General features: G+C 41.8%; 5 protein-coding genes, 2 non-coding genes and 1 pseudogene across 11 annotated transcripts in view; 6 read left to right on the plus strand and 2 right to left on the minus strand.

Moving 5' to 3' along the window:
- NIBAN2 (niban apoptosis regulator 2) overlaps window positions 1–16369 on the plus strand; it is a 41392-nt gene extending 25023 nt beyond the window's left edge. Inside the window, exons 5-13 of the mRNA XM_044659698.1 lie at window positions 1977–2092; window positions 4262–4366; window positions 4845–5007; window positions 6791–6978; window positions 7745–7900; window positions 10487–10603; window positions 10702–10809; window positions 12651–12762; window positions 15516–16369. Coding sequence (XP_044515633.1) covers window positions 1977–2092; window positions 4262–4366; window positions 4845–5007; window positions 6791–6978; window positions 7745–7900; window positions 10487–10603; window positions 10702–10809; window positions 12651–12762; window positions 15516–16189 — 1739 coding nt within the window. The 3' untranslated portion in view covers window positions 16190–16369. The remainder of the gene's footprint in view (window positions 1–1976; window positions 2093–4261; window positions 4367–4844; window positions 5008–6790; window positions 6979–7744; window positions 7901–10486; window positions 10604–10701; window positions 10810–12650; window positions 12763–15515) is intronic.
- A 5234-nt stretch (window positions 16370–21603) lies between these two features.
- On the minus strand, window positions 21604–61743 carry LRSAM1 (leucine rich repeat and sterile alpha motif containing 1). Of its 5 annotated transcripts, XM_044664073.1 has the most exons (24): window positions 61657–61743; window positions 57817–57873; window positions 56893–56937; window positions 53609–53686; window positions 52000–52068; window positions 47363–47447; window positions 45868–45989; window positions 44985–45075; window positions 44295–44425; window positions 44016–44045; window positions 41757–41879; window positions 37643–37782; window positions 36927–36971; window positions 35689–35759; window positions 34497–34596; window positions 33630–33717; window positions 31831–31905; window positions 29410–29490; window positions 27293–27388; window positions 25818–25916; window positions 24991–25122; window positions 24134–24215; window positions 23182–23327; window positions 21604–22997 (listed from the first exon to the last, which is right to left on the minus strand). In XM_044664073.1, exons 1-24 carry the CDS (start codon window positions 61726–61728, stop codon window positions 22872–22874), a joined length of 2184 nt encoding a protein of 727 aa, XP_044520008.1. In that variant the 5' UTR covers window positions 61729–61743; the 3' UTR covers window positions 21604–22871. The 5 variants fall into 5 exon arrangements, with proteins under 5 accessions (XP_044520008.1, XP_044520010.1, XP_044520011.1 ...); XM_044664075.1 differs by lacking the exon at window positions 57817–57873 and having other exon boundaries at window positions 61657–61728; XM_044664076.1 differs by lacking the exon at window positions 29410–29490 and having other exon boundaries at window positions 61657–61728.
- A 1984-nt stretch (window positions 61744–63727) lies between these two features.
- RPL12 (ribosomal protein L12) lies at window positions 63728–68708 on the plus strand. The gene is made up of 7 exons (XM_044661365.1): window positions 63728–63881; window positions 65216–65289; window positions 65898–65996; window positions 67076–67157; window positions 67432–67518; window positions 68456–68568; window positions 68656–68708. Exons 1-7 carry the CDS (start codon window positions 63845–63847, stop codon window positions 68659–68661), a joined length of 498 nt encoding a protein of 165 aa, XP_044517300.1. The 5' UTR covers window positions 63728–63844; the 3' UTR covers window positions 68662–68708.
- LOC123238475 lies at window positions 67228–67359 on the plus strand. The gene has a single exon (XR_006505638.1). It is a non-coding gene; the product is annotated as a small nucleolar RNA SNORA65 (small nucleolar RNA).
- Window positions 67741–67873, plus strand: LOC123238478. The gene has a single exon (XR_006505641.1). It is a non-coding gene; the product is annotated as a small nucleolar RNA SNORA65 (small nucleolar RNA).
- A 2897-nt stretch (window positions 68709–71605) lies between the features above and the next one.
- Window positions 71606–73369, plus strand: LOC123233635 (annotated as a pseudogene).
- An 11507-nt stretch (window positions 73370–84876) lies between these two features.
- On the plus strand, window positions 84877–108161 carry SLC31A2 (solute carrier family 31 member 2). Its single transcript, XM_044661366.1, has 4 exons — window positions 84877–84944; window positions 101255–101321; window positions 105203–105392; window positions 106485–108161. The coding sequence occupies exons 1-4, from the start codon at window positions 84939–84941 to the stop codon at window positions 106651–106653; spliced, it is 432 nt and encodes a 143-aa protein (XP_044517301.1). The 5' UTR covers window positions 84877–84938; the 3' UTR covers window positions 106654–108161.
- A 5425-nt stretch (window positions 108162–113586) lies between these two features.
- FKBP15 (FKBP prolyl isomerase family member 15) overlaps window positions 113587–142567 on the minus strand; it is a 99499-nt gene continuing 70518 nt past the window's right edge. The window contains exons 17-32 of the mRNA XM_044659699.1: window positions 141782–141899; window positions 139661–139770; window positions 139273–139380; window positions 138301–138395; window positions 138007–138109; window positions 136577–136603; window positions 130303–130474; window positions 127775–127911; window positions 127152–127307; window positions 125165–125317; window positions 123768–123848; window positions 120942–121067; window positions 117742–117849; window positions 116218–116930; window positions 116012–116108; window positions 113587–113782 (exon numbers count right to left, since the gene is read on the minus strand). Of these exons, the coding sequence (XP_044515634.1) occupies window positions 113705–113782; window positions 116012–116108; window positions 116218–116930; window positions 117742–117849; window positions 120942–121067; window positions 123768–123848; window positions 125165–125317; window positions 127152–127307; window positions 127775–127911; window positions 130303–130474; window positions 136577–136603; window positions 138007–138109; window positions 138301–138395; window positions 139273–139380; window positions 139661–139770; window positions 141782–141899 (2382 nt within the window). The 3' untranslated portion in view covers window positions 113587–113704. The remainder of the gene's footprint in view (window positions 113783–116011; window positions 116109–116217; window positions 116931–117741; window positions 117850–120941; window positions 121068–123767; window positions 123849–125164; window positions 125318–127151; window positions 127308–127774; window positions 127912–130302; window positions 130475–136576; window positions 136604–138006; window positions 138110–138300; window positions 138396–139272; window positions 139381–139660; window positions 139771–141781; window positions 141900–142567) is intronic.

Below are 142567 nucleotides of genomic sequence, written 5' to 3' on the forward strand. Positions count from 1 at the left end.
TGCTCCTGGTGCCATCATGCTGCCACTCCCCCAGCGTGTGAATCTCACGCTATTTTAGACTCCTCCTCCCTCTGCTCCTACCATATCCACTTAGTCACCAAGTTATGTCATTTCTTTTGCAATTTTTCATGTCTATCTCCTGTTTTCCGTGCCTGTTTCCACTCCCCTGGTCCTGGCTCTGCACTGTTCTAGGCACTGGGAGAAAGAAACACTTTTGCTAAGAATAGCTAGCAGTAAGGCATCTAGGTGGTTCAGTGGAAAGAGAGACAGGCCTAGAAATAGGAAATCCCAGGTTCAAATCTGGTCTCATTGAGCGATTGATATGGGCATCAGAAATGTTCAACAAAAGGGGCAGCTGGGTGGCTCAGTAGATTGAGAGCCAGGCCTGGAGTTGAGAGGTCATAGGTTCAAATTTGGCCTCAGACACTTCCTAGCTGTGTGATCCTGGGCAAGTCACTATAATTCCATTGCCTAGCCCTTACCACTCTTCTTCCTTAGAATCAATAAATAAATAAAATCAAAAGATGGAAAGTAAGGGTTTAAAAAAAAAAGAGGGCAGCTGGGTAGCTCAGTGGATTGAGAGCCAGGCCTAGAGACAGGAGGTCCTAGGTTCAAATCCGGCCTCAGACACTTCCCAGCTGTGTGACCCCGGGCAAGTCACTTGACCCCCATTGCCTACCCTTACCAATCTTTCACCTATAAGTCAATACACAGAAGTTAAGGGTTATTAAAAAAAAATATTTGACAATAGACACTATGGCTTGAAGTGAAAGGAAGAAGGGAGTCGGTGTGAGCTAGTCAGAGGAGATCAAGGGAGCCTTCATGGAAGTAATGGGATTAAAGGGTTAATAAAGTTATTTCATCTGTGTACTATCTTCTTTTTCTTTGTATGTGGAAATGCTTGTGTTGTTTGGTTTTGTAAACATTTGGAATCATAAATAAAATTTTGGGAAAAAAAATAAAGAGTGAATAAGATTTCGTGAAGAAAAGATGTAGGGCCTGGGAAGCATCAACAGTAAATTCCAAAAAGGCCTCTGGAATTTGACATGTATAGACCATTGTGGAATGGAGGGTTGGGGGGGCAAGTAGAAAGATGAGTTTAAGGAAAGTAGATGGGAGCCAGTTTATGGAGGGCTTTGAATTGGTACCAGTTGGAGTTCAGAATTTTTCTTTTCTATAGACAGTGGAGAATGCCTGAAGGTGTTGGAACAGTGGAGGTGCATGACCCAGTGGGGATGATAGGAAGATACGTAGGATGTACCAGAGGCAGGAGAAACCTAGGGCAGAGATTTCAGTTAGGAGATTATTTTAGTAAAAGGTGATAAGGAGCACAGCTGGATGGCTCAGTGGATTGAGAGCCAGGCCTAGAGACAGAAAGTCCTGGGTTCAAATGTGACCTCAGCCACCTCCCCGTGTGTGTGACCCTGGAAAAGTCACTTAACCCTATTGCCTAGCTTTTGCCACTCTTCTACCTTGGAACCAATATATAGCATGATTCTAAAAGGGAAGGGAAAGGTAGAAGAGAAGAGAAGAGAAGAGAAGAGAAGAGAAGAGAAGAGAAGAGAAGAGAAGAGAAGGTAATGAGACCTAGGACCAGAGTAGTAGTTCCCTTCTGTGCCATGAGAGCATGGAAAGCACGAGACAGACATGAGAGATTACAGAAAAATTAATAGGACTTGGTGACTAACAGGACATGATGGCACAAAGAGAAGGGGAGGAATCAGTATGACTTGAGGTTCTAAGCCTGGTGACTGGAGTATGATGGATACTATTAGCAGAATTAAGGAAATAAGAAGTGGAGCTGCAAGATAGGACTCCTGACCCCGGGCTCTTTCTTTTTTTACTCAGACCAGAATCCAAGCTGAATCTAGACCAGTTCTCTCAATGTGCGTCTTCCCTGCTCCCTTGGCTTACGGAAGGGACCCCAAAAAACACTCTTCAGCTATTCTAATTTGATCTTTCTCTCTCTTGGACAGGCATTCCAGAGGATTCCAAGATAGAGGGTCCAGCATTCACTGATGCCATTCGCATGTACCGTCAGTCAAAGGAGCAATATGGTACCTGGGAGATGCTCTGTGGAAATGAAGTGCAGGTGAGGCCCAGGAGAGATCTTGGGGGTAGGCAGGACTTGTGGCTATATTTGCACCAGCTGAGAAGAGATGTAGCACAGATTTCAAAACAGGGAAAATAGTATGAGAAAAGAATAATCATTAATGACTTGTTATCAGCATGGCCGAAGGTCTCCAGCTTGGTCTCGTACTGTTCAATATTGTTATTAACCTGGATAAAAGGCATAGAGTTTGCAGAAGAAATCAAGCTGGAAGGGATAGTTCAAATACACTGGATGAGAGAGAGAATCCATTTAGATCTTGGTAAGGTAGAATACTGGGTGGAATCTAATAATTGTATTAGAAGTAATCATTGTAATAGCAGTAAATATAAGGTCTTGAATTCAAAAGCATTAAGTTTCCAAACACAAATCTAAGGATTTGTTTGGAAAGGGGTTGGTTTGAAAACCTGGACATTTGAGAAGCCTGCATGGTCCAACACTATTTGTGTGGAATCCTGGGATGCATTAAGGAAAGCCTAAGAGACGATAATCCCACTTGGCTCTGCCCAGGCCCTTCCATATGCTCTTTGGGTTAGGTTAGGTTAGGTTAGGTTAGGTTAGGAAGAGCACTGATAAGCCTGAGGAGGGCAATCAGGATGGGGAATGGCCTAGTGCCTGAGTGAAAGGACTCAGAAAGGACAAGACCACTGTCTTCAAGTATTTGAAAGGCTGTCATGTGGAAACAGAATTCGATTTTTTTTCTATTTAGCCCTAGAGACAAGAACCAGGAGTAGTGAATGGGTAGAAGTTGCCAAGAGGCAGATTTAGGTTTAAATGTCAGGAAAAACTTCCTAACCATTGGAGCTATCTAAAGTCAGATGGGTTGCTTTGAGAGGTGGGAGAGGGGGGCTCCCCCACTGAGGTGGTCTCCAAGCAGGGGCTGGATGGCCACTACTTGCCTTAGTTGTAGCAGGGATTCTCCTTTTCAGATGTGCGATGGGAATAGTGAGTTGTTACAGTCCCTTCTGAATCTTAAAATTCTATGACTATGTGATACATGGAAGGAAATGATGTGAGGTGAGACCAGAAAGGCAGGTTGGGCCAGGTAGAAGTTAGTGGGAAGCCGCTGGCCATATCTGAGGAGAGTAAAACCTTTACATTATTAAGAGAATTGGAGCAGCTAGGTGGTACTGTGTATTGGGCCTGGAGTCCGGAATAGTCATCTTTCTGAGTTCAAATCTAGCCTCAGACACTTATTAGCTATGTGATCCTGGGCAAATCACTTAATCCTCTTGGCCTCAATTTCCTGATCTATAAAATGAGCTGGAGAAGGAAGTGGCAAACCATTCCAGTATCTTTGCTACGAAAACCCCAAATGGAATCAGAAAGAGTTGGACATGACTGAAAAACGACTGAACTGAGCCAAATATATGGTGATGGGTCCCGGACCTATTATATTTCCAGCTCAGCAGGTCAAGCTGAGCTTCAGTCAGTCCAAAAACACTTAGTAAGTGCCCAATACTGTGCTAAGTACTAGAGATACAATGAAATATTCCACCACCACCCCCGCCAAAAAAAAACAACAACAAAAAACAACCACAACTGGTTCCTGCCTACAAGGAGCTCTATTTCTAATAGGGAGACATCATGCAAATAACAAATAATGTACATACAAGATATCTTCAAAGAAGGAAATCTTAGGAGGAAGGCAGTCAGGTTATAGAAGACCAGAAAAGGCCTCCTGCAGAAAATGGGATTCATGTTGAGTCTTTTTTTTTTTTTAACCCATATCTTCTATTGTAGTATCAGTTCCAAGACAGAAGAGTGGGATTAAGTGACTTGTCCAGGGTTACATAGCTAGGAAGTATCTGAGGCCAGATTTGAACCCAGGGCTTCCTGACTCCTGAACTGAGGCTTTAATCACTATGCTACCTAACTGTCCCGATTCGTGTTGAGTCTCGAAGGAAGCAGGGAAACCAGTAGGTAAGGGTATAAATATTTTAGGCATAGGGGCCAGCCAGCACCAAGGCATGCAGTCAGAAGATGGAGCAATAGCCAAGAAGGCAGGTGTTGCTGGATCTACAGTATGTAGAAGGAAGTCAAGAGGAAGAAGACTTGAAAACCAGAAGGAGCACTTGGAGTGAGTGCTAACATTCTTGGACTGTCTCTTTCTCTGTCTGTCCATCTGGGACTTTGCCTCTCTCCGTCCAGATCTTGAGCAACCTGGTGATGGAGGAGCTGGGACCTGAACTGAAGAATGCTATAAGCCCCCGGATGAAAGGCAAACCCCAGGAGAGGCAGAGGCAGTGGATACAGGTAGGCACGAAGCGGCTTGTGCCCCCGAAAGGGCCTCTTCTCAATGGGACTTCTGAGGAGCGCACTGAAGGCCTCTCTCACCTTCAAACATTGAAAACCCGACATCTTTCTCATTCCTCTGAACCCTTCTTGCCCAGGTGGAGCTTTCTCCCGAGTGCTGCTTTTCCTTCAGCCTGGGAGCCTGTGATATATTGCTTGAGGATTTTCCGCTATGAAAGCCCGGGCTAATCGCTTCTAGAGGAACGAGGCCCAAGTCTTTGCTGCACCCCTTCACCCTAGAGTGCCAAGGATTGTGTGGGGATATGGAAAATGCAGAGTGGGACTGCACGGGCTCCATTAGGAATAAGATATTGGGGGCTCAAGAGGGATTCTTTGTAGAAACCAGAGACCACCTTCACCTCTGTGCAGAGGGAGAAATAGGAATGTCCCTAACACAGTCCTTGGAGGGGAGAAGTGACTGTCTTTTTTTCTCCCATAGATCTCAGATGCTGTGTACAGGATGATCTACGAGCAGACCCAAGCCCACTTTGAGGCCGTGGCCGCCAAGTGTGAGATGGCCCGGCCAGCCATGGAGAGCGTCATCCGCACTGATATGGACCAGATCATTACCTCCAAAGAGCACTTGGCCAGCAAAATCCGAGGTACAGCATCTTTGTTGTGAGGGTAGGACTGCTGTGAGCCCCCCAGACTCTGCACACAGAACCCCCTCACTCCATCCTTGCCACTCCCCAAATCCTTAAATTCCGAGGGTCTCAGGAACCTGACTATCGCATTGCCACTGAGTTAGGGGCCAAACTGAAATGTTGAAAGACCTAGAAGGCATTTGGTTCCTAATTTTGGAAGGGCCATCATTTTTGTGGGCTTATTTCATATCATGATACTTTACTATAGTTCCTAATTCTGGGTAAATTCTGTACCTTGAAAATCCTGAAGCTTTTGAATATATCTGTGGCTCAAAGGGCCCCTGGTAATGGGACCAGGAATCCAGAGCCACAAGGGATTCCCCATCTTTTTCAATGTCCTCACTTTAAAGATGAGGCCCACGAAGTGGAGTGATTTGTCACAGTCACACAGGTAGGAAGTAGCAGAGCTGGAATTTGAACGCAGATCCTATGACTCTAGGACCAGGTCTAACCTTACTAATATTTGGGACTTTTTGTGCCAAGAAAGTCAGTGAGTGATTCTCTAGAGAGTGGATGGATTCTAAGAAAGATCTTGAAGGAAGGATAGGGGGAAGGCATTCCAAAGGGAATGGAATTACTTTATTTGCTTGAGTAAATCCATATCCACAATTTACCAGTGAAGAAAGAAAGGCAGGGCAGACTCCTATCATCGTTGCCCAGGGGCTAATGCCAACCTTTTCTTTTTCTTTTTTTTTTTAATACTTATCTTCTACCTTAGAATCAATACTAATTATCAGTTCCAAGGCAGAAGAGCAGTAAGGGCTAAGCAATGGGAGTGAAGTGACTTACCTAGAATAAGACAGCGAGGACGTGTCTGAGGCCAGATTTGAACACAAGATCTCCCATTCTCCATGCCTGGCTCTCTTTCCTCTGAGCTACCTAGCTGCCTCTAAAGTCAAGCTTTAGCAGCTGTTCTCCAGACAAGTCTCCAGCCCCAGGAGTTCTTTACCTGTTCTTCATGATGGACATCTGGCAGTGAGAAACCGCTGGGTCACTTCTCAGAATGTTTTTAATTACAAAAAATTAAAAAAAAAAGAATTACAAATGAAATCAATTTTGGGGGGATTGTGCTGTTTTTTTTATTGTGTTTTCAATGGAGAAATATATCATCTGTTTACAAAATAGCTCTTGAAAAACACAAGGAGTACAGATACTATAAAACAAAGCAAATTCCAGTCATGAGACACTGTGTCCATCATGCAAAAGGGAACCGTCTGATCTCCAGATTATGAAAACTAGAATTAAAAAGTCACTATACAGAATAATCCCAAGTTTCCTGCTTGGAAAAATGTGGGTACAGTTACAGGAAACGTTTAATAAACTGAATTTTATTTTCCCCAATGTATAAACAAAATGACAAGACTAAACTTGTGCCTGGCAATTTCAATCTAAACTCCATAGCTGCACAAAATACACTGACACCTTGTAGGCTTCAACTGTTAGTATAATCATCTGGGAATCAATTATTTTGAAAAACAGTTATTCATTAAAATTAAAAAAATTTTAAAAAAAATTAAAAAAAAATTCATGAATCCCTACTTAAGATCCTCTTTTCTTGCCTTATGTGGTTCTGGGAGAAGGAATGATGAGTAACTGGGACTTGGTGGAGGGGGCGGCATGTTTGGGAAATGCAGGTTCAGGAGGAATGAAACATGATTCTGTTCTAATGATTCTATTCTCTACATTCTACATATTCTAAGACTGCCTTTTGATGAATCTCATCTCATTTTTCTTGGCCTAGCCTTCATCCTCCCCAAAGCTGAGGTCTGTGTCCGAAACCACGTGCAGCCGTACATCTCCTCCATCCTGGAAGCCTTGATGGCCCCCACCAGCCAAGGCTTCACTGAGGTTCGAGATGTCTTCTTCAAGGAGGTCACGGACATGAACCTGAATGTCATCAATGAAGGAGGGATTGATAAGCTTGGAGAGGTATAAGCTCGTGGTACCCAAATAACTGGCAGTGAGGGAGGGTTGCAGAGGCAAAGAATGTCACGACTGGAAGGGGCCTTAGAATAGAGGCTGGTAACACAGAATTACAGATCCTGGGGCAGGGCTTGTGAGGAGAGGTAGGGGCCTTAGAGAACATATCAGGGAAGAGGATGGAATGTTTTTCTTGCAAAGTATATGGGAAAATTGTGGGAAAAGCATTAGCTCTGTGAGACTTGGTTTATAAGGCTGGTCCAGTTACCAACTTGCCTTGTGACTTTGGATGGATCATTTCCTCTCACTGAGTCACAATTTCTCATCTATAAAACAATGGAGTTGAAATAGATGGTGTCTGAACTAGAACTTATATAGCATTTTAAGGTTTGCAGAGTGCTTTTCAGATATCTCACTTGAATCTCAACAACTCTGGAGGTAGGTGCTATTATTATTCCCATTTTACAGATGAGAAAAGTAAGGCAAACACAAGTTAAGATTGCTCAGGGTCATATACTTAGTAAATACCAGGAGTAGGATTTGAACTTAGGACTTCCTCATTCTAGTTGTAGCATTCTGTCCACGGTGCCATCTTACTGCCTTTTCCACGGACATTCTCGGGGTTCAGGTTCATCTTGTGTGAGATGCTGGTGGTTCACACCTGTCACATTTTGAAACTAAGCAGCCACCACAGAGAGCCAGAGTGGCGGAGAGTGTCAGATGCTGCCCTGGGGAAGGCAAAAGCATCACACTCAGGGCCCCTTTGCCTTCTCAGTACATGGAGAAGCTTTCCCAGCTGGCATACCACCCGGTCAAGATGCAGAGCTGTTATGAGAAGATGGACCAGCTGAAGCTTGAGGGCCTCCAGCAGCGATTTGATGTCTCCAGTGCATCTGTATTCAAACAGAGAGCCCAGATCCACATGCGGGAGGTAGGAGCCTCAGAGATTTAAATCCCATCCCCAATTCTCCCTCCCCGTCGTGGAGCTTCAGAGAACAGAGAGCGGCCGAGGCCAGAGCAGCACGTATCTCCAGATATCACCCCCGGGTAATGGTGCTTTGGGGGTACCTAGTCTGGGTGCTGTCATGCCGTAGGTTTCCATTTGTTGGGTCTGCCCAGTAAGTACTCTGCTCCAAACAAGGAGAAGAGGAAGAGATATCCATATCAGCAGGTGATAAAAAGATAAATACAAGTAACCAGACTTTAATCAGGTGCCGCCCACCTCCCAAATAAACAGTCACCCTCTTACTGTCTCCAAGGCAGCAAGGACAAAACTCATGTTGGCTGTCTTGCAATGATCTCGGTCCACTATTCCAACACACCCACCATACCCCCTCTTCCATAGATCCTACTTCTCATGAAACATTTCCCCTGCTACTGGCCCTCATATTCCCTTTTTAAAAGACCCTTACCTTCGGTCTTAGAGTCAAAACTGAGTATCAGTTCTGAGGCAGAAGCGCAGTAAAGTTAAGTGACCTGCTCAGGGTCACACAACTAGTAAGTGTATGGGATCCGATTTGAACCCAGGATCTCCCAGTCTCTAGGCCTGGTTCTCTATGTACTGAGCCACCTAGCTGTCCTTAGCCCTAATATTTCTTTTTTCTTTTAAAAAATATTTTCCATGGTTATATGATTCATGTTTTCTCCCTACCCCTTCCTGGAGTTGACAAGCAATTCCACTGGGTTATTCAAATATATAATCACTTGAACCCATTTCCATATTATTTATTTTTGTGAAAGAAGCAATCGTTTAAATCCTAAACCCTAAATTACATACCCACATAAACACCTAGTCCTAATATTTCTACTCTGCTTTTTGTGTGAAATCTTTTCTGATCCCCTTACCCGCACCCACATTTGCTAATGTTTCCTCCTCACCAAAAAAAATTACTTTGTATTTATTTTGTATGTAGAGAGAAAGAGAGAGAGAAAAAAAAAGAGAGAGAAAGAGAGAGTCAGTCTTCCCTTCAGGGCTGTTTCATTTTTGATTTTTTTTTTGTCCCTACCATCGTCCATAGCCCATAGTCCAGGGCACGTCATAGGTGCTTAATAAATGCTGGTTTGTTGATAACTAGGGCTGCCCTATATTAGAGTGTCTTTTTTTTCTTTTTAATTTTTTTTAAAATTAAAACCCTCACTTTCTGTCTTATAATCAATACTATGTATTGGTTCTAAGACAGAAGATCAATAAGGGCTAGGCAATGGGGAGGCTGAGGGGGTCAAGTGACTTGGCCAGGGTCACACAGCTTTGTGTTTGAGGCCAAATTTGAACCAGGACCTCCTGTCTCTGGGCCTGGCTCTCAATCCCCTGAGCCACCCTACTGCCCCCCATTAGAGCTTCTTAATCTTTTTAGTGTCATGGACTCGCTTCGCAATCTGCTGAAGTCTATAGAACTCTTCTCAGAAAAAGGCTTCTAAATACGTAGAATTACAAATTCTGTACAAATGAATTTTTTTTAAAGTTTCACAGATTTAAGTTTAAGAACCTTTATTCTATATGTTCATTTAAGTTATTTTCCCTTGTAGGAATAGCTACGTGGCTCAGTAGGTAGAGAGCCAGATCCAGAGTTGGGAGGTCCTGGGTCAAATCTGCCTTCTGACACTTCTAAGCTGTGTGACTCTGGCCAAGTCACCTAACCCCAGTTGTCCAGTTCTTACTGTTTTTCTGCTTTGGAACCAATACACAGTAACTTTTTAAAGACAGATGTTAAAGATTAAAAAAACAACATACTTATGGGTTGGGAGGCAAGAATTTGAGGAAATATTATGATTTACCTTGGATCTGGTATCCCTTAAGGTCATCCCTCCTTTTTTCTCTCATACTCTCTCCTTTTCTCCTTTTCCTTTTATAGCCAAGCCTGGCTCTCCAGTCCTCCATGTAAGCATAACATTGTTTATTAGGACATCACAATTAATGCCTTCCACCATTTGGGTGTGATGCCCTGCTCCCCTTTACTCCTACCCATCTCCCATAAAGGTCTTGAGTGAGAGGCAGGAGGTAGTATGTAAGGAAGACTGAATACTGGAGAGAAGGGACTCAGAAATTCTGAAGTTTTAGTCAGTCAACAAGCATTTAAACATTGACTATGTGCCAGTCACTATGCTGAGCCTTGAAGATACAAAAAAAGGGCCCCAAACAGTCTGCCCTCTAGGAACTTACATTCTAATGGGAGAGACAACAGGGAAATCATTGGTTTGGAAGGATTGTCAGAGTGGTTTCAACTTTTGCTGCTACCAAGCCGCCATGTTGGCTCTACCCCAATTCAACAGGTAAATAATTGGGTGAGTAATTGAGAGGTCATCTGAAAGAAGAAGATGTTAGTAACTGAGGAGAATCCGAAAAGGTTTCCTGCAGAGGCTGGGCTTTGAGCTAAGTCATGAGGGAAGTCAAGGAAGCTACCAGGAAAGGCATGGATGGGGAGAGGACATCAGTTGGCAAGAAATTTAAGGATTAAATAGAATTTCCTCAGTGACTTTCAGTAACTACCTCTCCTTGGACTCTTGGTTCCCTCCTTAGCAAATGGACAACGCCGTCTATACCTTTGAGACGCTTCTACACCAGGAGCTGGGGAAGGGTCCCACCAAGGAGGAGCTGTGCAAATCCATCCAGCGTATCCTGGAACGTGTGCTGAAGGTGAGTGAGAGGGGGGCTCCCTCCTGTCCCTGGTGGAAGATCCTTCCACACGTGTCCCTTTCCCCTTGGCCCTAACCAGTGCTCTTACTCTCTGGCAGAAATACGACTATGATAGCAGTACAGTGCGTAAGAAATTCTTCCGGGAAGCCTTATTGCAGATCACCATCCCATTCCTGCTGAAGAAACTGGCCCCTACCTGCAAGTCGGTGAGGCTCTAAGCCAGGGAGGGGCCTTGATGTGGGTGCTGGGGGAGAGGGTCTGAAGGCAGTGGGGGAGACTAGTCTCCTAATAGTTCAAGCTAGAAAAGTACCTTAGCAATCACCTCCTTCAACTCCATTTTAAAGATGCGTTCACTGGGCTCTGAGGGATGTATAAATAGAAATTTTGTACCCCTGAACTACATTGCCCAGCATCCCTTTCCTTTTCATCCCCAAGTTGCATGCTTACATTGTATAGATAAAGTTGTGTGTTCTCTCTCTCTCTCTCTCTCTCTTCTCTGGCAGCTCTACATACTCCTCTCCTACATGTGCGGTCTGGGGAAATTTCTTTCTTTACTGAGGCTTTACTTCACTAATAAACTTTATAAAATACAATGCTTGAAATATTTGGATATTAATTTTTAATCTTACAGAGAGGAGGTCACTTATCCAAGGGCACACAGATACTAAGTAGTAAAGTGATTCCATCATTAACTCTCTTATCCGAATTACCCAAACTATAGCACTGAATTTGTTAATGTCTGAAATTATAAAATCATGGAATCATAGATTATTGGTTCCTGTTGATGAAAAGAATTTTTTTGAAAAATAAAAACCCTTACCATCTGAAATAGAATCAATACTAAGTAATGGCCCCCCCGGAAAAGAGCGGTAAGGGCTAGGCAATTGGGGTTAAGTGACTTAAAGCTAGGAAGTGTCCAAAGCCAGATTTGAACCCAAGAGCTTTCAGTCTCCAGGCCTGGTGCTCTATCTGCTGAGCCACCTAGCTGCCCCTGATGGAGAGCATCTTACAATGTCAGTGGGGAAGGGACCTTAGAGATGGTCTGGTTCAATGCCATTATTTTCTAGATGGAAACCAATTGAGGCTTGCACAAATGAAGTCATTTGCCCAAAGTCATAGAGCAAATCAGTCATAAAGAAGGACTGGAACCCAGGTGTCCTGACTCTCAGACTAGGGCTCTTTCCTCTGAACTTGCTCCCATGCTTGCTTTCTTCTGTGCCACCTCAGTGGCAGGTTCTGCCTGACAGAACCAGAGACCTATAGGGAACAAAGAGACAACACAGAGTGTTCTTTGGAATACTTAGGGCATCTCAGTGCTACCCCAGGGTAGGGGCCCTGAGCTATGCGGAGCCGCCACACTGGCCAGGCATGGACCCAATGGCCTCATGTCTTTCTTTTTTAATGTTCTGTTTATGTTCTCTTCTTTTCTTATATCATTACCACTTTCCATTCACTCCAAATGATCCCCTTCCCCCCAATAGAACCCTTCCCTTTTTTTTAAACCCTTATCTTCCACTTTAGAATCAATACTATGCATTGGTTTTATGACAGAAGAGCAGTAAAGGCTAGGCAAATGGGATTAAATGACTTGCTCAGGGTCACACAGGTAGAAAGTGTCTAAGTTCAAATTTGAACCCAGGACCTTCCTTCTCCAGTCCTGGCTCTCTCTCTACCTAGCTGCCCCTGAACCTTTCCCTTTTAGCACAAATGCATTCATACAAAGTTAACATATGGGCCACTTGAGAAAATGTATGCCAAGATCTATACATATTACCCAGTCTGCAAAGAGGCAGGAGGCACAAATCATTGTCAGGCCTCTGAAGTCATCATTGGCAATTACATCGATCTGGAGCCCGTGTCGTCAGTGATGATTTCCTTTATATTGTTTTCACTGTATAAGTTGTTCTCTGGGTTCAACTTCCTTCAGTGCATATTGCTTCATACAAGTCTTCCCAAGTTCCTCTGGATTTTTCATATTCTTTAAGATGCAGCAATATCCCAGCATGCTCATTTACCACAATGTGGACTCTCCTTTCCATCCCTATAGGAACTCCCCAGGTTCCAGGAATTGATCTTTGAAGACTTTGCCAGATTCATCCTGGTGGAGAATACATATGAAGAGGTCGTCTTACAGACGGTCATGAAGGACATCATGCAGGGTAAGGGATCTACTGGCCCAGGATGAGCAGCTGGGCAGCTTTCAGTGGCTTGTCCCAATGGCGCCACACACACCTGGGAGTTTGCCTTTCCCTAGGGAGGAAGTCTTGAGTTTGGGAAGTTCTTGGCACTACTAGGCAGAACTTAGAACATCCTTAGAGCTGAGGTCTGTTGACCAGAGACTACAGAGAAATGAACTTCAACCCTTCTGGGGACAGTAAGATGACTCAACCAAGGAGGGGTGAACTTGGATCCTCAATCAACTTCATCCCCTTTGCCAGTTCCTGGGATACCTACTGCCTTGTGATATCTCTTCTACTCTTGTCATGAGCTGTTAAATCTTATATTGTTGAACTTTTCATGGCTGTTTATGCCTTACTTTCTAGCTTAGAGAAGAGTGAGGTGGCATGGTAGAGAGAGCACCAGGCCTGGAGTCAGGAAAACCTGAATTTAAATCCTGACTCAGACTGGCTAGCTTTGTGACCCACACATGTCTGCCTCAGTTGCCTCCTATGTAATGGGGATAAGAATAGCTCCTCTCTCTCTCTCTCTCTCTCTCCCTCTCTCTCTCTCTCTCTCTCTCAAGGTTATTATGAAGACAAAATGAGACAGTGTTGTAAAGCACTTTTCAAAACTTGAAGCTCTCTATAAACAATATTTTTAAGACATTAAGTTCAGGGAACAGCTGGGTGGCTCAGTGGATTGAGAGCCAGGCCCAGAAATGGGAGGTCCTGGGTTCAAATGTGGTCTCAGACACTTCCCTGCAGTGTGACCCTGGGCAAGTCCCTTAACCCCCATTGCCTAGTCTTTACCACTGCTCAGCCTTGGAACCAATACACAATATTGATTCTAAGACAAAAGGTAAGGGTTTTTTTAAAAATTTAAATTGGGAAATGTTTAACAACATTTAAAAAATACAAATCAACATAGATAATGTTAATTTGTAGTTTTCTAAATCAATATGTCACCCCTCCCCCATCCATTTCTATTTGTGTGTGATACCACTGGATTAGGTGATAGTACAACAGGATGTATTCAGATTTGGGTGAATGCTTATACTTAAATAGTTGTGGGGGTTCACCTTCAGCTGCTCTTGGTTGCTGTACTGGGCTGCTATTGTTGTTCAATTGTTTTTCAGTTGTGTCCAACTCTTTGTAACCCCATTTAGAGGTTTCTTGGAAAAGATCCTGGAGTGTGGTTGGTTTCTCATTTCTTTCTCTAGCTGATTTTCTAGATGAGGAAACTGAGTCAAACAGAAGGGAATGACTTGCATAGGGTTACACAGCTAGTAAGTGTCAGAGATTGGATCTGAACTCAGGAAAATGAATCTTTTTGTCTTCGGGCCCTGCACTCTATCTACTGTGCCCCCTAGCTACCCTGTGCTAAGTCGGCCCTGTGCTATTTAAAATCAAATACATCACAGGCCTAGAGACAGGAGGTCCTAGATTCAAACCCGGCCTCAGCCACTTCCCAGCTGTGTGACCCTGGGCAAGTCACTTGACCCCCATTGCCCACCCTTACCACTCTTCCACCTATGAGACAATACACCGAAGTACAAGGGTTTAAAAAAAATTGCTAAAAAAAAATCAAATACATCAATCAAAGAAGAAAGTATGAAATAAAACTCCTATCAGTGGCTTGGACGAAGGCATAGATGGCAAGCTTAACATATCCAAAGGTGGCACAAAGCTGGGGGAAAGGATAGAAATGGGATTTAGGTGAGGTGGCTCACTGAGTGATAATCCAAAGCTACAAGGACCTGGACTAGCTAGAAGGCTGGACTGAATTGAGAAAGAAGAAACACAGCAATAGGGGAAAATATAAATATTTTACGCTTGCATTCAAGAAATCAACTCCACCAGCGTGAGCTGGGAGAGACAGGGGTAGAAGAAAAGATGGGGCATTTTCTTGGATTTTAAGCCAAGAGGCTGTGGCAGCCCAATAGCTTCCAGGGAGAAGGAGGTGAATGGCCCACTATACTCGGCTCTGGTTAGATCAACTGCAGAGTAACATGGTTAGTTCTGGGCACCACTATCAAGGAAGGACACGGGAGGGTTGGCTAAAGGTTTGGGGAACATTTAACCCGAAGAAGAGAAAGCTCAGGGACAACGCAATATCTGTTTTCAAGTACCTGAAAGGCTATCCCATGGAAGAAGAACAAGATGGGTGGCTTGACCTCAGGGAGAAGAACCAGGAGGGATGGGAACCAGCTGCAGTTAGAAAGAATTTGCTGGCAGGGAAAGAGGAATGGGCTACCCACCAGAAGCTGTGGATTCCCCATCTCCATCACTAAAGATCTTCAAGTAAAAGGTAGTGGACCATTTGTTGGGTATTACAGAGGAGATTCTTTTAGGAGTGTGGCCAGTGAGGCCCCTTGCAATTCTAAAATTCTGCAATTCCATATTTCTTCCCTTGTTTCATATTTGGTCCATGATGGGGTTCTCAGTGAATGTTTGATAAATGTCCTAGGTGGCTCAGTGAATTGAGAGTCAGATGTAGAGACAGGATGTCCTGGGTTCAAATGTGGCCTCAGACACTTCCTAGCTGTGTGACCCTAAGCAAGTCACTTAACTCCCATCACATAGCCTTTATGGCCCTTCTGCATTGGAACCAATATACAGTATTGATTCTAAGACAGAAGGTAAGAGGTTAAAAAAAAAAAGTCCATGGAAGAGGCCTGACTAGAAGTATCAGGGAACAGTGGAAGGATATTGAATGAATATTGACTGAATGATCCTCTGTTCTTGTGTTCCAGCGGTGAAGGAGGCAGCTGTGCAGCGGAAGCATAACCTGTACAGGGACAGCATGGTGATGCACAACAGTGACCCCAATCTTCACCTGCTGGCGGAGGGCGTCCCCATTGACTGGGGGGAGGAATACAGCAGCGGCAGCCCAACGGAGGCTGATCTGTCTGCTGAGAAACGGCGACGGGCCAAGCAGGTCGTCTCAGTGATCCATGATGATGAGGCTGGGCTGCCCTATGAGCCATGCCCAGAGATGCTATCCCCAGGAGTGCCCGAGAAGGAGCCAGTCCCCTACCCTGCATCCCCGGACAGCGTCAAAGAGCTACGGGGCCTGCTGGCAAAGGAGCTGCGGGTGGAGAGCCCCCAACCCACTGCTGAGCCGCTCACTAATGGCACATCCCCTAGAGAGAGCCCCCAACCCCTGGAGTCTGAGGAGAAAGGGGTTGGCCAACAGGTGTCTTCTCTCAACCACATCCCCCATGAGCCAGCACCTACTGTCCCAGGCGAGGAGGCCGTCTCACCTCCCACTACTCCCATCCGACGTCTCCCTTCTGAAGAAGAAGCAGACAGTGATTGCCCCAAGCCCAGTGACAAGGAGACCGGGGAAGAGGTATCTGGCCGAGGTAGTAACCCATACGTCCAAACCACCACAGAAGACAGCACTGGTGTGCAGACTGAATTTTAGGCCAGAGCCAGGCCTTCCCACCCCATGGATTCTGGATTCCAATCAGGTGTGTGCCCCAGCTCCCCCGCAGCCCCCATCTCCAACCCACCTCACCCCAGCAGTAGGCACTCATCCTGCTGATCTTTTGGAATTGGACTCTGACTTTGGAATAGAAGCAAGCCAGACTGGATTGGGGTAGGGGGGTCGTTCACTCAATATCTACTGGAAACTTGTCTTGTTTGGGAGTAAGGAAGAGGTGGAGGGAATGGGGACAGATGGGCCCTTCATTGTTCAGGGGCCCCTCGGGCAGTGCTGATGCCAGCATCCCAATCCCCTGGGCAGCAGTTCTTTCAGGACTCCCCAGGGGCTCATCCTTTTACTCTGCCATTCCATGAATATATAGAGAAGCACATGTTTATGTGAGAGAGGGCACACTATCAGGGTAGGTAGTGACTGCTAAGCTAAATCCAAGCCTGGATCAGCTCTCAGCCCCTTCCCCATTCCCCATGTCTCTTCTTCTGTTTGAGATTGAGAGGACGGGAGATAGAAGACACCATGATCTGATCCCAACTGCAGGCTTGCTACCCAGATTTCCCTTTATCATCTGGGGGGCAAGGGAAGAAGAGGAAAGGAGAGGGTGAGGAAATAAGGGGGAAGCTGGTGCCAGAAGGGCCCCAACTCTTTCTCCGGGCAATGCTCAGATGAGTCTTGGCCTCCTTTTGACACCCTGCTCTCAGGCTTATTCTAAAGACTGGATCTTAGCTGGGAAACTGCCTTTTTTTCTGGCCCATTCTTTCAGATTAAAAAGCTTCCTTCGTTTCTCCTACTTCCCTTATCCCCCAAAGGAGTGGGAGAGGGGCAAGAAAAAAGAAGCTAAAGTGTTCTAGAAACCATTCAAGGCTAAGGGATTCCCAATAATGGGAGAGGAATGGCCGACCTAACTTCCTTGAGCATTAATACCTTCTGTTGGTCTCTTCCTCTTCCATCTTGGAGTGTTTTCTCTTGGGAAATGAAGCTATTGATCTGTCAGAGAGAAAGGCCCGCAAACTATGGCATAGGTATAAAAAAGGAGGGGGTAAGAATGGGCAGGGGCATTTTCTACTTCTGGGGAATTGAGTTTTATTACGTCCAGTTTGAGATGGGGAGGAGAACGACTATTCCCTTGTTCCATTCTAGTGGTTCTTAAGGAAACAATTCACCCATTAGAGTATTTTCAGAAGCTGTAAAGTTGAGGAAGAGAAAGATTATCCAGCACAGGAGTTCTCTTCTCATGAGGAAGGAATGCTTTGGATGCTAGGTTTTGTCCCAAGGCAGGTATCATTTATCTTGTCGGGGCTGTAATTGAAATTGTGGGTTGGGTCTTAATCTATGACCTGGGAAGTTGAAGGTGGCAGAGTTAAAGTGTTAGGTGGGAAGAAAGGATTGGTCATGGATGGGGGGTGGGGGGGCAGGTGTTTCTAGCAGGGGCAAGCGGGGAGAAATTAGTTTATGTGACATAGGAATGAAGCCAGGAAGGCACATAAGGGTATACCTAGAAGTAGAACCAGGAACGTCTGACCTATGGCATCCGGAGGCCACATGGGACCTCGGGGAGGGAGGAAGGCTTAGGTTCAGGGAGTAGCTCTGCTGGAGGAATAGCAAAGAGAGGGGATCTCCCTGGGTGAAGCATGTATTTAAAAATTCCAGCCATCTTGGATTAGGGAAGTAGAGGCAGATGCTATGTGGAAGTCCATGAGGACAGTGCTATATGGTTTTGGTTCTACTCCCTTGGTCACCAGGCCAGCCATCCCCATCCCATTTTTGGCACTCCGTGTTTTGTTTTGCCTGTGATCAGTTCTTTGGCCTTGTCTCTGCATTTCTTTCCCATTTCCTGTGCATTCTCTCGCCTTTTTAAAAAAACTGCCTGTGGCCAATTTGCCTTTTTATAAGGGAGGAAAGACCGCACATAGAGTTCTGCTTGGGCAAAGGGATCTTTTCTCTATTTCACTCCCAGCTAATCTGAAAGAATAATGCTTCGTGCCTTCCTGATCCCCACATCTCACACGTCCACATAAATAAAAAATTAAATTTGGGCAACTATGGATTGATTCACTGATCACTACAGGGGCCTCCGCCTCCCCAGCTCCTGCTGAGATGTTTGCATCGCAGCATGTGACTCAGAGGAGCTCAGGATCAGACGGGCTGCGCACACACACAGTACACTCCCAGGTGATCTCAGTCGCCCCTCGGTCCGCAGTCCAAGCTGCCTGGCTTTTTTATACATCACCGTGAGTTAACTCTTGGCACTGCAAGTGACTTCTGTTTTTATCGGACCCGTATTCCTGAAAAGTCATTCTGGATTCGGGAAGGGTGAGATCATGGCGAGTCCTTTGTGAGCTGCGCTAGAAGCCATCTGTACCAGCAGACACCCCCTGACCAGTGACTTGATCCCATTCCCCTCCTAGTAGAGAAGAAAGCCCAGGAAAAGACTGGCTTCTTCAGGATGTGGCTTGGATGGAGGCCAGGGAAGGAAATTCTCCTCCTGCCCCCCCCTTAGTCCCTCCCTTCCCTCCACCCCCTCCCCCAGACCCATCACATCCTGTGTTGGAGCAGACCAGCTTCCTGAGGCTGGGGGCTGCTTCATGTTTCCATCCTGGGCAAAAGTCTTGGGAACAACGGGGAGGGGCCAGAGGATCCCTTCCAGGCCATGTGGCCTAGTGAGTGCGGAAATACAGGGTCCTGGAATTAACTCCCTGTAATGGACAGCTGATACTCCGAAGCACACTATGAATCTTAGCCGATTCTTCTACAGACACATTCCGTTTTTAAAAATGCCTTGTAAACTTTCTTTTCCTTTTTCCTACCGGGGTCCGGCCTGAACCACTCAGGACCCCCTACAAGTGCCTTCCCTTGGGTAATTTCCAATCTGCCTCTTTCAAGATATTGTACTGAAAATATTATACAGAATGTTTATGCTTGTACTAATTAATAAATGCTTTATTTAAAGCCAGCCCCGTTGTCTGCTGCTTCTAGGGTGGGGGAGGAGAAATGAGACAGACTTTATTTGGTAAACTGCCTTTGAGGGAAGGGTCAGGTAGTCAGGGGAAGATAAGTCAGGCCTGGGTCACCAATTGTTCTAGGTCTTGGGCCTGACCTATAGTTAGAACTGAACCTGGAACTGACTCCTAAGGGAAGCTTAAAAACCACAGCCTTGCTTCTGGGAGAGGGGGCGAGGCAAACTGAGGGCCAGCTATGTACTATTAAGGGAGCAATGTTTATTAGCCAGGAGCCAAGGGATCCTGAAAGGAAGGAAGTCTGGGGGATCCCTCCCCCCCAGGTTTGGTTTATTGTTTATTGGCTGTCTAGATTTAAGATAGAGATGGAGAAAATGTGAATAATTCAGATTAAACGTGATGGATCTTATACATTTTCTGGAGTACTAGCTCTTCAGCATTAACAGCCCTTAAGTCCCCTCATTACTCCAGGATGCCTGAAAGTCATAGATGGAAGTGTGAGGTGGCATATGTGGTATTTGTCAGGAAATGGTCAGGAAAGCCTGCCTAGCAATCAATTCTCCTCCTCCCCAATAAACAGAATGGGCTGCCTGGGTACGATAGGAAACTCCTATCACCTGAGATCTGCAAGAAGTGTCTAGCTGACCCTTTGTCAGGATCAGTGGTTCCCAAACTTTTTGGCCTACCGCCCCCTTTCCAGAAAAAATATTACTTAGCACCCCTGGAAATTAATTTTTTTTTAAATTTTAATAGCAGTTAATAGGAAAGATAAATGCACCTGTGGCCATCACTGCCTCCCTGGATCACTGCAGCACCCACCAGGGGGCAGTGGTGCCCACTTTGGAAATCACTGTTCAGGATGGTGAAGAGAGAATTCATATCCAAGTGTTGATTGATCTAATTCATTTCAATTTTCTTTCTTTTTCAAACACTTACCCTCCATTCTAGAATCAATGCTAAGTATTCATTCCAAGGGCTATATAGTGGGGGTTAAGTGACTTGCCCAGGGTCACACAGGAAGGTGAGGTCAGCCCTGAACTCAGAACCTTTCTCAGGGCCCTGCTCTCAATTGGATCACCACCTAGATGCCCCAGGTCTAACTGATTTCTGAGCTTCTCATGGGAATATATTTGTATTGATGTTTTCTGTCTTATATCATCATCCCCACAATCCTTCCTCCTCCCCCCAGAGAGCTAGCCCATATAGCAAATTGTATTTTTTTAAAGAGAGGGGAAAAGAAAGTAAAGAAAAAAAAATCAGCACAACTGATCTATACTTTGAACAATTCCACATGCCAGCTGTGGCCGTCTCTGAGGTGGCCTCCGTGAAGGGGTGGTTGGGGGGCCCTCTCTAAGGTCTCCTCATGGAGGCCATTGTTTGCGCTTTCCCTCTGTAGCGGTGGGCCTCTTTTTCAGGCTCAGTCCTGATCTGCTAGGGGTGGGCGGCTGCAGGGTAGCCTCGTTTCCGCGGGGCTCCTCCTCTCCGTGGGTAGAGGGATGCGGAGCTTTCCCTCCTGCTGGGAGCAGCTGTGCGTGTGGACCCTGGCACGGGCAGTGCCAGCCTGCGGCACTGCGGATGTGGGCGGGCCTGAAGGACACCTGAAGGCCGGTCCCTCCCGTAGCCTGAGAGCCCAGCGCACCCTGGCGGCATCAGCCTGACCAGCTTTCCCAGCCAGTTTCATCCCTAACCCTTCAAAGCCAAAAATGCAGAGAAAGAATCATTGGTAATTCATGTAAATTGTCATGGGGAGGAAACTTGGCTGGGAACACTTGCCTGCCTTCTCAAGCCCTTGCTGATGTCACTATTCCTGCAGAGGAGGTGCCTTCCAACCCTCAAATTCTAGGAGTCTGAGGAGCTTCCAGGAGCCCAAGCCTCAGCCCCGGCCCTTCCTGGTAGATTCCGAAAGCTACTTGCCTTCCTGGCCCTCATCCCTAAATGGACAGTCTGTGCTCGATGCTTCCAGCTGGGAGTCTGGAGGCCCCTAAGTCGGGGTGGGGCACAGTAAAGGGGGCCAGGCTATGATAGCACCCCTCTTCCTTTTAGGCTAAGCCAACACAGTCAATGAAGTTCAGTCCAACTCTCAGGATTCAAATGTGACCAAAGAAGGAAGTGTCGTTCTTTCCTGAGGATTCAATAAGGGACCATGAAAAAAGACTGTGGTGGGACCTAGCCCAGACACAGAATGAATAGGCCCGGCTGCCACCTCTCGGGGCCCAGGCTTCGCCATTTTCAAGATGGGAGTTAATTCACTCATCTCCAAGACTCCTTCTGACTCTGGTTCTATTTTCTTCTCTCCCCATCCTCTGTCTTGTCTATTCTTGTAACTTAGCTATTAACTATTTGCCCAAAGAGAAACTAGTCTCATCTTGCCCCCTTAGTGTGACGTTCCCTGGCTGGCCTTGCTCGCAGCAGGATGCACCAACACAAAGACAGCTCAGGCACTGAGGGTGGGAAGGTAGAAATTTATTCCGGTTTTGAGACAACAGCTCATCCCTGCCCATGCACTGCACTGGGGATTAGAGGTATAAGGGGCAGTTTAGCAGCTCTACCTACTAGGGCAAAAGAAAAGAACACACAGGATGGATTTTGCTGGGTGTGCTTCATCTGCCTCCCTCCAGGTACAGTCCCTGCTGGTTAGCCATTCTCAGCCTGCAGTGTCAGTAGCCATCCCCTTGATGTGCCCCAGATAAAAAAGGAGATGCCCAAAGCTGGATTTCCAGGAGAAACCCTGTTCCCAAGCCTCATCTAGAGCACGTTGGGTTTTCCAGGCTGAACACCACACCATGTACTTTTGGGAATGGCTCCATCATTCCACACTGATCATCCCCGAGAGGTTGCCCGTCCACTTAGCTCCCAGCTTAACTGTCCATGCCCAGGAAAGCATCCCCTTGAAGACTACAACAGTCATGCATACTGAGACCAAGCTATCATTTCTGCCTTTGGTCAAAACCAGATAGGACTCCCTCCAAGTCTTCACTGGGTCTTTGTACTCCTTTGAAGCAGGGAATGTAGAACAGTCAGATGTGCAAAGGATGTCTTTTCTCCTTCTGGGCAAGATCAAACAGGACTCTTGTCCACTGAGGTCCTCCATGCTTTCAGTGAGTCTTTAGCCCTCCCTTTCTCCGGTAACTTTTCTACCTTCCTCTAAGGCAGGATTTTTAATACTTTGAGAACATGGCCTATATTGACAGCCAGGGGAAGTAAACCCCAAGTTTCCAAAAGCACAATAGATCACAATCTTGACCTCCTAAACCTGTTCTAATGTCCTTTCTTCCTGCATAACTAGGCTAGGCAATGGAACAGGTAGGCTGGTCCTGTTCCTTCAGTCTTGTAGGAACCTAAGGAAGTTTTCTGCTCTTATTGTGAGATGAGAATACTATAGTGTCCACACTCCCAACACTACTCTACCCTCTGACTCCTGTTTCTAGAAGCACCCTGAAAAACCAGCCTCTTCATGGGCCTGGTGATGAGGGAAGCATGTATAAATTAGCAAATTATTTATCTTAGTAAGAAAAAAGTGCTTGGAGATCAGAACCCATCCTCCCAGCTGGTGAGGAGAGAAGCTGTGAGGAAAGGGCCACATGCTATCTCTGATGGGATTGGATGGAGGAAGGAGAAGCAAGGTCCCAGCGCCTTATACCAACAGCCTGGTGTAAGTCAGGGAACAATCCTAAGCCAGTCTGGGGTCTAGGAACAGTCTACTTCCCCACTTAGCCACTGTGGTAGATGCGGATACACTGCACGATGTTCTGGCGACACAGTGGGCAGGTTTGAAGGGGTTGGCAACAGGACTGGCAGCAGCAGACATGACCACAGTTGAGGAAAATCATCTGGGCCTGAAAATAAAGAAAAGAATAAAATGGGCATCCTCTTAGGCAAAAAGCCATTCCCAGGACTCCAAAGCAAAAAAAGAGAACTTCCTACAAAAACAAAGCTGGGAGCATGATCCAGGAGAGAGTGGGCACAAAGGCATTTGGAATGCCTGGGTTCCCTCCCCAGCACGTATCAGTCAGCCCTTACCTCTCGTTCTAGACACACTACACATTCTGAAGCCTGCACATCCAGCTGTGCTGGGGGCGCTGTTGGAGTCACAGCATCAGGAGGTTCTTCTGCAGAGACAGGTTCCAGGGCCTCTGGGTTCTCCCCTTCCACAGACTTCAGCAACTCTGCATGGTACCAGAGGAGACAGACAGTGTTCACAGTCAGATGTGCGCAGTGATTTACAATTCGCAAAGAGCTTTCACATCTATTATCTCACCTAATCCTAAAGTTGCCAGAGAATACTATTTCTGTTTTATAAGTGAGGAGACTAAAGTGACAAAAAGTTAAGAGACCAGCAAGCTTCTAAGTTGTTTTTCTGAGGGACACAAGTGGAATACCACGGTAGGTTGAGAGTGACATTCAAGAGGCCCAGGACTGAGATTCTGGCCAGAGCTCTTTCTTAAAAAAAAAATTTTTTTAACTAAAAGTAGGAAATTGGCAAAAAATATTGACCAAAGAGAGGTTATCTCTTTACTTTATGGTATTTTAATAAATAAAAAGTTAAAAGAAAATCAATGGACAAAAATTTTTTTTGTAATAACCTTTAGCTTCCGTCTTCCTATCAATTCTAAAACAGAGGAGCAGCAAGGCTTAGGCAATTGGGGTTAAGTGACTTGCCCAGGATCACACAGCTAGGAAGTGTCTAAGGCTAGATATGAACCCAGGTCCTCCTGACTCCTGACTAGTGCTTCTATCCACTATGCTACTTAACTGCCCCTCGTCATAGCTCTTTCAAAGATGATCAGATCTTACTCATTCTACAACTCAGTTTCCCACTTTGTAAAATGAAGATAAAAATCATTACTCATTCATCAAACAAGAATCAGGTGTCTGACAAACGAGCAGTAAGGCTCTGTAATATCAGGTGCCTTCTCTTGGAAAGTTTTGATGTAACATGCTCATTTGCAGTTTTCCTGACTGTCAGCAGTACCTGGTAGTGTTTTTGCCACATCCAGCAGCTCTTGGGCCCTCCTGATCAGTGCATGCTGCAGCCCAGTTTCAGAAATGCCCATCTGAAGCACAAACAATCAGAATTTTGGATTTTGACAGGACCACAGAGATGACCTTGTCCCCCCACTTGAAAGCTGGGTACATCCCCAGGAGCTGGAAAGCTAGCTCCTCCCAGGGACACCACAGCTCTGCAGAAGAATGCCTCTTCCCAGAGATGAGTCCTCATTCTTTGATCTAAGCCCTGACCCTAGAAAACACTGTGGTTCCCAGTTCTGGATCTGAAATGCTTTACCCAAATCAGGGGGAAAATAAAGAGAGCTGAACCAACAAGGCCAAGGCTGTACACTAAAACATGACCCCAACAAATTCAATCTAGCCACTGCATTATGACAGCTTTGGAAACCATAGTTCAAAAGGCAATGGAAACAATATATGGCTATTAAATGAAACTGAACCTACAGAGAATCAGACTGTCCTGGAAAAGACTGGTCGCTAGAGATTCCTGGTGAGATAGGAAGATATATATGTAAATAGTTGGGAGAAGGCAGCCTTATCTAGGTCAGTTATAAAGGGAGTTGATGCAGATTTGCTCGGTCCCAGTAGAAATTCAGTAGCCTATAATTTTTTCTGGAGATCACATGAAATCTACCAGGCTGATTTTAGGCATATTCCATGGGTCATGGGGAACCCAGTAGACATCTTATTTAGATAAACAGCCCTTTACAACCAGGAGGCACATGTTTAATAACAAGCTTTGTTAAGTGAATACGGTCAGGATCAGAATAATACTCCTGTCTCCCCAACATCCCCAAAATCATCTAACACTCAGTTCTCTACCTTGGCCAAGTCACTGGGGCTCATGTGGCTCAGCATGTCCAATGAGACACGATGGTGAGCAAAGATGGGAAGATAATGTTCAGCCGAAAGCTCTACCAGTAAGGTCACCAACTGCTGTTCCAAGCCCTCCTCCTAGAGGGGAGCAAAAAAAAAAAAAAAAAAAGGCCAGTTAGATCAATGGTGTCAACTTAAAAGATCCCTACCAGCAGCAGAGTAACTTAGAAAACCACAAATTAGCATTATCTATGTGGTACTATATTTTTATTTATCTTGTTAAACTTCTTCCTGTTATATGCTTAAGGCCTGTGGACCACAAGTGAGTTAGATCACAAAGGGGCACTTACTTTGCAGTGGCTACTAAAAAAAAAAATGGGAGAGGCAAGGGAAGAAGTTTTCATTTCATAAACAAGACCCCCAATCTCTTCAGAGTGAGCACATTTTAAGAATGAGAGAGAGAATCCCATTTTTAAAAGACTATACTGCACAGCCATCCAGAGTTCTAGAACCCTAGAGAAGTAGAGTGAGGCCTATACTTATAATCTGAAAAAGAAAGAATTCCTATACCATGGTAAACATGAATTGACATTACCTCAAGACCTCTAGCACATTCTGGTAAGGCTAGCATAAATTTGGCCTCTGGGATGAACCCTAAAGACTACTACTAAAGCATCTTATGGGGAACCATCCAAATACTGCCTGAATTTGCCAGCGAAGATCTGACAAGATTGACAAACAGGGCAACTTGGCTGGAAGGAATCAACAGAGGGAATCCACTCCCATTCTAAAGAATGACAATCTCCCCCATTTAAGGTATTGCTGGCCTTTACCTGTAGTTTTAAGGACAAGGGCTTCTGATTTAAAAGGCGTTGATACTGAATCAGCCAGTAGTTTTCCTGCTTAGTCTCACTTTTGGCTTCCATCTCCAGCTGTCAAGAGAGAAGAGCTACATTAGTTTCAATGTCAAGAAGTTAGCTGATCTTTCTATACAGGAGAAGCCCTAAAGAATGGTAGCCCACCAGAACTTTCAAGTATTCATCTTGCCAACTCTCAGGAAAAACATTTGCACTGCAGAGGGTCTGCAGAGAAGATCTACTTCCATCTATTGGGCTTCCTCACTACAGTAGTTTATCTGTAAGCTGAGGAGGGAGATCTAAGGGCTATAAGAGAACCTTCAGTTTTTGAAGAAAACAGGAGCATTCTGACCAAGATGGCTAGACACAGGATTACCAGTTTGGACTTCTAGAAAAATGAAACAGAGGGAAGCATCCATCTGATTCCTTTAAAAAAAAGTCTCCTTTGTCCTCAAGTAATCTTCCTTGAAGGATTCATCCCAAAATTACTCCCTTCCAACTGTGGAGCAACTCAACACACGAAACACAGTCAGACTGTAGGTCATCCCTGGAGGGAGGGAGGGCCATTTTTCTCCCTCCAGATTCTTTATAGAAAAAATGTGATTAAAATTAACACCAAAGAGCAAAATGCACTGACTAAAGAATGGATGAGGGGGTGGCTAGGTAGTTCAATGAACTGAGAGCGGGGCCCAGAGACTCGGGAGGTCCTGGGTTCAAATGTGACCCCAGATACTTCCTAGTTATATGACCCTGGGCAAGTCACAACCCTTATTTCCTAGCCCTTACTGCTCTTCTGCCTTGGAACCAATACATAATATTAATTCTAAACCAGAAGGTAAGAGGTTTTTTTTAGAATAAAGAATGTTTGAATAAACTATGGCAAATGAATGTTATTTCACACAAAGAAATGACAAATATGAGGAATTTAGGACAAAGAGAAGCCTTAAAAGAACTGGAACAGAGCAAATTAAAGAGAAACAAAAGATCAGCATACATGATGACAACAATAATTAAAATAAATACAACACAAAAAAACCCTCAGTTTTGATAAATACAATAACTATTTGATCCTGGAGGTCAAACAAATACAAATGGGGAATGTGGCATATGTTGACATAAATAGTTGTGGCAGTCAGTTTTGCATGACTGTTTTTCTTTTTTATGAGAGGGTTTGGGGAGGAAAAGGGGGAAGTTTTGTACAGTGTACAACTGTAATACAAAAAACAAAACCCAAAGATATTAATAATTAAAATAATAATGTGAACATTGAGGGTAGCCTTGATCCCTCTATTATTTGACAGTGCTCCTGATCTGGCCTGGGGACCATCGTAAAGCAAGGGGTCAGGCCAATTAGCCTGATTTGCTGATAAAGTAGAAAAGGTGCTACTGGTGTGGAGGGTGACACACAAAGCAGGCTGGGGATCTCAAAAACAAAGCTCAGAGACACTTACCAAGATTCCTTGCAGCTCCTCTTCTCGCTGGCTTTTCTCTTTGAGTAGCTGCTGCAGCAGGGAGCTGAGGGTCCGGCGTTGCTCTGAGATAATTTCCTACAATGTACAAACAGACTCCTTTTCCATCCCCTGACTTAGACTATCACCCACTTAGAGACAAGAATAAGGAATGGGGTGTTATCAGAACCCCAAATCACAGACATTTCTTCAAAGATGATGAGGAATACTGACAGGAACATCAGACATATCCATGTCTCTTGAGTTGTGGCCCCATCCACCTGCCTCTTCTCCCAGTAGCCCCTACCCTATCCTGAGGTTTAGCTGGGGCACTGTGTTTCTCACAAGTTATGACAAGCTGTGAGTCTAGAGAGATCCTGGTGGTCTTTGCTGCCCATTCACCTCCTTCCCTGCTTTTCCAGGATACTAAGCTCCTCCCACCTGCTCTGAGTGTCACTGCTGGGCACAGGAAATCCCAGTGATCAGCTTATCAATGAGAAGGGGCTAGTGAGAATGAAAAAAACACAAGTAGAAATGACAACTTGCAGAAAAGCCAGTCTTGCCCTGAAATAAGCCTGAAGGTAGATGCAAATGAGGGGCAAGCCTGTTACAACTGTCTCATGGCTCACACACTTTATATACCTGGAAGTAGGCCCTTGGGAAATGCATGAAAGAGGCCCTTGAACCTAGCTTGCATCAGACCACCAAGTGAGGCCTCTATGGAGATGGAGATGCTGCCCTGGATGGAGACATTTAGAACATCAATTGTTTCTAGTACTCTTTCCCCCTTCAGTCAGAAAGAGACATAAAATGCTACATCCAGATGAGACTTTAGACATAATCTAATCCAGGCCTTTCATTTCACAGATGAGGAAATTGAGGCTTAGAGCCAGGAAGTGTTGTGTGTGAGAACCTGGGTGAGGGTAAGAGCTGAGCTAAGAACCCCAGATTCCTGACTCCTACCCTAGTGTGTTTTACACTGGGCCAACAAGTACTTTTGGATAACTAACAGAGTGGCCTAGCTTGAGATTGGGAGGGCAGCTTTGAATTTATAGTTATTCCAGGCACTTCCCCAGAGGCCATTCTGAACAGGAAGGGCTGTAAGGGTTGGCAATCAAAAGTGCAAAAAGATGGAATGGGTGAAAAGATTAGCTGGTTGGTCATAATTTAAGAAAGCCCAAGTCTCCCTATCGACAGATATGTCAATGGGACAGGGCATTCAAAGATCCTGGTGTCAGAGAACATTTGTTAGGGTAAATGTATACATTAGAAAGGACACAGAAGTCACATCCCTTGAGGCTGGCCTGAACTCTCCCTGCTCCCTCTCCTCCAGAGTATCCTCCCAAAGTAAAAAGTGCATCCCCAAAATGACAGGATGGCAACAAAGTGAGCAGAAGCTGCAGGCCTGGAAGCATGAGTTAAACAGATGGAGTGCCCACTGGCTGCCCCATTTTAAAACAAAAGAAACACAAGATGATAATGACAATGACTCACATTTCTATAGTGTTTGAAGGTCCACAAAAGTGTCCCCGGGAAGGGGCTTTGAGATGGAAACTCACCCAACTCTTGTACTTCAAAAAGAGGCTAACCATCCCACCTCTCCTGACTGGATTCAGAACAATGTGCATGTTGTGTTTTCATGCCTGCCTGGTGTCTCTGAATCTACCTAAATTGAGTCTGCATCATGGTTTGGGGAATTATGAAGTGTTAAGTCTAGAAGGGACCTTGGAACATCAAATGTTAGAACATAGAACATAGAATGATAGAACTGGAAGGGACCCTAGAACACAAAATGTTAGAACATAGAACATTAGATTTGGAAGGGATTTTGGAGATCATCTAGTCTAATCCCCTCACTTTATAGAGGTGGAAATAGGCCCAGAGAAGAGAAGCAACTTGGCCAAAGGCACACAGTAAATAAGGGGCATATCTGGGACTAGAACCCAGGTCTCCTCACTCTCAGACCAATGATCTTTCTCTTACAGAAATTCCTAAATCACACATGGACTGATTTGGAGGCTGCAGAAAGCCAGAAGTGAAATGCATGGGGTTGAGAGATCCCCTAAGCAAAACCCATTGCAGGTGGAAGGGATGGAGCGAGACCAGAGAACCCTACATACCTGCAGTGCCTCTGTGTCCAGGGTTTTCCTCTTTAACTCCAGCTGTGTCAACTGCAATAACTCAGTTTCTATTAATTTAATCTAAACAGAAGATGAGACAGTGTTTTTTAACTTACATTTACAAAGGATTGACTTACTCTGCTGTAGAAAAACTGCCCTAAAGGATGTTCCAAATCAGCCCTTCTGGGAGAGGTTGGAATTTTAAAATGATGGAAATTCTGCCAAATCCTTTTAATTACTTCATAACCAAATATTCTCTTCATTACTCAGAAAAGATGTTCCAGAAGCTGCAATATTAACAGGCCTCTTACTAGCCGCCTTCTCCTGCACTCCCATTTTAGCTAAATTGTTTCCTCCAACAGCCACTAGAGTCCCAAGGAAAGACTCATGTTATGCTAAGAAACACAAAAGATGCTTCTTGGCTTTTCACATAAGATAACAGCTCAGGAATACTAGGAGGCGGCTGTTTTGGAATATCAAAATCACCCATACCTACAGCTTCTCAAAGTGGAAGAGTCTCCTTTCAAAGCCCCCAAGGGGAAGCTTGAAGTTCTAAGCCAGTTGCAGGGAGAAGGAATGCAATGTGAGACACAGGGCCCAATTCAGCCAGGGATACTCCTGACTTGTCACTCCCCAGCCAATCATGTGAAGTTGCACAGAAGAGCTTCACATTGGGCAATGTGGAATTTAAACCAGTAAATAAAAAAGTAAGTCATATCAGGAAAAGAAAAAGTCATGCAAGAATGTAAAACCTGTATATGCTTAATGATGATGCAATGAGATTTTCCCCAGCTTAATAACTTAGCAAACAATAACAATCCAATGTTCTTTACAGTTTACAAAACACCTGGATTCGTGTGATCTTCCCAGCAACCCTGTGGGGCCAGTGGGACACTATCCCTGTTTTATAAGAAAGGAAACTGAAGTTCAAAGAAGTGAAATCAAGAACAGAGCCAAGCCTAGAACTCAGGTTTCCTGGAGTACTATAACATCTTTCTCTCCCTCTCTCTTTTCCTTCTCTTCCTTTTCTTTCTTTTTCTTCCTTTCTTTCTCTCTCCCATCATTTTCTTTCTTTTTAAAAAGTTTTATTGATACCTAATAGTTTTTCTAATACCCATCTGAGGGACGGTAAAGATATCCTGTCTCCAGTTCTCCTAGGAAGGAATCAGTATCAATCTCAGAAATATCTCTGGAATTTTCCCAGTGGATAGTTTTAGATGAATGAAGCAGTGGGATTTTTCTTAGCTCACTAGAAGACTTAATGGGCTTCAGCAAGAGATGGCATGAATGATATAGGGAATGAGCCTTCACCATTTATATTATACAGCAGACAGGCTTTGCAACCATGTTCAAATTCATTTTCAGTGCAATTCCTACACATCTGGTAGCAAACAATCCTCTATTGCCAATAGGGTGTTTAGGAGTCCTAGTCTTGTCCTTGGTATCACAGTACAGTTGACTAACTCAGAAGACAAGCAGTACTCATGAGTATTTTCCCCAATTTGGGATTATCACGGGAAAAGGCAAGTTGATGGAGACAACAGAAGTGTGGCTTGTATGAAGCAGTTTTCTCCCCTAATCAATCACAGAATCAGACTTAAATCAAAGGAGCCTTTGAGATCTAGACCAACAAGGCCAATGAAGAAATATGTTTTACTTGACTATGCATATGTATTAACAAAGATTTTGGTTTTCTTCTTTTTTCATGGGAGGAAGGAAGAGTAGTGAAGGAGAGAAGATGGAGTTTTGCTCATTAAGAAAATGTTTAGAAATTATTTATTCCAACTACTTCATTTTACAGATTAGGAAACTGAATCCCAGATAGGTTAATGGGCCAACTAAAGTAACCTGATGAGGTAGTGGCAGAGCCAGGACTAGAATCTCAGTCCTCTGATTCCTAGTGCAATGCTGTTATACAGTCAAAGTCATGACCTTTTCTTAAAATTTCCAACTAAGTCCTGGATAAAACCAAGAACCTCAACATGATGATGAATTTAGAGTCATAAAATATGAAGTCTTAGAGGTAGAAAGGACCTTAGAAGTTATGTAGGCCAACCTCCAACTCAGTTCAGGAATCCCTTCTATAATCTCCCAGGCAATTAGTTGGTCATTCAGCTTCTTCTCAAACACTTCCAGCTTTGAAGAGCTCATTAAAGAAACCTATTACATTTCTGGGTAGTTCTAGATATAGATAATTTTTTTAAATTCTGAATTGAAATATTGCCTCCCTGTAACTCTTTCTCAGGTAGTCCCCATTCTCTTTCCCTCTGGAGCAAGACTGCAAATATGTCCCATCTTGAACACGACAACATTTCAAACATCTGGAGCCAGCCATCACCAGGTTCCTCTCTCCTGAGTGAGAAGATGTACACGATATTTAGAAATCCCAAATGGGTTTACCTGTGGTGACCTGGAGCTCACCTGGTTTCTGATCTGCCTGTGCATGAGATCTTTTTTGACTTGAAGAGCTTCAAAGGCAGCTTTCTGCATTTCACTCTGTAACAAAGAGTGCAGGGAGTTGCATGCTGGGAGCTAAGATGGCAGAGTAAAGGGCGCTTCACTTGCCCAAACCTTACATACACACACACACAAAACAAAATAAATCACCTCAAAACAGGGGTTGAATTCTGCTTAGCCAAGTTTGAGAACTTTTTTCCACTGAAGGTTACAGGCCCAGAGAAAAACTGAGGGCCACAGGTAAAAAAGGAAGAGAATTTAATTTTTTTTCTTGAAAAAACTTACAATTCTCTGTTCACTGGCTTTTAAAGTTAAAACCAGGAACCATCAAATCTCACTCAATAAAAGTAGTCAATAGTCAAAAAAATTTAAGGGTAGTAGACAAAAAGGTAAGAGGGAGAGCTTAGTGGATTGAGAGCCAGGCCTAGAGATGAGAGGTCCTAGGTTCAAATCTGGCCTTAGACACTTCCTTGCTGGGTGATCCTGGGCAAGTCACTTTACCCCCATTGCCTAGCCTTACTGCTCTTCTGCCTTGGAACTAATACATAGTATTGATTCTAGGACGGAAAGTAATGGTTTCCAAAAGAAAAAAAGGTAAAAGGAGGAAAGAGAAACACAATAGAAAAGATGTTTAGAAAGTGAGAAATAAAAGAAGGAAGAAAAGGGAAAGCAAGACAGAGGTAAGGAGAAGAGTATAAAGAAGAGTACCATATGAGTATTTAAGGACATTTTATAGGTCTTTGGAGATATGGAAGGATAACATTATCACCTTGCCCTTTGCATTAGTGGTTATATCATTAACTATTGTTCACAACTCTAACCCTTGATCTCGGAGAACATCCATGCCACTTGGGATAGTTATTGCATCCCAGCAGGAGGTGGCATTCTTTTAGGAATATGGTTAATAAAAATGTATCACCCAGAGACCCTGATAGTTTCCCATTCCTGCTGTTTAATTTAGGTATAGATGCAAAAGGCTTTGAAAGAATGCATACCCTTTGATCCAGCAATACCACTGCTGGGTTTGTACCCTAAAGAGATAATAAGGAAAAAGACTTGTACAAAAATATTTATAGCTGTGCTCTTGGTGGTGGCAAAAAATTGGAAAATGAGAGAATGTCCTTCTATTGGGGAATGGCTGAACAAACTGTGGTATCTGTTGGTTATGGAATACTATTGTGCTCAAAGGAATAATTCCATGAACTGGAATGACCTCCAGGAATTGATGCAGAGTGAAAGGAGCAGATCCAGGAGAACATTGTACACAGAGACTGATACACTGTGGTACAATCGAACATAAAGGACTTCTCTACTAGCAGCAATGCAAGAATCCAGAGCAAGCCTGAGGGACTTATGAGAAAGAAAACTAGCCACATTCAGAGGAAGAACTATGGGAGGAAAAACACAGAAGAAAAACAATTCCTTGAACACATGGGCTGGATGGGGATATTATTGGGGATGTAGACACTAAAAGATAACTCTAGTCCAACTATCAATAATATGGAATTTGGTCTTAATCAATGATACACGTAAAAAAAAATAATAATTTAGGTATAGAACTGAAAATCTTAGCCATACAGCTGCCAAATTCCTCAGGGAAGATTTTCCTTTAGGGGACAGTTTTTACCTTGCTGACATGGAACAATGTGAAGCCAAGTTTCTGGAGGTTTAGAAGCTTTTGCCAGAGCTCTGGACTCTGGCTTCCTTTTTGGCCAAGCTTCCAAACTCCAGGTGACAGTTGTCTGCTTAGCTCCCCAACATACCTCCTGCAAAATCTGGCTGATGGCTTTGTTTTGATCCATCTGCTGCCAAGCTAGGATCTGCTGGAATCTTTCATCCATTTGGGCCATGCTGTAAGAAAGACAGTGAATGAGCAAAGCCTTCCTCCATCCAGATCCAAACAGGAAGAAAGGAGAGAAAAATAACCCATGTCAGTCAGAGAAATTGCATTTATGATGCCTCTAGCAGAGTGGGGAAAAGTTAGGTTTCTGTTTATTGTTCAGTCTGGTTCTTAGGAACCAAACCTATTTACCTGCCTGCCTTAACTGATCTATTTGGTTTTGTGCCCCCAGACTCAGGAATAGTACCTAGAACCAGCAAGAACAGAACCTAGACCATTCCTTTGGTACTCCCACTCCTAGTCCTGTGTATAGCTTCCAAAGGGCTATCTAGGATTGATAACTATCACAGTCATGCATTCAACTCACCAATGAAGGGTGAAAAGACAATTTGAGTGCCACTTTACATGGAAAGAAACAATGAAAGAGAGATCATAGGACTCTGAGTTGGAAGAGATGTTTGAAATTATCTAATACAATTCTCATTTTTAAGAAACTGAGGCCTGGGGAAGGAAAATGACTTGCCTAAGGTCATACTGTTATTAAATATTGGGGTAAGAATTTGAATCCAGGTCACCTGACTCCAAGTCCATGCTCTTCTCACTACATCTCAGTCTCCTCTCAAGAAACAACTAGCTCAAGATCACCCGGTGAGTTTATGGTAGAGGAAGGAAGAGCAGCTACAGACATCTCAGTCAATAGCCAAGGGTTCTAACCCAGGGCAACCACACTTCCCTGCCCCTCCACAGCCCCAGCCCTCTTTAACAGGCCTATGGTTCCTTCTGACCTTACCTGGAACAAGCTTGCTTGACCAGATTTTGCTTCTGAGACTCATAGGTCATTTGAATGAATCGATTCTTGCAGCTCTCGGTCAACATCTGCTGCATGGCAGCTGGGGAAAACAGGAAAGCACTGTCATAATCATCCAGGATGACACTGGAACACTGTAGTCCTAACTTTTTTTTTTCAAATCCTTACCTTCCATCTTAGAATCGATACTATGTATTGGTTCCGAGGCAGAAGAGTGGTAAGGGCTAGGCAATGGGGTTTAAGTGTCTTGCCCAAGATCCCACAGCTAGGAAGTGTCTGAGGCCAGATTTGAACCCTGAGGATCTCCCGAGTCCTGACCTTTTTAGTTGACAATTCAACAACTTACAAAGACCTGTCCTGCTATGTAATTCACATGATGCAGCTTTGAATATTCCCAAGATAGAGATGCAACTATTAAATTAGCAGATACAGTATTTAGCAAAGTCATATTGTTTTATAAAAATTGCTTGGTTCCCAAAATTCCAATTAGTCTAGAAAAGAGTAAACATATTAACCAATATCATATCCCTGTCCATAAGTCATCTCACCCTCCTTCCAGACTCTACATTTAAGCTTCACTGGACTAAATCCTCCTGGCTATCTCAAAGAGCAGGATGGACCCATCCCAGAAGGAACACTGCTACCCTCGGAGAACCTCAACTTGAAACCACTCTAATGGAACAATAAAGCAAGGAATCAAGAAGCAGATGTTCTGATAAAATCATTATTTTGAAAGTATTATACTGGTCTTCTCCACTGTATTGCTTACTAACGTGAAAATGTCAGCTATATATGATATTGTGCTTTGTACGCTGGCTGAACAAAACTGCTAGATGCTGGATTCTAAACTGAAAAATTAATATTTTAATTAATAAGTAATTGCCTCATTTGCCTAGAAAAATTCATAATGCACAATTTGTATATTATTTCAACTAACCATAATTCTGACATGTGTAGGCTTTCCCCCATTACCCTGAATAATGAAGAGTAGGTTATGTCTCCCCAGGAGATGACAGGAAAGAGGAAACTTATCAGCCTCAAAATACAAAATATAAGCCACAGCCACAGATTTGCTAAGTAAATCTCTGCCAGCTGCCCAGCACAGGTCTTTCTATTATTCCCCACATGACCAATGGCTCTATCAGTACAGGACTCAGCTGCCTCTAAGACTTACAGGCAATCTCTCTTTGGCGTAGATTCTCAGTCTCCTCCTGGGTTATAGCCATTAGTTGCTCCATCTTAATTCTGTAAAGTTTTCATTCGTTCAAAAAAAAAAATCAAACATCAAATCCAGTTATATCAAGTGAAGATGCTCACTGGATATCCTAAAGCTCCAGCAGTGATTAGTTGGATTCTCTTAGGGAATGAAAGGTGCTGGCCGAGGGGTGAATTTTTAAAAATCCCACAGTAGATCCATCTCCAAAGAAAGAACTGATGGAGTCTGAATGTAGATCAAAGCCAATCATTCTTCACTTTATTTTCTTCATGTTTTTTTTCTTATGTGTCTTCCATAACATGATGAATATGAAAATATGTTTTGCATGATTGCACACATATAATCTATATGAAACTGCTTATTGTCTGAGGGAACAGGGGAGGGAGGGAATTTGGAACTCAAAATGTTAGAAAAGGAATATTTTATTTTTTCCCAATTATATGCAACATATAATTGGGAAAAAATAAAATATTACTGTATGTAACATATAATTGGGAAAAAATAAAATATTACTGAACAAAAAAAAATCTCACAGTAGGAAAAACTCTTAACTCATGGATGAAAGGGGGAACATACCAATTAACTATACCAACTAATACTAGAGAAGGCCACATGTTGATGTGGACCCATGGTAGCAGCCAAAATGACAGTGGGATATCCTTGATAGTATTTTAAGAATCCAGGTCACCTTAGAATATAAATTTCTAGTGGATATTTCAAAAGAATCTAAAGCTAGTAATTAATTTCTAATCTAATCAAAAGGATTCTCAATAGTAGCTAAAATAAGATAGATATTCATCCCCCAAACTTTGGGGAACTTTTTCGGTAAAAGGTTTTGACCTAAAGAATTAAGAATTAATTAAGAATGGAAGGAATGCCTCTTCTCACCCACCCCCCAAAAAGCAACTAGCTTATAGCTCCAACAAGCTTTTTTTTAACCTTCTATCTTAAAATTGATACTAAATTTCAAGACAGGAAAGCAGTACGGACTAGGCAACAGGAGTTACTTGGAGTTTCAAAATGATTTGCTCAGGCACACATAACTAGGAAGTGTCTGAGACCACATTTGAACCTAGAACCTTCCATCTCCAGGTCTGGCTCTCTATCCACTGAACCACTTAGCCACTCCACCCCCACCTTCCACCCACCCCACCCCCGCCATCCCTCAATAAGCTTTGGATAAGATGAGCACTTACCTCTCATTTTCTAGTGACTTCAGGATTTCAGAACTTTTCCTTTGTCTGTGGAGAAGATCAAAAGGTTCCTCAAAGTGAGATAATTTCATTATCACAAGAACCTGTTCCTGTATACCTGATATATCTGAGGGATTAAAGTACCTGGCACCAGGACTGGGCACTAAGAAGTTAGCCAATTAATGCTTGTTGCTTAAAGAGAGCAAGGCAAATCTAGCTCTCAGCAAAATGGTAAAGGAGCGGGAATTTGTCTTCTAAGGCCTCTCTTCTCCTCTGCCATGGCATGCTCCAGAATCCCTCATTTTCTCCCAAGGTCCACCATCTTCATCATAACCCAGACCCCCCCCTTTACAAGAAAAAAACAAAAATCCACTGCCAACTAGATGTCACTTTGGAAAGACTCTGATGAACAAATCACCTTAAAACAACAATGATGAAATCCCTTTCTTCCGAGGCAAACTGCATTTTAAAGGGCTGATGCCTTCATCCCTTCACTCCCAAAATGAATCTTTAATGGTAGAATCTTAGGCATCTGTAATTCCTGATAGGAGATATTTCTTAGCAGGGGGCCTTCTCAGTGCTCCACAAATTCAACTATAGAGGCAGTTGTCCATGTGTAAAGATTGGCTTGGATGCCAAGACTGTGATATCTCTAAGAATAGGCTAACTGCTGGAGGCTGGCACCCTTGGGAGACAGATGATTCCAAAACAAGACTTACCTCTGATTATCTTCAAGGAGCCTCTGAATCCGGCTTGAGATACTCTGCTCTGTCTGCTTCAGTTGTTCTTGTAGACGCTGACGCTCTCCATCCAGGTAGCGCTGATGCTCACTCAGGCCCTTGTCCAACCGAAACTGCTCCTATGGCAGAAAGAAGAGCACATAGGAAGCAGGGAAGCTTGCAAATCCAAGGAGTCAGAATTCTGGTTCATCAAGAAGTTGGGATGTAGTTGCTTTTAGGGTCAGCACTAAGGGGAAGGACAGAAATGAGGAGCAAACTAATGAAAAAAAAAATGTGAAGGAAGGTGTGTTATTGGAATTTGGGGTTCTTTGGGGTTCATTGAGCTTTAATATTTAGATATATGATATAGACTTCCTGTGGACTTTTAGGGGACTTGGAAACTACATTTCCCATGATTCCTCTTACGGAGGAAGTGTGATTACGTAGACAGAGGTATAAGACTCCTGAGGTCATTGGGAGATGCAATCTTTCCTATGAAGCAGCCAGGAGGGCAGGAGGTAATGGTGAGCAATTTGAATTAGATCTTAGCAGGTGCATGGCCTTCTTAATTACCAATATGCCTTTAAATAAATTATTAATACTTTTAATATCCATCTATATCAATATTATTTTTAACAATGGGGGCCTAGCAGTACCAGATCTTAAAGTGTACTATAAAGGAGTGGTCATCAAAACGATATGGAGGGGCAGCTAGGTGGCTCAGTGGATTGAGAGCCATATCTAGAGGTGGGAGGTCCTAGGTTCAAATCTGACTTCAGACACTTCCTAGTTATGTGACCCTGGGCAAGTCACTTAACCTACATTGCCTAACTCTTGTTCTTCTGCCTTGGAAACAATACACAGTATTGATTCTAAGACAGAAGGTAAGGTTTATTAAAAAAAAAAAAACTAGATAGATAGATAGATAGATAGATAGATAGATAGATAGTTAGTACTGGCTAAGAGACAGAAGAGTGAATCAATGGAATAGAGTTGGGGTAAATGACCTGAGCAAGATAGTGTATGATAAATCCAAAGACCAGCTTTTGGGACAAGAACCCACTATTTGACAAAAACTGCTGGGAAAAGTGGAAAACAGTATGGGAGAAATTAGGTTTAGATCAATATCTCACACCCTCTATCAAGATAAATTCAGAATGGGTAAGTGACTTAAACATAAAAAGGGAAATTATAAGCAAATTAGGTGAATATAGAATAGTATACCTGTCAGATCTATGGGAAAGGAAAGAATTTAAGACCAAGCAAGAGATAGAGAATATTACAAAATGTAAAATGGATAATTTTGATTACATTAAATTAAAAAGGTTTTGTACAAACAAAATCAATGCAACAAAAATTAGAAGGGAAGCAACAAATGGGGGGGGGATTTTATAACAAAAACCTCTGACAAAGGTCTAATTTCTCAAATCTATAAGGAGCTAAGTCAATTGTACTTTAAAAAACTAAGCCATTCTCCAATTGACAAATGGTTAAGGGACATGAATAGGCAGTTTTCAGATAAAGAAATCAAAACTATCAATAAGCACATGAAAAAGTGCTCTAAATCTCTCATAATTAGAGAAAGGCAAATCAAAACAACTCTGAGGTACCACCTCACACCTAGCAGATTGGCCGATATGACAGTAAAGGAAAATAATAAATGTTGGAGGGGTTGTAGCAAAACTGAGACAATAATGCATTGCTGGTGGAGTTGTGAATTAATCCAGGCAATCTGGAACTATGCCCAAAGGGCTTTAAAAGAATGCATACCCATTGATCCAGCAAAGTGGCAAAAAATTAGAAAATTAGGGGGTGTCTATTGATTGGGGAATGGCTGAACAAATTATGGTATATGATGGTGATGGAATACTATTGTGCTGAAAGGAATGATGAGCTGGAGAAATTCCATGTGAACTGGAAGAACCTCCAGGAATTGATGAAGAGCGAAATAAGCAGAACCAGGAGAACATTGTACACAGAAACTGAAACGCTGTGGTACAATCAAATGTAATGGACTTTTTTACTAACAGCAATGCAATGATCCAGGACAACCCAGAGGGACCTAGGAGAAAGAATACTATCCACAGCCAGAGAAAGAATTGTGGGAGTAGAAATGCAGAAGAAAAACATATGATTGATCACATGGTTCTATGGGCATATGATTGGGGATTCTGGCTTTAAATGATCACTCTATTGCAAATATTAATAATATGGAAATAGATTTTGAACAATGATACATGTATAATCCAGTGGAATTGCTTGTTGGCTCTGGGAGTGGGGAGGGAAGGGAAAAAACATGAATCATGTAACCATGGAAAAATATCCTTTTTAATTAATTGGGGGGGAAAAAGAAATGAGAAGCAGATAAATGTCAATGTGTTCACAAATCCCTATCCTTCTGAGTGATCTCTCATTACAAAAAGAAAACACTGGCAAGAAAGAGATGATCTGTGGTCCATTAGAGATTCAGAGAATCTTAGCAGGGAATGGGATCAGAAGAACCTTAGAGATGATTTGGTTTAACTCCCTCTATTTTTTTAACTTTCTTTTGAAATTTTCTTGATGCCTTTTATTTTTCATACCAACCATTTCCAAAATGCAGCCCTTTGCCTGAACACACTCACTCTTTTTTTTAAACCTTTACTTTCTGTCTTCTTATTAGTTCTTTTTATTTTTTTTTAACAATTACCTTCTGTCTTAGAATCAATACTAAATATTAGTAACAAAGCAGAAGGGCAATAAAGCTACATAATTGGGGTTAAGTGGCCTGCAGAGTGTGAGTGAGAAAGGGACTTTCCCAGAGAGATGTGATCTCCATGTGGGAATGAGTGACTTAGCTAGAATTCAAACCCAGAGCCACAAATCCATTTGACAAGGCTCACCTAGGAAATATCTGAGGCCAAATTTGAACCCAGGACCTCCTGTCTCCAGGCCTAGTTCTCTATCCACTTAGATGCTCCCTTGGTATCAGTTCTAAGACAGAAGAGTGGCATGGGTTAGGCAATTGTGTTAAGTGACTTGCCCAAGGTCACACAGCTTAGAAATGTCTGATGTCAAATTTGAACCTAGGTTCTCCCAACTCCAGATCTGGTGCTCCATCCAATGTGCAATTATTTAGCTGCCCCTAGAACACTTTTTTGTACCAAAGTAAAATTGTTTAGCAGAACTGACAGATGAAACAGGGTAGTGGGATGAAAGACCACTGGTCCTAAAGTCAGAGGATCTGGGTGGAAATCCTGTCTCTCTCCCTTAACTGTGAGACCTTGGAAAAGATGATTCATCCCTTAGAGCCTTAGTTTCCTTCCCTGTAAAATGAGGGGATCCAACTGGATGACCACTAAAGTCTCTTCTAGCTTTATATCTAGGATCCCATCCAGCTCATTTGACAGAGTCAAGGTTCACAATGGGTCCTCCCATGCCAAACCTAGGACTCTGAGCACTCTACTACATAGCTTTTTCCCAAGTCAGGATAACTCAGAGTTGGCAGGAAATCCACAGTGATGTCACAGAAGGTGACTAAATTTGGGATGTGCTAAATATAAACTTCTGTTTGGTAGCAAGATCAGGAAATTTGACCAGATCTAAGTAGTGATAAAATAGAATGATTTAAAAACTTGGTTATCAGCCAAGAATGTGGTAAGTATGAGTTGCAATCTCCAAATGATATGATAGTGACATATCTCACCAGTGACAGTGCCAGCCAAACCACGGCTTTAAGCAATACTGGCAGGATCTGTCGTCCCTCCATCCCCACTTCTTATAGCTTTCTATAAGCATAAAACTGAGGGAGATGTGATCTCAAATGTCAGTCTTGGAAAGAGTCTCGGGAAATAAAGGCACCAGGACAGCACTCACACTGCTAATGACTACAAAACACTAGTTCGTATTCCAGTCATCTGGAATTCATATACAGGGAATGAAAGTGGATCACAGAGGGGAAAGAGAGTCAGGTCTCCAAGAGGATCAGTCATGTGAAAGCCACTTCTTTGTATCCTTCCCTTCTCTGCATCCTATCTCACTATGCCAAAAAAATGCACTGGGGGACCAAAAAGTCAGGTCTGTACCATGCTAATAGCAACTACTGGCTGTTGCCCATGGACCTACAAGAACATACCTCTTTGACAGTCTGTAGTATCTCATCCTTTTGAATATTGCTTTGCTGGAGAAGCTGGGCATGCTCCCGCTGCCCAATTTCTAGACGACGTTCAAATTCTAACTTCTCCAGCATTTTCTGTTCCTGGGAGAAGAGGGATCCAAAAAGTCAATGCAGGAAAAAAGAATGTGCTACTCCCAGATGTTGTTCTCTTCTTAATCAAGGTCAATATAAATGGAGGGAAATACTCCAACCCCAAGCCTGAATATTATTATCTCTCTCTCTTTTTTTTAAAAATAGCCATTACCTTCTGTCAGTACCAATTCTAAGACAGAAGAATGGTAAGGACTAGGCAATTGGGGTTAAGTGGCTTGCCCAGGGTCACACAGCCAAGAAATATCTGAGGTCAAATTTGAACTCAGATCCTCCTGACTCCAGGCTTGGTGCTCTATCTACTGTGTTACCTAACTGCCCCTCTGAATATCTCTTGATAACATAGAACTTTTCACAGTGATGAAACCCCTAGAGGCAGCACTACATGGAAGTGGACAACAGGCAAAAATGCTGGAATAAAGTATACAACCATAAGGGTTTTGGAGGCAATGAACCAGAATAGTTAATGTGTGGAAATTGAGTTAAACACAATACATCACCTGTCCTAGTTCTTTCATGCCCAGGAAAAGTTCAGGGACCAAAGTCAAGGTTACAGTGAGAAAAATAATACCTATACTTTTACAGTCCAACTTCTTAAGAATTACTGAGAGATAAAAAGTCCACCGGGGATAGAGGGATATTTGGTTTGGTTGGTACATTAGGTTCTTAATTGAAACAGTTACAGCTTGTTTCAGCAGAAAGCCAGGTTAAATCTGGTGTTTAGCAGGAAACATTTTCTGCCCTGCCTCATCAAAGGAAATGTATTGTTATAGCTAATAAATATCATATTGGAGGTTGATAAAGCTGTTATGGGTAAATATTAATTTGTAGGCATGAAAAGAAGGCCGGAAGCAGTTTGGTACATCACCAAAACTGTTTATTCTCAGGAGAAGTAGGGATAGGAAATGGGAGGTAGGAAAATAGAGAATATAGATCTAAATTTATATCACTATGCCAAAAAGTAACCCCTATACTAAAGTATCTAATAAACCCTAAAATCTGACTGCTTTCTTTGCAGTTTCTTCTTGCCTGCAAGGCCTACTCTGTCTAATTTTATATTAACTTCCCTAACTATCTTAAACTAACTTACTGATGAACATTAAACTGATAATGAACTCCTTAAAGTAATATATGAAATCAAACTGTCAGTAGAGAGTCTGCCTATCACAGTTGACAGACAGTGCAGCAGCTCTCCTGGAGTTCTGAGGAGAAAAGCCCTCAGAGTGAGGCCCTTCTCCGCTGGGAAGAAGAAGCCCTTCAGAAATAGACTCTTTCTTAACTTCATATATGAATTCCAACTCTCAGCAGCTAACTGCCAGATATTCCTGACAGAGAACATGATACCAAAACCCCAGGCACCCTGCTCCATAGGAAGACAGAGAAAATTGAGTCACTTAAGTGATTCTTTCTCTTTCTTATAGTTTTTCTCTTAAAGAGACGGAGTTCAAATACTGCCTCTTAAAGAGACAGAGGGTGAGAGCTGTTTGTTGCTAGAGACAGCATGCAAATTAAAAAAAACCTTCCTTTGACCTAAAACTTCTGCTCCTAATGAGACAGAGGGAAATTACAAAATTCCTTCTAACAGTATTATACTTCTATAAGAGAGGGAACTGGAACTCTCTTCTCTGTTCTCAGTTTGTTTATGTATAAATTGAGGCCACTACAGCCTTTCTCTCCCAGTCTCTCAGAGATACTATGAGGATAAACAACGATAATAAAATGAATATTTGTGTAGTCAAACTTTAAAGAGCATTCAACATACATGGATTTCATTTGAATGCTACAGATACTATTATCCTCATTTTACAGTTTCAAAATATGATACTCAGACAAGTTAAGTGACTTGCCCACAGTTAGCAAATGTCACAGACAGGAACTGAAAGCAGGTCCAAGATTCAGCACTCTCATCAACTCTGCTGTCAACCAGTAAGAGAGCACATAGGAATGGTAATACTAGTTCTTTTCAAAGACAATTCTGTTACTATTTCTAAAAAAAGAAAAATTGTAGTTGAATTCTGTCTTAGAGAGAATGAAACGTTGGGTTTTCCTAACACATCCACTTCAAACCCTCCTGTTTTGGCAGGCTTCCATTTTTCAAAGACGTAGAACTTCTGTGTGTTTGCTCACCTTTCTCTTCTCATAATCTAAGAATTTAGTCTGAAAAACAAAAAATAATAGCAGTTGAGAGAAAGGGGCATTGGCACAAGGACCCCAGCAGTCCCACCTAACACTTAGATTGACAGCAATCTTTTTTAGTACAGAAGATTGGCTTGTGGAATAAAATCAAGACAGGAGGAAAAAGTGTTGGAGCTTGTGCTATGCATCCTTTGGTGGCCAAAGGCCATTAACCACTTGAGAGTCTCAATCTGGCGATGAGTGCCTCTGAGCCAGAGTACTGATCCTCACCTGCCACTCAGTCTCCTCCCTGACATAGCTGCAAACTGATCCATCGGTACTATCCACCGAAGTCTCTCCTCCATCTCTTTCCAACACTGGGAGCAAGAACTGGGAGGGTGGGTAGTACTCAAGCCCAGATTCTGAAAAAGACCAGGGCCAAGCCTATCAAAATGACAACAAAGGATGAGGACCTCAGCCAGAACGAGCCCCAGCTGGTCTTGAAGCTAAACATCCTCACAACCTTTCTACTCTCCAAGATGGATTCTTCTAATCAGAAGAATCTTCTCTCTGACAAACAAAACTTTCCAATGAGATTACTAAGCCTTCTTTGCCTGAGAACAATCACCTGCGGATGTGGCCCTGTACAGAACAGAACATCGGAAAAGGCAGGGCCTTGATTTTGCTAAATAGAGAAGAAAATCAATATTGGTAATAGAAGTAGGTAAAGCCCAAACCTAAATAAATTATTTACAACATTTACATTTGGAATAGACAATGGGTGGGTATCTGATAGGAAGGGAGACAAGGAAAATGGTCCAGGAGCTCCTAGGATCTGGCTCATAGGTGCAATAAAGCACATATAAGAGGCTTGAAGAACCTTCTGGACAAATCTCACTTCCTATCCAATGGCTATACTCGGGTTTCAGAGCTTCATGTTGTGACAAAAACAACACCCAGAAACCAAACCCTAGGTTTTACCTTTGCAGAGAAACTGCTGGATGGCCTCAGTACCCATACTACACACAGCCTCAGGTGGATAGACCATGGAAGAAGCATCAAGACTCAGAGTCTGCAAAACATCAAGGGTGGAAGGAAAGCCTCCAACATACCTGCTATGTCCAATTCTTCCAATATTCATCAGCCTGAGGCTAGGTCCCTAGAACTTAAAAACAAAAAGCAAAAACAAAGAAACTTTGCTCTACCAATGAGGAACACATACACTGTTTTTAACTCTTGGGAATGTCACATTATCTCATGTCACACTGCTCTCTTCAATAAATTTTAGAGGGTTCCTAATAATTCCATAATCAAGGACAGATTCATCTGTCGACATTTAAAGTCCCTGTCAAAGCCCCCACTTTCTGGATTTATTATATACATTAGTCCCCTTCAACTATTCTATAGTCAAAACAAACTGGCCTTCTTGCTGTTTCTCACAACCAAAATTCTGTCTCTCTAACTCTATTTCCCATCTCCATACATTTGTCCAAGCTCCTATGCCTAAAATCCTCACTAATTTTCTAATTTCTTTTGAAGCTCAGCTTAAGAGCCAGCTCTTATATGAGGTCTTTCCTGATTCTCCCTATCCCCACCAGCTGTAGAACTTTCCCTCCCAAATTACTTTGTACTTATTTTGGATATATTTATATGTGTACGTTAGCTCCCCTAACAGACTAAATTCCTTGAGAAAGGGACTATTTCATTTTTGTCTCTGCATCCTCAAGGCCTACAAAATGCCTGGCATATAGCCAGGGCATAATAAATGCTTGTTTCTTGATTTAATTTCATAAAAGAGAGAGCTATTCACTTTGCTGATGAGTAAAACCAAGATGCAAGCTGTGAAAGAATTATTCTAATTTACCTCTAGGGTCCGGACATGAGCCAGCATCTGGGGCAATCTCTCTATCAGATTTTCACTGATGTCAAGAGTTCGTAAGCTACGAAGTTCCCCAAGGGTGTCAGGCAGCTCCTTCAGTTTGTTATCTAAGGAAAAATTCCAAGCACACAACTCAAACTACTGACAGAGTATTACTACTGAACTCATCTTAATAAAGCCTCTGGGTCTGACACATTTCAGGGGCTCAGTGTGGTCTTCTGTTACTTATTCCAATATATTCAATATATTTAGCATGGTCCAGTCTCTTAAAAGACCTTGACAGCCCCAAATAGAGATGCTAAAGCCCTAAATGGAGAAGTTAACTTGTCCAAGATCAAGCAATGAGAAATAAGTAAAAAACTGAGTCCCTCCAGGTCTGTCTTCCAACCCTACCTACTATTTATACCAAAATGCTTTGAATTGAAAAGCCATTAAAACCCTGTGTGGGAAATAGGGGATCAGTCGACTGAGGAAAGAAGCAGCTATGACTCAGTGGTGAAGAGTTCAAATCTAGCCTCAGACACTTCCTAGCTGAGTGACACTAAACAAATACCTTTAGCTTCTAACTACCTGACAAATCCATTGAAAAAGGAAATGACAAACCACTCTAGTATCTTTGCCAAGAAAACTTCATGGACAGTTATAGTCCAAAAGGGTCAAGAAGAATTGGACATGACTGAATGACTCAACAACAACTACCAGGGAAAAAAATCTTTGTATCAAATATCTCTAATAAGGGTTTGTTATCCATAAAATATAGAAAACTAGCAGAATATATATATATATATATATATATATATATATATATATATATATATATGTATATATATATATGTATATAAAATACAGAAAGCCATTCCCCATGAGAAGAGGCCAAAATACTTGAACAAACAAGTTTTCAAAATGACCAAAATCACTAATAAGAGATGAAAATCAGAACAACCCTGACACTTCCTCATACACAGCAAATTGGTGGAGGAGGGGAAGGAAGGGAAGGAGAAGGGAAGGGGAGGATAGAAGTAGTTTGGCTCCAAAGGGATATGAGAAGCTACATCCTCCAACTTCTCTACAAGGTGAGAGACCCACAAGGGTAAAAGATTGCATATGGCATTAGGGATAGAGTTTGTTTGTTTTTCTTATGTGTTTATATGTTCTAGTGAATCTTATTTTTTTCTCTCCTTCATTTAAGAAAAATTATTTGTCATAAGAGAGGGCTCTCTAGGAAGAGCTTGAGGAAGGATATGGAAGAAATCTGGGCAACATAAAAACAAAGATAGCAATAAAATATATTTTAAAATATATTTTATAAACATAAAATATATACATATATTTTAAATCTGTGATAAACCCAATCTCTAATCAATGTGAGGTTCATTCCTGACCTTAACTCAATTGGTCTGTGGCAGCTTTTCCTTAAAGAATATAATTTCCATATCTGCTCAAAAGCATGTACATTCAGGAGTCCATCTTGCTCTCATACCTTTCACATTGAGGGTCTGGAGTTGGGCCAGGTCCCCGATGGACTGTGGAAGACATTTCAACTGATTTTTTTCAAAATTCAATACCTAAGACAGAGAAAAGAAAATAAGAAGAAACTAAAAATTCTCTATACCAGTTTCCCCAGGATAACAACAGAGCTTCCACTGGAGGGGTTTTAGGAGCCCCACAGATACTACTGGGAAAACATGTTTGAAATTCATCTCTCAATTTCTCAGTGATCAATTAAACACTTATTCAGGTCTTTCAGCCCACTTGGAAGGATGTCTCTTCCTAATACTTCTTGCCCATTTCATTAAGCATTAGTATTTTCAAAGAAGGCGAGAAAAAAACGAGATGTGATAATGAGATTAAATCTACCCTGTCCATTCTTAGATTTAATCACCAAAAGTGAAAAACAACCCCACTTAATAAGTGGGAAGTCTGTGACCCATTTGTGCAAGAGTAGGTGACGAATCAGAATTGACTGACTGCCCCCTGGACAGTCCTAAGCAAAACATCTGTTGTGATTGGACAAGTAAACTAAGAGGAAGGCACAGGAAGTGACGGGGGAAAAGAAGCACCTTTAAAAGGGAGTGACAACATCCTGTGGGCGAGTTCTTATTCGTTTTCCTGGAGTTGGAGCTTGAGTTGGAGACGCTGCTTGCTGGACCTGAGACCTGGGACCTTGAGACCTTGGTGAGACTGTTCTTAAATCTTTCCCTTAGAACTACACATGGCGTGTAAAGAAGACTGACTACCTTAGCCTCCCTGAAGGTACCAGCCTCCCAGAGGCTCCCTTGATTGGGAGAAGCCCTTGTGCCTAACCCCTTGTTAATTGACTTTTAGGCTCTCTAGCTGGAATCTCTGGAGCCCTGCCAGAGTAAAATCAGGGAATGAGTACATAGTCTAGTTCTTTAAGCTAGATCTCTTACTCTACCCTCTTCTCATCTCTCTATTTCTCTCTCTCCTATATTTTATAAATAAATTACTAAAATCATTTTAGAATTTATATTTATTCAATTCTTGGCAACCATACCTTTAAATATTAATATCAAAACCAAAAATCCCCTTTTTCCCTTTTACACAGGAGTGGATAGCTGTGCTTGTCTGGCTTTCACTCCTCTGTGCATTTGGTTCTCTCAAACTGCCCCTACTTCTGTGTCCAGGGGACCTAATGTCATTCTAATAGCCTCCCAAGTTCACAAGCTGGAAATTCTTGATTTCTCACTCTCCCTTGGGTCCCTCCATAGCCAAAAACCTCTGTGACCTCCGCCTCCACCACCTCCTTCATCTCCTCACATTTCTGCCTTCTCTTCCCTCCACAGCCACCACCCTAGCTCAGGCCCTCATCACTCCTGACCTGGACTCTGACCACAGCCTCCTATTTGGTCTCCCTCACTTGGGACTCTGCCCTCTCCAATTCATCCTCCACACAGCAGCAGCCTTTGGGTTTTCCTTAAATGGAGGAGGTCTGGCCATGTTACTCTTCAGTCAGGAAACTCTGGTGACTCCTTGTTATCTGTAGCATCAAATATAAACTCTTCTGTTTGGCATTTAAAATCCTTTACAACCTGATCCCATTAAAAAAAAAATTTTTTTTAAACCCCTACCCTCTGTTTTAGAATTGTTATTAAGCATCAATTCCAAGGCAGAAGAGCAGTAAGGACTAAGCAACTGGGGTTAAGTGACTTGCCTAGAGTCACACAGCTAATATATGTCTGAGACTAGATTTAAACCCAGGACCTTCCCAGCCTGGCTCTCTCTCTATCGAGTGAATCACCTAACTGTCCCAACCTGGTCCCACTCTACCTTTCTAGTTTTATTATATGACTCTCCTTCACATGTACTCTACTCTAGCCAAATTGTCAGTACTATTCCTTCTATTTCCATCTCTGTGTCCTTGCCCTAAGCAAAGAATATACTGCATCCTAACTTCTGCCTCTTGGATTCCCTCACTTCCTTTAGGCTCAGCACAAGTATACTTTCTACAGGAGGTTTTTCCTGAATCTACTGGCTACTAACATTCTCTAAAGCAAAGGTGTCAAATTTGAGCCTGTAAAACTCCCAAGGGAAGCCCCAATGAAAGTATAACTGGGAAAGGGTACCTAGGTGGCTCAGTGGATAGAGAGTTAGGCCTAGAGACTCTGAAGGTCCTGGTTCAAATCTGGCCTCAGGCACTTCCTAGCTGTCTGGGCAAGTCACTTAATCCCTACTACTTAGCCCTTATTGCTCTGCTGCCTTGGAACCAATATACAGTATTGATTCTAAGATGAAAAGTAAGGGTTTAAAAAAATAATTTTTAAAATGTAATTGGGAGGGGGCAGCTGGGTAGCTCAGTATAGTGAGAGTCAGGCCTAGAGACAGGAGGTCCTAGGTTCAAATCAGGCCTCAGACACTTCCCAGCTGTGTGACCCTGAGCAAGTCACTTGACCCCCATTGCCTACCCTTACCACTCTTCTGCCTTGGAGTCAATACACAGTATTGACTCCAAGACGGAAGGTAAGGGTTTAAAAAAAATGTAATTGGGAAATGTTTAACAAGATAAATAAAAATATAACATCGATAATGTTAATTTGTGGTTTTCTAAATCAATATGCAGCCAGCAGGGATCCATTTCCATTTGACTTTGACATCACTACCCTAAGCATAGGGTACAGGAGAATATAAGTAGGAGATTAAGTTGGAAAAGTATATTTCAGTAGTAGGAGTGGAAACCAATGTTACTTTCTATCCTTCTCCAAATTAACTTGTATCTATTTTATAGACATCTAAACAAGTACATGTTTCTCCCTGCAAGATTACAAAATCCTCAAAGGTGGAGATGAGTTTTGCTTTTCATTGTTATCTCCAGTGACTAGCACACAGTAAAAGCTTAACTTTAATAAATATTTACTGATGATTAAAATTAAGAATACTTCAGTGATCTTCCTAAAGCACAATTCTGAACATATTCTGCCTTACTGCTTAATAAAGTGCAAATATCTTTCCCTATAATTCAAGCCCCACTATAACTTGTCCCCAATAATCACAAAACATATTATTATTTGAATTTTCCAGATAGCAACTGATTTATTTTAAGAGGTAACACAGTATAATGGATACAGGTCTATGTTCAGAGTCAATAAGCCTGGGATTCAAGTCCTACCATTTGGACAAGTGACGGCTGTATGATTTAGGGCAAGCCACTTGTAAGTGACTCAGCTCTGTAAGACTAGAAATTACAGGGAGTAGCTAGGTGGCTCAGTGTTTGGAGAGCCAGACTGAAGGATCTGGGTTCAAATCTGGCCTTAGACACTCCCTGGCTATGTGACTCTGGGCAAGTCACTTAACTCCCATTACCTGGCTCTTACAGCTCTTCTGCCTTGGAATTAATATTTAGTATTGATTCTAACAGGGAAGGTAAGGGTTTAAAAAAAAAAAAGAAAGAAATTACAACACAAACATCACTCTATTAGGAAAGGAAACTCTCTCCTCATCCGAAGAAACCACAGTCTTGTCTTTAAGAAACAAACAAAAATTTCTATAGGTCCTTGAGGCTTGCAAAATGCTTTTATCCCAACAACCCTGTGAGTGAAGTAATGTAGGTATTATTCTCTTCATCTTATAAGTTCTTTACCAAAGAAACTAAGGCTTAGAGAAATGAAGTGAGTTCTGCACAATCCCCTACCTCTGTGGGTCAGGACCAATCTGAACCCAGATCTTCTGACTCCAAGCCTCATACTACAAGGTATCCTTCCAGACTTATCCCCCACTATTCTTCTCATACACCCAATGCTCTAACAACATTCTGTTGTTCAGCTGAGACCCCAATCGGGCATTTTTTTTGGCAAAGATACTGAAGCAGTTCATTATTTCCTTTTCCAGTTTATTTGACAGTTAAGGAACAACAGGGTTAGGTGACTTGCTCAGGATCACAGCTAGTAAGTGTCTGAGGCCAGATTTGAACTCAGGAAGATGAGTCTTCCTAACTTCAGGCCTAGCACTCTATCTACTGCACCACCTAATTGCCAAAATTTCCCAAACACAACCCTGGGCTCTCTCATCAGTCCTTTGGTCTAACTATTTGCTCTTCTCTCTATCTACAATGCCCTGACCCACCCACTCCACCTAAGTCTAACTTCTCTTTCAAGGCCTGAATCAAATGCCATTCCTCTAAGAAACCTTCCCTGATCCCTGGAAGTGTTCTCTGCTACCTCTGAATTTCCACAGTGCTCTGAGACTTTAGGATTTTGCTGTCGTGATCTGTCTTTGGTGGGAAGCAATAAGACAAAATGACTATGGCCAAGAGAACAAAGGCCTTTTGCTTAAGAAGAGGTAGGCTCAAATGCCTATTATTTTGTTTTTTTTATATCCCTAACTTCCATCTTAGAATCAATTCTAAGCATTTGTTCCAAGGCAGAAAAGCAATAAAGACTAGGCAATGGGAGTTAAATGACTTGCCCAGGGTCACACAGCTAAGAAGTGTCTAAGGTCACATTTGACCCCAGGACCTCCCATCTCTGGGCCACTAGCTTTTTTGACACTGCAAGAACAAAGTGCAGAATGGAGGGAGAGCAGTGCCCTTCCTGAACCTACTTGCCAAAGCCTAATGGCCCATTCCTCAGTCCAAGAGACCACAGTTCTGAGTGTGGAGTATACCTGAAGAGATGTTAGCTGTCCAAGAGCATCAGGAAGAGTTGTTAGCTGGTTATCATGAAGGTCCAAAACCTGCCAAAGGAAGACAAATCTTGTATACATCACTGGTCAAAGAGCTGAAAGGGTTTCAAACAGTGCGTTCCATAGACTCAAACCTACTACATACAATCTGCATTGCACTGGGGCAGGCCTCTTTCAGGAAGGTCAGGTGGGGAAAAGAACACTCTAATAACGGACACTTTAGTTTTCTCCTCTCTATCCTTTAAGGTCCAGCTCAAATTCTGTCTCTGTCATGAAGAATTGCCAGCCCAGAATCATTTCTCTCTCCTCTGAAATCACAACTTTGTAATTTGTAATGGCTCAATCCACAATGAATCCACTGCTTTATGTTTCATGTATTGTTGTTTGTATTTGTTCTTTCACTTCTCATGTGATGTTTGCATTCCCAATCAAACTGTAAATTCCTTGTCCTTCAAGACAAGGGCTGTGGGGCAGCTAGGTGGCTCAATGCCAAGTCTAGAGGAGGTCCTGGGTCCAAATCTGGCATTAGACACTTCCTAGCTATGGGACCCTGGAGGGGCAAATCACTTAATACCAATTGCTTAGCCCTTCCCAGTCTTCTGCATTGGAACTGATCCTTGTATCAATTCTAAGACAGAAGGAAGAAGTTTATAAAAAACAAAAACAAAAATGATGAGGTTTGTGTCTTGTTTTTGGTATCCCACCTAAGGCTTAGTACATAGCATTTCCTCAAAAAGCATGTAATGACTGATCATACAGAATTAGTTACAGAATCTTGAGAAGGACCTCAGGTCACCATGGCTAACTCTAGCTCAACAATAATATTTCTGCAACATTCTTGTAATGAGTATTTCTTGGCCTCTCCTGGGAGGCTTCCAGTAATGAAAACAGCATTACTTCTTGAGGAAGTTGAGTTCCCTTTTCTACATTCCCATTGTTCTAAAGTTTTTCCTTAGGTTTGATTAAAATCCATCCCTCTACAGATTTTAACTATTGCTCCTTGTTCTGCCCCTTGGAGCCCAACAAAATAAGCTTTATCCCTCTTCCATACAGCAGTCCTTAAAAGAAATCTCTCATGACTGACCTAAGTCTTCTCTTCCCCAGGCTAACCATCCTGAGGCACCTCATCATCTGGGTCACCTAGTATTTCAAATCATGCATATTGTGTTCTGGGAGAGATTATACGCAGACCTGTGTAATGACAAACCTAACTAGAATAGGGTCCTCTTTTACTTTACTTTTAAAAAAAAATTCTTCCCTTTTGTCTTAGAATAGATACTAAATAAGGGCGAGGCAATGGAGGTTAAGTACCTTGCCCACAGTCACATAGCTGTGAAGTGTCTGAGGCCAAATTTGAACGCAGGACCTCCCATCTCCAGATCTGACTCTATCTGCTGAGCCACCTTGCTGAGTCTGTACTTTACTTTTAAATCACCCACAAATTGAGTTTATTCCCATTCTTGTTGCCTGTCACTACAGTTGTATTATATCCATGAAGAAGTTGGCAAAACTTTTCAAATCTCTAAATAACTGAAAAAGGAACCTGGCCTCAGGCCAACATAAAGGTCCTGGAGGAGAGCTGGCACATTACCTTGATGGTTCCAAGGCTCAGGAGGCTGCAAGATTTGGGAACCAATGAAGTGAGGTAATTTGTATGAACAATCAACACCTGGAAGGAAGTTGGAATAGTTTTAGAGCCAAAAGGGTTTCCAGAATAAGCATCAGCATAGCCTAAGAGTGAAAGGAAAAGTATGTGTACATTTGAAAGAGAGAGAGAACCAACCTTAGCATCAGAGAATTTAGCACTGACTGGGCTTTGGAAACTACTTATGCAAGTGTGTGAAGGAAATTTACCCTCCTCCCTTTCTGGGGTCACACAGGTGATTTCATTTCCTGTCAATTACCTGCATACCTGGCATCAGCCTGAATGTGACCCTGAAGGCTGGGGGTGGGAAGTCAAGAGGTTAAAAAAGGGTTAAGCAGGAAGTTCAGGTACTCTCTCTGTCTCTGGAACTCTCCCTACAAACTTCCATGCTGGGGGGACCACGTGGAAAAGTTACATTAGGGCCCCTTTTCTGACTCTCTCTCATCTTCCATCTATGCAAATGATCCTAATAAATTTTATTAGAATCTAAGGACTGACTCCTTATTTTAATCAAAACACAGGGGTTCTCTTAAACTGAGGGAGGGGTGGGAAAAGGGACCCATGAACTTGGTTGGGGAAAAAAATCTATTTCCTTATTTTCACTAACCTCTACCTGAAATTGACCATTTTCTTCAATTATTTAAAAAACATTCTGTGGGGGCAGCTGGGTAGCTCAGTGGAGTGAGAGTCAGGCCTAGAGACAGGAGGTCCTAGGTTCAAACCCGGCCTCAGCCACTTCCCAGCTGTGTGACCCTGGGCAAGTCACTTGACCCCCATTGCCCACCCTTACCAATCTTCCACCTATGAGACAATGCACCAAAGTTCAAGGGTTTAAAAAAAAAAAAAAAAAAACATTCTGTGGAAACCCTGGGGTCCATAGGCTTCCTCAGCCTGCCAAAGGGGAATAGGACACACACAAAAAGGTTACAAAGCTCTGGTCTAGGCCAAACCCAGCACTTGACAGAAGAGGAAAGAGGGACCCTGAGAGAAGAAAGGATTTGCCCAAAGTCACAAAGCAAGTTAGTGGCAGAAGCAGAACTGGAATCCTACCTCTAAATACAATGCTCTTCCCACTCTTACACACAAAAGTACAGTGGAAAGTGCACTAGAACACTAGAACACAGGATCTGGGTTGAAATCCTGCTTTGAGTATTTGTGTGACCCTGGGGAAAGTCGCAAACAGTCTGGGCCCCCATTTGCCCTTCTTCAACATGATGGGCTAACTCTGACTAGAGTTTTGATCCATGATTCCAGAAGGGCAATGATCAGCAACTTCTCCACTGCAATCAGATGTTCCCACAAAGGACCATGTGTTTAGCACCATAAAAGGCCATTTATTCCAACCACAAACCTAATCTAGTTCTGTCTCAAGCAGTTCTGAAAGATGGTGGCTCAATCTCTGTTTAAATACCTGCCATGGCTGGGAGCCTGCTGTTTTGTTTCAGTTAAAAAAACACTGAATTCTGACCAGAGTTAGGTGTGTTTTTTTGAAACATTAAGGGCTTTGCCCTGGTCTCCCTTAGGAGATTCTCCATGGGATGAAGATGGAAATCTTTTTTCTAATATTTTTCTATTTTTTTCAGTTACATGTAGAAATAATTTTTGACAATTATTTTTTGACATTTTAAAATTTGGATTTTCTCCCTCCCCAAAGGGTTGAATAGTCTGACATTATACCTGTACTTTCACATAATTGTGAAAGGGAATTTTTTTATCTTAATTTAATCAAGTACTTGGAGTGCTCTATCCTTTTAACTTAATCAATCAAGAACTTAAAGTATCCCTACTTAACTCTTAGTAAGTCACAAACAAAGAAAATTCAAAGGCTGCCTCCCCCACCAGTTCTAGGCGAGGAGAGCTGATGAGTGGGGAAAATTGTATATAAGCAGGAGCCTGAGAGAGATTTAGCTATTAGCTTAGAGAATGTGAGCTCTGGTGAGATTCTTGGTTGTCTTGGCCTCGTGTATGCTGAAGATTTTCAGCAGTTTTCAGCATCTTTTGGCTCTTCGGATTTCGGCTTCCTGATCTGGACTTTTGGATTCTGGTGAAGATTTGGCTTCCTGCAATGGAGACTCAGGCTGAAGAGGGATGCTTATGGGGGTGACACTCTTGCCTCTTTGGCATGAGAGATTGCCCTTTGCAGCTCAGCCTCTTCTGCATTGGTTTTTTTTGTTTTGTTTTGTTTTTGTTTTGTTTTGTTTTGTTTTAAACCCTTAACTTCTGTGCATTGACTCATAGGTGGAAGAGTGGTAAGGGTAGGCAATGGGGGTCAAGTGACTTGCCCAGGGTCACACAGCTGGGAAGTGTCTGAGGCCGGATTTGAACCTAGGACCTTCCGTCTCTAGGCCTGGCTCCCAATCCACTGAGCTACCCAGCTGCCCCCTTCTGCATTGGTTTTTGGTTGGTTAGAATGTCTGACTGGAGACACTCTCGTGGACTGGTAGGATTCACATTCATGGTCTGAAGGCACCAGGATTAGGACTTAGGGTATATTTAGCTAGGTGTTATTTTCTACCTCCTTCCAGCATTTCCCTCTTTACTATTTCTACCCTGCTGTAAAAAAGCTACTAAAGCTACTGAAATGCTCATAGTTTAATTTCTAATTTTTATAAATGGTGACCACAATAATTCTTTTTAACTCAAAAATTTAGTTAAACCATTTTTAACCCTTACATAATACATATTTCCATATTGCTCATGTATAGTGATAGAAGACACATATCACACATACAGCAGAAATCTCATGAAGGAAATATCATGGAAGATGGAGTGCTTTGATTGGCACTCACACTCCAACAGTTCCTTCTTTGGCTGTGGATACCTTTTATGATGAAGGTGAAAATTTTAAGGGGAATGACTCAGGTCTAGGGATCTGGGCCAAGAGTTGAACCAGGAAAGGCAACTGAGTAAAACAGTAAGAACACTGGGATTAGAGTCAAGAAACCTGGGTTCAAATCCTGACTCTAACACATTTATCACTCTCTGGGCAAGTCAGCCTCTGGATTTCAGTTTCTCTATTGTAGGATGAAAATAATAATATTTGTGATACCTACTTCACAGGGTTATTACATACAAGGAAGCTCAGTGTAAACCTTAAAACCCAATAGATATTATGATGATTACTGTTAATCATAATCATAATAACAATCAAAGAAACAAATCCCATGAGGTTGAAAATTATATTTTAAAAACCACCAAAATCTCTCTCTCAAAATTAAAGATTTTCTCACCTTCTTCTGAAGCACTTTGCATGTTGAAAAAACCCCAAATGGAATCTAATGAAAAATCAAAATAAAGAGTTAGCTCATTGTCAACCATCCTTTCATTTCCTAATTCAACCTGACTGTAGAATAACAAATACAGTATGAGTGTGGGGGATGAAGCTGAGAAAGAAGTTCACAGCTGAATGGAAGCATCCCTTGGGAGACTTTAGAGGAATAAGGTTTGTAAGGTCAATTTCTGCCCTATCCATTGTAGGTCTTTAGTCAACCGTGATCAGGCATTTCTTAAAAATAGCTTATCTGGATATAAGTAGTACATCATGCTTAACATAAAGCTAAATTATTGCTCAATATAGCAAAGCTTAGCATGATGGCACAGAATCTTTATTAATTAAATTGCTACTCATATGATCAACCAAGGAAACCTTGGGTACAGTCCCTGAAGCTTATTTGCCAGAAAAGAGCGATAAGAAGATTTAGACTCCCTTAGTTTCGCCCTAAGAGCTCTGAATGTCCCTTTTTTGAATTCCAAAGCTTCAAATTGCTTCTGGAAGCTATCTCTCACTCTAGAATGAAACTGTGAAGGGCCAGAAGGCCCACTTAGTAGTCTAGGGACAGAGTAAGGGTTTCTTCCCACCTTGGAGAGGCCTTGCAAAGGCCTCCCAGAAAACCTATGCCATCCCTGCCAATCTATGCTCTTCCAGCAACGTAAGAGCTTGAATAGAACTTCTAATTTTACGGTATTTAAAAGCATGGTCAAAGTATCACTTCTAATTTTTTGATTGAAAAGAAAAATACAGAAGTTTCAAGATTTGTATCTCATTTTGGCACTCTGAAAAAAAAAGTATTGTTTATATCTATCCTTATTGTAGACATCAGGTCTAAGAAATAAGCCAAATCAAATACATAATGCAAACACCACCATCACATTACCTCTGAGAGCTCACATCTAGATATGTCAAGAATATCATCTGCGCCAGCTTCTTTTGCCTATGGGAAAGAAATTACAAAAAATTCTTTAGTGTAAGCACATTTCTTACAATGTTTAAAGAAATTGCAGAAAGCTAAAAAGCTAGTCACAGAATCATAGAATTTTAAATCTGGAAAAGAATTTAAAGTGTTCTTCCTAATGAGGAGAAAGCAAGGCCAAAAATGGGCAGCAAGTTGCCCAGGATCACAGAGTCAAACAAATCAGAAAGTATAACAAGATAACATTCAAAAAGGACCAGTAAAAAGTAATAGAGTTGAAAAAAAATCATGTGAATTATACACAATGAAGTCATGGAAAATAGGGAGTTATGCATAAATATTATGAGAAATACTTGAGATGAAGTAGACACTTGAATCTCTAGTGCCTAGCTCCTTACATAGCAGGGTCATAAATTAAAAACTGAATGGGACCTCAGAGATCACCAGAGCCAAAACTTTGCATTTTAATAGAGAACAAAAATTCAATTTAAGTCAACAAACATTTGTTAAATGTCCACTGTGATTAATGCCAGGGATAACAACTCACATTTACATAGTGTGTTACAAAGTGAATTTCTCATAGAAAACTTTGGGTGGTAAATTTTTACAAATATTATTATTTCCATTTTACAGATGAGGAAACTGAGGCTCTGAAAGGCAAAACTGATTTGCCCAGAGTTACACAACTAGCATATGGCATGGCAGGCATTCAAAACTGGGGTGTCCCAACTCCAAATCTAATACTCTTCTTACTATACTATGCTGCTTTCTTATACCATACTAACTCACAGGCCTATTGGAAGGAAAGTTTTTTAGAAACATTATTTGGGCTTCTCTTTCTTGTCTTCAAACACTCAACAAAACTAATCCATTCCCCAAACCTTTGATTTTCTTATTTAATTCCCTTGAAACCCTTTGAAGATATTACGGCACTACAGGGGCACTTGTTTCTTCTTTTCCTATTAGAATGTTAGCACTTAACCACTGTACAGCTCTTTCTCATTACTCACATAAATGTAGCTTTCTAGGTTTCTCTAGACTCTGGTATTTGTATTTCAAAGTTCTTATTCAGCTCCAGTCTTTTAAAGTGTTTGAAAGTCTTCTATCCCATTTAAAGGTCCAATTTTTTTCCCGGAAGGGCTATACAGAGCTTCAACTAGGATAATTCATTCTTTGTTATGAACCAATATAATCTGATTTTGGAATGTATGCTCTATTCTAAGATCTCTTTCTGAGGAGAAACTGCCAGGTTTTGTGTGATCCCAACTATAGTTTCTTGGTATTTTTAATTACTTCTTTCTGGGATTTCTCCTGTTGGAATTCTTTTCAGGAGGTAATAAGTGGATCCCTTTATCTTGCCCTCTAGTTCTAATAGATCTTTTTTTTTTTTTTTAATCATAATATTTAGGGAATCTAAGTATAACAAGGGCAGCCAGAGGGTACAATGGAGAGTGCCAGGACTGAAGTTGGAAAGATTTCTCTTCCTGAGTTCAAATCTAGCCTCAAAACTTACTAGTTGTGTGACCCTGGGTAAGTCATTTAGTCCTTTTGCCTCAGCTTCCTGATCTATAAGCTGGAGAAGGAAATAGTATCTTTGCCAAGAAAACCCCAAGTGAGGTCATGAAGAACTGGACAAAGCTGAACAATAATTCTTAAAATCTCTTTCCTTGATTTGTTTCCCTATCTTTTGTATAAGTAATCTTATATTGTCTTTTTTTTTTTAGTCTTTTGGGTTTGTTCTAATATTTCTGCTGTCTAATAGAGAGTCATTGATTAGTATTTGGTATTTTGTAGTTTTTAGAGAGACCATTTCTTGGGAAAGGTTTATTTTTTCTTCTAAGCTCCTTATCCTCCTTCCAATTCTTCCTTCAAAAACTTTTATTTCATTTTTAAAAATCTTTCTTTATTTCCTCTAGGTATTTGTGTAATCCTGTTGGAAAATCTACTTTTTCCTTTTGAGTCTCTGTGTGCAATTGTTATGGAATTAAAATTGCAATAAATTTAGTTATCTTCCTTGATTTATTCATCTCCTCAGCTTTAGTTCCTAAATAGAGGCTTTGTGCCAGGGTTAGGCTCTATTTCCTGTTGTGCTTTTGAATGAGATGGTCAACCCTGGGACCCTTCAATTCTTAAATTGACATCTATACCACCTGGGGTTTAGCCCTCCTGGAACTTTGAGTTTTAGAGCCCTGAATCTTTAAGGCTCTCACTCTGGTTTCTCAGGATCAGAATGTTATAGACCTCAGATCACTTGGGCCTGAGATGTCCTGGTCTGAGAAGGGTGGCACCATATTAGTCAAACACCACACTAGTCACAAGGGCTTTTCCTTATATCAAGATGAAATCTGTTTTTCTATAACTTCCACCCTCACATAATTCCTAGTTCTACCTTTCTGATATCATACTAAACAAGTCTAATCTTCCTTTCATATAAAATCAAAGATTGTATATGCTAGACAAGACCTTAAAGATCATCTAGTCCAACTCCTTTATTTTATTTATTTATTTAGTTAGTTTTAGGCCCTTACCTTCCCTTTTGGAGTCAATACTGTGTATTGGCTCCAGGGCAGAAGAGTGGTAAGGGTAGACAATGGGGGTCAAGTGACTTGCCCAGGGTCACACAGCTGGGAAATGTCTGAGGCCAGATTTGAACCTAGGGCCTCCAGCCTGGCTCTCAATCCACTGAGCTACCCAGCTGTCCCCTCTAACTCCTGAGGAAACTAAAGCTCTGAGAAGCTGAAAAACTTGCCCAACATCCTAGCTAGTGACCCTGGCAGCAAGTAGATACAGGATTTTAGAGCCTAGTCCTCAGACACCAAATCAAGGGTGCTTTTTACTAGACCACATAGCAGTCTTTCATTTACTTATTTTTTAAAACTCTTACCTTCTGTTTTAGAATTAATACTAAGTATTGCTTCTAAGGCACAAGGGCAGTAAGAACTAGGCAATGGAGTTTAAGTGACTTGCCCAAGGCAACACAGCTAGGAAGTGTCTGAGGCCACATTTGAACCCATGACTTCCCACATCTAGGCCTCGATCTCTAGCCACTGGGCCACCTAGTTACCCCTAGCCACTCTATATCCCCCATCCCTTCATTAAGCTAAACATGACTGCTTCCTTCACTGTTACAGATATGCTTTCAATATCTCTCACTATCCTCCAGGAACACTCAGGCTTACCAATGTTTTTTCTAAAATGTAATGCCCAAAATTGGACTCAGTCATCAAGATGTGGTCTCACCAGCAGTGAATTCAGTAATCACCTCCCTCATTCTTCATATTGTACTTCTATTAATGGGAGGGGCAAGTGGGAAGGAAAAGAGGGAAGAAATTAAACATTTATATAGTGCCTCCTAAGTGTCAGGTACTGTGCATAAATATTATTCTATTTGACACTCACAAAATTCTACAAGGTAGACGTTATTATCCCTGTTTTACAGATAAAGAAACTGAGGCAAACAGAGGTTAAGTGATTTGCCCAAGGTCACATAAGTATCCGGGGCCAAATTTGAAATCAGATCTTCCAGATCCAGCTCTCCATTCCACTGTAACATCTAGCTGCCTATTAATGTAAGAATATGTCCACTCCCTCTTCCAGGCTGAGTTGAACAGGCCTAATTCCTCTTTCACATACTTGAAGAAAGCTACCACCCCAAATCTTCCATTCTTCAATATAATATCCCCAGTTCTTAAAACTGATGTTCACTTTCTCTAGCTGACTGCAGCATGCAAGCCATGGCAAAGATTAATATAATATAAAATTGAACAAGAGAAAATAATGAAGACAGCATTCATTCATACTCACCAGACACATCTGATACTCAAAGCGTTTCCGAGCTTCATCATTGGGTTTCCTTTTTCGGAAGAAGAGAGGCATCCTTCTCTTTCTACCAGAAGTAATCACTGGATCCCTATGAAATGATTAGAGAAATCAGTAATACAGGAGGGCATAGTTAGCTATTTCTGGTTCCTGAGAGTCATTTATCTGTCACCTGCTGTCTCACTAGATAGAACTATCAGGCAATGACTTCAAGGCCCACAAAATTCATTGCAGTAGAAGAGGATATTTATTAAGTAACTAGTATGTGTATGGCCCCTCAGACTTATATACAAATGATTCATTGTCACATGATCGTGCCCAATGGGGTGTCTTATACATAGTATGTTTATGACAGTGATCAACATTAGAACCAGCAAGAATCATAAGAAACCAGTTTAGCCAAGTATGGCCAGGCTTAGTACCAAGTTAGCCAGGGTAATTAATTTTTTGGTAAAAAAAAGGAAAATTGTATACTAAGGATATGAGGATTGCAATCTATGTCAGTAAAGGGACTAACCTTACTGCAAGAAGATATGACAATGATGCATTAGGCTGGTTCATTCATTCTTGAGTTCAACAAATATTATATATTGTGTGTAAAGTATTCTGTGTGATACCAAGATGAAAAGTAGACACCCAAGTCCTCTAATAAGATTGAATTAGATGATCTTTGAGGTCCTTTTTGGCTCTACAATCTAAGTCAAGGAACTGATTGAAAACTCTGATCATAATTTAAACTTCTCTCATTTAATCAATAAGCATTTATTAAGTACCTACAATGTGCACTGTGTTAAATATCCAGGAATACAAAAAGAGACAAAAGACAGTCCCCTACTCAAGAGTGTACAATCTAATGGGGGAAGACAACCAAAATCCAAATATGTACAAAGAAGTTATATACTGGAATACAAGTTATAGATAGAAATAGTTAACAGAGGGAAGGTATTATAATTTAGAGGGGTTGAGAAAAGCTTCCTGTTGAAGATGAGATTTTAGCTGAAACTCAAATGTAGCCACGGAATCCAGAAGACAGAGATGAGGAGGCATACAAGGCATGGGGGACAGCCAGAGAAAATGCCAGGAGAGGGAAATTCTTGTTCCAATTCATTTAGCACAAAGATGTATATACTTGGAAAGCCTTTTCTCTTGTAGCAACAGGCTAGCCTGGGAGTGTGCTTCCTAAAGACAATGCGTCACAAGTATTCAGAATGTCAGAGCTCTATGGAAAGAACAGAGACCATCTCATTTTGCAGATGAAGGGAAGTGATTTGCCCAAGGTCAAACAATTAGTAGAGGTGAGATGAAAACTCTGGTTTCCTGACACCCAGGCCAAATCATCCAGGACGTTTTACAAGGATAAGAAATAAAGATTAATGTCCCCGAATACTCGTCCACACCCCTAAACCCCCAAGCTAGGGGCTTACATCAGTTGACAGCCACACCTAACAACTGCTGACTAGTGCTCTGGTGGAGTAGAGACGAGAAGAAAGGTCCACAATCTGGGGTCTTGCTAGCCCTGCCCATTAAAGAATTCTCCACGGGTGCGGAGACGGAGCTAGACAGCGGGGTGTCTCCGTTGACTGGGGAAGAGGCAAGAACCTCAGAACTGGGGGGGAGAAGAAACCTTTCCTTAGTGCGGGGAGTAGGTGCGGAACCCATTCCTGGAGGGGCTTGGTGGCTCCGGGTCCGGGAGTTGGGGGGGAAAGTGGGGCAGAAACTAGAGACACTAAAGCCCGCCCCCTCCCAGCCAACCAAAAAGGGTAAAGGGGTGTAGCCGGAACCCCGATCTTAGAACCTCCGCCCTATGGGGGGACGAGGCTCCCAGATCGAAGCGAGGACTCCGGGGACTTGGGGGGAAAAGCTCGGTCCCCGCCTCCCCACCCGCCCCGCGAAATGCAGCAGCTAGAGCTCACCGCGATCGCCGGCTTCCCAGCCACCAGCTCCCGCCCACAAGTAACATGGCCGCCGGAGCGTTGGCTGCAATACTACGACGGCTCTCGCGAGACTTGGAACTCCCTATATCCGGCGCTGCTTGGGCTATTTCCGGTCTCTTGGCTCCCAGCTCGTGGGTGGTGAAGGTGCAACTTCTTTCGGTCGTCCCGAATCCGGGTTCATCCGACACCGAGAAGCCACCCCGCAGCGTCCAGGCCGAGCCTCCACCTTCGTCGCAGCCATGCCGCCCAAGTTTGACCCTAATGAAATTAAAGTCGGTGCGTCTCAGGGTCCGGGAGGGAATGGGAGAACCGGGGCCTACTTCTCTCGCCCAGCTTCCCCCCAGCCTCCCGCCACGGCTGTGCCCCGCGCTCTTTGTGTTCCGGCCAGTTTCTGTCCCTGGGCCCGGCGTGTTCCGAGCCGCTCTGCCTTCCTTCCCCATGTGACGCTCCAGGTCTGTGGGATCCCCAATACTCTTTCCTTCCCCCCTCATCCCTTCTGTTTTCTTCCAACCTAACTTGAGCTTCCCCGAGCTAGAGTAGCGAGTCAAGGTCCTGGTTCTCTAAGGGTTTGTTGCCTTTAAAAAATGGGGGTGGAGGAGAGTTGACCTGGGTTTAAAGCCACATTTGGAGTGAAGCAGATTGCTGGTGTGGGACTCCGGTGCGTCCTTCTCGGTACTACCCCATTCATTTTAAGGTAAGGGTTTTTAAATCCTAACGCGGACGCTGGATTTCGAGCTAGAAGAGACTTTAGAACTTTATCTCATTTCTTTTTAAAAGTTATAAAGTTCAGCATATTTTGGTAAGCAGTGACATTACAAAAAGGAGAATGATCTTTATCTTTAAAGAACTTGTTATATTCTTAAGAAAGTACTTTGTAAATTTGCACGTATTGTGTGAGTTGTAACTGCTTAGATTTAAGAGCTTTTATCATGGCTGGCATCCTATCTTAAGTTCCCTGAAGCACACTGTATCTGGAATTCACTTAAATGCTTTCTGAGGGGGGCAACTGGGCGACTCAGTGGATTGAGAGCCAGGCCTAGAGACTGCTGGAGGTCCTAGATTCAAATCTGTCCTCAGACGCTCCCAACTTTGTGGCCCTGGGCAAGTCACTTAACCCCCACTGCCTAGCCCTTACCACTCTTCTGCCCTGGAGCCAATTCACAGTATTGACTCCAAGACAAAGGTAAGGATTTCTAAAAAATAATAATAAATGCTTTCTGGCTTAACAAAGTGGTGGAGGCCTAAGTTGTAAGCATCACTGAGGTGTCAGGAGTGTGCCTAAGGCTTGCAACTAGCATTCACTATTGTCACCCATTGTTATAAATGGAAAATATTCTAGAATATAAAACCCACCAGAGACCTCAAAGGCTAACCAGTCCAGACCCATGATTTTACAGAGGAAAAGGCTTAGTGAGTAAGGAACTTGCTCATCCTTAATAACTTAGTGCCGGCAGCAAAGTCTAGTCAGATGTCCTATGCCCAGCATGTTTGTCTCCATGATGTTTTGTATAGTCTCTACAAAGGCACTGCAGAAAATAAGATAGGATCTTGCCTGTCACATCTATAAACTCACCTTTTTAAAACACTTTATTCTTTGTTTTTTTCTCTAGTGTTTTTAAGGTGCACTGGTGGTGAAGTTGGTGCCACATCTGCTCTGGCCCCCAAAATTGGTCCCTTGGGTTTGGTAAGTTATTGCAAGGAATTTTTTTCTATTGGGTACAAGCTTTTTCTGAATTTGTTGATTAGGAACTTTGTTTAGTCTTTTTCAGTTGTGTCCAACTTTTCCTTTCTATTTCCTAATTCAGCTCAGTGCTCAACTGAGGCAAACACGGTTAAATTTAAGTCATGCCTAGTTGGGATTTGAACTCTGTTCTTCTGGACTTGGCCTGGGACATTACCTATAGCACCACTTATAGACTGCTCCTAATTTTAGTGTCTCAAAAGCACATGCATTTGTAAGATGGCCAACAACAAAATAAATTAATTATTGGGAATCTTCCTTATAAATCAGTTTGAACTTGATAAATAATACAAAAAAGACAACATAATTGATTTCTGATATTAATGGTTTCATTATCTCTGAAGCATGAGATTAAAATTCGGAAGTATATGAAAAATGAGTAGGAAAGAGTGACAATTTGAGGGAGTGAATTATTTAGTCTTAAAAGCCTTTGGGAATTATGTCAGTCTAGCAGCAATATATGTGAAAATTTGGGGGATGTTTTTAACTGTAGGCAGGTTGTTTTGTGAGTATTGTGAAACAATATAATTACTTTTTTTCCTTCCCTTTAGTCTCCAAAAAAGGTTGGTGATGACATTGCCAAGGCAACTGGTGACTGGAAAGGGCTAAGGATCACAGTGAAACTTACCATTCAGAATAGACAGGCCCAGGTAATCATTTGCTAGTAATTTTCTTAATGTTGAAATTTGGGCTGTTGAGAAACTATATGTATATAACAACTTCACAAATGAACTATAACTTCCTTGCAAAGGGAGAAGCCCATTCCTGAAAGAAATGTGTAAAGTGGACTTGAAAGTCTTATACTAGCTTCATTCTAACCACATCTAGATTTCTGTACTTAAAAGCAGAATTGGCTTTTCAAATTTTCAAGTAATGCAAATATGAGAATACATGAACTCAGATGATGACTAGGATCCACAAAGAATTTGATAGGCCAGGTGTTTGAAGAGCCCAGTAAGATGAAGTTTAATGGGAATAGATATAAAGGATAAATTTTAAATATTAAATTTTATATCTTTATTAGACATACTTTACAAGTTCAAAATAAGAAAGGCTAGACATGTCTAGTTATTAGTCTGAGGAATAACTCAGACTTTTCATCAACAGTATGATACAACTACCCAAAAATGTAAATGCCATCTTGGGGCTGCATTCAAGACTATGGCATTGGTAGTTTTGCTTATTGTCCTTCACTTTGACCCGACTTATTCTGATCCCTTATGGTCAGTTCTGCCTGTAACATAAGTCTTCACCTGTATTGTAATAGATAGCCTTGTTAGCCAATATAAGCCTTGTTATAGGCTTATATTGGCCTGCCTGGCTCTTAGGTTCCTTCTAATTCTTAAACTATCCTGATGAGAGGTAGGATAGCAGAGCGTATGGAAGAGAATCTGGAAACCTAAGTTTGGATCCAGCTATCTGAGGCAAATTGTTTTACCACTGTATTTAATTTAATAGAATTTTTGTAATCTTAAAGCCTGATAGAAATGTAAGGTGTTTATTGAAATTACTGTTTGTTTATTATGGTTTATTGTTTAGAGGTAACTCAGTTATGCAGGAGGCATTACATTCCACATTTGTCATTTTCAAATTGAAAAAAGAAAAAGTCAAATTCAGACTTGTCCCTCAGTATTATTATTGGCTGATAACAGGCTAGTGACTGGGTCTGAGAGGTGAAATGATGTATGGAAACATGCATTTGGAAAAATAACCAAATTTGTCTCTTTAGATTGAGGTAGTGCCTTCTGCCTCAGCCCTGATCATCAAAGCCCTAAAAGAACCACCTCGGGACAGAAAGAAGCAGAAAAATAGTAAGTTGCTTTCCTTGAGAAAATTGAAGGTAGTCACTGAACCTATGAGATTTGGTTTTGCCTTCAGCCACCCGCCACTGCACCTGTATCCAGTATTATGTTGGCTGGTGCAATCCAGTGGTGAGCTGAGAGAAAAACCCAGCTTAGGAAACAGGGTTATTCTGCTTGTGGGTGACTCTGTGCCGAAAGCTTGGGAACAACTGGTTGGAGGAACTAAAGATTCTTGTCAGCTTTACCAAATGTAATGGGAGGATTTTGTATGTGTTTTATATAGTTAAACACAATGGAAACATCAGTCTTGATGAAATCATCAACATTGCTCGACAGATGAGGCACCGATCCCTGGCAAGAGACCTCTCTGGTAAGAACCACAACTAAAAAGAAACATACCTTGGGTGTTTGGTGTATGCAAAGCATCCGGGTTAGGTACTGGGAAAGAATAAGTGATGTATGACCAATTTTTAAATTAAGGCAGTGCTTTGGGTTTTTTAGTAGGTGTGTGATACAAGACTACTCAGAGTATGGAGAAGTCATGCAGAGAAGGAAAGACCTTTCTACTGCAGTGAATGTTTGCCTTCAGCCACCCGCCACTGCACCTGTATCCAGTATTATGTTGGCTGGTGCAATCCAGTGGTGAGCTGAGAGAAATAACCCAGCTTAGGAAACAGAGTTATTCTGCTTGTGGGTGACTCTGTGCCGAAAGCTTGGGAACAAGGAGCAACAAAGGAGATGTTAAACCTTTTCTGCTCTGGGGTTTGAGAGCACAGGTTAGCATGGTCAAAAAATTGTGCATGAATTTACTAGAACATTCTTAAAGGGTAGCTTTTAAACGTCTAGGAAACGAATGTCATCTGAGTGAATTTAAAGGATGAGGGTGCAGCTGACAGTCGTAAATTCAGAAGTGAACCTGAAGACCAAAGGGGATGTTTTTTGACACTTGTCTTATTTAAATGATACACTTGTTTCTTTGGTTTTTTGTTTTGTTTAGTTTTGTTTTTTAACCCTTAACTTCTATGTGTTGGCTCCTTGGTGGAAGAGTGGTAAGGGTGGGCAATGGGGGTCAAGTGACTTGCCCAGGGTCACAGCTGGGAAGTGTCTCTGAGGCCACATTTGAACCTAGGACCTCCTGTCTCTAGGCCTGACTCTCAATCCACTGAGCTACCCAGCTGCCCCCTTCATATTTTTTTTAGCAAAAAGTTGGGGGGGGGTTGTTCAAGCCCATTTTCCCTAAGGATATAAGGTTAAGTGAATTGCAGGCACTGGGCAGCTTAATATCTTGTTTTCCCTTTTTGTTACAGGAACCATTAAAGAGATACTTGGAACAGCTCAATCTGTGGGCTGCAATATTGATGGCAGACATCCTCATGATGTCATTGATGACATCAATAGTGGGGCTGTGGAATGCCCAGCTGTAAGTATTAATTCATCTTTTTAATCATTTAACATCATTGGGGACAATTTTAAAATAAAACTGATGATGCTTTTTTTCTTTCCACAGAGTTAGAAGCCACAAAGAGAGACTATTGCAATAAATTAACATTTGACAACAGACACAGGGGCTCTTCATTTTTCAGATTGGAAAATTTTTGCGTCAGAAGCCACCCCACATTCTGGGAGATAACTTGTTAACTAAGTTTATTTAGTCCTCTTACTCTGCAGTAACTTTCTGTTACTTTGCAGCTCATGGGGGGCATGGGAGTGTTATTAGAACAGGGAAGTTGAAGTCTCTTAGCAATAGGGCTGAAAATTGAGGAAACTGGTTGGACAAACCAGCATTGCCCCAGACAAGAAGAGTTTGTCATCTTTGTGGGATGAAAAGAAAGGGCCTATCCATTTTCCTTATAAACTTTGAATATGGTTTTCTGGAGGTGAGGACTCCTTTGATGGGAGGGGGGGTTCTTCTGGAATGCCAGTCCCCAGTGTGTAGGTTCTGTGGCACTCCGTTGTCTACCTTGTCATAATTTGTCAAGGTAGGAGAGATCTTGCTGCCCATCTAGAGTGGGAACATCATAGGGGAAGGATGTGGTACATTAGAGGACCCCTATAGGTGATTATTTCTAAGAAGAGCTAATTCCCAGCATAGAATGTTAAAGATCTAGTACACTGGATAATTGAACAATCTACAATTCATGCTTGACTAATGCTGAAACTACAGGTTTTGTAGTTGATGTTTACTCAATGCTAACTAGTGAGAAATAATAAGATTGCAGAGTACTGAGGGTCCTATTATTGCCCACTGTCATCCCATTTCAGTGTTGAGTGAGCCATATGGAATATAGGAGAACCCTGGAGTTTGACAAGGGGGAAACTTGAAGTTATGGGGATTTTTGTTCCTGGAAGAAGGGGGTTAGTAGAACTAAAGTCAAGAGCAAATAGATTAACCAGACAGAACATTCTACATCTGCAAAGAATCTCTGTCCATGAAACCCAACCCCTTCATTTCAGGTTTGTCAAATGAGGTTGAACAAGGAGCATTTTGAGTTTTTCAGAAGAGATGTACTAAATACTGAATCAATTTTTCTTGATCCCTATTAATTTTCCTAAGCTGAATTAAAATTTCCTAACCTGTTCTGATTTCCCTGGATCCTATTTCTTTGATCCAAAGTAAAGTTGAATGGTCAGAGCCAAATAAAGATCCAGGGAGTGGCCCAGTACCTCTTAAATCTTATCACCTTCTCTCCCTGGTTCTGATTCAACCAATTATGAATCCAACTAACTTATCTATACCAATTTCTTAAGATAATTGTCCAAAAGATTTAATTCAGTATTCCCTGAGTGTGCATGAGTCAGATATTACAGTAAACATTGACAACAGTCCCTGCCCTCAAGGAACTTTTATACTACTGGAGGGGGGGAAACGTGATTATCAATATATTTTGTTCAGTCATGTCTGATGTCATTTGCAGTTTTCTTGGCAAAGATACTGGAGTAGTTTGCCCTTCCATCTTATTTTATATATGAAAAAACTGAGGCGAATGGGATTAAGTGACTTACCCATGGTCATTTAGTGAGGTTATATTTGAACTGCAGGTCTTCCTGACTGGGTCAAGTGATCTATCCATGCCACCTAAAAAGAAATTTATTCTTTATGTGTGCAGGAGGATCTTTCAGGAGGTGACTTAGGAGCTCCAAGAGGTACACTATGGAAAAAGCAATCTAGAATCCTTGCAAGAAACAGACAGAAAATGTCATCTCAAGAGCAAAGGAAAAGCAAGTTAGGACAGTTTGGAGTACAGAATGCGGTGGGGGCGTTGTGTAAAAAACTTAGCAAATATTAAGGACCTTATGTGCCAACTACTGCTGAAATACTAGGAATACAAAAAAAGACCAGAAAACAAATAGTCCCAGTCCTAAAGAAGCTTATAATCGGAGATGCGATGAGCAGTTTCAGGCATACCTGATTTTCTAACCCCATTTGAGGTTTTCTTGGCAAAGAGCCCAGAATGGTTTGCCATTTCTGTCTCATTTTACAGATAAAGAAACTGAACTGTTAAGATTAAATGACTTGCCTAGGTTTGCTCGGCCAATAGTTATTTGAGGCCAAAAACAGGTGCTTATACTGAGGCAGGAAAATCAATTTGAAGGCTTGTCTATGAAAAGGGATGATCTGGTTTGGGGCAGTTGTAATGGGTATGGAAAGAAGGGAAAATACAACATATGTGGTGGTAAAAGTCAAAAGGACTTAGCAGTTGATTGGATGTCTACTTCTAATAGAAATAGGAAGTAGAGAAATGAGTTCTTTTCTGTGCATGTGACAGTATTGAACTGGAGATGTCCCAACAGAAATGCTGTCAAAAGATAGGGGGGCAGCTAAGTAGCACAGTAGATAAAATGCTAGGCCTGGAATCTGGAGGAACTGGGTTCAAATGTGACCTCAGATACTTCTGTGACCCCGGACAAGTCATTTAATCCTGTTTGCCTATCCCTTGCCCTTCTGTTACCAAGACAGAAAGTAAGTGTTTTTTTGTTTTGTTTTAAGGTAAGTATGGAAAATGGGGAGAAGGAAAGGCAACAGGATGAATAGAACAGTTTCATAAAAATAGTGTTGGCAGTTTGAAAGCTTATATGGACACTAGAAGAAAAATCTTAGTTAATTGAGGGGGTGGGAGTGGGAGAGACATTTAACCATATTGGAGGAAAGAGGCCCAGAGGAAGGATTGGACTGCTGCCTACAAATATATGTATCCCTTCCACATCTCCATGAGTCTTCCTGACTTCAGGTCCAACATTCTATCCACTGTGCCACTGAGCTACCTCTGGCTAGATCTTTAAGATACATTTTTAAAAACCATTTTTAGTTAACCCAAATCTCTACTTCGTTACCTCCTTCCCCAACTGAAAAACAAAACCCTTGTAGTAAATATGTATAATCAAGCAAAACATTTCTACATGTCCAAATTATATGTCTCAGTCTTCTTCAGTCTGTTAACTGTCAAAGGGTATACACCATGATACGGTAAAATTCAAAAATGAATTTTACAGAAGATAGAAGAAGACATTGTTAGCATTTTTCTGGAAAAGATCTAGGGACTTTGGTGGACCGACAACTGAATATCAGTTGGTAAGCTTCTGGGGCGGCTCCAAAAGCTAGTGGGATTTGGGGCTGTAATAATATTCCTTCCAGGAATAAGGAAGTGAAAATCTCCCTGAACTGCCTATGTCAGACCTCGTTCAGGATCTTGTGTTTGGTTCTTGGGCTTCCTCCCCTTTCTCCAGGTTTAGAAAAGACAATCAGGATGATAAAGGATCATGTGAGGGTCAGATTAAGAAACTGGGGATAGATAATTAACCTGGAGAAGAGAAGACAATTGTGTTGAGGTATTTGATAGGCTGTCATGCAGAAGCGCAATTAGCCTGTTTGACCCCAGAGGGCAGAACCAGGAGCAGTCAGCAGAAGCTGCAAAGAGGCCAGCTTAGGCATGATGTTGAGGCAAAGCTTATTAACAATTGAAATTATCCAGAAATGGACTCAACTGACTTGAGAAATAGGAGGTTTCTCCTCATTGGAGGTCTTCAACAGATGAGATAACCACTTTTCAGTTATGTTATAGTAGGATCCCTTTTAAGATAGCTGGGTAATAGCAGTGGATTGTCAGGAATTCTCATCTTCCTGAGTTCAAATCTAGCCAGCTGTATGACCCTGGGCAAGTCACTTACACCTGTTTGCCTCAAAGTTTCTTCATCTGTAAAATGAGTCGCAGAAGAAAATGGCAAACTTCTCTAGTACCTTTGTCAAGAAAACCCTAAATGAGGTCATACTAGATCCTTCATGGTTTTTTTGGACACAACTGAAAAACAACTACATAACAACAAAGATATCTTTTAGAGGTATGAATTGGACTAGAAAACTGCTGGGATCCCTTTCGATTCTGTGAAAAATGTGATTAAGTGGAAATAAGTGCAAAGCAATGCCTGTGTAGCAGATAAGGGTGGCTTCAACATCCCAGATAATAAATTCTAGATCTGCTAAAGGATGCCATACCACTAAGGATATAATTGGCATGGATGTTGCTGCCTCTGAATTCTTCCAGTCCGGGAGATATGACTTGGGCTTCAAGTGTCCTGCTGCCCCTGATGGATATGTCATCCTAATGAGCTTGGGGACCAGGATAAGCCCTTCCTCGAAGAAAACCTAGTATCTATTGAAGATCCCTTTATCCAGATTGACTGGGAAGCTTAGAAAACATTTGCTTCCACCATAGGCATCTAAGTAGCAGAGGATGATCTCAAAATGACCAAGCAGAAGTACACCAAAAAAGCTGGGAATGAAAAAATCTTGCAGCTGCCCAAAGTGAACAACATTGTCTCTGACTCTAAATCTCTGCAGTCGTGCAAGCTGGCCCAGTTGAATGGATGGGGTTGATGGTTTCCCATCAGTCTGGGGAAACCAAAGATACTTTCATTGTAGACCTAGTGGTGAGTCTTTCCACTGGATGGATCAAGACTGGTACCTCTCGCCTGTATGAATGTCTGGCCACATATAATTAGATCCTCCAAAGAGCTGGGTTGCTAGGCTAAATTAACAGAAGACTTCAGAAACCTCCAGGCTAAGTAAATTCTGTGGCCAGGAGTGTCTAAGCCAGTTCAAGCCCTGGATACCCAAATTGGCATATCTTCCTGTACTAAAAATAGGCAGTTCTAATACCAGACCAGTTGTATTTGGGAAGGAGGGTGGCTTGGGGGCTTTGAAACAACTCCTCTCCCATTTGTAAAAGAAAAATAAATACTGGAAAGCAATTAACTGAGCCAAACTAGCTTTTATTTATTTATTTGCTTGTTTTTTAAAACCCTTACCTTCTGTCTTGGAATCAATACTGGGTATTGGTTCCAAGGCAGAAGAGTGGTAAGGGCTAGGCAGTGGGGGTCAGGGTCACACAGCTGGGAAGTGTCTGAGGCCAGATTTGAATCTAGGACCTCCAGTCTCTAGGCCTGACTCTCAATCCACTGAGCTACCCAGCTGCTCCCTAAACTGGTGTTTATTGTTAAATGAGTAAATTATAATTCCAGAGTCTAGATATACCTAGCACTAGAGTCTAAAATCCAGAGCTTGAGGAAATGACAAGTATATATAGTCTACACAAAAGAGTGTGTTTACACAAACTCCCCCCAGAAAGGTGGGGGGGAAGTGTCAGCTGAATATTTCTTCTGTTGGGGGGGGGGTGGCAACCAGAGTTTCATCCTCTAGAGAAGGTTTCCTTCTTCAAGAAGGTAAAGTTTTCTTCTCTTGGGGCCAATTACATCATCTCTGTTCCATACATGGTAACAGCCAAGGTCACTCTGTAGCTTCAAAACCAACTGAGATGTCCTAAATTTCCCGTTTTAGGAGCATCTAGAAACATTTCAGGATGCTGACAGCAAGCACATTAATCCTTTTAGCTTGTCAAGGCACTTAGAGGATTTTTACTTGTTATTTTACTCACAATATGATTATTGATGACTAGTTCCCATACACAATTATTCAATCAGCAATCAGGATTTTTACTTACAATTAAATCTATGATTACAATTCATCATTCTAATAGTGGGTATTGAATAGGATGATCTGCAGAGGATAGAGTTCTAAAAAGGCATAAAACAATGAATATAAACTGATTAATGCTGATTAATTAGGGTGTCTTTTATGCTTTTCAACCTCTTTGTGGTTCCATCACTATGCATCTGACCATGTGGGACCAAGTTTTGTGATATTATGATTGGGATAAAATGGCTGGTTTTTTCCTCATCCTTCTTCCCCACCATGGGAAGACCTACACTTGTGGTTCAGTCCCTGAGGTGCTCACTTACTGAGTCCCTTCATGGTTTTTACATACAAAATAAAGAAGTATTTAAGAAACTCAGTGGAGGGGTAAAGAAAATTTAGGGAGAGCTCTTTTGGAACCTTCTTTAATTCAAACTTTCTTTCTTTTAGACCCAGCAAGAGGCAGGGGAGGGAGGCAGCTAGCTGGCTCAGTGGATGAACAGCCAGACTTGGAGTGACCTGGGTTAAAATCTGACCTCGACACTTCCTGGGCAAATCACTTAAGTACATTTACCTTTAAAAAGAAAGAGGAAGAGGAGAAAGTTATTTCTATACACTCCTCTTTAAGAGTAATAGAACAAAAACATATAGCAGTGGGAGATGTGTACTTAACCAAACAAGACTGAAAATGTAATCTCTATAATAAAAAAGGGGAAAGGACCTACTTGTACAAAAATATTTACAGCTGCTCTTTTTGTGGTGGCAAAGAATTGGAAACTGAGGGGATGTCCATCAATTGGGGAATGGCTGAACAAATTGTGGTACATGTTGGTGATGGAATACTATTGTGCTAAAAGAAATGATGAGCAGGACAGCCTCAGAAAAACCTGGAAAGATCCGCATAAACTGATACAGAGTGAAATAAACAGAACTGGGAGAATATTGTACATGATAACACTAATACTGCACAATGAGTATCTGTGAAAACTAGGGTACCCTCAGCAATGCACTGATCTGGGACAATCCCTGAAAGATTTATGACAGGGAATGCTCTCCATCTCCAGAGAAAGAACTGGTGGAGTCATCTTTCATATCAGGATATTTATGGTTTTATTTGGGGGTTTTGGTTAAGCATGAACGTGCTCTTACAACAATGAACAATACAGAAGTGTGTTTTGCATGACAATAAAAAAGAAAAAGAAAGGAAAGGGATTGGATTTGGAAGAAGAAAAAAAAAGAAAATGTAATCTAGAGATCTCCCTGTTCTCTTGTTTCTGTCCTTGGCTTTTACTTTTATGAGTTCCAGACTTGATTGCCAGTTGCCCCAAGGAAGGTTTCCCTTTTAACAGTGTGCTTCTCAGAGGAGAAAAGGAGGAGCACCAACAGGACAATTATCCTTCTTATAACCTGCTTGTTAATCTAACGACCCCAACATCATCCTTTTTAACCTCTTTTAAAGTTCTAACCCAGTCCATGGGCCATTCTGATCACATCGACTTGCCATTTGCTAAAATGATTCTTTTTCAATTTCATCCTCAACCTCTATTAAAGTCCTAGCCAAGGCCATGGGCCATCCTGTTCATATCAGCTTCTCAATGGTCTTAGTCCCTTTTTGGAGCTGATCTAGAGGACCCTTGCCCCTCTGAACTAGGGTTTCTTGTTTTTTTGTTTTTTTGTGTTTTTTTTTAACCCTTACCTTCCGTCTTGGAGTCAATACTGTGTATTGGCTCCAAGGAAGAAGAGTGGTAAGGGTAGGCAATGGGGGTCAAGTGACTTGCCCAGGGTCACACAGCTGGGAAGTGTCTGAGGCCAGATTTGAACCTAGGACCTCCCGTCCCTAGGCCTGGCTCTCAATCCACTGAGCTATCCAGCTGCCCCCCCTTTTTTTTCTTTTTAAAAAAGTTAATTAATTAATTTAGAATATTTTTCAATGGTTACAAGATTCATGTTCTTTCCCTCTCCTCCCCACAACCCCCTCCTGTAGCTGACACACAATTCCACTGGGTTTTACATGTGTCATTGATCAGGACCAATTTCCATATTATTGATATTTGCACTAGGGTGATTGTTTAGAGTAAATATCCCCAATCATATCCCCATCATCCCATGTAATCAAGCAGTTGTTTTTCTTCTGTGTTTCTACTCCCACAGTTCTTCCTCTGAATGTGGATAGTGTCCTTTCTCTTAAGTCCCTCAGAATTATCCTGGATCATTGCATTGTTGCTAGTAGTCCAATACAGTCGATTATGCCACAGTGTATCCGTCTCTGTGTATAATGTTCCCCTGGTTCTGCTCTTTTCACTGTATCAATTCCTGGAGGTTGTTCCAGTTCACATGGAATTCCTCCAGTTCATTATTCCTTTCAGCACAATAGTATTCCATCACCAACAGATACCACAATTTGTTCAGCTATTCCCCAATTGAAGGGCATCCCCTTGTTTTCCAATTTTTTTTTGTAAGGCTTCCTTTTTTCTGAATAGCTAGATGGTATAGCAGAGCTTGGAGTCAAGAAGACCTGAGTTCAAATGTGGCCTCAGATACTTATGAATTGTGTGACCCTGGGCAAGTCATTTAACCCTGTTTGCCTAAGTTTCCTCATCCACAAAATGTGCTGGTAAAGGAAATGGCTAACTACTCCAGTATCTTTGCCAAGGAAATCCCAAAAGGGGTCACAAAGAGTCAGATATAACTGAAAATGACTAAATTAAAACCCCCACAATTTCCTTTTTACTGTATTACAAACCCCTATTAATCACCAATTCCTGACTCAAAATATTGAGCCTCTATGTAAATAAGTCTTGATTGATGACACATGTTAAAACCAGTGAAAATGTGCATTGGATATGGGGGGAAGGGGAGTGAAAGGGGGTGAAGGGGAAAATAAAAACATGAATCATGTAACCACAGAAAATTTTTCTAAAACAATAAAATAAGTCTTAAAAAAAATATTGAGTCCCTCACCTCCTTAGTCCCTGACCTTTCTTGGCTCCCTGGGTTCAGTGATCCATTGCATCCAATTCCCAATTATATTTTCTCCCTTTCCTGCCATTTTCACCATCAATCTGTGTTTTAGCACCTATCCTTTCCACTCCTTTGAACACATTCTCTAGATGACAGAATATATTCTAGGGAGCTTTTTTCAGTTCTTCAGTACTTTAATCGATCTGTGATCTCATCATTGGGAGTATTTCTTCCAATACCATGGGTTATAATCCATCTACATTTTCTCATCCTTGCAACTCTTGTATCTGTTCTCCCATAAATCCTCCATAGGAGATCAACTCAATGTACCAGGGATCTTTCTCTGGATTTCTGGGCGTTAGATGAGTACGTGCAGCCCAACACTGGCCATTGATTATCCTCCACTCCCCTCTCTGCTCATACATCTCTGATGATATCTTACATGTAATTTTGTATATATAGTCCCTTGTGGGGAATCTGCTGCAGGTTACTTATGCCTGTAACATGCCCATTATTTTTTGAGTCATATTCAATTTTGATTCCTTAGAGATCACCACGTTCCATGATTCATAGTCACATAGTATCCCTGAAACAATCTCAGTGTAAAAATATGGAATTTTTGCCCCTTCAAAAAGACTGGAAGTAACCAAAGTCTTAGGGAATAGGTTCTGGCACATTAATGTAATGGAATACTAGAATACGACTAAGTCAAAAAAGTATGAGGAATACAGAGAAGTCTAAACAGACTTTTATGATGTAATGCAAAGTAAAAAAAAAAAAAAAAAACAGCCAGAAGAAAAGATTTTGTAAGAAGAAAAGTGAATACGAATAAATGAACAATGACTCTAGAAAGGATTTTAGAAGGAATGACTGAAAAATTATGATGATACTTACGAAGGAATAAAGATGAAAGTAAAGAAAGGATGCCCACTCTCCCCACTATTGTTGGATATAACTCTGGAAATGCTAGCAATAACAATAATTCAAGAGAAGGAAATTAAAGGTTATAAAGGTAGTGTAAGAATTAAAATTTAGTTATTATATTTATATATTAAAATTATGTGGCCGCCAGGAATCAACAATTCAGGTTGATTCCGTAATTAAATCAGACCCAAGTCAGCATCGGGTTGAGGAGTTTATTTACAATCAGGAAGTGAGTAGGGATAAAGAGAAGAGGGAGGTTAGAAGTCTAAATAAATGAAGCTGTAAGCCGCAAGGCCCAACAGCCGGATAGGCAGAGTTTAGAATTGGCCAACTAGGCCAAGGAAGCCAGCCTAACTTACCCACGTGACAATACAGAGTGTAATCTGTCTGTGGTCTCAGGAGATGCTTCTTCTTCCAGTTCCAGACGGCAACAACTCCTCCCACAGGAAGTTCACTCACTTACTTAAAGAGAATGTGTCTTTCATCACTTCCTGTGGTCCACCTCTAATTCAAATGGACAAATGGCAGTTTCTACATTGATTTGGACTGCCCAAAGGGCAGTCCCTTATTCTTGATTTGTTACTTATTGTCACGTGTGGGTAACTCGTCTCCCCTCCCCACTAAGGGAGGTGGGAGTGACATCATTAGCACGCCTGGGTTGGGTAGATTTTTGACTATTAATGGGATCGAGCTAATTCTATTTACACAGTAGGTTAGATATGGGAGAAAAAGGTCTATATTTGCTGAGAAAAACCTGGGGAATCGGCAGACACCAATTCAAACAATAGCTTCAGCAAAGTTGCAAGCTACAAAATAAACCCTCAAAAAACAAAAGCATTTTTATATAATAAGATTCTTGGATTTAACAAAATCCAAAAGGCAATAATTGAAAAGGAAAGCCTTTTCCAAATAACTACATAATGCATAAAATCTGAGGCTGGTCTACCAAAGTACACAAAGTCCTTGATTAGATTCAACTACAAAGTGCTCCTTACAGAAATAACAACTTTAATAGCTGGAGAAATATTCAGTGTTCATGACTGTACCAGGCCAATATAATAAAAATGACAATATTACCCAAGTTTATTTGTAGTTTTAATACTATCCCAATCAAATTATCAAATAATAAAAAATCATCAAAAGTTATAGAACCCGGGGTAGCTGGGTAGCTCAGTGGATTGAGAGTCAGGCCTAGAGACAGGAGGTCCTGGGTTAAAATCTGACCTCAGACACTTCCCAGCTGTGTGACCCTGGACAAGTCACTTGACCCCCATTGCCCACCCTTACCACTTTTCCACCTAGGAGCCAATACACAGAAGTTAAGGGTTTAAAAAAAAAAAGTTATAGAACCCAATAAAATAATAACAAAATGTATTTGGAAAAATAATAAATCCAGAAATCAGGACTTGATTTATTGTTTTGTTAATTGCCTAGACTTAATTGCTGATTACATTTAAAAATATGTGTATACATTTTCCCCCAGAGAGTCCAGTTGCTGGCATAGCCTTACATTGCTCTGTAAAGACTGTTTAAGCTCATTAGAAGTGAAATAGAAAGATAAGAATGAAATCAGTAGCAGACTAGTAATTGTAGAATAATGATGATGATGATGATAACTACCTACATTCATATAGCACTTAATGGTTTGCAAAGGGCTTTTTATCCATTATCTCATTTGAGTCTCACAACATCTTTACTTCAAGGATTTATTTCTGTTAGGTCTAGGCACATGGATGTAAAATGATGCTTCTCTGTTTATAGGCTTTCTTTTATTTTTATTTTTTTTTAACCCTTACCTTCAGTCTTGGAGTCAATACTGTGTTTTGGCTCCAAGGAAGAAGAGTGGTAAGGGTAGGCAATGGGGGTCAAGTGACTTGCCCAGAGTCACAAAGCTGGGAAGTGTCTGAGGCCAGATTTGAACCCAGGACCTCCCATCTCTAGGCCTAGTTCTCAATCCACTGAGCTACACAGCTGTCCCCTATTTATAGGCTTTCTGGTTTATAGAAAGATTTGTACTTGCCTCCGGTATGATAATACCATGCCTCCCTTGCTGATGTGACATCCAAAGGAAATTTGAACTTTATTTGGGGGAATTTATGAAGGATTTTAAGCAGAAGACTGACATGTGTGGATCTATGTATGGAAAAAGTATATTATTTTGGCAGACTCTAAATGGTGTGGGTGGGGAAGAGGAGGGGTGGAAAGACTTGTTAGGAAACTATTGTGAGAATTGGGTTATCAGTGCATATTCTAGGGTGTTGGCAATGGAGATAGAAAAGAAAGGAATACCAGACATGTGAGAAAGGGATATAGCACAATGGATGTAGCACCAAGCCGGGTGTAGGGAGGACCTGGATTCAAATCTAGCCTTAGACACTTCCTAGCTGTGTGATCATGGGCAAGCCATTTAACTCCAATTGCCTAGCCCTTGCCTCTCTTCTATCCTAGAATTGTTACTAAGACAGGACGTAAGGGTTTAAAAGAAGAGAGAGGGAGATGGGAAAGGTAGAATCAATCTCAGAACTGATGTGATATAAGAGATAAAAGAGAAGGAAAAATAAAAATGACACCCAGGTTTCAAACAAGAGAAGTCAACTGAATGATGGTACCACTGCCAGGAAGAGTTGTGAAGAGAACAGATTCAGGAGGAAGGAAATATTACTATATTGTGTCAAGAATTAGCCAAGAGTAATAATCGCTTAGGGCACAAACTCATTTAAATAGAATACAAGAAGATTAGGAGCAGTGTCATTTGCTTTTTTCTTTCTTTTTATTTTAACATTCATTTTTAAAATCTTGAGCTCTGAATTCTTTCCCTTCCTCCAAACCTTTCCCCACCCATTGAGAAGATGAGAAACATACCTATTATTCATATGAAGTTGCAAAAATCATATTTCCACAATAGTCATGTTGCCAGAAAAAAAAAAAGAGCAAGAAAATTTAAGAAAGTGAAAAACAATGAGCTTTAGTAGGCACTCTGAATTCATCACTTTTCTCTCTGGAGGTGGATGGCATTTTTCATCATGAGTCTTTTGGCATTATATAAGATCATTGTATGGATCAGAATACTAAGTCTTTCATGAGTGATCAACATTACAATATTGTTGTTACTGTGTACAATGATCTGGTTCTGCTCACTTCACTTTACTTTGCATCAATTCATATAGATACACCCAGGTTTCTCTGAAACCAATCCACTCATCATTTCTTATAGCATAATAGTATTTCATCACATATAGCACAATTTATTCAGCCCTTTTCCAGATGATGGGAATCTCCTCAATTTCCAATTCTTTGTCACCATAAAAAAGATCGAGCAGTATTCCTTTCCAAAATGTCCTTATTCTGTAGAGGGAAAAATAAAGTGGCAGAAAGCTTGGCCTAAACCCCAACTAACCCAGGTCATTTCATCAGATTAACAAATCCAGAGAGAAATGCTTTCAAAAGCATTTATAAATGGAAAACAAATACTCACAAAACGAAGCGAATCTGCTTGCATTTCTATAGCAATCTCTTCTCATTTCAGCAAATAATGGAATTACCATAATGGAACTCTATCATGTGATATGAGAAAATGACAACAATATTTAAGAAAGTGAAGCTTAGAAAGACCAGAAAAGCGCAGAAAAAAACTAGTGCTGGAGGAGAAACAATTTTAAAAGTACTTCGGAACCAGATTTCAAGATATTTTAAAAAGGGAAAGATTCTAAAAGAATGAAAAAGATCTTGGAGAGTATGATTATCCTCATCAAAAGAGATCATCTAACCTTCCACAAGGGAGAAATGCGTATTACCAACATGATAATCTCAGTAGGATGGCCAGCCCATTAAGCTAGATCATCACTGTGTATATCTTGGCTAAGGCCCTGACTATGAACAATGAGCTGGGCCCAGAATTGAATGGGAGCAGGAAGTCAGACTGGATTACATTTGGAAATTGTGCAGTACCTTCAACAATCCAATTGTGTTATTGTTTTTTTCTAACATCAATATATTTCTAATGAATCATACTTGCAGAAAGTAAATTAAAAAGAGTAATTGAAAGATAGATGATGAATTAAAACTTTCTGTCACATTTTAAAAATCATGGCTTGCTCAAAAGGAATGATATAAAACATCACTGAGCATTTGTAAAAGACTATAGAAGAAGGTAGATGAGTTGTATAGTCAGGGATAACATGTTACTCCAATATCTAAGAAATATATTTATATGTATTAAAATTTTTTATTATAAACTTAATAACAGTTAACCTGCTTTCCTTCTAATCAGTTCTGGGCTCCAGTCATTGTCCATTTGCAGTATTTGTCTAAGACAAATATATCTATAGGTAGATAAAGAGAGATTAAGGACCAGCTCTATAGATCCTTCACTCAACCCAGACCAAAGATCCTTCCTCCCAACAACTTTGTCCCTGGGAGGGGTGACCTTCCTGATTTTATATCTTTCCAAATCTTTCTATTTTTCTAGGACATGTTATTGTATGCCTTGATTTCAATAAACTAGACCCAGAAATGCAAAAAAAAATCATAATCTAAATAAGCACTCTATCCACTTGTTCAATTGCCTCTAAGACAGAAGGTAAGGGTTTAAAAAAAAAAGTTAAGGGGCAGCTGGGTAGCTCAGTGGAGTGAGAGTCAGGCCTAGAGACAGGAGGTCCTAGGTTCAAACCCGGCCTCAGTCACTTCCCAGCTGTGTGACCCTGGGCAAGTCCCTTACCAATCTTCCACCTATGAGACAATACACCGAAGTACAAGGGTTTAAAAAAAAAAAAAAGTTAATGGGGAGGTAAAGCAGCACCTACCCCAGAGTCAGTATATAATGAGAAGGTCTGGTCAATAAAGGCCTAGCCCTTAGAGCCTGCATAATATCAACTCATGTGGAAGCTGTTGAGCTTGCTTCTTGGTATGTATTTTATTTTATTTTATTTTAAACCCTTACCTTCCGTCTTGGAGTGGCCTAGCTCTCAATCCACTGAGCTACCCAGCTGCCCTCCTTGGTATGCATTTTTGAAGGGACTCTTCTTCCTGAGTTCAATTCCAGCCTCAGTCTGTGTGATCCTGGGAAAGTCACTTAACTCTGCTTGCCTCTGTTTCTTCAGAACTGGAGAAGGAAATGGCAAACTACTCTAGCATCTGCCAAGAAAACCCGGTATCAAAGAGTCAGACATGACTGAAAAATGACTAACCCATTATGTACATTATCTCATTTAATATTTAGGCTTCTGATTCAGCTGATTTCCCTTGATATCACTCTAAATCTTTCTGTTCCATAAATAGTTCCATTCACACATCATTAAAATCCCTTTCAAAAGGTTCCCATTGAACTGGGTGGGTCTTTTGGGCAAAGTTTCTAGAAAGGCATTCACCAGAATTATACCAGAAGCTGGCAGGCAACATGTTCTGACCTGCCCTGATAGAGGCAACATTGATTAATTAGTCAGTCAATCCCTCAAATGGTCCCTACACTGATGAGTTCATTAAGTCACTGAATTATCAGAGTGATCAAGAATGGGAGCAGTCCTTTGGTGTTTGCTGGAAGCTTTACAGGAGCAAATGGGTGTGGTAAAGAGTTAGGAATTGGGACTCCTGCCTGGGTTCTAGTCCCAGCTCTGTTACTAAGTTACTGGATGGGCTCAGGTAAATCACTTCTCTCTGGGCCTCCCTTAACGCCCCTTTTAATTTAGGGGACCAGACTAGATGATTCCCAAAGTCAAAGCCAGCTCAATCTAACACCCACATATACTCAAGAGAGAATCTAGAAATTCTCCCCACCTGGGGGGAAGTGAGGACTAGCCAATTCCCAGATGCTTGTATTTCCCAATCTTTCCATCTGCTCCTGATAATAATAATAATAATAATTAGTACTTTTAAAGCATTTAAGGGTTTGTACACTGTTTTCATCTATTATCTTTTTTGATTCTCACAACAATCCTTTGAGGTAAGTGCTATTATTACCACCAACCCCTTTCACATATTGGGAAACTGAGGCTAAGAGCAATTAACGTAACTTGCTTAAGGCCACATCATAAATGTCAGAGGCAGGATTTGAACCCAGATATTTCCTTACTCCAAGGCCATGTCCTTTGATGGCCAGAGGGGCTTTAAAATGAATGCCATTTGGTGGGGATGTCTTAATTTTCTGGAGCCTTCTAGAATAACATCCGTTTTAATTTTTTCCACTTTGAGATTCAGAATCAGAGGTTGTTTCTACCTCATCCTCCCGAAAATTCCAATTTCGTTCTTGACAAGGGAGCACAAGGCTGCCTAGTCTAGATGGGGCCCCGTGTCTGGCTGCGGGTTTTGTCGGAACAACCGTCAGTGTTTTGGAAAGACAAGAAGAAGCTTCTTAGTTTTGCCAGGAGGGGGAACCCCTCGGAAAGTTGCCAAGGAAATTAATCCGGAAGGGAATAATCTGAATTGATGGGGTATTTGGCAGATAATGAAGTGAACAAGTAAACTTGGGTCGCCTAGACAAGGTCCTCGTTCTCTCCGCCAGCCCCAAATTTTGGTCTAGTTCATCCCCAGGGGCCCTTTCTTCAGAAGAGAAGAGGGCGGCTCTATGTTGTCACAACAATAAGGATGGGGAAGCAAGGGCGAGCACCAGCTAGCAAAAAAACCCATTCCGGTTTCCGCTATGGGGACGGGGGAACAGATCTGGAGTGGGGAGTCCGTCCCGATCTCTCTCCCAGGATTCCAGAGTCCGTGGAACCACAACTCCCAGGATTCCTTTTCCCTTGGACTGCCCTCCTCTTGCTTGGCGTGGAAATCCGCTGGACCCGCCTGCTAATCCTCCGAAGGGGAGGTTGACTCTGTTTGGAGCCCGCCCCTGGGACGCTGCGGGTGGCCTGGGATCTCCGAACGTGGTTTGCTGCGGCTACTGCTCAACTGCAGCTGCAGGGAGGGCAAGAGTCCGAGCGGGAGCCCGAGACCCCAGCAGGATGCCTGTGAGTACACAAGGGCTGCCCCGGTCAGCGGGCTTGGCCACTTGCAGTGAAGATTGAGCACTTGACCGCTGCCGATAGGTGACGTTCTTGGGAGCCTGGAGTGTCTGAGCTAGAAGGGACCCTAGAACACGAAATGTAAGATCGGAGAAAGTGGGCGCCTGAAGGGACCTTAGAATGGAGGGTGCTCCAAAAGAGAGGGACCTTCGAGATCACCTCGTCCAGCCCCGGTTAATTTTTCAGCTGAAGGAAACCAGCCCAGAGAGAGGAAGAGACTTGCCCAAAGTTGTTTTGAGGGCGTGTGCCCCCTTGACAGCCGTAGTGCTCCTACTTTCTGCCTCTCCCCAAGATGAATGTGTCATTCCCTCCTGTGAGCTAGAAGGGGACTGCGAAGGACTAACTCGGGGAGCGGGGCACGGAGTTTGCCCAGAGAAGGGCCCAGGAATAGATGCAGGCACAGCAAGATTTGTGTAGCTCGAGTTGGAAGAGGAAGTAGAAGAGAGTCAGGGGACTTCCAGCGGCCCCCGGTCACCCCCAAACGCCCTGGTGTATCGAGTATCCCGAATCAGAGCATTTTTGAAAGGACCCCAGGGAAAATCGCCTTTGGCCTGAAGTTTGGTTTGGGGTTAGGGGGTGGAGGATGGATGGGGGCGGTGACACAGGCAGGACCGCAAACTCAAGAAAACCGAGTAAGAGGTTGTTTCAACTTTAAAAGCGGGGCCCATGAGCCTGGCTGGTACACTCAGCTTCAGGGCTTCCAATTTCGGTTGTCATTCCAGTTCTCAGTCTAGCCTGAGGGACCTGCTGAAGCTCAGGTCTGGAAAGACTGGGAGAAAAGTCTTCCCTTCTTTCTAAAGTGCTGACCAGCTCACCAGGCATCATCGTGACCTTTGAGTGTTTGTTTTTTTTTGTTTTTTTTGTGTTTTTTTTAAGGTTGCATTTCTTAACCCAAGTGCTCTTTTTCATCTGCTTTGAGATCTAGTAGGAAGAGCTTGGAACAAAGAAGACAATGTTAGAAAAGACAGACTTAAATATACATAAAAGAAAAACACATAGAGGTGGAAGGGACAGAGATTATTAGAATATAGAAAACAATGCTGGAATGAAAGGAAGCTTAGAACATAGGTTGTTGACTTTAGAGAAAATTTAATCCACCCCCATAAGGGAGGAGAAGGGACTTGGCCAAGGACACACATAGTTACTGGCAGAATCTGGATTGGGACATAGGTCCCTTCCTAAAGCACTTTTTTTTTTTTTTTTAAACACGTGAGGAAACTTCTCCAAATACAAACTGTTAAAACAGACGAATTTTGGGGGTGGGGAGGGGTTGCAAGAAGAGACCTACCACAAGTTGGTTGTTCTCTGCCCCCATCCCTGCTAGCTTTCCTTATAAATGCCTGAACTACAGTTTTGCCAGTTTTCCTGGGCATTATTGGACCAAGGTTATGTCTCCCATTCTGAAGTGCAGATAATCCAGACCCATTTACCAAATACTGAATTCCTTCCAAAAGGAGAGAAACAAAATGTCACACACACACACACACACACACACACACTCCTCCTTTGGCTTTTTTGCTCACAAAACAGTGAAAACTATACCATCTCCTCTACCTTCCCCCCCATCCTGGGTGGGTCCTTCTGACCTAGGCTCTGGTGGAGAAAGAAACAAGAACATTGTAGAAAAGGGATCCCAGCTGTTCAGGTCCAGGCTGAGCACGCTGGCCCAGTCCCAGACCTGGTGGGAGGAAGTCACTTGTCTTGCCTTCAGAGGCCTATTACAATTAATCACCCATCATTTACAGTGCAGCTTTGCATGCCAATGGTTTTATTAAGTTCAGAGAGGGTGTGACAGACATATCTGTGCCCAGCTGTGCTGGAGTGGGCTGTTGGCTAACTTGCGTGTTAAAGGGGAAAAAAAATGGTTTCATTCTAAGGTTCACTTTCCTAGAAACAGTGGAATGAAATAGCATTTATAAAGTACTCACTTACCATGTGCTAAATGCTGGGGATACCCATTTTTTTAATGGATGTATTTCTTGCTCTTATGGAGCTCACATTCTAATTGAGAGAGAAAATATGTGAAGGATTCATGTTTGTAACAATCTTGTAAACCCCATTTTATACGTGAGAAAAATTGAACTTCAGAGAGGTTGTGACCTGCCCACAGGACACAGAATTAATAAACATAAGAGAGTCAGGAGGTTCTGGGTTCAAACATAACCTCAGATACTTCCTAGCTGTGTGACCCTGCACTAGTCACTTAACCCCAAGTGCCTAGCCCTTACTTTAGAGCAGATACTTGGTATCCATTCTAAGACAGAAGGTAAGGCTTTAAAAAAATAAACAAACAAATAAATAAGTAAACACTGGAGCTGGGAACCACTGCTCTACTCCTTTTATTTCTTCTCTTGATGACTTTGACTTGGTGAAGCCTCCTTAAATCCAAGTAAATACCCACTACCCCTTAAGTTGACCAAAAAAATGTGTTCACTTTGATTTTTTAGAGAATGGCAAAGCTGGAATGGATGTTAGGAGTTATTTAGATAATGTACTTATTTTACAGATGAGAAAACAGGTCCAGAAAAGAAGGGTCGATTCGTCCAAGTACATGCCACCCCTGAATTCATGACAGGAGCAGGGCTGCATTCTTCCTGGTCTCTTTTTTATTTTTTTAATTTAATTTAATTTTTTAAAACCCTTACCTTCTATCTTGGAGTCAATACTGTTTATTGGCTCCAAGGCAGAAGAGTGGTAAGGGTAGGCAATGGGGGTCAAGTGACTTGCCCAGGGTCACCCAGCTAGGAAGTGGCAGATTTAAACCTAGGACCTCCTGTCTCTAGGCCTGGCCCCTTTCTGGTCTGGGGCATTTTCTACCATATCACCCTGCTTCACAATCTTTTTCCCCCTGTAATATTTTCAATTTTCAAGATTTGTTTTCTGATATTTTGTATTCCAAATCCTTTCCCTCCCTCCCCTCCAGATGGCAAGTAATCTGATATAGGTTATACATGTGCTCTTGTGTCATTCATATTTCCTTTTTAAAAAAAATTGAAACAGTTGCAGTCCAGGAAAGTCCAACTCCCTTCTTTTTTAGTTTGGAAATACTATGATATGCTCATCCACCCTATGGCTCTGTCTGCTTCATGTTGAGAATAGAGAAGTGGGGGGGGGGGAGGGGAGGCTGACCCAGGTTGCTAGTGGAACCAAATTGGTGCTCCCGGAGTGCCTGGAAAAAAAAAAAAAAAAAAAAAAAAAAGCAACTTCCTGGTGAAGAAATGTTTTTCAAAATTACCCATGTGGCTGGGACGGTAGATTCCATTTTTCTCAGTGGTATTTAAGTGCATAAGTTATATGATATAGAAGTGAAATGTATTGGTTATTAGACAGAGATGCCAGATGCATGAATGACAGAAGACAAAAACTAACCAGCTGGTCCTGAAAAGCCAAGGTCCTGTAGGGCTGTCAGCACCCTGAGCTATTTGGGGATGGGAGCCTCTGCTCCAGCTAAAAGTTTTAGTGCTAGCTCCTTTGTTCTGAGTGCCCTAGAGAGGCCCACCTACCTGATGCTGAGCATCTTTTCCCCTTCTTTTTGTCAAAACCCCATGGTTTTGTGAAGGATTTTCCTTTAATCTTGGGGTTTTGAAGTGGGAAGTGCTTATTTACAGGGCTAGCCTTACCGGTAGACAGAGGGGTGACTTGAGGGTCTCACTTATGTTGGGGGATCTCTTTAGCCTACTCTTCAATCATCTCTGCTTCAAGTGAGAGGCAGCCCTAAAAAGAGAAAATTGAGTGGATTTTGGCTCGGAGGCTAACTTCAAATTCTGTCTTTGCCCCTGACTACCTATATTTCTCTGGCCTCTCTTTCCACATCTGTAAAATGACAGCCTTCTCTCTCCAAATCTGTGATCCCTTTTCTGAGCATGTTGCCTGCTTGCTGCCAATCACATGTAACAAGGGAGTCCATAGAGGCACTGCCAACTAAGAGGTAGGTCAGGTTGCTAATCCTCTAACGGGCTGGTTTCAAAGTGGAGGCCCCAAACTACCAGAGGCAAAAGCTAATCCAGGGTTTCAGAGATGCCTGCCACAGACAAGAGAAAATACATAGAAAGACAAAGATTGGCCAAACGCCATTCCTCTGTTTTGTCTTGTTATTCTGCTCTGGGTGGGACTTGTGGCTCCTAGAACTCACTTGATCAACTCAGTCATGACCTAATTCAACTGAAGACAAAGGGTATGTCCGAGTCCAAGAAGACAGAATGTACCTGTACAGTGTCTATGCCCTGGGCAAAGAAAAAAAAATCCTGAAATAGTAGAGTTAGAAGAAACCTTAGCGATGAACCCTCTCATTTTATGATTGAGAGGGAAAGAAACTCACCCAAGGTTCCTATCAGGTCAGTGGCAGACTGTACTGGGGGGGAGGGAGGGGGGGAGGGGTCGGCCCTGACTTCCAGCCAATCCTCTTTTCACTATCTTCTCTCTCACCTTAATATATATTTGTTGTTCTTGTTGTTCAGTCGGGTCCAACATTTCCTTAACTCTTTTAGTGTTTTCTTGGGAGAGATTTTGGGAGTGAATTGCCATTTCCTTCTCCAGCTCATTTGACAGATGGGGAAACTGAGTCAAAGAGGGTTCAGTGACTTGCCCAGTGAAGCATGAAAGATGTCTAGACCAAAATAACTGTACCACCCCCCCAACAAAAAAAAAAAAGCAAATAAAAAACACAGCTAGAAAGTGTCTGAGCTCAGGCCCAACACTCTATCCACTGTACCACCTAGCTGCTCTATCCCTATCCATTTATCTGTCTGTCTGTCTATCTATCTACCTATCTATATCTATCTGTCCATCTATCTGTCTATCTATATCTATCTGTTCATCCATTCATCCATCTATCTATCTACCTATCTATCTTCCTCTGAATATAGATTATCTGGGAGTACAATATAGGAGGACCTCAGTTTCCCTAACAGTTATAAACAAATTCTATGGTTCCATGATCCCAGTGGTTGTGAGGGGAGGAAGGAAATGGAGGAGGTCACAAGGCTTTATTTGTATTGCCCATGTGTGATGGCCTGTGGAGCTCGTCTGCTCTGGTCTCCGATGCCCAATGCTCCATGGCCTTCAATTAGAGAAATGTTTGGAAAATTCAAGGACTCTGACAAGATTTAAGATAGCAAGTCCGTTGTCAGCCCATCTTAATAACTGACACAGCCTTGGTCAGCTGAACATCAAAGCTCTGTCATTGCCTGAGTGTGGCAACTCCTTCCATCTCATGCAGGTCACAGTATTACTCAGTAGATAATAGTTATTTTCACTTCTGTTCAGTTCAAGTGCTTGATCCACAATAACACCCTGCCTTTCTGGTCATTAGCATCACCCTCTCCCTCTCTGACTCCTCCTCTGACTTTTTTTCTTTATCTTCTATCCCTAGTTCTGAAACACCAGTTTATATACTAGTCAGGAACAAGGCCTGTCCTGGGACAAATTCTCCATTAAGAAGAAAGAGATCTTGTTGGTGCCAGCTGGGTGGCTCAGGGAATCGAGAACCAGGCCTGGAGACAGGAGGTCCTGGGTTCAAATCTGACCTCAGATACTTCCCAGCTGTGTGACCCTGGGCAAGTCACTTAACCCCCATTGCCTAGCCCTTACTGCTCTTCTACCTTGGAACTAATACACAGTACTGATTCTAGGATGGAAAGTGAGGTTAATTCTAAAATAAAGGGATTAGATGAGTCCATCCCAGTTCACTTTGGGGACCTTGTATAAGCCATGAGGAAACAAGGCCAAGGTCAAAGTTTCTGGCGCTCCTGTTCCTTTTTGGCTGGGGAAAGGTCTAAGCTGATGACAAAGGAGGGATTATGTCTGCCATCTATCCCCAGGACTGGAGGCAGTTCTTGGCATCTAGGGTTATTTTTGCCAGACTACACAAAGACAAGGTAGATTAGAGTGGTGGATTTAGTTGATATCTCAGTTGGGGCCATCTTTTACTTAAGGTAGGGTAATTGGGACTAAGCCTTATGAATCTGCATTTATTTGGAAAGCACAGACAACACTTAGAATTCTTTGGCAGTATAGAAAAAACAAGGGCAGCCAAGTGACCCAGTGGATAGAGAGCCAGATCTGGTGACTAGGGGTCTGGGGCTCAAATGTGACCTCAGACACTTCTCAGCTTGTGTGACCCTGGGCAAGTCACTTAACCCCCAATGCCTAGCCCTTACCACTCTTTTGCTTTGGAACCAGTACTTAGTATCAATTCAAAGACCTCAGGTAGGGATTTAAAAAAGAAAAGAAAAGAAACAATAGAGCTTAGGAAGTTGAAAGGAATAATTATTTAAAGTAAGAAACTTCCAGAGGATAAGAGGCTATGTGGCTGTCTCCATGGAAGCCTCTTGTTCATATTCTAGGGTTTTAGTCTCTATCTCTCAACTATCTGATTATATATTTCCTCACACTTCCCCCAGATGCACGTGGGCCTAATTATAGCTCTTTTGATTAGAGGTATAGAGGTTTGAAAGTCCAGAGCCTCTTTCGGCAAACTGGGCATCTTTCTTAGATAATAATAATAGAATTTATTTTCTTAGGACAACTAGGTGGCATCGTGTAAAAGCCTGGAGTTAGGAAGACCGGAGTTCAAGTTTGGCTTCGGATATTTGCTAGCTGTGTGACCCTGGGCAAGTCACTTAACCCTGTTTGCCTCAGTTTCCTCATATGTAAAATGAGCTTGGCCAAGAAAACCCCAAATGGGATCATGAAGAGTCAGACACATCTTCCTTCCTCTCATATTCAGCTTGCTTCTTAACTCCCACTATCCTCCAAATCCAATCATAGCCAAGTCTTGCTGAATCTCCCTTCATTCTGTCTTGCATTCACATGACACCACCCTAGTTCAGGTCCTCATCAGCCTTTCCCTGGACCACTCAGCCTCCAAAGTGGTCTTCTTGACTCCATTCTGTCTCCCCATCTCCCCCCCCCCCCAGTCCTCTACCTGTCAAAGTAATATATTCCTAAAGCACAGGTCTGACCGCATCATCCTCCTGCCACAGAAGGTTCCCCTGGTTCCCTGTTGGCTCCAGGGTCAAGGAAAAACTTTTCTTTCTGTCTGTTATTTAAGGCTGTTTACAATCTGGCCCTAATCTCCTTCTCCAGGCTTATTGCTTAGTACTCAGCTTCTGGTATGTCAGATTCTGGGCTCCTTACTGTTCCCTGTATAGGGCATTCTGCCTTCCATCTCAGGGTTTTTGCTCAGACTATCCCCCATATGTGCAATGCTCACCCTCTTAGAATCTTGAAGTCTTTTTTTTTTTAACCCTGCCTTCCATCTGAGAATCAATTCTTTGTATTGGTTCCATGGTAAGGGCTGGGCAATGGAAGTTAAGTGACTTGCCCAGGGTCACACAGCTAGGAAGTATTTGAGGACAGATTTGAACCCAGGACCTCCTGTCTCCGGGCCTGATGCTGAGCTGGTACACTGAGCCATCCAGCTGCCCCCTGCCTTTTCTATATACCCTGTATTTACTTACATTTGTACATATTGTTGTTGGGATAGAAGATAATTTCCTTGAGGACAGGGACTGTTTAATTTGAGTCTTTTTATCCTGGGCATATGGCACAGAGCCTGGCACACAGTAGATATTTAATAAATTCTTGCTGATTTCTATTGCGCTTTAAGGATTGTAAAATACTCTTCTTGTACTTCTTCTGTGTTGCGGATAGTATGTGTTTTATAATACCTATTTTTCAGAAAAACTGAGGCTAGAGTAAGTGCCCAGGGGCATCTTCTGAGAGGTTTGACAATGGTAGATAACTCTAGTTTTCATATGCTTGCTTGTTTGTTTTTTAAACTTCCATCTTAGAATCTATACAAGGTATTAACAGAAGAGCAGTAAGGGTTAGGCAATGAGGGTTAAGTGACTTGCCCAGGGTCGTATGGCTAGGAAATGTCGGAGGCCAGATTTGAATTCAGAACCTTGGACTCCAGGTCTGGAGCCCTATCCACCATTGTTTCCTCCTTGTTTCCTACAATTCCCACGTGTTTGAATCAGTATAGCTCTTTGTATTGCCTTAATCCATTTTGTCAACAACAAGCATGAAATAGGGATTATTATGTTCTAGGCATCATGCCAAATGCAAGGGATAAAAAGAAAGGTAAAAGGAACCCTACTCTCAAGGAGCTTTTGTTCTAGCTGGAAGACATGTAAATAAATTCATTCAAGCTACAAACAAATCCTCCTTCTCCCGGAAGCCTTTTGCTGATTCCTCCAGCTCAGCCCCTCCAGTGATCTCTTTCCTTTGAACCGCTTCATAGCACAGGTTTGACCCCAGGTTTGACGTCTTCCCTTGTCTTTCCCCAACCAGACTATAAGCTCTAGGAGGACAGCAGCTATATTTTCTAGTACTTTTGGGTCTTTCGTAGCACCTGATCTGGACTAGGTAAATGAAAGGTATTCCTTAAATACTAATTAGGCTTTAATTTGGCCTTTGCAAATTGTAGAAAGGCAGCAATATTTGTCCACCCAAATCCCCAATAGCCTTAGAAGAAACAATCTCAGTAGCAACATGGTTCCACGAGATCTGTAAAATTGTAGAATGTTAGAGTGAGAATGGATACTAGAACAAAGAGAGTTAGAACAAAGAAGAATGGAGTCAGAAGGGACCTTTGCCCCAAGCTGCGTAAAACTGTAAAGGACCTTCAAACAGAGTATTAGGCAGCAAGGGACCTTAACATTTAGAAGGTGGACCTTAGAACAAAGGATATTGAAGCTGGCTGAAAGGGACTTGGAACAAAGACTGTTGGAGATGGACAGGGTCTTAGAACAAAGAATTCTAGAATTTAGAACGTTAAGACTTGGAAGGAATCTTAAAATCAAGACTATTTAGGCCAGACAAGAACTTAGAATATTAGAGCTAGCAGGGAACTTAGAACAAGATACTGGGACTGAAAAGGACTTTAATGATAATCCAGTTTACCCTTTTCATTTTACATATGGGGAAACTGAGACCCAGAGTTGTGAAGGGACCTGTCTGAGATCGATCATGGAGTTAACAGCAGAGCTGGAACCAGAGCATAGATCTCCTGACTCCAAACCTCATTACCTTTTCATTGCCTTGTAACACCCCTGGCAAGGTCAGAATTCCTTTGAGGAGCAAACAACCGTTGGAATTTCTGAATTAATATGATGAACAACAAGTGAAACTAGCCCTGGATAAGGGCAGCTCCTCTCACCTCAGAACACCAGGAGGAAAGAAGTCTCTTTACAGTGAGTTTTACAATTGTGGAATAGAGGGGGCAGCTAAGCGACTCAGTGAATTGAGAGCCAAGTCCAGAGACAAGAGGTCTTGGATTTAAATCTGGCCTTAGAACGTGACCCTGGGCAAGTCACTTAACCCCCATTGCCTAGCCCTTACTGCACTTCTGCCTTGGACCCAATACATGGTATTGATTCTAAGATGGAAGGTAAGGGTTTAAAAAAGAAAACAGTTGTGGAATGGCCCACAGGAAGCCAGTTGATGAATCAAAAGAGAATAGTGTATAGGATGAGTGGCCTTGAAACTAGTCAGTACTATGTTCAAGAGAGGCAGATGGATAGTTCTCCCAGTGACTCTGACCCAGCCCCAGGGACAGTGCTGTGGGCTGGACAGATGAGTGCCAAGTTCAGGAAGGCCTTTGGTTACTCTCCGACTGAAGCATGTTAAGAGCACTCAATAGGGAAGATCCATGTTAGAACAGACCTCTAGAATAGAGGTGTCAAACATACCACGTATGGCAGGAACCAGATTCAAGTATAATTGGAGTGGGAGCAGTTAGGTGGCTCAGTGGACAGAAAGCCATACCTGGAGACCAGAGGACCTGGGTTCAAATGTGGCCTCTGCCACTTACTAGCTGTGTGACTTTGGGCAAGTCATTTAACCTTTTATTTATCTCAGTTCTTCATCTGTAAAATGGGGGCACATTGGAGAAGTGCTGGGCAAGTCACTTAACCCCCAATGCCTAACCTTTACCACTCTTCTGCCTTAGAACCAACTACGTATTAGTTCTACGACAGAAGTTAAGGGTTAAAAAAATTTTGGAACTATTTAGCAAAATAAATAAAAATACAACAATACATGTTGTTGTTGAGTCATTTCAGTTGTATTTGACTCTTCATGACCCCATTTGGGTTTTTTTCTGGCAAAAATATTGGAGTGGTTTGCCATTTCCTTCAACAATTCTACATAATTTTACTATGTGGTTTTCTAAGTCAACATGTAGGAGTGGCTCCGTGGTGCAGTAGATGGAGTGCCAGGCCTGGAATTAGTGGCTCAGTGAACAGAAAGCCAAGCCTGGAGACCAGAGGACCTGGGTTCAAATATGGCCTCTGCCACTTACTAGCTGTGTGACTTTGGGCAAGTCACTTAACCTTTTATTTATTTCAGTTCTTCATCTGTAAAATGGGGACACACTGGAGAAGAAAATGGCAAACCACTCCAATATTTTTGCCAAGAAAACCCTATGCACAAAGTTCATGTCACATAGTCAGACTGGACTGAGTGGCGACTGAACAACAACAAAGTTAATAAAGCATGCAGCCTGCAAGAATATTTATATAGTTGTTCCTCTTCCTCCATTTCTGTTTGATTTTGACATCACTGCCCTAGAGCATCTACTGTGCCAGAGGACATTCTTCTGGGAGATGGAGGAGGTGCTCCCTGACTACCCTGAGGGCTGAGTTGGAAGCTTTATGGGCAGTGAACCATTCATCTTCTCAGGCTAGTGAGTCAAAGTTGTGTGACTTATCTTGGGGGAGCCGCCTCTTATTTCTGGGCTGTGGTTTTTCTCTTCTGTATAATTAATTAGAAGAGAGGATCTTCAAGGGCTCTTCCACCTCCAACCTTCCATGACTCTGTTGAGAATATTTCTTTCTCTTGCTGTATCTTTTTTTGTTTCTATGTAATACTTGGTATAATTTTCTAACTGGGTTTTGGTCTGTGTTTCAAGCCTCTTTCCTCATTCCTTTGTCCTGACATTATCTTACATTCCCTGCCCCTGAGGAGCTTCTAGAACTGGGATGATTGAGATTGAGATTATGAGCCCCATCTTGTCAGTAAACAGGAATTCATTTCTCTGCCCAGGGACAGCTTTGGGTCCCTCACTGAAAAGAGCTGTGGAGGTCAGAACTTAACCAGACCCAACTCAGTCTTCCCATCTAGGTCACCAAAGTCTATTAGAATTTTATGACCAGGGAGCAGTTTAGGTGGCTCAGTGGATGGAAAGCCAGGCCTGGAGATGGGAGGTCCTGGGTTCAAATGTGGTCTCAGACACTTCCTAGCTGTGTGATCCTGGGCAAGTCATTTGTCTAGCCCTTAATGCTCTTCTTTCTTGGAACTGATACTTAGTATTGATTCTAGACAGAAGGTAAGTGTTTAAATAAGTTTTGTTTTGAAAAAGAATTTTTCTGACCAGGCATGACTTATCTCCCATCACCATGAAGTATTTGGGGTAAAGAAAATATTAGCCCACCTCCTCATTAGGCATTCACTAATTAGAGACATCCAGGGGAGAACTGAATAAGAAGCCTCCAAAATTGTATTTAATGGCTCAAGGCTCTGAATGAATTGTCTCTGATCAAGTAGAGAGAGACTGACCGATTATTATTATTTTTTAAACCCTTATCTTTTGTCTTAGGATGGATACTAAGTTTTAGTTCTAAGGTAGAAAAGAGGTAAGGGCTAGGTAATGGGGATTAAGTGATGTGGCTAGGGTCACACAGCTAAAAAGGGTCTGAGGATCACGTTTGAACCCAGGACCTCCCATCTCCAGGTCTGGCTCTCAATCTATTGAGCCACCTAGCTGCCCCAACACTGACCAGTTAATTTATTGGTTCTTGCTAGCCTGATCAATAAATTGATTTTCTCACCTGGAACCCAGTCTTTTGGGATTTTTAATCCATCACATTGTAAAGCTGGACTAAATTGATTCAGGAGTGTAAGAGATGAGGAGCATGGAGAGCACCGAATGACCCAAAAGGCAGATCTATTTTGTAGAAGCATCTCTGGGCCTAGGACTTAGCCACTACTTTATGGGTTGTAACCCTCCTTCTTCAACCTTTTGTCTTTTGAATGTGGCCATTAAGAAACTGGCTTTTCTTGATTATACCTGCTTCTAACAATTGTTTTGTTTTTCTTCAACAAGGAGTGGAGTACAAAGGAAAAAAGTTGGCTTTTGGCTATTAGAAGAAACAATTCAATACTTTTTTTTTTTTTAACCTTTACCTTCTGTCTCATAATTAATACTAAGTATCAGTTCCAAGGCAGGACAGTAAGGGCTGGGCAGTGGGGGTTAAGTGACTTGTCCAGGGTCACACAGGAAGTATCTGAGGCCAGATTTGAACCTTGGACCTTGGTCTCCAGGCCTACCTCTCAATCCACTGAGCCACCTGACTGCCCCCAATTCAATACTTTTTAAAAAGAAAGTATTTTCTTGTCTTTCCTGATTGGAATTCAGTTTGGCCAATTTTTTGGTTGTTGTGGAGGTGATGAGGTAGGAGAAACAGAAAAAAATGCTGGCTCTCATTCTGCTATCAGGTCTTGGCCTGAAAGAAGTATTTAACTAATGGGTCAGGGTCTGGGGGTGGGGCTGGGGATTGGAAACTCCAATTCCTTGAAGGCATGGAATGGCACTTTCTGGTTTTTGTGTCCTAGTCAGAAGCTTAAGCAGAATGATTTGATAAATACTTGTTGAAAAAATCCTTGGCATCCCAACTCCACAAGCTGGAGGGGGCTGCCAATCTGTTGGGAATCTCAGAAATCAGCTAGTTTAACTCCCTCATTTTACAAATGGGAAAACTGAGGCCCAGAAATAGAAAGTGATGTCCTAAGTACCATAACTGGTTAAATCTATTCAACAAGTATGCATACATGAGAAGCAGTATGGTTTACTAGAAAGAGTGATGGAGTTTAAAGGACTAAAAGGATGGAGTCTAAAGGTATAAAGAGTGAAGGAGTCTAAAGACCTACATTCAATTCTTGCCACTGCTAGCTGTGGGAATCATTTACCTCTCTGAGCCTCAACTTGCTAATTTGTAAAATGGAGATTAGAATATTTGTTGTTCATTCATGTCTGACTCTTTGCGATCCTATTTGGGGTTTTCTTGCCTAAGATACTCTAATGGTTTGCCATTTCCTTCTCCAGTTCATTTTACAGATGAGGAAGTATAAGCAAATAGGGTTCAGTGACTTGGCCAGGGTCACACAGCTAATAAGTGTCTGAGGCTGGATTTGAACTCAGGACTTCCTGACTCCAGGCCTGTTACTTTATTCAATGTGCCACCAAACTGCCCTATAATAATGCTAATTATTATTATGCTGATAAAATTATCATAATAATAATTATTTCACTGGACTTGTTGTAAGGATCAAAATAGATAATTATGCTAAATGTTTTGCAAACTTGAATGATTGTAATCCCTAGCATTTATATAGTGCTGGGAGCTCCTCAGAAAAATAAGGGTCTCCATCAGGATCCATCAGGTCAGTATAAAAGGCAAAGCCTTACGTGGATCCTTGTTGTCTGAAAATCAGGCCATAGGATGGATGGATACCCAATCAGACCCCTCTGTGTGACTCTCTTCTGATTAATACTTTTTATTATTAAAATTACTACAATCTATATTTTTAGGATAGCCTCAAGTTTTGTAGTATAGATATAAAAATTCTTTATAGAGATCCATTTATAGAACTCCCATTATAGAAGTCTCCTTAATACTCTATAATAAACCAGCATTTAATGAGTAAATAATTACACTCTCAGTGAAATAGCAGAAGCTGTTCTTTTCTCTGTCTCAGAGTTTGAAGGCCACAGCATGACAAAACAAAATACCATTTTTCCTCCTTTCTCATGCTGAATTTAACCCTATGAAACCAAAATATTCTCACACTTTGCTACTTTCCCACATTAGACTTGTCCCTCCCAGATTTTAGGGTTCTCACACTCTAATCCACTTTTGAAATATGTTGAAGGTTCTTTTAAAAAAATAAAACTTAGAGTTTTGGTAGCCTTGAGAATTGTTTAGACTAGATATAATTGATATGCAGAAATACATTTTGTGTGCCAAAATTTTATGTAACCAAGTATAATCTTGATTTTCTTTTCTCTGTTTTGAATTTGAAATGTAAATTTTCCCATCATTTGTGTGTCTGTGAGAGAAAGGTATAAAAATAAAAATTCGCAGGAAGCCAGAGAGAACATCTTTCGGAAAATCCACTGTGTCTCTAACTCTCTCTTCCTCCCTCTTTGTTAAACCATTACACCTCTCAAGATAACTGGAAGCTTCTGGCTGGCTTCCAGCAATATAGAGCTTTACGATTTGCAAAGCACTTTGCAGATATTATTTAATTTGATCCTATAAGGAAAGTGCTGTTATTATTACTATTATTATTTATTAAACTCTTACTGTCTTAGAATCAAAACTGTGCATTGGTTCCAAGACAGAAGAGAAGTAAAGGCTAGGCAATGGAGGTTAAGTGACTTGCCCAGGGTCATAGCTAGGAAGGGTCTGAGGTCAGGATTTCTTTTCTCTTAATCCACTATGCCACCTACTTGTCCCCAGTGTTACTTTTATTCCCATTCTATAGATGATGAAACTGAAGCCCTTGTCCAAGCCTTCATTACCTCATACCTAGACCACAACAATAAATAACCTGGGGTTTGATTTTCCTGCCACAAGTCTCTCCCCACTCCAGTTCATCCTTCACTCTGTGATCAAGGGAATCATCCCAAAGTTTAGATCTGATCATATTAGGTCCCCCTCCCCACTTTCCACTCAGTGGACTGCAGTGATTCTTTAGCATCTCCAGGACCAATATAAAATGCACTGTTTGGGGTTCAAAACCTTCCATAACCTGCTCGTCTCCCCTGCCTTTCTGCACCTTCCATCACCCTCCCACTCACCACCCTCCTACTCTGTAACTCTCTAGCTCAGGGGTCAGCAACGTATGGCTCTCAGAGCCATATCTGGCTCTACCTCCCGACTGGCTAGTCCGGGCAGAGCCCCAGGATGTGCCCCATATTCCAGTGCCTTCCGCCTCCATCCTCTTCCTTCCGCAGGCGTTTATGGCTCTCATGGCCAAAAAGGTTGTCAACCATTGCCTAGCTAGTAGGCCTTGCTATTCCTTGAATAAGACATTCCATCCCTTAGTTCTGAGCATTTTTTAAAGAAAATTCTTCCCTTTCTGTCTTAGTTCTAAGACAGAAGGGCAAAGCTAGGCAATTAGTGTTAAGTGACTTGCCCAGGGTCACATAGCTAGGATGTATCTGGGGTCACATTTGAGCCCAGGCCCTCCACTGGCGCTCTGTCTACTGTACCACCTAGCTGCCCTTTGCCCTGGGCATTTTCTCTGGCCATCCCCCATGCCTGGAATGTACTCCTTCCTCATCTCTGCCTTCTGGCTTCCTTGACTTCCTTCAGGGTCCAGTTGAAATCCCATCTTCCGCAGGAAGCCTTTCTCAATTTCTCTCTGATGATGATTTCCCGTGTGTGCCCTGCATTAGCTTGTTTGTAGACTTGTCTTCAAAATGGTGGCTCCTATTAAACCGGGAACTCCTCAAGCAAGGACTGGCTTTTGCCTTTCTCTGTGTCCTCAGTGATCGGCACAGTGCCTGGCATATAGTAGGTGCTTAATAAATGCTTATCAACTGATGGGCAAGCTAGAAAAAAAGGTGACCTCAGTTCCCAAAGTATTTCCTGATCTTTTTAATCCTTTTTTAAATACAGTATCCTCTTGATTTTAGACTCCATAGTCACAGGATTTGGAACTGGCATTTTTTTTTTTTAAACCTTCTGTCCTAGTTATCAGTTCTCAGCTAGAAGAGCAAAGGTGAGGCAATTGGGCTTAAATGACTTGTCCAGGGTCACACATCTAAGAAGCGACTGAGTTTCTCTTGACTCCAGGCTGTGCTACCTAGCTGCCCCATGGCATTACCTTGAGAAAAAAAAATCTCCTCTAACCCTGTCGTTGTTCAAGTGGGGAATCTGAGGTCAGGAGTGGTTAAGTGACTTCCTCCAGGTCCCTCAGGGAATAAGTAGCAGAGCCTGGGTCTGAGCCCTGGTTTTCTGACTTGGGGTCCCCCACTGCCTGGCCACAGAAGCAGGAAGTCCCCAGCCCTCAGGAACTCATAATCACAAGGTCAGGTTCAAGCATGATTTATGAACAGGTGTATTTGTCAGAAGCTGTTAGGTATGCTTCCCTTGGATCCAGGCAAGTTGTTTTAACTTTTAACAACCCCAAGGTATTTACTTTTCCACAAGCCTGCCCTTGATGCCTTCTTTCCTTTCTTTCAGATGCATTTCATCTTCTCCAGCGAGGTGGAGCTCCTCTTTGATTTCTGGAGGGTCCACAGCCCAGCCGGTAACAGGGGGAAGCCCCTTCTTTCTTTCCCTTCTTCTTCCTCCTCCCCCACTGCTCTCCTGGGCACAGGCCCTAGAGAGCCTCTATGTGCAGTGCCTCCCTGAGGAACTATGTCAGAGATATTCAGAGGCATCTGAAAATTGTTCTTCATGAAAACTGGAATTTGACTTGCCCTAGATACATATGACTCCTCACACAAGACTAGCACTTTATGGGTTTTCAAACTGATTTTACTTTTGTCCCTACAAAAACTCTAATCATCAGGGGGCAGCTGGGTGGCTCAGTGGATTGAGAGTCAGACCCAGAGATGGGAGGTCCTAAATTATAATCTGACCTCAGACACTTCCCAGCTGTGTGACCTTGGGCAAGTCACTTTACCCCCATTGCCTAGCCCTTACCGCTCTTCTACCTTGGAGCCAATACACTGTATTGACTCCAAGACGGAAGGTAAGGATTAAAAAAAACCAAAAAAAACCCTGTCATCATAATGTTCAGCAGCTGTAGTATTGGAGGTTCTTCAATTCACATCCCAATTTGACCACATGGGCAGGTCATTTGGGCTTTGGTTTCCTCTTTAGTATAATGGGGCTCAAATGAGAAAGTTCAGGGCAATGAGATTTGCAAACCTAAACCATAGCTAGCATTAAAACAGCACTTTAAGGTTTGAAAAATGTTAGATTCTCACAAAATCCTGGGAAGCAGGGAGGCAGAAAAGTAAACTGAGGCAATCACGGGCTCAATGATTTGCAAAGGGTCCTATAGCCAGTTAGTGTCTAGGGCGGGATTTGAACTCGAGTCTTCCGGATTCCAAATGCACTTCATGACGAGTCAAGACATCACCCCACGAGGTCATCGGTCCTTTTGGGACCCACGGCGGATCCTCCCTCCACGGTGCTTTGAAGAGTTGTGATTATTAGTACTACATAGAGTCACAAGGTCCAAAGCCAAGTTTTGCTACTTACTAGTTTGGGGAACTCCGGAAAGATACTCAGTTCCGAGTCCCAGTAAAAGGTGGCAGTGGGCCATTCAGCTGACCCTTTACTCTCCGGCCAGCTCCAAAGCAGGCTTTCCTCCAGCCGGCCCAGATCTTCTGCCTGTCCCTCCGTCCTGCCCTCATTCATCTGTTGGCAGCTGCTGTCATTCAGGGCTGGTATTGACGCACGCCGGACAAGTGAAGTTTGAGAAGACTTCATTTCATCTCAGGCTGCCGACTTACACATACATCTTCAAAGAATATGACCCCTGGGCAGACCAGGTCCTTGGCACACCTGATCCCACTGGCTGGTGAAGTGGCTATCAGTTGACATTCCCATTTTACAGAGGAGAAAGTGAAGGCTCCAAATGAGGTGTTTCCCCAAAGCTGAATAAATCCTATCTGAGGCTGGCTCTTGGAAGGCTAGACTCTCTTACCTGACCCCAGAGGGCTTAAATAGCAGAGTGAGCATTTGTTAAACCTTATATATAAAACAGATGAAGCAATTACCAGCGTTTAAAAAGCAGCTCTGGTGAGCTCTTAATCTTTTTTTTATGGGCTGCCTCCAGTGTGTGGCTTCTTCAGGCATTTGGCTTCTCCTTCCAACTCTTTCTGTATCAGCTGAAAAAGATTTGGAGTCCATGTGAGTGTCCTAGCTGGGTAGAGGGGTTGCTTTTTTTTTTTTTTTTTTTTTTAACCCTTACCTTCTGTCTTAGAATCAATACTGTGGCTTGGTTCCAAGGCAAAAGAACAGTAAAGACCAGGCAATGGGGGTTAAGTGACTTGCCCAGGGTCACACAGCTAGGAAGTATCTGAGACCAGGTTTGAACACAGAATGTCCCATCCTGGCTTTCAATCCTCTGAACTACCCAGCTGCCCCCAGAGGGGTTGCTTCTTCCAGGTTTGCTTGGAGCCCAAATTAGAAACAGATCATAGAGGAAGATGTGGCATAGTGGACTTGTAGTCAAGAAGACCTGAGTTCAAATCTTGCCTCAGTCCTGGGTGATACTGAGCAAATCATTTAAATGGTGTGTGCTTCAATTCCTCATCTGTGAAATGAATTTGAACTTGATTCTCCCTAAGGTACCTTCTTGCCCTAAATCTAACCCCATGAGGGCCCATGAGGGAAGTGGGGCACCCTTTGGGCAACGTCCTGAATGTCTTAGAGGAACCAGGCCTTAGACCTTTTGGCCTAATGAGGGCAAGGCCAACAGGATGGCCTCTCCCAGGAAAGTGCAGAAAGTGGTGGACAAGCAGCCTTCCCTATCATAGCATTCTTTTGAAAAATTTAAATTTTTTAATTAATAAAAATTATTTTCTCTTTTGCTCACAAAAGAAACCCTCAGTATATTCAAGCAAACAAGCCAAATCAGTTTCCATGCTGGTCTTTTGTGAAGCTGTTTTCTACCATCTGAACTTAAAGAGTCCCCAGAGAAAAGGTCCAGGGAGAGGAGGAGATAGTGAGAGTAAGAACAGTGTAGTATGGAACTACTCATGTGTGTGTATAGTTTTTAAACCCTTATTTTCTGGCTTAGAATCAGTACTCTATTGGTTCCAAGGCAGAAGAGGGGTGAAGGGTAGATAATGGGGGTTAAGTGACTTGCCCAGGGTCACCCAGCTAGGAAGTGTCTGAGGTAACATTCAAACCCAGGCCCTCCTGTCGCCAAGCCTGGCTCTCTATCCACTGAGCCACCTAGCTACTCCTCATTTGTTTTTAATATTCTTTGCTTCATTTCTTCCTCACTACAAGTGTGTCAGAGAGGCAGGGGAGGAATCACTATCCCCAGTTTATAGATGAAGAAATTGAGGTTCAGAGCTTATGGACTTGTCCTGTATTCTAGTTACTTAGCTAGTTAGTGGCAGAGCTGGGAGTAGAACCTAGGTTTCCCTCCTCTCTCTTTCAGTGAGCTTTTCCTTTTAAAGAAATCACGAACTTAATAATCAACTGCAACAAGGACCTTTCAGATAAACGCATAGAAATATAAAACATGAGACCAAGTCCTAGCACTAGAAAAAACTGGACCAAGACAGTAAAAAACAAAACAAAACAAAAAAACAAATAAGAAGCAAATAGATAAGATACTCTTGTTCTATGTCCTCCCCAGATTTCCCTCCCCCATCCACCAAAATTCTGCCACCTTTGGCTGTGTTTCCCTTTCTCCCCCTTCTTTCCCCTACCTTTTTTGGTATCATTGTCATCGTGTTCAAAGGTCTGTCTGAATGGGCTGCTTTTAACTCAATGGTTCTTACAAGTGTCTTATGGGAGTCGAGAAGTCCAGCATGTTCATAGTGGGCAAAGGGCAGTGTGGTGTGGTAGAGAGAGCACTGAATTTAGAGCCAAGAGTCTTGACAACTCTGCTACTCAAACCTTACCATGCAGGGAGAAGAGAACCAGCTCTGGAGTCAGGAAAACTAGATTTGAGCCCAATTCATCCACTTATTGGCTTCTGTTGCTCATGGCCAATCATTTATCCTCTGAGAGGTTCTATTTTTTCATCTGTAAAATGGGGATCTTAATACTTGTACTACCTCCCTCATTGGGTTGTTGGGAGGAAAATGTTTTGCAAACCATAAAGTGCTAGGCTGATGCAGTTGTCATTATTACCCATGTGGTCTGGAGCAAGCCATTTCCCCTCTCAAGCCTCAGTTTTCTCACTGGTGAAATGAGGGGTTTGGACTAGAATCTATGATCTCGAGTCGAATTCTAGTATTTTAAGATGCTCCTGCTCCTGGGTTCAAGCCCCCAGGCAGGAAGGATGCCTGTGGCCAGTATGGGTCAAGGTTGGAGGCAGTGGAGGGAACTGTAATTCTTGAGATCAATACAGAAATCCTCTCTGGAACCACTCATGCCCCTTGGGGAGCTGTCTGGGCTGTGTTGGGATCTCTGGAGCTGGGCTTCCTTCTGCAGGCATGGCTGTTTCTGTGCTGGTGGTCCTCCTCTTGGCTGTGCTGTATGAGAGCATCAAGGTTGGCAAAGTAAAGTTGTTCCATTGGTCCCTGCTCAGGCTGCCCCCAAACCACAGCCTGCCGCTGACGGAGTATACGGACCAGGACTCTACAAACTCTGAGCCAGCTCTGACCAACAGTGACCGAACCAGGTAAGGGACTGGACTGACCCAGAAGGCACTATCTCACTTCAGCTCCAAACCTACATTGGGCAGCAAAGCCTGGGCCTTCTTAGCAAAACAGTCTGGACCAAGGAGAGCAACAGCTAGGTAGCTCAGTGGATTGAGAGCTAGGTCCAGGGAAGGATCTTGGGTTCAAATTTGACCTCAGATACTTCTAGCTGTATGACCCTGGGCAAGTCACTTAACCCCAGTTGCCTAGTCCTTACTGCTTTTCTGTAGCTAATACTTTGTACTGATTCTAATATAGAAGGTAAGGGTTTAAAAAAGCAAAACAAACAGCCTGGTCCAAGGCCCTCTTTTTTTTTGTTTGATTTGAAAAATTTTATTTAGTCAATTGATTTAGAATATTTTTCCATGAATTAGGTCTTGATCAATGATACATGTAAAACCCAGGGGAATTGTGCGTTGACTAAGGGGGGCTAGGGGGGTTTGAGGGAGAGGAAAAGAACATGAAATATGTAACTATGGGAAAATATTAAAAATTAAAATAAAAAAAGAATATTTTTCCATGGTTACATGATTTATGTTCTTTCCCTCCCTTCCTCCCACCCCCCTTCCGCAACCAAGACCCTTTTAATCTCTCTGATTGGCCTTCCCCCAAATTGAATATTGTCCTATTTTCCCACCTGCCTGAACTATGGCTTGAGCGTCTCCATATGGTAAGCAGAATGCCCTTCCATGTCTCTTGCCTCTTCGTGGGGCTTACTTTCCCTATTACCTGCTTTCATGAGTGGGTCATCAATGGTACCCAATGTACCCTTGCCCCAAGCCTCACGGTATCTTATAATAATACTACTTACATTAATATAGGGCTTTGTGATTATTGCTTTCATAGCAACACAAGGAGGGGGCCAAAATCATTATCCCCATTTTACAGGTGAGAAAGCGGAGCGGCATGCCTAGTTCAAAGTCACATAGCGTGAACCCAGTCTTCCCAATATGGATTCACCGTTCTCACTAGAGCAGGCTGCCTTATTTTCCAGGCCTTAATCCAATTTCCTATCCCTCGCCATCGCCACCGTTCCGGGTGCCCTTCTCTAACTCGCTCTCTTTTCTATCTAGGTGGTTTCTGGGTCACTTGGGCCAGTCTCTGATGCATGTCGCCCAGGTGGTCATCGGCTACTTCGTGATGCTGGCTGTGATGTCCTACAACACCTGGGTTTTCCTCGGCGTGGTCCTGGGCTCCGCTATTGGCTACTACTTGGCCTACCCCCTCCTCAGCGTGGGATAGAGGGCGGGATGGGCTTCGGGGCCGCTGGATGGTTGTTCCGCTCAGCAAGTTGGGCCGTTTGCCCTCTCTTCTTTCCTCACTGATGAAAATCCCCGGGGTTCAGGCGCAGGCACCTCTCCTGTCTGCCGGCCGTTCTCCAGCTCCCTCATCTTCCTCCTTCTGCCCCACTTCCAGGGGCCCGCCACGATGGCTACGGACAGTATTCGCTGAGGACCTCTGGTGGTGGGTCTGCTCTAGCCTAGCCAATCCAAGCCAGCCTGGGCGGGGTAGAGGGGAGGAGGCGGAGCCAGAGCCGCGGACGGCCTTGCTCATTGGGTCGCCTCCTCACGGGTTTCCTGGCAGACTGTTGGAAAAGGGATTGAGGCTGGGGCAGGAGGCCTCCAGAGCCACTCTGTATCGTGCCTTAGTTATTAGGGGAAAAGCTATGCAGGGTTTAACTGCCCTCCTCTGTCTGTGGAAGGAGGGGACACGCCAGCTTTGGAAACTCACCTTTCTGCCTTAGGAATGCTAGAAAATTGAGGCTGCTGCCAGCGCGTGCGTGGGTACGTGGGTGCGTGCGTGGGTGTTGATTGATCTGAGATTAATTTCCTCCATTCCTCCTGCCGACTCCCTTTCAACAAGCCCCAGATCAGCTGCTTTGGGCATCGTCAGCACAAACTAGGTTTTTAAGCAAACAATCTCCCATTAAATTCATAGTGTTTCAGAGCTCTGGACAGGGAATACCTGAGCTTGAATCCTGACCCTGGAACTTGGTAGCTTTGTCATATTCCCTCAATGGGCCTCAGTTTCCTCACCTGTAAAGCAAAGGGAATGGATTAGACTAAATAAGCTTTAAAGTGTCTTCCAGCTCCATATTTAGGATCCATTTCTTTCACGTTTTCTGAGAAGACACAATGAACCAAGGAAGCTAAATGCTGCTGATGGTGGGGTGGGGTGAGAAGACATTATGAGGGCTGTAGAGACCTGGGGGGGAGGGGATGGGGAGGCTCAAAGGCCTCGAGTGCCAAAGAGGTGACTGCTGTTTGTGTATGCCTTGAAATGCATGACTTCCAAAGTTCCATTCCAGCTGGGATTCTTGCATGAATTTTCCCAAGTGCACATAGTCTGTCATTGGTAGAGGAAGGAACATTCCCCCAAGTTCCCAACTCAGGGCTCTTTCTACTGGACAGCACTACCTCCTTGCTGTTCTGAAGGAAACTGTGAAGTTGTATCAGGGAAGCAGGATAGCTCCAGCCTCACCAGTGACCTTATCAGTCTGGACAGTTATTGATGATCTCTCTTTCCACCATCTTAATCTAATCTTTTTTTTAATTCAGAACAAGATCAGTGTCATTTAATAACTTTAAGATCTCATTTCTCCTCACTAACTCTACTCTGTGACTGCACATTCACATAGAACATTCATTAAACCCTCCTCCTCTGTGTTGTTGGACAAAGGTGGAATCAACCCCAAGTCATTTATTCTCGCCCTCAGGGAACTTCCAATCTAAATAAAAATGCAATTTATATTTTTGGCATTAAACTCATTTAAAAAAAAGTGAATAGATTTTTTTCAAGGTTATTTTGATGAGACATTTTGGGGGAAAGGGTGGCAGACAAAGAAAAGGGAAGCAAGAGAAGAGGGAAAAGGGATAGAAATAATGCTAAGAATATAATAAAGTAGGGGACAGTTAGGTGGCTCAATGGACTGAGAGTCAGTCCCAGAGACAGGAGGTCCTGGGTTCAAATGTGACCTCAGACACGTCCTCGATGTGTGACTCTGGACAAGTCATTTAACCCCCATTGCCTAGCCCTTACCACTCTTCTGCCTTGGAACCAATACACAATATTGATTCTAAGATGGTTGGTAAGAGTTTTAAAAAAGAATATAATAAAGTCTCAGAGCAGTGATATTCATCTTAAGTAATGAAAATTATTTTTAAAATTAATTTATTTTTCAACATTTTTCCATGGTTACATGATTTATGTTCCCTCCCTTCCCTCCTCCCAACCCCCCACCCTCAAGCTGACAAGCAATTCCACTGGGTTATACATGTGATGAAATTTATTTTAAGTGAATGGAATTTCAGATATCAAGCTGATCTCTCTAGGTTTTCCCTGGGTCTTTCTACTTCCTGAGGGCCAGCAGAGCACGAATGGTGTCCTTTAGGAGGGAGAAATGAATTCTGCTGAGATGTCTTTAGAGGCTACCATGACATTAGTCTTTTGCTCCAACTTCTTTATGCTAGTATTTACGGATTATAGAGCAGAAATGAGCTTCCTTCCGTCTCCCTTCCTGACTCTCATAGTTCCTAGAGGGCAGGAGGGCAGACAGGGCTGGAAGTGGTATTTGATAACAGGTTCAAACACATATAGGTAACTAGGTAATACAGTGATCCTTCACCTATTGCAGGAATTATGTTCCAGAGACCCTGGCGATAGGTGAAAATCCACAAAGTACCGGGGAAAGCAGACTGATGCTAGTTACTGAGCCAATCAGTGCCCAGGATATAGAACACAGCGCTATGGTTGGTCGCCTCTGCAGTGGTGGCATGCTGCATTTCCATTGTGTACAGTATAGTATTCATCTGCAAAATCCCACAATATAGCAAATACTCTATAATATATATATTTTTAAAACCCATGATACAGTGAAGCCACAATAAGTGAACCATGATATAGCGAAGGATGGCTGTATTGGTCAGTTATTGGTATGATGGGATTTCAGAAATGTTAATACAATTCACACACCTCCCCACCCCCAAAATGCTACAGTTTTCTATTAATTAAAATTTAATAATTTTCCTATTCCAAAATGTGACTGCCTAGGAGTAAAGATGTAAAGGACTGAAAAGCTATCTAGTCCAAGGTCATCAGTATTACAGAGGAGCAAACTAAGGCCCTGGGAGATAAAGGGACTTGCTCAAGGTCATAAGGCAGAATCTGAACCCTGGTCTTGATGCCAGAGTCAGGCTCCTGTCAATATTGCTAGCTGTTATTACTAGGGAAGGACTGTTACAGGTAATATGGAAGAATCACATCCAAGTCTGTAGTAGGGTCTCTTCCCCAAGCATGGGAAACTCAAACTCCGTTCAGTCCAGAAATAAGAAAAGAATTTTATTTGAAGAAGTGGTTTTTGGTGGTGAAATAGCCTAATAGCTGGTGGAAGAGTCTGAGAGTTAGTCAGGTAACCTCAGAGCTGATGGATAAGCCCAGCAGCTAGTAGAATAGCAGCTCTGCTATAGAGTGGCAGCTTTCACACTCTGAGCATCATGGTTGGCATATTTATTGGGGTCTCCTAGCTTACCATCTCCCTTTCCAAACTCAGGTGAAGGTATGTTTGGGGGTTTGTTGCCTTTGGGAATAAGGAGCATGTGCAAGATTAGGGGATTCTTCTGGAATGCCAGAGTCCCCAGTGTGCAGCTTCCATGTTCCTCCATTATTCACCTTGTCATTATTTGTCAAGATAGGAGAGGTCTTGCTGCCCTTCTAGAGTGGGAACATGGTGGGGAGATGCAGTACACTGGAAGACCACTATAGGTAATTAATTCTTTCCAAGAACAATATAGGCAGTTAATAGTGCAGAATATACAAAGCTGATGTCTAGTATAGAATGTTACAGATCTAGTACGGAATAGATAAATTGAACAATCTACAATTCATGCTTGACTAAGACTAAAACTACAGCTTTGCAGTTGATGTTTAACCAGTGCTAACTAGTGAGAAATGCAGGATTTCAGAGTACAAGGATCCCGTTCCTATTACTGTTCCTCACTGCCAGCCCACATCACAGGAAGCATATGTGGAACTGGGAGGAAGGAGAATAATGACAGGTGATGTCTAGTTACTTTTGCAGGAGGGGCACATGGCTACTGTACTCCTTGGACTGGTGTATTAACCTTACCGACATCTCAGGAAGAAATGGAAATATAATCAATTTGGAATCAGAAAACCTAGGTTTGAATCCCAGATTTACTACTTAATAGTGTGACTGTAAGCATGTCCAAGTGGACATAACAGGTGGTAGTGACTGTTAAGAATAGCAGAAGGAAAAAAAAAAGAAAAAAAAAAAAGAATAGCAGAAGGTTGGAGAAGCAGTAACAAGTCACAGTTTCTTGGGATTCCTTCAGGCTTCTGTCACTTTCTCCACAAATGTGGTTAAACAGCATTATTTTAACACTATTCTGCTTTTCAGGTTATTTGTAGCAGAGTGAAAGATCTGTATGGATTTCTGAGGGCAGCTTTAGAAAAATCACAGGGGGAGAAAATAAAAAACTATTGACTAGAAAGTTAATTTGAAGGATCATCTAGGTTGCTCATTGTTCTAGAGAGGCAGCAATGGAGACAGGAAGTCTTGGGTTCAAATCTGACTTCAGATACTTCCTGGCTGTGTGACTCTGGACAAGTCACTTAACCTCAATTGCCTAGCCTTATCAATCTTTTGCCTTGGAATGGATGCTTAGTATTTGTTCTGAGACAGAAGATAAGAGTTTTGGAAAAAGAAAGCAAGCAGAGTTGAGGTTAATTAGGGACTTTAGCCATCCCAAAGGGCTTGTTCAGATTCTTACTATAGGAACAGGGGCCGTAGCAATTGCATAGTCAAGATTTGGAATCTCCATTAAATAAAACACAGTACACGGACACTTGTTCATATTGCAAGTATTTTATTTAATTTGTTACCATTTTGGTGTGTCTCCTCCTCCCTCCCCTCCCCATCTCTTTATAAAGTTCCTCGGTAGCAATGCTGATTTCTCATTTGACACTCTCAGAAGGCAGGGACTGAATCTCATTCATGCTGTGACCAGCACAGCAAGGAAGACCTTTACTTAGGCAAGGAGGTTAGGTGCATCCTGGGGATGAGAAAGGTTTCCTTTATCTGCATACCACCTTCAATTAGTACAAGAACACTAACAGCTTTTGGGAAGCACTGAAATCAGAGTTTACTATCATAATTTCATTTTAATCAAAATGATCCTTTTAAGGCCCTGTCACTGTGGGTCCATGCTAGTTGTACAGCCCATGGCAGATATCTTAAACAGTAGTTATCCATCTATTTTCACCTCTGGTTTCTGGCTCAGTCCAGACCATTTGGGGCCCAAGCCGAACCCAAACTGGTCAGTGGTCCAGGAGATGCAACAACTGAGAAGGGATTCAGAGGGGCCCACTACTCTAGTTGTATCTTTCCCACTACAATCATTGTCAGTTCACTGGAATGAACCTGCACTAGAGAAGGAAGGTTATGGCAGGTGGCCTGTGAGCTAAAATTCACTAAAATATTCACCCATCATTTACATTTTTGCAATAGGTAAAGACTTCTAGGGGGCAGCTGGGTAGCTCAGTGGATTGTGAGCCAAGCCTAGAGATGGGAGGTCCTGGGTTCAAATCTGGCCTCAGACATTTCCCAGCTGTGTGACCCTGGGCAAGTCACTTGACCCCCATTGCCTAGCCCTTACCACTCTTCTGCCTTGGAACCAATATGTGTATTGACTCCAAGATGGAAGATAAGAGTTAAAAAAAATTTTTTTTTAAATAGGTAATGACTTCTGGACATATTTCTGGACACATCTGGACATATGCCCCAGATATAAAGGTATTCTTGGCTTCATTCATGCAACAGTTAAATTATTTCCTACTATGCAAGGCACTGTGCACACAGGCTCAGGAGGAAATGGACACTTTCCCCTTTTCTTTGAATGCTCAGAGAGAACCAGGAACAATCTACTTGGATGTGAGTTGTTCTAAAAACACAAAACTGAGTAATCCCATGGATTTCCAAAGGCAAAAAGAAAATAAAATTCACCAGTTTAAAAGTGAACTAGCTTGCAAAGAATTTAAGATTTGGTTCCTGACCAATTCTAACTCCCAGCTTCTTCTAGTGACATTCCTTAGGCACAAAGCCTTTAGAACCAAAATTGATTTCATCGCAGAGCCTTTAGAGACCAAGTTTCATTGCTGACTTTTATTTGGTGTTTGTTAATCTCAAATATTAATATATGATATCAGATTTAAGGCAGAGAAAAAAGCCGTATCTGAGAACCTGGGACTAAACTACTAATGTAAGCAGGTGGTCAGTTAGAGGAAGTCCATTGCACTGGAGGGGCCTGGCTACAGGGCAGTTACCTAAGGGTTGTCAGTAGGAGGTCTCAAGGTCACATGTTAGCAGGTGAGGCTCATTGGGTCAGACAGGCCAAGATCCTACTTGGCTCCATCTTGGACTTAGCAAGGAGCAGACCTAATAGCACAGCAGAGGTTCTTTGGAGAACATTAACAAGGCAGGGGTGGGGACAAGCTGCTTGAGAGGAGTTAGGGCTGGGCAGGAGAGGCAATCAAAGGTCCTCAAACACAGGGAAAGCCATTCTTCTGGAGTCGACAATGCCGGCACACCTGCACATCACTGACCAGTCGACACTGCTGCAAACAGTGCCTGCTGACTGGCTCTGGCTTTGTTACTTACAGAAAGGACCAATTCACTAACATCGTACAACAGGAGATGAGATCAGAGTCTAATGGTCACATGGCTGATGGCAGCAGGGCTTTGATCAAACAAAATTCCAAAGGCAAAGTCATGTCCTTTTTCAATAGCAATGATCAGTGCAGGGGGTTGTGAGGTTTTGTCACTGGAAATGCTTTCTGGTGCAGAAGTCTCAGAAACTGGTCCCCAGTAGATCCTCTGTAGAGTCTCTGCACAGTGGGGGAAATGAACTAGGAGCTGTATTAGCATCTCCTAGTGGAAGGTGGCACAGGACTTTCCCAAAGGAGCTGCTGGACACCAGGGTTCCATTTGCTTTATTACTTAGAAAAGATATGTGTCGACAGTAAAGTGTCAAAGGTTTGCTTTCCACACCCAGCGGCATCCAGACACCAGGTGGAATGCCCCCAGATGGAAGGATGCTGTCCCAGTGCTTCCTGGGATGGGCCAGAAACCTCAACGCCAGAGAGGACTAAGAAATTCCGGACCTCACCTTGTCCCCCCCACCCACCCCAAACCAGGGTTGGCTGTGCAAAATAGTGCTCAGAAAGAGAAAGGCGGAGCAGGGCAGGCTGAGAGACCTCAGTACTATCTCCCAAGTCTTCATCCCAGCCAGTCAAGGTCATCATCATCATCATCATCCCCAAAAAGGGGTGCTGGGGGTGGGCGTCCCTTCAAGCTCTGACAAAACAGAAAACAGCTGTAAGTGTTGTATTCCATCAGTGAAAGAGTGCATTTCTTGAGCATTGAGATTTAAAACTCTTTTCCAAGTCCAACAGAAGTCAGATAGAACTGTTGATTGAGGCAACCAGCATTTAGCCATCACTGAGATATGTTTAAAAACAGAGCAGTTCTTAACCTTAAGGGTATACACAGTTAACCAAACAGATCAAAATATGTAAAGAGAAGAGACAATTTTTCCACCACAAAAAAAGATCATTCTTATTTAGCTACTTTTAATCTTACTTTATTTATTTATTTTACAGTTTTCCTCCTCATGCAGTCACTTCAGCATTTTAGATAAGTAGAGGGTTAAAGGGCAAGAGGAGGAGAGGACATGAGAGAAATGAGTCTGGGCAGAACAAAATGAAAAGAAATAATAAACAAATAGGAGAGAGTAGCCTAGAGGGATGGGAATTGAGAGCCCTGGGGAAAGAGATGCAGGAAGCAATGGACTCTTTAGGAGAAGGCATTTTCACCATTAGCCATAGGCACACTACTTGCTGGACCTCTCTGTCACCACAGTTTTTCTTAAAAAGTAGGGTAGACACTAGGGCCCCATCCCTGAGTCAGTGACCTGAAATAAAGCACCCTAATAGGTACATTCCTCCAGGGAAAGGTTCCACCAAGCCCAACTTTGGAAAAGGAAAGGTTTTCAGACCACCCCCCCGCCCTTCTCACCCTTCCACTCCTGCTTCTGATCCTGGATACTAAATGGGCAGGAACAAGGGCCTGTAGAAGAGGTATCCTCCCTCCTAGTCCAAAGTCCTGTATCAGCCAGCTCCATGCACTCTCCTAGCCATCTGTTCCTATGGGTAGCTAAGGAGGGAGAGGCAAGAAAACAAGGGATATGGGGAAAATTCATACTTCCTTTTCATGGGGCCTATTCTGAACTTCTTACTTTGGATGCCTGGTGGACAGTCTTCTTGGGGTTAATACTGTAGGCTGCCTTTTACAGTATATCCCACTTGGAAGCAGGTTCTGCCCTTATAAAATATTGCTGGCCCAGGTGAGCCCCAGAATCTAATTTCAGATGGCCAGACCACAGTGAAGGTAGTATGCCGCAGGGAAGAGGCCTGGAACAGGAATCAGAAGCAGGGCAAACAGTGCTCAGAAAGAAAATGAGCACAGCAGGGCAGGCTCAGGGACCTCTGTATGTTCTCCCAAGTCTTTATTCCAACCAATCAAGGTCATTATCATCATAATCGTCCCCCTAAAGTGACTCTACTTCTACCTTGCTGTGTGACCTTGGGTGCTTGCACTAAAGTAGGCTTCAGCTTCTTTATCCACAAAGTAGAGGAAATAGTTGAAACTGGTATCAAAGGTGTTCTTGGATATGTGTATGTTTTAGTGGTCAGGCTGAGTCTGAAAAATATTTGATTTCTGCATGTGCTTAACATCAATGCAGTCTTACCGTTAGAGTTGTGACATGTAACTGGCTGACGGTCTCAGCAAAAAGCTCATAGCTGAGCATCAGAAAGCTTGGTTTTGAGCCCCACCTCTGCCACTAATTTGTACTATGTCCTTAAGTAAGCCACCTAATTTCTTTGAGACTCAGTTTCTTTCTCTGTAAGAAGGGAGCTACTCTCTGCCTTATATTCATGAAGGAATGTCGTGAGGAACATAGCACTAGAGATGAAAGGGCAGAATGAGACAGGAGGTAAAGAAGACTTTGAGTAAATCATGACCCTATATAAGTGCCAGGGAGCAGGAGGGAAGGCACAGGGCTGGGGTCTAGTCCCAGGTCAGAAGTATGATCTAGAACTCATAAAAAAGGGAATCAAGATAGATGATAGATGACATAAGGTCTCTAACAGCACTGGCAGTCTATGATTCTATGCTCTTTAATCCTGTTCACAGTCAGAGAAAATTCATTCTTTACTCTGAGCTTCGATATTACAATCAGGGCTAAACTGTCTATCCTTGCTCACTTAAGTGAGCTCTAGTGAAAGGACACAGCTTATCCCCTATCCTCAATAAAGAATAGGCATCCCAGCACCCATTGCCATATTTATAGGACTGCCTCCTCTTAAGCCCCAGTTTTGTCCTCCAGGGTCCAGCACACAGAGCCCAATGAGTAGGCCACCAAGAATCCAGATTCCTTTGACCTGTGTGTTGTTCCTTAGAGTAGGTCATGAGGGTTTCTTGTCTGGTGGTGTTGGGACGTGGGCAAGCCCTAAATTTCCTTACCACTTCATCTTCATCCTCATCATCAGGCAGTGGAACTGGCTTTGACACTTTCAATGTTGCCTCTTTAAACAAATCATCTTCATCACCATCTGTGAAGCTGAAAGAAAGCCAGTTATCAGCAGCAGAAAGCAATACATTTCTCAACCCTGGCAAAGCCAATTGTATTTGCCCCTCTAATTCTATATTAAGGAAGGACAGAAACCAACCTGGAGTCTTGGGGCTCATGGCTAAGTTGGAAAACTGCTTCTGATTCTGCAACATTTACATCAGTGTTTAGCTGCTCCTCGGTGGTTTTGGTCATGACACTGGGGCCCTCATCTTTCAGGGGAAGTTTAAGCCCTCCCTTTGATTGTCCAAGCTCCCCAGACGATGGTTCTGCTTCCTTGTGGTTTGCAGCCTGAGAGGTTCTTGGATGCAAAGTTTTCTCATTCTCCTGTCTCTGGGTACCTGAATCTGCCAAGCCAATGCAGAATTCTTCTGACACATTGTTACTTTTGTGTTTTTTCATCTTATCATCAACACGTGCTTCTTCATACTCAGGCTCCCAAACTACAGCATCTACAGGAACTGGTGGCATGGGTGGAATTGTCTTTGGGGGCCCTGGAATCCCTTGGGATGGAATTCCAGCTGACCCTGGTGAGACAGATTCATCCAGCATTTCTAGGTTTTTCTCTGCCTCTGAAATCACATCACTGTGAAACCCTTCTTTTCTCTTTTCTACTCCATTCTGGGTCTTCAAGGGCATAGGCAGAGGCTTCTCTGGCTTGTCTTCCTGCTCTAATGGATTAGCCGTGGCCTTGAGCTCCTCCCTCTTCAAGGCTGAAGACTCCTGAGCTGGTTCCTGTGGCTGCTCCTCCTCCTCCTCGCTGTTGCTTTCCTGTTCTGGCTCCTGGGGTGTCAGCAGAAGAAGAGTCTCCATCTGTTGAGAAAGCCAAGGGGACTAGGACATTAGCACTGATAGAAAAACATCAGGCAAGTTGATTCTTAGGTCTTTGTAACAGAGAGGTGGGGGACTATAGGTGTGGACACCATAGATAATGTCAGACTCATCAGCTATGTTGGTTAGATTTGCTGAACTGGTTTGTTTTTTCCTATTTTTCTAATCTTTGTTATAAGGCAGGGGTCGGCAACCTTTTTGGCCGTGAGAACCATAAATGCCACGTTTTTTAAAATGTAATTTCGCGAGAGCCGTACAGTGCTCACAGTGCACTCCTGTAACAGCCCCTGAAAAAAAATTGACTTTATGGCTCCTGCAGAAAGAGCCATATCTGGCCCTCAAAAGAGTCAGATATGGCTCGAGAACCATATGTTGCTGACCCCTGATATAAGGGATAGCTGTCTGTCAGGAAATGAAAGGGATATAAAAAAAAAGGATATAAACAAAAATTTGTTTAAAAGTAATAATTGATGTTTACATAGCACTTGGCCATTTGCAAAGCACTTTATCTAGATTATCTGATTTGAGCCTCACAACAGCCTTGGGAGGTAGATAATACTCCAAGTATTATCTCCATTTGGAGATGAGGAAATTGTGGCTAAAGAGGTTGTGTCTGAGAAGTCAGTCACAAGGCTACGAAGTGTCAGAAGCTGGTCTTCAAGTCTCCATGTTGAGGACTCTATAAACTCTTCCATAATGCTTCTCAGATGAAATGCCTTCAATAATTTCACATGGATTGGGACCTTTGGAGGGACTCCCTAAAAGCAACAAGATCCCAGGTTGCTGGACATACCTTGATTGTATTCATGACAATACTCAGAATGGTCCTGCCATCGTAGGCCTCTTCCAACTCAAATTCTTCCCTTAGGGACTGGAATACTTTGTTCATGATCTTCTTCACCTGGACAAGGGTATGGGAAGAAATCAGGGCAAGATCAATTCTAGTGCTGGCAAAAATAAGCCGAGCAGACCAGAGAAAAATCATGCCAAATATTTTACTTTAAGTCATTATTCATCCTAGATCTAAGTAATGAAGGTTGTCACCTGAATCAGGATGGGGAAAATAATAAGCATGGCTCTGCTTTCTAGAAGATGGGTCTTTCTAGAGTCTACTCCTCAGGATCTCTTTATTCCTGAAAACACTCATCAAGGTTTGGCAGCCAGAGACAGAGGCTGATGATTGCAGAGATGATGATTTTCATTAGCACAAAGACTGACAATAACACCCTCCCATTTCTACCAATCTGCTGGGGCTGCCCCTGGTCCTAAAAATTGGCACCCAACATGCCTTTCCTAAGAGTCAGAGGTAAGCACAGGGAGTAGTGTCCTCCCTGCAACAAGTCCTTTCCATAACCCTAATTCAAGAGGATTGGAATCTTCAAAAGGATGATGACTGCAAGTCCCCAGATAATGCAATATTCAATATCCCCAAAAAGTAGCAGAAAGATCAAGAAAAAAACAAGCTCAACTCAGATATTCTCTCCAGAAATGTATAGAGTTGGGACCTAATAGAAAGTCTGAAGTGAGGAAGGAGGCTGGAAGAATGAACTTCAAACAAAAGGCTGATTCTCTTTGGCTAATACTATGACTAGGAGACTGCAGAGGAGAATACTTGGGGAAGCACAGCTGAACTGAAATATTTGAAGGGCATCAATAAAAGCAATGGATAGAATAAGTTACAGGGAAGCAGATTTTGCTTCTATAAAAGTAATTTAAAACTTTCTCAGCTGTTCAACAGCAACATGGCCTGGGTCCTGTCCTGGGTGGGCAGCTGGACTCCATGGCTTTCTATAAGCCCATCTGACTTGAGAAGAGTAGGACTCTGCAACGGGACTGGAGAGATGCTGCCAATTCTTGTGAGCCATTTATTTGGATGAAAATCTATCACTAAGCAAAAAACTTCTCTATTTAGTAAAAAAGGAACAAATGGTAAACTTGAACAGTATTTGCCACAGGCAAAATAGGACTCAGAATTTTCCCCAGAGAGGACTGATGGTGATCACAGTGCTGTGACAAACAGCTACAAGATGCAGAGACTTCTATGGGTGACACCGTAGGTACCCTTGAACAGAGCTCTCTCCCCTATTTGGCATTATTATTTTTTAAAATTCTTATTATCCATTTTAGTAAAATACTAAGACAAAAGGGTAAATGGGATTAAGTGGCTGGCCCAGGGTTGCACAGCTAGGAAGTATCCAGAGTTAAGAGGCCAGACTTAAACCCAGGTCCTCTGGACTCCAGGCCTGTTACTCTGCCCACTGAACCACCAAGCTGCTCCCACTTGTGGTATCTTAACATTATTCTTCCTTTCCTGACTTAGCACTCATAATTATTCAAAGTTGACAAGCACAATAATAACTCACTTATTTGTGGTGAGAGAATGCAGTGTTAAGTAATTTTCTACTGAATTGAAGTTACTCCTAGAAGTATCAACACTTAAAAGAATTATACCTATTTTTGTTGGAAATCCTACTAATCACTAAATTTCTTCTAAAAGATTTAAGTTCCTCAGTGCTCGTGATTAATACTTGCTGTATGTAATATAGTAGTGCTCTCAGGAATGTTGAGTGTATTGCTCTGCTAAAGGGACCCAGACAGAGGTGTCTATTTTTCTCTGCTCCTATTTCTCTGTATTATCAGCTGGGAGGAGACATCTTCCTGTCACTTATCTTTTTCTAATTCAGTATTTTTAAGTCTCTGGGGACTCCACCTTATCACTCCCTTCTTGGCTTCTCTAACATGTGGGGTCATGAACTTCATACCTCCATTGAAGGAGGGAGGAGCTCAAGCTCAGAGATTTCTTTGTGTTTCACACTGATTTTTCCACCATGCTAGTGTCACTCTCCACTGCTATCAGCTCTTTTTACTGTCTCCTCCCATTAGATTGTAAGCTCCTTGAGGGCAGAGACAGTTTCTTATTAGTTTCCCCAGGGCAGAGTTTATAGCAGATTCATAATCTTTAACATCAAAACCAAAATCCCCATTGAACTATGTAATCAATAATATTTTTTTTCTTTGTTTCTGTTCCCACAGTTCTTTCTCTGAATGTGGATAGCATTCTTTCTCATAAGTTCCTCTGGTCTGTCCTGGTTCATGCATTGCTGCTAGTAAAAAGGTCTATTTCATTCGATTGTACTATAATGTATTAGTCTCTGTGTACCATGTTCTCCTGGTTCTGCTCCTTTCAGAAAATTATTATTAAAGATTGTATCTTCTTATAAAAATAAATAGAAAATAAAAATTAAATTTAAAAAATGCTTATTAACTATTGCTTTCTGTACTTGATAATCATGTTTATTAGAACTATTAAAGAGGGCAGCTGGGTGGCTCAGTGGCTAGAGAGCTAGGCCTGGAGACAGGAAGTTCTAGGTTCAAATCTGGTTCCAAACACTTCCTAGTTGTGTGACCCTGGTCAAATCACTTAACCCCCATTGCCTAGCCCTTACTGCTCTTCTTCTTCTTTTTTTTTTAATATTTATTTTTAAGAAAAGTTAACATGGTTACATGATTCCTGCTCTTACTTTCCCCTTCACCACCACCCCCAAACTCTCCCCACTCCCCTGCTGCGCATTTCCACTGGTTTTAACATGTGTCATTGATCAAAACCTATTTCCATTTGTTGATAGTTGCATTGGTGTGGTAGTTTCCCTTACTGCTCTTCTGCCTTGGAACCAATACTATGATTCTAAGGTGGAAGATAAGTGTTTAAAAAAAAAAAAAGAACTGTTAAAGAGACTGTAAATCAAAGCCTTTCCTGGGCTTTGACATAAAGGGTTTATAATAGCTATTTTAGCTATTTGAAAGATTTTTTAGAGTAACTTTTGAGATATGCTCATGTGCTCAAAGGTTTAGGTTCCTGGATATCAGTGAGGTGTTTTTAAACAACAACAACAACGAAACACCCAGGTAAGACTGGAAGCACTGGTCTACTCACTGTGATAATCATTTGGCACTTGATGTTGTAGACCAGTCTTCCATGAGATGCCAGCTTACCTTCTCTGAAGTGTCTGGGGCTCCAGATATATGTACATTTTCTTGTGTTTTCTGTTTCTCTAGCTCCTGAATACGCTGCTCATAGTAGATGGTTAGGGTATCAATTTTGGACTGGAGGGCTTCACTCTGCAAAGAGAACAGGTTATGAAAATCAGTCCTAGAATGTGGACAAACCACGAAAAATCCATGTAATAGGGGCTTGAAGAAGATTGTTGAGCTTGATCCTCATCATTCTACCAAAAGTGCTCTCTGAAGTTACCAATGATCTCTTGGTTGCCACATTGGGTGACCTTTTCTCCATTCTCATTCTCCTTGATTCTGCAACCTTTGATAATATTGATCACTCCTTCTTGATACTGTTTCTCTCTAGGTTTTCAAGACACCATTCTTCTCCGTTTCTCCTACCTGACCTGTTCTTTTTCAGGCTTCTTTGCTGAATCGTCCTCCAGATTATTCCCTCTAACCTTAGGTGTGCCTCAAGGTTCAGTCCTGGGCCCCCTTCTCTTCTCTCTCTATTCTATTTCACTTGGTGAACTCATTAGCTTCCATAGATTTAATTACTATCTCTATGCTGATGTAAGGATGGGATGTGTGCAATGGGGATGGGACAAAAGGAGCCAGAGAAGGCAGTTGCTGACAGTTGCTGATAGTTGAGAGGAGAAAGAATTCTGGGTATTTCTCCAAGGAAGAGAGAGAGGAGAGGTCTTTGGGCAGAGGACTGGGAAAAGGGAGAAGGAGGACAACTCAGCTCAAATTCAGTCCTGAGGGCTTCCTGAGGATCTTTCTTTGGAAACTGAAACCCTGATTCCCTGATCAAAGCCATTCCATCGCATCTCAACCATCAAGACTTCAACCATTGAGTCCGCTAGGTTTTTTGGACTCCATTTTGGGAGTGATCTCTTAGTCTCCTTTTTCCATTATCCAACCTTGCTGAGAGACCCCCTTTCAGTCAAAACTACAATTATTGAAAAGGATAGAAACAGAAAAGGATAGAAATAGAAACAGAAGGAGAAGGGGCAGGGGAAGAAGCTTAGGAGTAGGAACCCCAAAGGTTCCCTCCTAAGTGACAGACCCCATAGAAATAGAGAAGAGGGCACCCCCAAATCCCTCTGCCCTTCACCCCTTTCCCCAAGCCCTGAATTGCAAATAATAAAAGCCATTCATCAGTCAGATAGCGTTCCAGAGTACCTGAGAGAGAACAAGGGAGAGGGGAACCACAGCTTGGTCTGGCTGCCTCCATCATGAAGCCAAACTACCCTCTGTGAAATTAACTGATCAGGGGGAGGTCTGTGTGAACCCTATCCTTATTAAGAATCAGACTGGGGTACCACATACCTCGTCTTATAGGGAAGCTTTGCCCCCAACTCCTGTGGGGTGGCATGACCATCAAGGTCACCCAGTTTCAGGGTGACACCCCCTTAAAGTCTCCCAGTGTATATTCAGCCCCAGGGGAGAGCTGGAGGAGACTCACCACATAGACTTTCTTTGCCTCCCTTTCTATCAAACATTAATTTACTGGCTCTTTAATTATTATGCTGATGAATTCTCAAATCTACCCATCCTGCCCCAGTTGTATTCATTATCTTTGCCTCTAAATCCTTTCCCCCTCCTACCTTCTCCATTATTGCAGAGGACACCACCATCCTCCCAGTCCCTTAAGTTCACAACCTAGGAATGATCCTTGATTGCTCCCTATCTTTCACCCCCCATTTCCAGCTTGTTGCCAAAGCCTGTGCATTTCACCTTTGTGACATTTCTGGAATGTTCCCCCTTCTCTCACCTCCAGAATCAACTAGAAATTCCTCTGTTTGGTGTTTAAAACCAATTCAGTGACACAGGGCTTCCTGGCTGTTCCATAAATATGACACTCCCATCTCTTGGTTCCAGCCATTCTCTCTGGCTATCTCCCATACCTGGAATCTCTGTTGACTGCCTTCCCTGGCTTCCTTGAAGTTCCAGCTAAAATCTCATCTACATGAAGCCTTTCCCAACCACTGTTGACTCTAATGCCTTCTATCTTTTAACTATTTCCTATTTAAGCTGCAGAGAGTTTTGTTTGCTACTTGTCTCCTCCATTAGATCGTGAGCTTCTTGAAGTCAGTACGGTATGGTGGCTAGTCTTGAATATGGAGGCATCTTTCTGCCTCCAAACCCTCCTCTTAGTCTTGGGTTGGTAGAGATGCATGTGGCTTTCTTTCTGCTAGTTCTTTGGACTTGAGTATGATGGGATAGTCACTGGTTTATTTAATTGTTGGGGTCTATAATTAGGCGAGGTTATAAAACTGCCTTAGTTTAAAACAGAACCAAACCTGCAGGTTCAGAATGAATTGAATTCAGATTAAACTTCATTTTAAAAACATTATAATATCTTTAAAAATTGTTAGGAAATCAGAGTTAATTAAATTTTGTTAATTTTTGGTAGCCATATTTTGGGGTTTCTGAATGATTAATGAAGCTTTACTGTTCTAACACAGAGAAAGTTTTGTCCCTTAGGCAATGGAGTGAACCAGATCCTCTCTTCAAAGGCACCTGTGTCCATAACAACCATTACCATCCCCATCAGAATGTACTAGGAAATGGGAAGAATACTGGCCTGGAAGTATTCAATTTTCTCGTCCCTTCTTTAACACTAAACATGTCTTGAGTAAGTCATTTGTTTTTCTGGGCATTTATTTCCTCATCTGCTCTCTCACGTTCTCTCTCCAGTATCATGTCTTCTCTCTAAGAAATCTTCCTGAGGTAAGAGGGCACTGAAGGGACCTTAGCTGAATGTTCAAAGGCAGTAATAGTTTCAAAGATCCACCATTCATTCTTACTAGTTCTTACCTTCTTTTGCATTTGTTCTGCCAGCTCTTGATATTCAGAAAGTTTCTTTTCTATACCTTGAGATTGCTCCAGTGCAGAGAGCTGAAATAAGACAGCAACATAGGTGAATGTTAAAGATGCCTGCTCTCTATGTTAGCCACGACAAAGAATTCTCAGCCTGGGTTTTCCCAATGCCCAAAAGAGGAATTGACAACCTCACTATACAACTTGGGTTTCTGCTTTCCTGGGAAAGCCAATAAAAGAGGGAGGCCAGGAGAAAAATAGAAACACCAAGGCCAGATATTAGTAAATACCTTTTTCGCCAATGCAATTATCTTATTCTTCTCTAACATCAGGGTGCTGCTTGGGGCCCAGAGAGATTAAGGGACTTGTCGAAGGACCCAGAGCTAGTAATTGTGAGAAGCTGGATATGGAGAAAACTCAATACTCTTTTCACTGTGTCTCATTGCCTCTATTTAATTTGGCCACACAGGCAAAATTGGGACACTAATGCATTGTTGTTGGAGTTGTGAACTAATCTCAACCATTCTGGAACTATGCCTGAAAGCTATAATTTGATCCAGTAATACCATTACTAGGTCTGTATCCCAAAGAGATAATAAAAAAGGGGAAAGACCTACTTGTACAAAAATATTTATGGCAGCTCTTTTTGTGGTGGTAAAGAATTGGAAATTGAGGGGATATCCATCAACTGGGGAATGGCTGAACAAATTGTGGTACATGTTGGTGATGGAATACTACTGTGCTATAAGAAATGATAAGCAGGATGATTTCAGAAAAAGCTGGAAAGATCTGCAAAAACTGCTACAGAACAAAATAAACAGAAGCAGGAGAACACTATGCAAAATAATAATAATATTGTATGATAGACTGTGAAAGCTTAGCTACTCTCAGCAATGCAATGATTGGGACAATCCTGAAAGACTTATGATGAGGAATATTATCTACCTCCAGAGAAAGAACTGTTGGAGTCGGATGGAGAAGAATCAAAGCATGCTATTTTTCACATCAGTGTATTTACAGTTTTATTTGGGGATTTTAGTTTTGTAAGAGTGTGCTCTTACAAGAATGACCAATACAGACATGTGTTTTGCATGATAATCAAAAGAAAATTTTAAAAAATGATAACTTAGCCACATAAACTCCATAAAAGGAGCTTGGTGGCAGACCAGAAGGATTCATATATAATAGGAAATATGTCCCAATGCACTGTCATCATGTTTTTTCAGGATATTGATTCTTATTGTCACCATGACCAAAAAGACTTTTGTTCAGTTGTTGTGCTAGGGCAATTTTGAGGGTAGTGAATTTGGCCATCCTCTGCTACTGAAAAGCTACAAGATCCAAAGAATCCAAACAGGATGTTTGGCCAGCTTCACTGCTTCAACATGGCTCACCTTTTCTTCCAGATGGGCAAGTTTCTGTTGAGCAGCATTTTTCTGCTCACACACTTCTTGGTACTGTTGCAAATGTTCTTGCTTGGCAGAAGCCAACAAGTGTTCACACTTGGCTTCCCACTCAGATTTCAGCTCAGCTTGCATCAGAAACACCTGCCCAGAGAGGAAGATTTCTTTTTTTTTTTTTAACCCTTAACTTCTGTGCATTGGCTCCTAGGTGGAAGAGTGGTAAGGGTGGGCAATGGGGGACAAGTGACTTGCCCAGGGTCACACAGCTGGGAAGTGTCTGAGGCTGGATTTGAACCCAGGACCTCCCATCTCTAGGCCTGACTCTCAATCCACTGAGCTACCCAGCTGCCCCAGGAAGATTTTTTGAGGCCAAATAGTTTCTTCCTGAATAGGATAATAAGCCAATAGCTTTTTTTTTTTTTTTTAAATAAAATTACCTTCTGTCTTAGAATGGATACTAAGTATTGGTTCCAAGATAGAAGAGCAGTAAAAGCTAGGCAATGAAGATTAAGTGACTTGCCTGTAGTCACATAGCTAGGAAGTATTTGAGGTCATATTTGAACACGGAACCTCCTGTCTCTAGGCCTGGCTCTCTGTCCATTGAGCCATCTGGCTGCCATAGCCAATAGCTTTTAATGTTTTGCTTTATTTCTTCTTCAGTGATCCCAGTAATCCTTTAAGTTTTGAGGTCCTTTGGCCAACAAGGGGCAGAGTCTATCAGTACTATTACGTTTGAAAATTAAGGTGAACTGAGAAACAATGATCCGAGCATGAACAATTTATTATTTAGGCTAGCAGTAACCAATAAATTGAGTCAATTGTCTTTCTCAATGATCAAAGACTCCAAGGTATGACTCACCGGACTTAATATAGTTTTAGGGAGTATAGAGTTGGTTAAATGGGGAAGATAATACAATTGGTTACAGGGTAGAAATCATCATAGGAGTGGGGACAACAAAACTGGTTATTTTAAAGAAAGTACACTAAAAAAAAAAAAGAAAGTGCACTGGCTCACATGGGAGTAGTGACCACCTCTTTTTGACAATTAGGGAATGTTAATTCTTTTATAGGACCTATCAATATCTTTCAGGCCTTGTGAGCAAACTTCCTGGAACCTAGAAATGTCTGTTAGGGACAGCAAGGATAAACAAGTTTGGGAATGATAAATTAACTTGTAATTTTAAATTAATTCAGAGGAAGAGCTCAGGGATGTAGGTGAGCAATTATACAGAATGGGGCTGTAATATAGACTAGGGTCAATTATAAAACAGAGTCAATTATTAAATGATATAGAATAATTTTATTTTCTTCAGCAGTCAATTCTCAGACATGTTCATGGCTATTTAACATATGAGGGCAAAGGAGTGTACAACTGGACCACAGCAAAAAGCCTTTTCCCTAGGCTCAGAAATTGCCCTGGTGCCTCCTCCTCTATTTGCTAGTGTTATCTTGGACCTCTCTGGCTTCTTTGGGGTCTGAATGTCATTTGCTTGGACCTTTGATGATACCTGGCTGAGCTTGTTTATTCCTTCTAGAACCCAACTTCTTCCCCACCTGCCTGTACCCATCTAACTTGTTGGGTTTGTTTTCCCCACCAAATCCCAAGCTTCAGCCACCTCTGTCTGCCAAATCCTCTCATTTCACTGCAAAGCCTTTGTCCCTCATTCTTTTTTTTTTTATAGCATTTTTTTTTATTTTAAACCCTTAACTTCTGTGTATTTTCTTATAGGTAGAAGAGTGGTAAGGGTAGGCAATATGGGGGTCAAGTGGCCTGCCCAGGGTCACACAGCTGGCCCTCATTCTTTTTAAACACTGAAATGTCCCTGGAAATTTACTTGATCACCACCTGTTTTGGAACTTGTAACTGAGGTATACAGGGAACACTTATAAAAGAAAACTCATTTTTATGTTTGAGGCTGCTTTCACTTTACACAGATTCATGATTATCTCTTTTCTGACTCTCACATTACCCCTTTACCTGTTCAGCAGCTGCCTGATCTGTAGACACTTGAGCCTGTTTCAGGAGTTGGCGAAGTTTTTCTAGTTCCTCCTGGTGTAATTTTCGAATTTCACCTATCTCTTCCTCAGCCTGGCTTCGTTCTTGGGCAGACTTCTTTTTCCTCTCTGACAGGGTCTTTGGAAGGAAGAAACCAAGTTTAATCTCTACTAGTCAAATAGAAGTTAAATAAGGGAGACTGTTCCTAGAAACAAAGTATTTTCTTATTTAGTTATTTTTTAACTTTGTATCCCAATTGAAATATTCTGTAAGACCAGAGATCCTTTAAAGAAGGGCCCTTGGGGGCAGCTGGGTAGCTCAGTGGATTGAGAGTCAGGCCTAGAGACAGGAGGTCCTAGGTTCAAATGGCCTCATACACTTTCCAGCTGTGTGACCCTGGGCAAGTCACTTGACCCCCATTGCCCACCCTTACCACTCTTCCACCTAGGAGCCAATACGCAGAAGTTAAGGGCTTAAAAAATAAATAAATAAAGAAGGGCCCTTCACAGACCAAGAAGACACACTTCAAACCTTGCCTAAAAGCCAGACATGGCTAACTAATCTAATCATAAGAGTCTTGGTGAGGAATGGAAACAATCACTTACCTTTTCCAGAGATTCTTTCTCAGCCTGAAGGTCAGTTCGCTCCTCCTCTAAGGCTGTCAACTTCAGTTCTAATTGTTTGCGGCTGTGCTTTTCAGCTTTTAATTTGGACTGAGCTTGCTCTGATGTTTCTTGGAGTTCTGAAAAACAGAAATGGACAGTTTGTCCAAGCATGGATACATGAAACTGTAATGGCTGGGCTGATTGGGTGACTCAAGTCATCTTTAGTCCTTCAAGTTGTGAATCCTTCAATATACCATTAATTTGGGACAGTTTTTCCTTCTTTTGATTCTCTTATATTTCTAGAAAGTTTATCAAGCCAATTGTATAAAGACACTCACAAACTCATTCCTTCTCCTACTCAGATTTAGCCACAGGCATGTCACTTGTCTATGTCTCAACTTGAACATGTATGAAGGAAAGAAAATATCCCCAAGGTGTGTTATAAACAAAAAGGAGGTTCTAAGGAGATATAGATATACAGTGGTGTGAATGTATCTATCTGTATTCTTCCTAGCTGCAGATGATGGAGGAACACCAACTCCAATCACCCTTGATAATTGTTATAATTTCCCCTTTTCTCTAACAGTTGCCCAGGGAGGACCCCCGAGAGGTTAGATGGATCAGTAACCTTGCTAGGTCCAACCTGGGGTTGGATAAATTAATATAGGGCTTTGATTTGCCTTGGATCACATTTGATATCTGACTGCGTTGACTCCCTTCCCAAGGGTTGTGATATAAAGACCACTCAGGAAGGTACTTGTTAAACATTCTTTATCTATAATCAGGGAAAGGATAAACAGGACAAGGATTAAGGATTGGGGATTGGAGACCCTATCAACCTAATATCTATAACTAGTTGACAATCAGGACTGGAGGCTATTGATCTAGTAGAAGCTGGAGCTTTATTCTCCACTACATCTCTGGCCCAGTCTGGCCACAGCCACGCCAGAGAATAGGGACTGCTATTGATCCAGCTGTGTTGGTGATCTTATTCTCTCAGCTTTCTCACTACCAGTGTTTGGTGATGCACTAGCTCTCACAGTCTTTCGGGAAATATTCAGATTCTTCCTACTCTCTTCTTCATAGACCTCCCTGCCTCCCTTCACCACCCACTCAGATTTCCCTGTCCAGAGATCTCCAGAGCCCAGAGAGACCTAGAGACCCCCTCCAAGTGGCTGTCAAGGATATTTATACTGTCAAGCCAACGGACGTTTGCCCCTAGCTCACAGCACCTGGGAACATTCCATGTTTTCCAACTGCCTTCCCTGTCATTCAAGGTGGCATCCATCATTTCTGAGATTATGAATATAACACGTGGAAGAGATGATAATTTTACTACTTCTTTTCACTAACCAGTCCATAGAATATAAACAGTTTGTACATACTGAATCACATCAGTAGGTCCCTGGGTCAGTGAGCTGTAAGCCTCTGGTATTGGTGACATTTATTGACTTATTTTTCATAACAGTCCCTCTTGCTCCCTTCAAAAATAGCAGTATGGCATATATTTAATTAAACAGAATTACAATTTAAAAAATTTGTTTTCTTCAAAATTGCATAACAGCCTTTGCTATGACAAGGGAGTTCCATGGAAAAAATATAAAGGTAAGGTTGGGAATCACTGGATTGAATCGGAGTTCAACATAATGGATAACAAATGTTATTACACATTATATAGATATTTAATAAATGTTTATGGAACTAAACATATAAAATTTTGCTAGGCATGCAAATTTATATTCTGCTGACATCTACTCCCTAACTCTCATACTAGTAAGAGAGTAACTATTTCTTAACATACTCCCAATTTACAATTACAGAATTAGGAGAGGATTCTGTTGTTCACCAAGGTGGTAGAAAGTGTAAGCACACTGACTTTCTCAGGAAAATAGAGAACTCCATTCTATACTGAAGTTCTAAATATGCCATCAAACCAGCTGTGGAACCTGAGTCCACCTGCACCTTGCATGAATAGTCTTTTTAGAGTAAGGAATCATGAATAATCAAGTTGTCTTTTATGTTTAAAAAAAGATTACTGACTAAAAAAGTGTTAAAATTTTTTTTTTTGTGTTGGTGATAGATTTGTACCAATTCCTCCAATTTCATCTTATTTTTTTTACACAGGATTAGAGAATCCTCCGAGGTCCTTTTCAGTTCTCACATACTAAGAGTCTCTTACTCTGTTCTCCATAGATCTAATGAACAACATACTAAATAAAAAAGGTGTGGAAGGAGATAACAGTGGAACCCAGGCCAGGGTTTAGAATGGTTAAAAGTCAGTCCAATCCCTTTTTTTTTTAATTTTTTAAATTTTTTTTAATTTTAAACCCTTAACTTCTGTGTATTCACTTATAGGTGGAAGAGTGGTAAGGGTAGGCAATGGGGGTCAAGTGACTTGCCCAGGGTCACACAGCTGGGAAGTGTCTGAGGCCGGATTTGAACCTAGGACCTCCCGTCTCTAGGTATGGCTCTCAATCCACTGAGCTACCCAGCTGCCCCCAGTCCAATCCCTTTTACCAATAACAGACCTGTGATGTGTGCCTGCAATTTGCTGATCTGAGCCTCCCGGAGATCTGCTTCCTTCAAGCGTTCTGTCAGCTGCATCTGCAGGTCTGTTTCTTTTTTCTGCTGAGAGGTCAGCTTCAGCTGTAGATTAGAGACCTGGGCAATCACTGATGCCAACTCTTCTGTGACTTTAGCCTGTTAACCAAGCAGAAGAATTAGGTATAAGCTTAAACCAAAATTTGTACAACTAAGCTCTAGGCTAGTCCTAATGCTATCCCATTCCAAGATACAGAAATTGTGCAATAAATAGGTAACAGCTTTTACTCACTAACCCTGGGTCAGGAACTCAAGGGGGATAGTGCTTGGTATCTACTACTTATCTTGACTTAACTGAATGGGAGGAACATCAGCATATATGGAAAGCAGTATGAAGTTCTCATAAGAGATTTGTTCTATAGAAAGATGGTTTAAATACCTCTCCCAGAAAGACTTTCCCGATTTACTGCTGAGCTAGCTGGTTCACTGCACTTTAAATCGGATTCTGAACTTATTAAAAGTGGCTGATTATTTTCTTGTAAAGACATCAATATATCCAAGCTAGTAAATGAGAGAGATTCTCTTTAATAGTAAAGAAGAAAAAGATAAGAGAAAAAAATTTTGGAAGGATTATAAAGATTGCATTAAACAAAGGGAAAACTTTGAAATCTGCATAATTTACTTCAGAAAATGAACCTCTTCAGTTCCTATGATGTACAAGAAAATAAAATTCAAGAGACAAGCAAGGGAAAGGCCTTTGAGCGTTATCAGTACTATTAGGTCTCTGTGATTTCCAAAGGCCTATCATTCGGAAGAAATTTATCAATGAACCAGTGGCTAACTATATGCTAGGGACTGCATAGACTAAGTACTGGGGATATGAAGAAAAAATTAGATAGTCCTGCTCTCAAAAAGCTTATATTCTATAGGAAGAAAAGAAAGAAATGAATAGCCAAACTCGCAGATGGGTTTGTAATATGAGTATTGGATGGTGAAGACAACTAGGCGTGGAGAACCATGAAGGCAGCCAGTATTTAAATCCAGAGTCGTGGCCATCATTGAGGTGCATAGAAAGGTAGAGTTTAAGGCCTATTTACATTTGCTTCTTTCTGGGAATTACTTATGCTTACTTATGATAAATTTGCTGCCACTAATCAAGGATACTGAGTGGTCTTGATATGGAAAATAAACAACTCCTGTGTCTGTATCAAAGCAGGCCCTCTCAGATCAACTTCTACTTAAAAACTGCTATGATATGCAGTTAAAAAGTGTTTTCATGTGACTTATGCCATCATACTAGGATTATTTGATTAATCCCATCATCTTTATATTACTTTGAAAAGAAATATCCTTTTGCTTAAGGCTGTCCTCAAGTTTATCCTTCACTTCAGCCCATCTCATGATGATAGGAAATGCTATGTTGTATTGATGTCTTTTTTCTTTAACGGTTTAATCCTATCTAGTCTCTACATGGAAGACTGAAACTTTCATACTTATTAAGTGTTTTTTGCCAACTAAATCTGAGATGCAGCAATTTTGAGATTTAAATATCATTGTTTCTCCAGTATTGTTTGCTGACTTTTAAAGTTATGATCAATATGCATTTCTGGTAAAACATGTATTCAGTCTAATCCTTAACCTAACCAAACACTTAATGAGTAGTGTTACTACAAGAACTTGTACAAAATGAGTCTGCAGAAATTTTAGGTCTGGCCAGTGAGTACATTTGTGCTTCCTATTTATGCCAATGTAGAGTTGTTGCTTTGTTTTCTTCAGCTATATTTATTGCTACATTTCTCAGCATAAACTGATCTTATCGTATTTTTTACAAATGACTTTTTTTTTAACACTGTATATAAGGAAAAGTTTCCAGTTTTCCTACAGCAGCAATGGACCCTAGAAAATACAGAAATATTCATTTTCTAAAACATTTTGATCCTGTGATATGTGCAGTGGCTACTCTGAAAGGGAAGCTCTCCACTATTCCATGAGACCTTGCAGTCTAGTAGTTGGTATCCTGAAGACTGCAGTTTAGGCTATATCTCTCTATATGTCCTCTCCATAAAGACAGATGCTGAGCCAACACTTGCATTTAATGGAGAAAATAAATGATAAATAATAATAAATAATGCCTTAGCTCTATAGTGGCTGAATGTGTAATTATCAGATTTTCTTGAATATACTATCAACATTTTTTCTTCTGAGTTCTTCATTCTCAATTACCCTGGGTTATTGTGAAAGAGGTATCCCAGATATATATGGCTTGTTAAATTTTCAAGGTATTCAACTCCCAAAGATGCTTATTCACACAAATATCTTTTTGAAATTTCTGAAAATAAATAATAATAAATACTGTGAAGGCTGTAAGAGGTGTCGTAAAATAGTTCAGACTGCTACACTACAATAAGGAACCTTCAAGGGCAAGGAAGTAGAATTTGTCTAGAGATATTTGCTTCTGGCTGTGAAATAAAAACATTAATATCTAAAGATAATTACTTTGGGTTTCCATAGCCCAGACTACTGTATACAAAGAAGGTCAAACAAATATGGGTCCATGCCCTTTAGGAAGTTGGCTAGGATCTCTGCTTTATGGTATAATTTGAGTGCTATTCCCCTCATTTTCCTCTTCATTCTTAATTTTTCCATCCATAATTTCTCTTGAGATCCTAAGCCTTTTGCTCCTCCAAATGGATTTTACTATATTTGTTTCTATACTCTCTATCAAGTATGCCCTCAGGAATTTGATTACCATAACAATGAATTTACAAATTTATGTATCATCATTTTTATTATTTGGTGTTACCTAACTGTACGCAATAAATATTCTTTCAAGAATTTATTTCCTTAAAGTGTTTTTGAAATTTTGCATCTACAGAATTTTGGAGTATGAGTTAGTATATTGATTCCCAGATATTTTATGCACTTTGTAGTTATTCTGAATGGCACTTCCCTTTCTTTTATTTCCTTCCATATTTGTGACCACTATGTAGGAATGCTGATGATTCTGCAGATTTTATTTTGCATACTGCTAAATTATTGAAGCCATTAATTATTTCAATTAGTTTCCCAAGAAAATCATATCATAAGCAAGGAGGGATAATTTTGTCTCCTCTTTCAGCACCCCCTCCCACCAAAACCCTTACCTTCCGCCTTAGAATCAGTACTATGTAGTGGTTCCAAGGCAAAAGAGTGGTGAGGGTTAAGCAATGGGGGTTAAGTGACTTGCCCAGGATCACAAGCTAGGAAGTGTCTGAAGTCAGATTTGAATCTAGGACCTCCCATCTCTAGGCCTGGCTCTCAAACCATTGAGCTATCCAGCTGCCCCCTTGTCTCCTCTGCCTTTGTTAATATCTTTAATTTCTTTCATTTGTCTTACTGCTAACACTAACATTTCTAGAACTATGTCAAAAAATGGTGGGGAGAACTGATGCAAAGTGAAGTGAGAAGAACTGGGAGATTGTTGTGCATAGTAATAGCAATGTTGTAACAATGATCAACTGGGAAAGACTTGGCTACTCTGATCAATACAATGATCTAAAATAATTCCAAAGGACTGATGATGAAAAAATGTCATCCATCTCCTAAGAGAGAACTGATGAACTTTCAGTGCAAACTGAAGCACAATTTTTTCACCTTTTTTTCCCATTGTTTTACAATACTGCTATATATGAAAATATGTTTTGTATGATTTCACTTGTATAACTGACATCATATTGCTTGCCTTCTCAGTGGATGGAAGAGAGAATTTGGAACTCAAAATTTAAAAACAAAAGAAACCTAAGAATAAATAAGAAAATTTTAAATAATGGGGAAAGAGAATATTTCTGCTTTATGCCTCATCTGTTTGGGAAAACTTCTAGTATTTTTCCATGATAAATAATGCTAGCTTTTGGTTTAGGCATATAATTTTTAAAATATTTAAAATGGTATTCCTTTGACTATATTTTGTAATCTGTCAAAGACATTTTATGCATGTATTTTATAATCATGTTTTGAAGCATATATGTTTTTAATATGATTATGCTATACCCCTAGTACAAATGTGTGGCAGTGATAACTTTTTTGTAATAATTTGTTATTGCTGTTTATTTATTGTCTTTTTGTTGGGATTTTATTTCAATATTTTGAATAAATATTTATTAATGATACTGGTTTATAGTTCCCTTTCTTTACTTTATGCTTAATACATATATATATACATTTATATGTGTGTATATATATATATATATATATATAAACTTGAAACTGAGACACACCGTCAGTTGTAAAATTCAGGAATAACAATAATGCATAGGGCAGTGATGTAGCAAAATGGAGAGAGCATCAGACCTGAAATCAGGAGGATTTGGGATCAAGTCTGGCCTCAGACATTTTCTAGCTGTGAGATCCTGGGCCCAATTGCCTAGTCCTTGTCCCTCTTCTGTCTTAAAACTAATACTAGGATAGAAGGTAAGGGTCTTGGAAAGAAGAAACAATGATACCTTAGGTTTTCTTATACAAAATGAGGCAAATAGGATTTAACTAAAGTAGAAAGAGGCAACATTTATGACTGTTGGACATTATGCTACAGTAACAGACAAACTCTGGCTCTGTGCTCTTGGGATACCAAAAATATCAATAAAGAATATAGCAACAATAACAATGAACTCTGCTTGACTAACAAGTTTGCTAATGCTTTAAATGTATGTTGAATTAGCACCAAAAGAACAGTGGGCTAGGAGTCAGAATACTTGGATCCTAGTCCTGGTTTTGCTACTGATGATTAAGAGTAAAACCTTGGACTCTCTTAATCTAAGACTATTTATTTCCTTATCTATAAAATGGGGACTATTTGCCATGCCTACCTCACAGGATCACTGTGAGGATAAAATGAAGTAGTGAGTATGGAAATGCTTTGAAAATCACACAGTACTATGCAAATATAAAGTAGTATTACTATAATTAGTATTCAAAAGATAACTGAAAGGGCCTATTTGTCATTCATATAATTTTTTAGTGTATAATTCAAATTTATGCTTACCAATGCCAGAAGTTTCTTATTTACTTAATGAGAGGCAAAAGACAATAGTACTGACAGTATAGTAATACCTAATTTACTCAGAATCAACTGACTTTCCACATAACTGAAGTTATTTGTGAAGTTCCAACCACCCCAACCCTGACTCTCACCCCAATTCAAATCAAACTAAACAGAAATCTTTCTAAAATGTAGTTTATATTTCATTCGCCAAGGGGAGTTGATAATATAGGGTAAAGACAATCATGAAATTCAGGTGGTGGCATTGTCCCTAGCATAAGGGAATCGACTGGTCTGTCTCAAATGAGCACCTGAAACTTAGAATCAAGCCTTGGTGGCTCTGCATGCACCCACAGTTTGAATACATGCCCAGCTGTGAGAAAGCACCAAGCCTTACTGAAGTTAGCCAAACAACTGAAGGACAGAGAGGAATTATGCCTAGAGATGATACACAGCTCAGTATCTTGCTCCCTTAGAAGAAGAAGCAGAGTTGCCATGCACAAAAGTCTTGGACTTCTGCTGACCCAAGGTCAGTAAAAAGCCTTATGTCTCAGCTGGACAAGCAAACAAAATGCCTGAGAGAGCAATTAGTGAGCACATGCGAGAGCAAAAGAAAGAAGGAAAATGGCAAGCACCTACACCACATCCAGGTGGCCTCCCTTGGTCCCACCCCTGAACGAATCCAGCTGCTGACATCAGGTGTTGGGAGAGAAAGGAGCAAGAGGAAAAATGAAATGTTCTGAAAAACAAGCAGCAAAAGCATCCAAGGGGAACCAAGAGTGACAAGTGTCAGAGAGACGGTGGGTGGCAGAGTCTGGGATCCAGGCCTTGGCTCTGCTGATGACTAGCAAAACTCAATTAGAAATCTATAAAAGGAGGGGCATGGATTAGATCCCCTTCAAGGTCTGTGGCAATCCCAGTAGGCTATGATTATATAGAAACGGCTAGTACAATTTAAGATTAAAAGTAGAGTGCTGTGTCTGAGGCAGGAGAGCTTTGGTCTTCTCCCTGATACAGGAAGGGTCCCAGGGAAGAGAATGAGAGAAAGCAGGAATAGGATGAGAGACTGAGGGAGATGGGATAGGAAACTGTCAAATCAGCTCAGTTTTAAATGTGACTGGCAAGGATGAGGTGACATCTAGGTGGCTAGTCTCTTATCATGCAAAGCCACAATAAGCAGCAGCCTCTTCAGTCTCAGCTGGGATGACCTGGGTCAAGTAATGTTGTACAGAGATTTAGCAAACCTGGGCCAAAGGACAAGGAGAGGAAACCTGGGAGAGAAAGAAAGGGGACAGGATGAGGACTAGAGAAAGGAGGAAAAGAGGAGAAAAGAGAAGAGAATAATAGAAATATCAGACAAGAGACATGTGAGAGGCAGCTAACAGTGTCATAAGGTACTTATCTCTGAACCCAGATTGGCCTAGGAAGTGAGAATGGGGATCTGTCACTTTTGGTGAGAAGATGGGGCTAGCTCTCTTTTTGCCAAAGGGTATACAGGGAAGGACTCTTGTAAAGGGCAATAATTAAAGAATATAACAAGAACAGCAGGAGTGCTCATCAAAGAAACCTCAGTAGTGAAAAAACATAAGCCAGAAAATAATATGTACAAGGCTTAACCTTGTGTGTGCACAGTTATATCTTCTCCTTAGTAATTCCTCAGCAAAATGAAAAGATCAAACACGAGCTATTTCTCCTGCACTATAAGGTAACCTCTCCAAACCTAGCAGGTGAAAGGGCCAAGATTTCTTAGCTAAAGACCTTCTGCTCACCAAACACTCTCCAATCTCTTTGCTAATCAAAGTAAGGTAAACAAAAGCACCCCCAAATCCCAGGCACTGCAGACATTTTTGGTATTTTTTTCTTAAACCCTTACCTTCTGTCTTAGAATCAATATTCTGTATTGGTTCCAAGGTAGAAGAGTGGAAAGGGCTAGGTAATGGGGGTTAAGTTACTTGCCCAAGGTCACACAACTAAGAAATATCTGAGGCCAGATTAGAACTCAGGAACTCCCAGTTCATATTGGTATTTCTTGACTGTGAAATGACAATACTTACAGTCTGCAATCAGTTTCAATTTAATGCTAATGAAACAGAGGCAGCATGGTGGAAAAAGGGAAGCACTGGGTTAACTACTGCTAATTTGTCCCAGCCAGACTGGATCAAGTCATTTAACTTCTCCAGGATTCATTGGTAAAATAGGAAAACCAAGGCCTGTCTTTCTTTCTTCTCCTCCCAGAGTGCTGCTGAGGATCAAGTGAGGAGTCACTATGAAAGCTCAGAGCACCACACAGTTATGCAGTAGGACTGAAATGAATGACTTTCACAAACATGAATAAAGAAGTAAACTCACCAGAAGTAAACCTTAAGCCCCAGATACACATTCTACCAAAAGTAATTTGGTTGTGGTGATTATTGGAAGGTATATTGTTGCTCTTTTGTTTTTAAGTATATAATGGGATACCTGCTCCATCTACCTGGGGTTTATAAAAGTGTAGATATTCAAGACTTTAGTGAATCCAGAACATGTTACTAAGTGAAAATGTAGCCAGGAAACACTCTGAAGTAGGGACTGGGATAATATGTTTTCTTTTTAAAAGATCAAAATTTTATGAATGATTTTCCCCAATGCTGTATCTTGCCCCTTGAAGTTGTAGTTACCAGTGCTAGTGATTTACCTTTTCCTGCTCAGCATGCAATACTCTTGCCTGCGTGTTTTCAGAGGCAATTTGCAGGGTGCTATTCCTCTTCTCCATCATCAGGTTACTCTGTTCAACATACCTACAAAATATAGGATTAGGTCCAGCAAACTGCATGCACGTGGGAGGTCAAAGTGATCCTAAACAATGTCCTATAATGGACAGGAGGCATGAACGTTAGAAATCCATTGGGACAGACAGCTCTCTTACTGTTTGATGTGGACATTAAATAAATCATGCTTGTTTTCAGTAGACAAGCCATTGCACTATTACCTCTGATTGCGTTCAATCAGGTCAGTGATCTTGTCATTTTGTTCTTCTATCCGATTATTCTTCTCAAGGACCTCCTGCTTCAATTTTTCATTTTCCTAAGTTCAAAATATGCATATATACACTTTCACAAATGAATAACTTGAAGAGAATATTCAAGTCAGCAGAAACTGGTGTTACTCAGTTCATATTTTGAGGCAAGAGGTCTAGTCCTTGTGACCACAGTCATGCCATTTATAATGCCCTGGAGAGAGGGTTTGTACACAACTTCAGTAAACCAGGCTTCAGATTTCATTTCACCTTCAATAGACTAACTTGATTTTCCCAGGAAGATTAAGAAAGTAAGTCAATTGGGAAACCATCCTATGTAGTACAGATGGCAAAAAAGCACAGACGAGAAAACACAGTGGGACAAAAACTTGTTTTAGTACAAATGGGAACTGACACAAGGCCAGGTGTACATACCACCATTCTCTAGTTTACAAGAACTACTGGTATAATTCTTAGACTAGAGCACAAGCTGGGCTGAAGTCAGTTCACAAACCCTATCTCAAAGCAAGTTTTCCTTCCTCTCAGCTCTTGTGGTATTCAATGGTTCTCCTTGTATCTTCTCATTCCACTGTACACCATAGTATCTGTATGCCTGTCTTATCTACTTTGTGAGACTGTAAGTTTGCTGAGGGCAGGGATCATACCATTGGGTTTTATATCCCTCCTAGAGCCTAGCACATAATCCCAGATGAGTACATACCTGAAGAAGCGCTGAATTCACCTCTCAGGATCAGAGGGAAGGACAGTGTTTTAATGTGGCTATAGTTAAATCATTCTGGGTAAACTGTTTCTTTTAATTTATTCAATTCTTGGTGGTTTATACTTGCTACCTATTTCTATGTTGGAGATGTGCACAACTGACACATTCTGGGGAAATAGTATCAGAAGAGAAACCCTTTATAAAAAATGCAAGGTTGCTCTTACCTGAAGGATTCTTTGAATATTGCTCATAATCATGCTTGTTTCCATGCTAACTGATAAGCTAGGAAGGAGCAAAGAGTTGCTAGCATTGTGCTTTTGTAATTCTTCCACCTTAAAAGGGGAATCAGAAAAGACTTCATTAAGAAGGCTATAAAGGTAAAATGGTTCTCTAAAATGTGACAATCTAGATATATAACCCCTTCTACATGGCAATGATAGATGGATCTCTAAGTAAATAGCCCTTAGCCAACTAAAAAAGCATTTGGCTTTGTTGCTACCAAATACAGTCCTACTTCTCTACAGCTGCTGGAATTGCTTAAGTATAAGGCCAGGTGGTGCTACCTCCTTCCTCCCTCATGTTTTCTTCTATCCCCTCTGCAGAGTGATTCACCTTGGCAGCAAGATGGTCCATTTTATCAGCCACCTTGCTCACTGCCATTCGGATTTCAGTATTGTGCTGCCGGGATTCGGTCATGAGAAATGAAACAATATCGGCTGACCCTAAAAACAAATATATTTCACAAATAAATGAGTTTAAGCAGAAGATCCAGAGTGCCTTTTAAAAAAGTAATAGTAGAAAAAGAGCTGGGGAATGAGCAATGATCTCATTATTAGTAACTGAGAAATGCATCTGTGACATGATAGCCAAATGTACAGTAGAAGAATATGGGTACTATCAACTTTTCTTTTTTTTTAAATCCTTACCTTCCATCTTAGAATTAATACTGTGTTGTATTGGTTCCAAGAAATAAGAGTGGTAAGGAGTAGGCAATGGAGGTTAAGGGACTTGCCCAGGATCCAGGGTTACACAGCTAAGAAGTATCTGAAGGCCAGATTCTAAACCCAGGATACCTCCTGTCTCTGGGCCAGCCTCTCAATCCACTGAATCATCTAGCTAGACATTTACTTTGTTTCTCAAGCACATTCTCATTGAAATTTTCCTATATGCTTCATTGAGCTAGAAATGCCACTGTCTTTTCAGCTCCCTTTTATGTGTCATCTTCCCCCATTAGACTATAAGATCCTTGAGGGTAGGGGCTATCTTTTTTTTCTTTTTGGTACTTGTTTCCTCAGCCCTTAACACAGTGCTTGGCACATAGTAATTGCTTAGATTTTTGTGACAAATGTATTAAATGAATCTGCTTTCTCCTTTCCCTCTTTCCTTCTGGAACTGAGCTATAAAACTTTCATGACAAGGTTTTGTGGGAAATATGCACAAGGACTACAACAATGTAAATTGTGACAACACTAAAGTCAACCAAAATCTGGTAAAAGATAACAAGCAATGTTGGCACCAAATCATTAAATCTGTTAAAGCACAAATTCCAAGCTGTTAACAATGGCTACACAAAAAAGTAGACACTTCCATGCCCCATCAGTTATAATCACTTTATTAGTTGGTTGTGTTTAACTGTTTGGGGGAATGTATTTTTATGCATGAGATGAATGTTTGTTGATCAGAAGAACACACAGAAGGGAGCTGAAAATGGAGTGGCATTCCTGGCCCAATTAAGCATATGAGAAGCTTTCAGTTGAGAAAATGCTCAGGAATCAAAGTAAATACCCATCATCTGGAGAATGGCTTACAAATGATTATATGTGAAAGTAACAGAGTTAGTGTACTATAAGAAACCACAAATATAAAGAATTCAGAAAAACTCTTATGAACCAATACAGAGTAACATAAGCAAAAGGAAAAGGACAGTTTACATAGGGCAATAATAATGTAAAAGAAAGCAACGAGAGACAAAGAAAACTCTAATCAGTATAAAAGCCAAAACCCTTTAGAGAACTGACAGTGAAAAAATTCCTCTCCCCTCTCAATGGAGGAGAGACAGATCATGTAAATAAGAGTGAACATTTTCATAAGTGTATAAAGTGTTTTATCTAGCTCACTTATTGTCCCAGCAATCCTGTGAAGTAGGTGCTATTATTATCTCTATTTTGATTGGGAACAACTAAAGCTGACAGAGATTAAGTGACTTGTACAAGGTCACACAGCTAGAAAGCCTCTGAGGAAGGATTTGAACTCTGGGTTGGTACTCTCTGAACTGTGTCACCTAGCTGCCTGTAGGTTCAGAAAGAATGTGGCCCATTATTTGAGATGATCAATGGATTTGATTCATTTTTGTTTACTTAACATTTCTTTATAACAAGGTAGGGTCCAACACTATGTAAATGGGAAGTAAGAGTAATATTTTTTAAAGGGTCAATAAAATTTTTATTTTTTAGACAAATATTCACCAAAAGCTATCAACATTCAAACATTCTGCTTGGCAATTTTTGCACCCTGTTTTATATACATCAGAATAATTTTGGGAATAGAGAGAAAAAGGAAGAAAATAAATGGATAGTAGCTGAAAAAATGATGGGGATCAAAGTAGACATGGTAAAGGAAATGTCAACTTCTCTGTTCATATTCAGAGACTAAAAAGTGGAAATGACAAGAATAAGTCAGGGAAAAAGAATGAGAAAAGCACCATGGATTTTGGGTTAAAATTTTTGACCTTACCTTGAAAATGTGGAGTCTGAGAAAGTGGTCCTGGATACATGGGTCCCACAGGCTGTAGTTGGGAAGTAACTGGGGTAGGATTCTGGTGATAGGCATAGGCCTGCATACCTGTATAAGGCTAAGAAAACTCAGAGTTATAGGTACATTTTTTTTTTAACCCTTACCTTCCATATTACAATCACTACTATGTACTGGTTCCAAGGCAGAAGATCAGTAAGGGCTAGACAAAGGGGGCTAAGTGACTTGCTCAGGATCACACAGCTAGGAAGTAAGTGTCTGAGGCCAAGTTTGAACCCAGGACCTCCCATCTCTAGGCCTAGCTCTCAATCCACTGAGCCACCCAGTTGCCTCCAAAGGTGCATTTTGAAAATAACTAATCATTCCCCTTCAGTCATGATTTTCTCTGACCGACCAAGAAGACCAATCAATCGATCAACAAATATTTAGGAAGTGTGTAGAATGTGCCAAGCACTGTGCTAAGTCCTGAAGAGATATGTACAAAGAATGAAAGAATCCCACTCATAATCAGCTGATGTTCAAGTAGTGGAGACCAGTACATATAAAACATATACAGCATCAAAATAATGTCCTAAAAGTCTCAATATAATTCTAGTCAAATACAAAGTTTATATGAAGTGCTTAAATTCAAAGTAGTTTGGGAGGGAGAGGGAGAATTAGGAAAGACCTCATGCAGAAGATAGCTCTTAAGAAGCCTCTTAAAAGGAAGAGAGGACCTCTGCAAGGTAAAGGTGAGGAAGGAGTGCAACCCGGGCATGGGGAACGGCC

Source organism: Gracilinanus agilis, chromosome 2 (genome assembly GCF_016433145.1).
Source record: "Gracilinanus agilis isolate LMUSP501 chromosome 2, AgileGrace, whole genome shotgun sequence".
Classification (NCBI taxonomy): Eukaryota; Metazoa; Chordata; class Mammalia; order Didelphimorphia; family Didelphidae; genus Gracilinanus; species Gracilinanus agilis.

What these genes read in the sequence shown, in the direction of transcription:
- LRSAM1 (XM_044664073.1), bottom strand. Translation starts at nt 61,728, where the DNA reads ATGCCTCTCTTCTTCCGAAAAAGGAAACCCAATGATGAAGCTCGGAAA. An exon ending in CTAGATGTGAGCTCTCAGAG is followed by an intron (nt 56,938 to 57,816) that starts GTAATGTGATGG and finishes ATTTTTCATTAG; the next exon opens with ATTCCATTTGGGGTTTTTTC. An exon ending in GCCCCAGTGACTTGGCCAAG is followed by an intron (nt 24,216 to 24,990) that starts GTAGAGAACTGA and finishes TTTGTGCTTCAG; the next exon opens with ATGGGCATTTCTGAAACTGG.
- RPL12 (XM_044661365.1), top strand. Translation starts at nt 63,845, where the DNA reads ATGCCGCCCAAGTTTGACCCTAATGAAATTAAAGTCG. An exon ending in AAATTGGTCCCTTGGGTTTG is followed by an intron (nt 65,290 to 65,897) that starts GTAAGTTATTGC and finishes CCTTCCCTTTAG; the next exon opens with TCTCCAAAAAAGGTTGGTGA. An exon ending in TTCAGAATAGACAGGCCCAG is followed by an intron (nt 65,997 to 67,075) that starts GTAATCATTTGC and finishes TTGTCTCTTTAG; the next exon opens with ATTGAGGTAGTGCCTTCTGC.
- SLC31A2 (XM_044661366.1), top strand. An exon ending in GAGGGTCCACAGCCCAGCCG is followed by an intron (nt 101,322 to 105,202) that starts GTAACAGGGGGA and finishes TTCCTTCTGCAG; the next exon opens with GCATGGCTGTTTCTGTGCTG. An exon ending in ACCAACAGTGACCGAACCAG is followed by an intron (nt 105,393 to 106,484) that starts GTAAGGGACTGG and finishes TTTTCTATCTAG; the next exon opens with GTGGTTTCTGGGTCACTTGG.